We start from the raw sequence: 144,179 nt of genomic DNA on the forward strand, positions 1-144,179 counted from the left end.
GAGATTTCCCCCCGGGAAGAGGCAGCTGATTCACTCTTTTATACTCACATATCCTTATGATCGATTGCTACAGGGATCATAGAAACAAGGGCCATCTGTTCAAAGATCTCTTGCTTCCTCAGCTTCCAGTAGCCCAACAACATCATCTTCAGAGGGAAGTGTTCCCCTGACCACTGCTTCCTTCCACAGACCACTTTGAGAGAAGGAGGGCTACAGTTCAAAAAGCAGAACCCAATCAAGTTGTTGCAGACTCTGTACAGTCACTGGGACACTAGTTTGCCTCTAGCCTCACACTGCTCTTTCCAACCTTTTGAATGACCTGAAACTCTCACAGAGGGGCTGGTGCAGGGTGAAAATAAAAGTGGGGTGCATGACAGAAGACCTGTTTGTTAAAAAACAATGTACTGATGCTATCCTTCCAAACCTCTATGGCCCAGATACTCAGGTTTTCCATGGGAGCAGGAACACTGAGATTTTATATTTAGATATATGGTAATATCGAGAGAGCGAGAGAGACTGTGTTTTTCCAAAAAAACTCTTGTAGTGCATAGGAATTGGGTAGTATCTCTTTAAATAGTCTGTGAACTCTCTACTGGTACTCTGTATGTTTCTGTGTTTAGAAACCTGTCAGACCAGCAGTGTGTATATGTATCTAATTGTTGTACATGTGTATAATTAGTAAATACAGTTATCTGAACCCTACTGTGCTTGTGCTGTTCCTTCATGTTATCTTTGTTGTGTAAACAACAAAATATACAATTATTTATTTTACCTTGTGAACAGATCCAACAATACAATATAATCATCCGTAGTTGTTTTGCCCCCCTCTATAATTTCCACGATGTGTATATATGTAAGTATTATAAAAACTGTGCTTGGTTGTATAAGAAATGTTCAATTCATAGCCATATTTGCATTTTAGTCCACTTACAGTCTGGATTTTATACATTCACGGAGTGAATGTTGTGGCTTGGGAAGTTTTGGTTCACTGTCTTTGGAGAGTTTTGTGCATATGGTTTAGTCTAATGAAAATCTGAACTGCAATGTGCAGGGAAGTCTGTCAATTTGATTTTTATCTTGTGCTCTGGCTCATTCCTGTTTTAAATATAAAAAATGAGAATTAGGGTCTTTTATCTCGAAAAAATTCCAAAGAATTAATAGGCTATTGGAGTCATTTAAGAAAATAGATTACTTGGAACACTTTCTTCCCCAGTACTTCCTAATATTTTCAAAGTCTAATTTGTCAGCAGTAGAATTCAATATGCCTGGGTGAATGGATTTAGTAATCCTTCTCACAATAGCAATATGGATATCTGTGTTATATACATTGGTATCTCTTACAAAGTATCTATTTATCCTTTATAGACATGAAAAGAGTTTTAGTTTTCCTTATCTTAGCTGATAGATGTATTCTGAATCATAACAAAGGGCTTTAAATTGTTCTCAGTTATGATCTACAGCAATCCTACAAATCCTCCTTGTATTGATTAGTCTCTCAGAGCTGGTTTTAGCTCCAATAGAAAGGCAAGCTATAAAAGCAGTTAGTAGCAAACCTCAAGGTAATGCTGCAATTACTATGTATGTAATCAGATTTTTGATGCTTTTCCACTGAAAGATAAAGAAATATGTGGGGGTGAGGGGAATGTATGGACAAAGGAGGTTATTTTCTATCTTATCCTACAGACTATGGATATCTGTGGTCATACATACAATGCTGAATACCTATCATGTGTTAGCTAATTATATGGGAATGGACAGTCACATGCACTACATATGAAATGAACAGATTGATTTGTGCAGGTTGCCTAAACCTATGGCTATTGATTTTTTCAGGTTATTTCTATGCAATATAAAATTTTACCCATACAGCATCTCACTTAGAGTTTACAAAATCCATACTTGAAGAACAATAAGCTTTGCACTCTCATATCAGAATATTGATATCAAGTACTTTTTTTCTGCTAGGTTTCCCCCCCCATCAGTCTTATTTGTATTGATATCTATAATTAAACAGCACGTGCCTATTTAACTACTTGAGCTAGGAATGAGCTAGCATGTAGAATTAATCGCACTCAGATTCTGGGATTAACCTGATCATGCAGTGGATTAAATTCTCCCTCTTCCTCTAGGTGACAGCCTGGATCTTGCATCTGTGTCCTGTGCTGAGTTCAGGGGCTGCATTCTGGTTGCTCCCCCTCTGGAGAGCAAGTGGGTGAAGAGGTGCAGGAAGTAGGGGGAGCCATGGTTTACTCCCACTACCGACCATCTAATAGAGCTGGCCGAGCAAATTTGGAGGAGGTTAGTTACACTTTAATGGGCTGCAGTAAATTACTCTCACCAGAACGAAAGGAGAGAAACAAAGGAATTGTGACAGTCACAGTCTCCGTTGGAGCTACTCTAGGGGTGGTCCCCTTACACAATATGCCTCACACCAGATTGTGCCTAAAAGCTTAGTCTACTGCTGTACAATGCACACTTACTCCCTTCTCGTGTATGATAGCATTATCAGCTGTGACACCAAAATTCAGGTTATATCAACACCTCAAAATGTCAGCATTAGATATGGCAGAACACAAGGACATTTTGTTTACACAACTGGGTGGAACATGGGCACTCAAATGCCCTATTAATTGGTGGGGTACAAGAACCTGAAGAGAACAGAATAGAATAGAATAGACTTAAAAACAGAAGAAAAACAAAAGTACTCTTGGGGAATCCCATTAATCTCTCTTTCATTTCAATGGGACACTCATGGTAGCTGCCAAACTCTTGGAAACTCACCCACAGGCTCTTGCTACTTTTTAGCAGAGGCACTGTGGGACAGATCCTCAACTGACCTAAATCAACATAATTCCATTAACTCAGCCAATTTATACCAGTTGAACATCTGGCCCAATATGCATTTTTTAAAGCATTACAGAAACCTTGTAAGTTCATAAGTTATTTTTTTCATTAATAAACTATTATATATATTTGAAATGAGTATAACCAGAGCAACCATTTCATCTAGCCTTCTAACAAGCCATGTTGTTCTTTTTACTGAAAACAGACATCATTTCATGCACTAGCAATAAGAAAACTAATGTAAAGAGCATGAAAACTGTTTTTCATCCTGAGCAGAACACTTTTCCAGACTTCAAGCCAAATTAATGCTTCAGTGGTGGCATGCATATACTTGCATATGCCCAGGGGCTCCAAAGCATTAATCTACATTTAGTAACCATAACAAGAACTGAACAGTGAAAACATTAAATTTGTATTGACTGCTAGTGGAAATGCATATTTGTAACCCACTAGTCCTACATGTGGACTTAATACTTTTTGATGATTTTTGCAAGGTATAGATGTATACTTAATAAAAGTGCTTATGTTTCATTTATTTTCATTATGCAAATTTTGTCACCTGAAAAGAACTAAGTGTTGCCTCAGCAATCTCACCATATTGTTGATGGAAAGAGAGAAATTCTGTCAAAGAAATTTATAACAATATTAATGTGTGTGGCAATTATGTCTTTCATTTCATATTGACAAAGCTACAAATTCTTTAAATGGCATGACGGTAACAGGAATTGTATATCTTTAAAGTAAGTTTCAGTCAAAACAAATGAACCTGTCAGTCTTCAGAGGCACTATTATGATGAGGATAATAAAAAGCAAATGAATATTAGTACCAGTCGTAGAATTTAACGTCAGAAGGGACCATCAAATCATGCCACCCACCACCCTCACAATAAACCTGGCAACAATATTAGACCAAAGTATTACAGCCCCCTGGAGACTAGACTGTTATGTGCCACAGGCAGAGAATAGGAAGGACCAAAGGGTACTAATGCCCCCCAAATGGCAGGACCATGATTAAGTGATATATACCCAGATAAAGCTGTATCCCCACACCGCAGAAGAAGGGTGAAGGGGAGGGGGAGGAAAGATCACTGCTAATCTTCGAAAATTCCTTCCCAACCCCACATATGACAATTAATTAGACCCCGAGCATATGAGCAAGAACCAGTCAGCCAAGCACTTGAGAGAATGCTTCATGGCACCTGAGAGCTCCAACCCATCCCATCTCTAGTTGTGGCCATCTGTGATCCTTCAGAGGAAGGAAACAAACAAAACAAAATACACACCCCAGGATACATTTCAACGGGGGGTGGGGGGGAGGATCTGTTCCTGACCCGTGCAGGTGACTGGCTAAAGCCCAGAAGCACAGACTTTTAGAAACATCAGACATAAACCAGAATGGACCCTCAGGGCTGCCGATCTGGACCCCGTATCATCACAAGCAACCCATCATACAATCCCACGCATAAATTTGTCCAGCAGCCTCTTAAAATGATGTTATTTGCCCTCATACTTCCTATTGGTAGGCTGGGCCAGAATCTCATCCCCACTGAGGGTTAGAAACCTCCTTTAAATTTCTGAACTCAAAGAAAGTATATGCAAATTATTTTATTTAGAAAGCAAATGAAACACAAACTGCATTGAAATGTTGCTCCCAGTCCTATCCTAAAATAAAATAAGTAAACTGAATACTAAGGTCTTGGTCTTGGTTTTCTGAACTCACCACACTTTGCTTTGAAGGCATTTTTATTTTATTGTTTGGGCACTACCATAGCACAAATAGAGGCTCCAACTGGGATTTAGGATTTGGGAACCTGTTAGCCTAAGCATTCCACAAACACTTATGGCTTGTCTCCACTGCAATAATTAGCTTGAGTTTCTCAATTTGAGCTAGCCTAGCTCAAATGAGAGTGGCCACTCCTATGTCTGGACCCAGCAGAGAAGGAAATATATACAGACATAGCGGGAGCATGTAGAAACAGCAGTGTTCAAACATTGAAAGGAACATGACATCAGAGCCACACTGAGAAGTAAGACTTCAGCTACACAGAGTTGTGCTAATGCAAGGTGTAGTCTGTAGCTGCATCACCAACTTGAGCGACAGCAGCACTGGAATTTAAATCCATGTTCCCTGATAAATGAGCTAGCTTGAGTTTAAAGGAGCCCCCAACTTGAGCTAATATTTGTTTGGGGTGGGGGTGGGGGTGGGGTAGGGGTGGGGGGCTGGGAACTGGGTTGGGCCAACACTTGACTTATTATGTTAGCTCTAGCTAACACTGCAGTACCAAACCCAGGACTATTTCACTGGACTAAGCCACAGAGAAATTTGCATGTGATTTGTTCAATATCACGCAGAAGAAAAGAACACAGATCTCCTGAAACACAGTCCAATATCTTAACCACAAGACCAAATATTTTAAATCATCATTCAATCAAACTCTTTAAAATTCCATGTGATCTGCAAGATGAATTTCAATGAACAACACTGAGATCATTCCAAAAAGAGACTCTCCCTCTCTGCGGAGCAGAAGGGATGTTAAGGGAACAGAACTGTTCTAATGATCTGATGTGTGAACAGGCATGATACTCTTGATCAGTACATTTGTTAGGAAATTGTTACTATGTTTCAGAAGTTAACCCTCTTTAGCTAGATTATAGCTCTCCTCAAAACTTTAATGCTGAACTGTGGCAAAATAGAACTCACTGGAAAAATGTTTATTTCAAACTCATGGCCTACCAATAGAAAGACTGACTGTCTATTTGTACATCATGGTATTAACATTCACCTCTAAAGAATGGCTCAAGATTTCTCACTCCATTTGGCCTGCCCTGGAGAGAGAAGAGAAAAGGTCAGTGTTCTTTTGGGTTAATGGAGGGTTATGCCTCTTGGTGATGTTTCATCCTAAGGAGAATCACCCAACCAATAGCCTATTGGGTCTGCTGGCTTTATTCTTCTGGTGTCTGCTATTTTCAATGATATTGTTATAACCAGAGCTGAAATTTATTCTACTGATCCTTATTTTTCTTGAACAAGGATAGTGATTTGTGATGTCAGAAAATATTTTCTCACTAATCAAACATTTAAGAAGAATGTCATTTTTGTCAAAAATATTAGGTAGGCAGCCCTTCTCTCTCTACAGAAAGCTATGGTGTGAATAGACTGTGTCTGGTCAAGCTGCCTCTTCACCATTATTCCTCAAATCTGACAGCATGTGCAGGGAAGGGTTGAATCGGTTCTAGAGTATAGTGGGTATTCAGTTTCAAGACTGGGTAGTAGTGTTGTGTAGTGGTTAGAGAAGGTGCATGGTGGTCAGGAAACCTTGCTGCTTTGGTTTCTGGTTCTGCCAAAGATTTCCTGTGTGACTGTGGGCAACTCCCTTAACTTGGGAGGAAGGATGGTCCATTTGATTAGGGCACTAGCCTGTTACTTAAATGAACCAGACTTTCTTCACCACAGTATCACTTGTGTGTTCTTGGGTAAATAATTTAGTCTCTCTGTGCCTCAATTCCTCATCTCTAAAATCAGAATAATGGTAATTCCCTACCTCTGCAGTTTTCTGAGTATAAATATGTTTTAAAAATGGATGTTGCCTAGATTCTATATTAATATGGGCCATATAAATACCTAGACAGACTGCAAAAATGTTACCCAGTAAGGCTAAATGTTTTAGTAGTCAAACGGCACTTGAGCCAAAGCCCATTGAAGCAAACAGGAGTAATGTTTCTTTTCTGTAATGTTTTCTTCTGTGCCAAAAGAGAAGGGGGGCACGACATCATTTAGGGGAAAGTTTCATAACACAGCAGAATGCAAACAGGAATATGAACCGCTGCTCCACACTGTTGCGGGAGGAGCCCAAAGCCCTTAGTTGTGGTCTGAGAAGCAGCAGCTGGACTGGCAACTCCTCCCTTCCCCCTCCCCACCCCACCCCACCCCCCGCTGGCTCACGTTTTCCCTGGCTCTGTCAGCTGCTCCATGCTCAGAAGTGGGAAAGCTGAGCTGTCCCCTCTGTCAGCCCCCATGGCTAGCAGCCCCAGGACCAGAAAGACACTCAAAGCACTTCATGTAGGTAAATAGCTCCTTGTTACCCAGCTGATAGGAGAGAGCTGCTTCTGGATAGCCTTGGCAGAGAGACCTGTTGAGTGCTGATCTCCTAAGTTTCTTCCAGAAAACTGATCAGTTTTATTTCCAGTGCAACCATAAGTTCTTCCCTTTGTACATTTCAGTTGCTCCTGATGGAAACCAGAGTAAGTTATTATACATACCTCTACTTCTCAATCAGAAAATAAAATATTTTCTTTCTTGAATTAATCTATGTCCCCTTGGGTCATTTTTTTAACCATATAATTCCTGGAGGGCTTTTATCCTGCCAGGTTGTTACAGCCTTGGGACAGGTCTCTTTACTAACTTCCTTAATATGTGAGTATGCCCTTGAAAAGACATTGTTTCCAGGACAAATGTTCTTAATACCATTTAAGACATATACTGTCATATTCTATTTTCGTTAAGGCATGGTTAAGAATCATACAGTTGGGTTACTGTAGACACGTACTGAGGATTTCTATATTACATTATAGAACTGAACAGTTTCCAGAAGCTAAAACAGGCTTTTAGATCAGTCATTTGTAAATGCAAGTTAAACATTTTAATTTCCTTTTATGTTTTGAATCTTTACACCTTTCGTACCTTGAACTGAAGTGTGTTTTCATTTGTGCTGGAGAAATATCAAATGCATTGTAGAAACAGATTACAATGTTTACAATACCCACCATTCTAATTACAGAGTAACTTAATAGGAAAAAAGCCACATTGCTATTGGAAAAAAGGTAACATATTTTCCCACTTGAAATACACCTTCAGGTGTCTTAGAGCTGATAGGAAACCCATGATGGCCAATCTATTGTAATATTTTCTTTCCAATTAGCACTTTAAAAGCTTTTTGTCTTTCATTTTTTTTAAGCTGGTGCCAAAATGAATTTGTTCTCTAATTTGTTTGTTATTCCATGGTTTAGAAGAACTACTTTAGACTTCATAACTTTTTAATGAAAAATGAGATATACCAGTAGTTCTCAACCCATGGCCCAATCAGCACACAGCTGCAGCCCATGTGACATGATCAGGGCCATACAGGTAGTATTTATATTGTGTGGATGCGGCCCACATAACAAATAGAGAGCTGAATATGTGGCCCACAGTGGTAAATAGGATGAGAACCATTGATATATTCAAATTAAAAGTGCATGTGTTTGCTTGCTTATAATTTTCCAGTAGGTAACATAAATGAAAATAAAAAAGTATGTGGATGTTTGGGAGTGATTGGTGTGAGTTCTAAGAATGATGATATTGAGCAAATATTCTGCACAAATTTTATTTACTGATTAGTTATTAGTTGTTATATTAAGGCTCCAAAACGGATATAGGAAAGTAAATGCAAATAATGCACATTGGAAAACATAACCCCAATTATACATACAAAATGATGGGGTCTAAATTAGCTGTTACCACTCCAGAAAGAAATTCGGGAGTCATGGATAATTTTCTGAAAACATCCACTCAAAGGGCTGTGATAAATGAAACGGTGGCGGGGGGGAAGCTCTCTTTTATGGACACCCAGCCAGCCAGTTAGCTATAAATCCCTCTTGGTAGTTGTACTTGCTTTACCTGTAAAGGGTTAAAAAGTCTCTCTGCATAGGTAAACGGAAGGGAGTGGGTACCTGACCAAAAGGGCCAATGGGAAGGCTAGAACTTTTTTAAATTGGGGAAAAAGCTTCCCTTTTGTCTCTCTGTGTTGTTCTCCCAGAGGAGAGACAGGGCTGGAACTATGCTGTAAAAAGCTTTGGGCCAGGTATGAAAAATCACCAGATCATACCGAGAAACTACTCATCTGAAACACCAGATATGTAAGTAGATCAGGAAATGTCTAGGAAGATGCAATTAGGATTATCTCTTTTATTTCTTTATGGCTTGTGAACTCCTCTGTGCTACCCCAGGTGCTTTTGTTTTGCTTGTAACCTTTAAGCTGGACCTCAAGAGACCTATCTTGATGCTTAATGCTTGTAATTGTTTTTTTTTAAATCTAGCAAAAAGCATAAGTTCCAAATGTATTTCCTTTCTTTTTGTTTTTAATAAAATTTACCTTTTTTTAAATAACAGGATTGGATATTTGTGTCCTAAGAGGTTTGTGCACATGTTGTTTAATTAGCTGGTGGCAACAGCTGATTTCCTTTCTTTTTTTTCTTAGGTCTCCCCCGGGGGCGGGGGTGTGAAAGGGCTTGAGGGTACCCCACATGAAGGGTACCCCAAGTGTGCCTTCCTGGGTTCTCAAAGGAGTTTTTGCACTTGGGTGGTGGCAGCATCTACCCATCCAAGTTCAGAAAAAAGCTGTAACCTTGGGAGTTTAATACATGCCTGGAGTGGCCAGTATTACATTTTAGAATCCTCGCGGGTCCCCACATTCTGCACTCAAAGTGCCAGAGTGGGGAATCAGCCTTGACAGGGGCAGTCAAAAAAGATAACAGAATGTTAGGAACCATTACTAAAGGGATAAATAACAAGATGGAAAATATCATAATTCCTCTATATAAACCCATGGTACAGCCACATCTTTAACACTGTGTGTAGATCTGGTCACCCCATCTCAAAAAGATATATTGGCATTTGAAAAGGTACAGAGAAGTGCAACAAAAATTATTAGGGGTATGAAACAGCTTCTGTATGAGGAGAAATTGAAAAGACTGGGACTTTTCAGGTTGGAAAAGAGATGACTATGATATGATATGATTGATAGAGGTCTATAACGACATGAACGGTGTAGAGAAAGTGAATAAAGAAGTTTTATTTACTCCTTCTCATAACACAAGAACTATGGGTTACCAAATTAAATTAATAGGCAGCAAGTTTAAAACAAGCAAAAGTAAGTAGTTCTTCACACAACACATAGTCAACCTGTGGAACTCTTTGCCAGGGGACATTGTAATGGCCAAAACTATAGCAGGGTTAAAAAACAAACTAGATAAGTTCATGGAGGATAGGTACATCAATGGCTATTAGCCAGAGTGGGCAGGGATACTCCACCATTCTCTGTGTGTCTCTAGCCTCTGTTTGCCAGAAGCTGGGAGTGGACAACAGGGGATGGATCACTTGATGACTGCGTGTTCTTTTAATTCCCTCTGGAGCACCTGGCATTGGCTACTGGCAGAAGACAGGATACTGGGCTATATGGACCATTTCTCTACCCAGTACAGCCGTTCTTATGATACCTCCAGTCTTGTGACTGGGAATATATTGCTGTATTATCTCCTGATTGTTGTAAACTTTTATATAAACTTAAATTAGGGTTTAATTGGTGTTTGTATATATTTTTTTCTTTCTTTATATAGGAATTAGATATAGTGCCCTTGTTAGCTAATTTGTAAGTAGTTATCTGGAAAAAAACTTGAGTTTTCATGAGCCTGATTAGCCCCCAGAATCATGGTTAAAGTTGCCCCCCCCACTCTTAAATGGAACCCCTTAAAGTGGGAGGAGCTTACAAAAACATGCTTCTGGAAAGGAGAAACAAAAATGTAGGAAATAAAATCTTACACATTAAATACGGAACATGAACACCAAATGAACTAACTGAAGAGAAGAGAAAGAAAAATAAATATCCTTTACCATCAGGGCTTCAGAGCTTCTTCAGGAAATTAGAAAAGAACAAGAGAAACTATTTTTTGTAACCTCTCTTCTGACACCACACCCACCACAATCCTCAACAACTCCATTTCTGACATGTCTAGGAAGTCTCCATCCTACACTGATATGTAAAAGGTCAGAAAGAATTTCATAGCACTGCTATTGCTGTGGCACTTCTAATTTACTTATCATTCAGACATGTTTTGCCACTATTTCCGTCAAAGACACAGTTATGTGGAAGTTGAGGGGGTGGGGGAATGGTTTTGGTATTAGGCATTTGCTTACTAATCACACTGCATTACTCAGTGAAGCAATTACATTTTAGTTGTTCACTTAGATAAAGCTGCATAGAACAAAAACAAGAAAATAAAAAAAATGTTCTGATTTTAGGTTTATACTTACCAAAAATGGGTGGATATGAAGTACCTTTTGGTTCTGAGCCAGATCCTCAGCTGGTATTGAAGCCAACAGAGCTGTGTCAATTTATTTGAACTAAATGTCCAGCCCTCAGTATTTATTTTATAATTTTGGTTCTTGATTTTGTAAACTGATGCCATTAGGTGTAACATGGTGTCTATATTAGGGATTGTTTAACCCATTTAGATGAATAAGAAATAATACATTCTTCGGCTTGTGAATGGAAGAGGAACAATGCCACAAGAGCCTTTTCCAGCATGGAATTTGACTATGAACTCCTCTGCTACTCTCATTCTCAAGTTTGACCCAGTTCTGCCAATTGCTTCTGACTGTCCTTGTCAGGATCCTGACATTCTCAATGATTTTGCTACAGGAAAAGGGCCTGCTAGTCTCTCTTTTATTGGCACTGTGATAGTATCAAGTTAACAGATTTTCAGTTCTAACCTAACTACTTCTACCTATGTCTCATGCTCATAAGATTGTTTTAACATGTTTATAACTTTTTTTTGTACTCTCCACCATTTCTGTCTCAAAAGTTTAGAGCAGAAGTTATGCCATTCTAATTAAGGTGTGATATTTAAGCCAATTTAGCTATACCTATATTATGCTGCATCCATGACACATTTATGAAGTTTCTTTTCCTTCTTTTTAAGTTTTGTCTGTCCTTGGTAAAGAAGCACAAAGAAAAGAGATTTAGTAGAGAGATGATGGGGGAGTTCTTTTGCAATAGGCAATACATATCCCCCCTTCCTCACCCATTTATGATGGTGAAGGACTGAGGATATCTGTGCTCTAAGAGATTCAATTTCTTTGTAACAATGTTGTTACCTCCACCCCAGGGCAAATTTCAGCTTTAATTAAAAACTGTAATGTTTTCAGATTTTTGAAGGAAAGATTAAATTTTCCAAGGAAAGTAGACGCTTTCCATGATTTTTTTTTTCATTTAGTCAAAACCGCAATTTTGTATTGAAAAAGAGCGTTAGCTAAAAATGTTCAGCCAGACTACCAGATGGAAAAATGCTGCCAAGATACATGAAGTGATAGGTGGGAGGTAACTTCTCATTCAATAGTAGACATATAGTCTTTTTAAAAAAAACATTTTGTTTAGTACCTTTATCTTGCTCTTTCCTGGCCTAATGACAACACTAAAGCACAAGTCATTCTAGTTATGTCTACACAGCCAGTGGAAGCAAGCTTCCATGGACTGTGTAGACATACCCTCTTGCAAGGTTCATTCCCCACTCTGAACTCTAGGGTACAGATGTGGGGACCTGCATGAAAACCCCCTAAGCTTATTTTTTACCAGCTTTGGTTAAAACATCCCCAAGGTACAAACTATTTTATCTTTTGCCCTTGGACTTTATTGCTGGCACCACCAAGCATCTACAAATAAAAGGGAAAGAGCCCGGTTGGAAACATCCTTCTCCCCAAAATCCTCCCCAAAACCTACACCCCCTTTCCTGGGGAAGGCTTGATAAAAATCCTCACCAATTTGCATAGGTAAACACAGACCCAAACCCTTGGATCTTAAGAACAATGAAAAAGCAATCAGGTTCTTAAAAGAAGAATTTTAATTGAAGAAAAAAGTAAAAGAATCACCTCTGTAAAATCAGGATGGTAAATACCTTACAGAATAATCAGATTCAAAACATAGAGAATCCCTCTAGGCAAAATGTTAAGTTACAAAAAGACACAAAACCAGGAATATACATTCCATTCAGCACAGCTCATTTTATCAGCCATTTAAACAAAACAGAATCTAACGCATATCTAGCTAGATTACTTACTAAGTTCTAAGACTCCATTCCTTTTCTGTTCCCAGCAAAAGCATCACACAGACAGAGAGAGAACCTTTGTTTTTCCCCGCCCTCCAGCTTTGAAAGTATCTTGTCTCCTCATTGGTTATTTTGGTCAGGTGCCAGCGAGGTTATTCTAGCTTCTTAACCCTTTACACAAATCACCATCTAGTGGTCGCTCACAATTCATTGATGCTCCAACAAGCAGGTAAGCCCTCTGTGATGATGAAGAAGTTTGACATTGATGCACTTCATGTGTCAGATTTACACAGCAGGTTTTGTATTGACATCAGCAACAGATTCTCGGCTCTAGCTAATCTGTCAGACAACATGGAGGCTGCCTGGTCTCTGTTCAATTCTAACCTCAACCAATCTGCTGAGCAGATGATTGGCTATAGGCATCCATCACACTGACAATGGCTATCGGAAGAGGCCTTCCAGATAATTAAATTGAAGGCTGCAGCCCACAAGCATGGTGATAAGCGCACTCATAATCAGCTGAAGCGAAAATTTAACACTCTGGCACTCCGTGATCATTAGCCATATTATAACCAAATGGCCAATGATGTTGAATTTGGCTTAGCCAGGGTCGACTTGAAACTAGCATTCCATGCCATTTGCAACCTCAGCGGTCAAGAGGTATTCACTACAAACGGCATCCTGAATGACAGCCAAGGCCATCCATGGAAATTGGATGATGATATTCTCTCACACTGGGTGAAACATTATCACAGTGTCCTGAACCATTCTCCAGTTGCCGCTTGTTCAGAACTGGACGATCTGGCAGTCACTGTGGTTCCAGATCCAGATATTTGTACTGATGCACCAACATTGGATGAAGTGAAGTGTGCCATCTCTAATCTGAAAAACAGACATGCAGCCAGTGCTCATGGCATCCCCTCAGAGCTGCTAAAATATGCTATTGATCCTGTAGCAGAATCACTTCTGGCCATCTTTTGTCTGGTGTGGAGAACTGGAACCCTGCCAACCACCTGGAGGGATCATGATTTCACTCTACAAGGGCAAGGGACTGAGCAGTGAATGTAAGAGCTACAGGCCGATCTCCTTGCTCTCTGTTCCAGGGAAGGTGTTTGCGCATATTTTGCTGGCGTGTCTGGAGCCTTTACTACATCAGAAGGGCCATTTTGGCCCTTCGCTTGTTGTCGGAGATACATCATGAGTTCAGGAAGCCTCTGCATGGAGCATATGTTTATCTTAAGGCTGAATTTGATTCAGTAGACCGTGTAATGTTATGGAAGGCCTTAAAGGGCATAGGTGTTGTCAGGGTTCCTTCCCCACTCTGAACTCTAGGGTACAGATGTGGAGACCCACATGAAACACCCCCTAGGCTTATTCTTACCAGCTTAGGTTAAAAAATTCCCCAAGGTACAAACTTTGCCTTGTCCTTGAACAGCATGCTGCCACCACCAAGTGTTTCAAACAAAGAACGGGGAACAGCCCACTTGGAGACGTCTTCTCCCAAAATATCCCCCCAAGCCCTACACTCCCTTTCCTGGGGAGGCTTGAGAATAATATCCTAACCAATTTGTTACAAAATCATCAAAGACCCAAACTCCTGGATCTTGGAACAATGGAAAAATCAGTCAGGTTCTTAAAAGAAGGATTTTATTAAAAAAAAAGAAAGGTAAAATCATCTCTGTAAAATCAGGATGGAAATACTTTACGGGTATTCAGATTCAAAACACAGAGGATCCCCTTCTAGGCAAAACCTTAAAGTTACAGAAAACAGGAATAAACCTCCCTCTTAACACAGGGAAAATTCACATAAAACAAAAGATAAACTAATCTGCCTTGCCTGACTTACCTATACTGGTTGCAATATTGGAGACTTGGATTAGGATGGGTTGGAGAAGATGGATTTCTGTCTGGCCTCTCTCAGTCCCAAGAGAGAACAACCACATAAACAAAGAGCACAAAACAAAAGCCTTCCCCCCACCCCAAGATTTGAAAGTATCTTGTCCCCTTATTGGTCCTTTGAGTCAGGTGCCAGCCAGGTTAGCTGAGCTTCTTAACCCTTTACAGGTAACAGAATGTTGCCCCTGGCCAGGAGGGATTTTATAGCACTGTATGGAGAAAGGTGGTTACCTTTCCCTTTATATTTATGGCAGGTGTCCCTACCACTCTGCTGGACTTGATTAGAGCCGCATAATGGAACCACTGCCCATGTTCGTCTGGGGAACCGGATGTCAGCACTTTTTAAATCAGTATCTGGTGTTAGGCAGGGTTGCATTTTGGCCCCTGCACTCTTTTGTTGGGCAATGGATTTCATAATACAGCATTACATCAGGTCCATAGGCATTGAGATCGGTGATCTCTCGCTCACAGACCTTGACTACGCTGATGACATTGTCCTTTCAGTACAGAGCCCTGACAGGTTTGGTGAGGCACTCCAGCATATGGAGGAGGAGTCAGCTAAGATTGGTCTTCATGGTCAAAGACAAAACTGCAACATCTAGGACCACGTTCATCTGCAACTCCAATCTCTTTGAACAATGAAACCGTTGAATCAGTTTCCAGCTTTTGCTATCTGGGTTCTATACTTACCATCTTCTCCAATTCTCACATGGAGGTTCTCCATCAGATTAGCATCACAGCATATGCCGTGGGCCATTTACAACAGATATGGAATCAACATCATCTTAGTGTGACACCCACATTCAGGATTTATTCAAGCTGTATCCTTCCCATACTGTTGTACGCTGCAAAACATGGACACTATGCCGCGCAGACTGGACAAAGCTGGAGGCTTTCTACACAAAATGTTAACGTCGTATATTGGGCATAAAGTGGAATGACTTCATCTGTAATGCAGATGTTTATGATCATTTGGATCTACAGACTACTGGGGCCATTGTCCACAGACGGCGCCTTATGCTTTTCGGACATGTCACAAGGATGCCACAAGATGTTCCAGCGAACGCCATTCTCTGGGTGGCTTTTAACATCCAGGATAAAATTCCACCAACTCAGGGGTGGAGGAGGCCCAGAAGCAGACTCCTTATTACATGGGTTCATGAAGTCTGTTCTAATGTTGGACTCTCAGGCCGTCAAGCTTTCACAGTTGCACAGGAATGGACCAAATGGTGAACAATCGCTACAGGCAACTGGCTGACTAAGCATTGAAGAGAGAGAGAGAGGTGCATATGTGAACTGTCATATCTCCCCAAACTACCAAAGTTAATTCTATTGTGTATGCCCAACAAGAATTCCATAGGTGGATTGACTAAATGGGTCACGTCTATGGTTAATGTATATCTAAATACTTGGAACGAATAATGCCATATGCAAACATTACATTAACTATAAATTAAAACATGTAACTAAAATATTCAGATAATCATAGTAGAGAAATATTCCTGGCTATGAATAGGGGTTGCAATAGATGCCAGTTGTGGACACTATCAGAGTCCATTTTCATTGACTGCATCATTTCTGATACCATTCAAGACTGCTTTCTACAGATAAGCAGATGTCCTAGACACTTTTTTTTAAAGGAGGTTTTCCACAAGTGTGTTTTATACAGCTTTTTGATGTCACTGAGGGACAACCTAATGTCTGGTGCCTCAGCTCAAGATTAGGAGAAAAGACTGAAACAGTAAACTTGAAATTTAACAAGAGAAAGGGAGAAAAATGTGTGAATGAACTGAAATTATAATAATAATTGATAAAAAACCCTTGACTATATAATAAGTCAAGATCTTGTTAGATTAATTAATTGAAGATTCAATCCATAGTGGAATATGAGACATTTCTAGGAGTGGTCACCATGTAAACCTAGTATGACAGGGTCAGCTATAGGAGAGTAATTTTTTTGAAGCAGAAAAGAATTTTATTTGTGTAACACTTACAAAGAATCACCAAAAAGGATAAAGCAAAACTATGCAACAAAACAAAAGCAAACACAAGGTATAACACAGCAGCCTTCAGGAGGTAGAAGTGTTCAGGCTAGCCTGGGCCCAGAGTGGGGGGGCTTCCTCGACACTCGTGGTCTTCCACCCTCCTGAGTTACCTGGTGGCCTAGAGTGGGGGGGGCTTCTTCGACACTCATGCTCTTCCACCCCCTTGAGTTACCTAGTACCACGCCCAGTGTCACCGATTATTCCTCTCCAGACAGTGCCCGACAAGATGGGCACGGATGCGGGATGGACGGTTTGGGGGTGGAGGGAATGTACACCACGTGCGACAGGATCCCTCCTAGGTGACAGTGATGATGGTATCCACAGTGGCAACGGCTGGGGCTGGGGTCTCTCGCTCTTCCCCTCAATCAAAGGGTCAGATGGAGGGAACTGGATGGGGTCACCAGGCAGAGAACCTCGGACAGCACCCACCACTCCTCGAAGGCATCAAGGGAGTCGGTTGATGCCGCCCAGAGGAACTCCGCCTGGATACGTGAATATACTGAGGATTGGAAAACGGCCCTACAATCGCAGGATGCTTCATTGGCCAACCTCCCCTCTCTGGTTTTATAAATGGCCGTTTTAGCTAGGGCTAGGAGGAGGTTAACCAGGAGATCTCGCGATTTTGTGGGGCCACGGATGGGGAGTGTGTGGATAAAAAGGTGAGGGGAAAAGTGTAGCCAAACGTGTAATAAAATATTTATGAGGACCTGGAAAAGGGGCTGCAGCCTGGCACATTCTAAATATACGTGTACTAGGGTTTCCCTCACATTGCAAAAAGGGCAAGTATCTGGGATGGGGGTGAACCGTGTCAAAAACACACCCGTGCTCACAGCTCCATGAAGAAGCCACCAACTAATGTCCCTGACGGGCCTCGGGACCAAGGTGGAATACAGGCTGGCCCACCGGGGTTGCTCACCCTCCAAAGGTGGCAGGAGGTTCCTCCACTTTGTATCGGGGCGGGACACCAGGGTGTGAGCATGGAGGGTGTGAAGTGTGAGGGTGTATAGATATTTCCGTGGCGCAATTTGGAAGCTGACCAGCTGCAGTTCAAGGGTGAGGGGTTTGTTGGAATCTACGGGGTAGGGGCCCAATTGAAAGGTCCAGCAGGCCTGGGGTAGAGGGTGGGCGGGGTGCGCCCTCGCGCAGGGCTCGGTTGAGATAAGCCTGAGCAGCGGGAGTCAAGGCGGCCTCCACCTCCTGAAGCTCCCGCAGCACCAACCCTGTCAACCTCCTGCGGAGGAGACAGAGGAAGGGCTCGATCTGAAAGGCTGGGGTTATTAAATTCATTTCACGCCTTGGGGTGGAGGGGGATGGCAGGGGAAAAATTGCCACTCCTAATGGGTCGCGGCTAGAAAGTGCAAAGACTGCTCCCTGGGGGGAATCTGCGAAAGGCGGAAAGGAAATAACCCCAGGGGTGGCATTAACATTGCAGGAGGAGGGGACTTTGGCAGGGGCAGGGGTGGGGGCAGGGGCAGGGGTAAGGCTCTGGGGTTCAGGAGGCAAGCAGCTAAAGGAAAGTGCCTCCTGAGCAGAGTCAAGGGTTAAGGGGTAAGGGAGGGGGCTCCCAATAATGCTAGGTGCTGGCTCCATGGTGGTCTTAGCGGCCATGGCATCAGGTGGTGGACCACCTTCTGCAGGGTGCTTACCCGGGAAGGCAATTAGGGGGAGGGGGCATGGGGAAAGGGAGGCTGGGGTAAGGTTGCCCAGCTCAAGGCCAGCTGGCAGCAGATCATCCCCTCCCTGGGTGACCAGGGTCAAATCTAGGGCCTCAATCTCCGCGTACACGGGGGAGAGGCCAGCTCCTGCCACCCCAGGGGCCTCTCCTCTAGGGCCCGCCTCAACGGTCGCCTCGGGGTCCGCGGGGGGTTCGGGTGGTATCCAGGCAGAAGGGGCGTCCTCAGAAGTCTCGGAGGGGAGGGTCTCCTGTGGAGGGGGGATTCTGCCCTCCTATGCCAGTCCGTCTTCCCCTCCCGAAACCAGCGGATGGCTCTCGCTCGTGGCTGTGGCGGGAGGCTCGATAGCAGTGCCCCCTTTCCTGGTCTTCCGGGGGGCTTCCGCGTCGGATGGATGCAGCGGAGCTTGAGCCTTCCGCTTGCCTCGCTTCCCCTGGACTAGGGTCCAGCCCTCCATAGCATCATCTGGGGGCTGGTTAGCAGGGGTCATGTCGGTGGGGCGGAGGCGATGGTTCAGGGGTTCGGGGGGGTAGCGTGAGGCAGCATGAGGGGCAGGGGTTTCTCCTTGGGGCGGGCCCTTTCCTATACCCGGTAATATCCTTGCCACACCCTCCTCCATGGGCTCTGTTGGATTGGTACTAGCAAGGGTGGAACTCCCTTGCTTGCCCGGGCGTTGTAGGGAAGGTATTTCTTGGGCCCGGACGGAAGCAGTGATGGGTCGAGTAGGAGGAGGGTTGGTTTCAGGTGCCGGGCAGCCAGGGGCGTCGGCAGCGACGGGGCCGATGTCCTGCCGGGTCTCGGGGGTTTCGGGTGCCCCTCCCCCCCGGGCCAAAGGGCAGTCTCTGTGGACATGCACCGCTGAACGGCAGAGGTAGCATCGGGCCTCTCCGGTAGAGTAAAAGACCCGATAGCGGGCTGCCTTGTAAGGGACTAGAAAAGACCCCTCGAGCGCCTCTTCATCACGCGCCCCTGCCGGCGGTAGAAGCTGCACTTGCCGGCGGAACGAAAAAATGTGACGGAGGGTGGGGTCTTTGCAGCCCAACGGGAGAGGGCTGATGACAGAAACAAGTTTCCCCAGGGTGGAAAGAGCAGGTAACAGGGCAGCATTGGGTAAGAAGGGAGGAACGGAGGTAAGGACGAGGCGAACGCCCAGGTCTTCTAATGGTTCTAGGGGGACAAACACCCCCCCCCCCCACCGTCAGACCCCTCTCCACCGCCTCCTGGGCGGCATCCTCCGAGGCTAAGAAAAAAAACGACCTTCCCATACATCTTGGAGGCCTCCACAATAGCCGTGGGTCCTACCACCTTCGCCAACGCCTGCACATATGTCTCCACGTGGGGCGAGGCGGGCACCAGGAGGCAACGGACGCCGTGCTTCCTAGTCAAGGTGGGGAAAGGGCCCCGGCCGCTGGTGATGGTGGCGGAGGCAGGGGGGGGCGAGATGACGAGGTGGCAGGCAGGGGGGAGCCCGCTGCCGCCCGAGCATACTTCCTGGGGGCCAGGGGAGGGGCAATCGCAGAGCTGGTGGAGGGAAATGCAGGGAGGGGCGCCACGATTGATGACGAGGCCACAGCGGTGGGGGCAGCCCCTGCCATGGAGGGCTTAGTGGTTTTAGCGGGGCCCTTTCCTTTCCACCCGCCCTGGCCCTTCCGGCCAACCGGGGGGGTTTCCTAGAATCTGGGGGGGCGGTGGGTGCAGCAGCAGCAGCAATCACCCTGGTGCCTCCTGCTACCGGTGCCCCAGCAGGGGGGGTGGCAAGTATCTTGACAATAGTGGTGGGGGGGGACCTTGGGGGTCGGGCAGGGATGGTGGTGGGGGAGGGACAACTAATTTTGTTGAAGCAGTCTCGCCCCTCTCGTTCCCCGCCATTGTGAGCAGGGAGAGACAGGGAGACACCGGAAGGAGAACGGGGGAGGGGGACAGGAAAAAAACACTCCTCCCTGCTAGGCTGCAGGCGGGGAGGGGGGAATGCCGAGGGGGTTGGACTGGGAGGGGGGGAAGAAACAAAATCGGGGTCCGGTAATAGGGGCAAGCTGTGGGATAAGCATTCTGGGGGGGTGGTGGTGCACACCCACACACGTTTGTCCAAAGAGTCTCGGTTGGTCGGCTGTTATGTCCGGTCCGGAAGGCAAAGTTCAAAGCGAACAGCTGGATCCGAAGGGAGATGGCAGGTTGCCAGCAGGGACAGATGGCGGGGGGGCCGTGACAGTTGTAATAATGATGGGGGGTTAGGGGCACCGATGGATCGGGGGTGGCGGTCTCCATGCCACACCCCCTGTGCCACCACAAATGCAAGTAACCACAGTCAAACTCCCCCCCACAAGAGTATAATTCAGAAAATTACTCAGTCTTACGGCCCCCTTCACAAATATTTATAGCTGTCCTGGATTATTTCTCCTGTCTTCTGAAATCTTCTTCTCCGGCTGTGTTGGCTGTGTTCCAAGGCTTCTGGCATGCTGAGAATGTTGTAAAGTCCGAGCTGCTAGCAAAACGGCTGGGTCTGGGGGTTTCCACTCCCCCCTCCGGACAGCAAAATCGGCAATCTTCCCCGCCCCTCCTCCGGGGGCTCAGCTGAGGCAAATAGCTGCGCCCGAAAGCAGGTGTGGGGGTGGGTGGGTGCTGGCGAGCTAAGGGCCGAAGCACGTAGACGGGAAAAAAAAAAACAAAGAATCAAAAGAAACCAAAAAAAAGCGTCTGGCCCGGTCGGGGGGGGACTAAGGCAGGTGCAAAAAGTAAGAAAAATCCGGGCCAGGGGCTTTAGGAAAGAATAGAAAGCAGATAGCTGAGGAGCAAGCAAAAGACGTTCCGTTTCCCAACAGGGAAGGCTTTTTTTTTTTTTTTTAATTTGAAATAGAAAGAAAATTTATTGGTAACGCTTACAGAATTACCAAAGGAAACAAAACAACTATGCAACAAAACAACGCAATCAGAAGGTATAACACAGCAGCTTTCAGGAGGGAGAAGTGTTCAGGCTAGCCTGGGCCCAGAGCCGGGGGGCTTCCTCGACACTCATGGTCTTCCACCCTCCTGAGTTACCTGGTGGCCTAGAGCGGGGGGGCTTCCTCGACACTCGTGGTCTTCCACCCCCTCGAGTTACCCAGTGCCGCGCCCAGTGTCACCGATCCTCCCCCTCCTGAGAGTGCCCGGTAAGATGGGCACGGCTGCGGGGTGGGCAGGTTAGGGAGGGGGGGGTTAGACACCCATGTATTGTAGGACCCCTCCTAGATGACAGGAATGATGGTATCCACAGCAGCAACGGCTGGGGCTGGCGTCTCTCGCTCTTCCCCTCAATCAAAGGGTCAGACGGAGGGAACCGGACGGGGTCACCGAGCAGAGAACCCCAGACAGCGCCCACCGCTCCTCGAAGGCTTCAAGGGAGTCGGTGGACGCCGCCCAGAGGAACTCCGCCCGGATACGTGAGTGTACTGAGGATCGAAAAACGGCCCCACAATCGCAGGACGCTTCATGGGCCAACCTCCTCTCTCTGGTTTTATAAATGGCTGTTTTAGCCAAAGCTAGGAGGAGGTTGACCAGAAGATCCCGCGACTTTGTGGGGCCACGAATGGGAAGTGTATAGATAAAAAGGTGGGGGGAAAAATGAAGCCAGAAGCGTAATAAAATATTTGTGAGGAGCCGGAAAAGGGGCTGCAATCTGGCACACTCTAAATACACGTGCGCCAGGGTTTCCCTCACATTACAAAAAGGACAAGTGTCCGGAATGGGGGTAAACCGTGTCAAAAACACGCCCGTGCTCACAGCTCCGTGAAGGAGCCGCCAACTGATGTCCCCGAAGGGCCTTGGGACCAGGGTGGAATACAGGCTGGCCCACCGAGGTTGCTCACCCTCCAAAGGTGGCAGGAGATCCCGCCACTTTGTATCGGGGCGGGACACCAGGGTGTGGGCGTGAAGGGTGTGAAGCGTAAGTGTATATAAGTATTTCCGTGGAGCAATTTGAAAGCTAACCGGCTGCAGTTCGTGCAGCCGGCTTGCAGTGAAAGGGTGAGGGGTTTGTTGGGATCTACGGGGTGGGGGCCCGATGGAAAGGTCCGGCGGGCCCGGGGTAAGGGATGGGCAGGGTGCGCCCTCGCACAAGGCTCGGCTAACATAAGCCCGAGCAGCGGGGGTCAAGGCGGCCTTCACCTCCTGAAGTACGCGCCGGGGGGTACGAAGGCTGGAGAGCCCCATGCGCCGAGTGAGCATCAGGGGATCCAGCCAGTCTCTCCGGTCGTAGTCCAGGAGGTCTCCGACCCTCGTGACTTCCGCCAGGACCAACCTCTGGCGCACCGAGCGGGACTCCGCCACCTGCACACGGAGCTGGGGGTTGTGTAGCAGGGGCTCCGTGAGGAGATCTGCCCCCACGGTGGCCGCCACGGACCTGGTTGTTAGAAACAATTTCCAGGTCCGGAGGAGGTCCTGGTAGAAGACCGGCAGCCCGGAGAGGTCTCGCGGAAAACCCCTCGGAGAAAGATAAAAGAGCTGCCGGTCATATCGAAACCCTTGGAAACGGCGCAGGAAGGCGTGCGCCAGTATGCTCCACGCCGAACTACTTGCACTATAAAAGAGCCTCTGCAGGGCCTGGAGGCGGAAGACGCGGACCTGAGTGTACAGACACTTCAGACCCTGCCCTCCTTCCTTCAGGGGTAGATGAAGAACTCCAACAGGGGCCCAGTGCATTCCTGACCAAAAGAACTCTAGAATCAATCTCCGGAGATGGGTCAGGAAACCCGGGGCCGGGGCCAGGGTGTTGAGCCGGTACCAGAGCGTGGACAGGACTAGTTGGTTAAGCACCAGTGCTCTCCCTCGGAGGGAGAGACATCGAAGAAGCCTCGTCCATCTCCGGATCCGCTCTATCACCCCGCCCTCTAAATTTTGCCAGTTCTCCGGCGGGGAAGGATGCGTGGCGGAAAGGTAAACGCCGAGATAGAGCAGTGGACCCGCACTCCACCGGATGGTCTGAAGTGCGGGTGGGAGGGAGCTCACCTGTCGCCAGTCCCCCACCGCCAAGCCAGAGCTCTTGACCCAGTTGACTCGGGCGGAGGAGGCTGCCGAATAAATGGCTTGGCATGCCTCCACTCGCGTCAAGTCACCCGGGTCCTGGACCACGAGGAGTACGTCATCGGCGTACGCCGACAGGACCAGCCGCAGCTCCGGCTCCCGCAGCACCAACGCTGTCATCCTCCTGCGGAGGAGACAGAGGAAAGGCTCGATCGCCAGAGCATACAACTGGCCCGAGAGGGGGCACCCCTGCCGCACTCCTCGCCCGAAGCTGACCGGTTCAGTCAGGGTCCAGTTGAGCCTAACCAAACACTCCGCGGAGGCATACAGCACCCGGAGAAAACGCACAAACTGAGGTCCAAATCCAAACGCCTGCAGAGTGCTCAGGAGGTACCCATGGTCTACTCTATCAAACGCCTTCTCCTGATCAAGAGACAGGAGGGCGAACGATAGACCATCTCTCCGCCCGAGTTCCAAAAGGTCTCGGACGAGAAAGAGGTTGTCAAAAATGCTGCGACCCGGGACAGTATAGGTCTGGTCTGGGTGGACCACGTCCGCCATCACGGACCCTAGCCGCAGCGAGATTGCTTTCGCTACGATTTTGTAATCCGTGCTAAGGAGTGAGACGGGACGCCAGTTTCGTAAATCGCGGAGGTCCCCCTTCTTCGGCAGCAAAGCGAGCACCGCTCGTCTGCATGACAGAGGGAGGACCCCGCTCTGCAAGGACTCAGCCCAGACGGTGACTAGGTCTGGGCCGAGAATGTCCCAGAACGCGCGGTAAAACTCCACGGTCAGCCCGTCCATGCCCGGAGATTCATTGGTGGGCATGCGACGGAGGGCTTCCGAGAACTCGGCCAGGGTGAGAGGCAGCTCTAGTCGGTCTCGGTCGCCCACGCTGACCGTGGGGAGTTCCTCCCAGAGCACCTCGCAAGCGTCAGGATCGGTCGGGTCCGGGGAGAAAAGGCTTGTGTAGAAGTCACGGGCCCTCCCACACATCTCCTCCGGACCCGTGAGGGGGGTGCCGTCTTCCGCAAGAAGGCAGGTGACGTGTTTCTTGGCCCCCCTTGTTTTCTCCAGGGCATAGAAGAAGTGGGAGCCGCGGTCCATCTCCCGAAGGAGGCGGATGCGGGATCGAACGAAGGCACCTCGGGCCCGGTGGTCCTCAAGGGCCCGGAGCTCCTCCCGCTTCTCCTGGCACGCTCCGCAGAGGGACGGGTCCTCGGGATCGGCGGCCAGGCGCCTCTCCATCTCTAAGACCTCCCGTTCCAGCTGCTCTATCACCGCATTTCGCCGTCGGCTGGTGCCCCGAGTGTAGTCACGGCAGAAGAGCTTGGCGCGCACCTTCCCGAGATCCCACCATCGCCGCACCGAGGGAAAGGCACGCCACTGCTCTCGCCAGGCCAACCAAAACTCCCGGAAGGACATCACAAAGCTCTCGTCCTCCAACAGGCTGTTATTAAAGTGCCAATAGGCCGGCCCCGGTCTCTCTGCACGGAGGGAAACCGTTACAGCGACTAAATGATGATCGGAGAATGGGGCCGGCCGAATGGCGGAGGAGTGGGCCTGTGAAAGATGGAAACGGGATAAATAAATACGGTCCAACCGAGAGTGGTGTGACCGATGGGCCTCCACCCGGACAAAGGTGAACGTGGAGGTGTCATCTGGGTGATGGTCGTGCCAGACGTCCACTAGGGAGTGATGGTCAACTATCCCTTGGAGAATATTCACGGTGGCCGGACTCGGTTCGGCCCCTGAGCGGTCCCGTTCCTCGAGGGTGGTGTTAAAGTCCCCTCCCAGGACCAGGCACTCATGCGAATCCAGGGTGCCGAGAAAGTCGGACACCTGCTGATAAAATTGTGGCCGCCTGGAGCTCATTTGCGGGGCATAGATATTAACAAAATTAACCACGAGCCCCTCCATACGGACTCGAAGGTGCAGCACGTGGCCCGGCACGGCCTCGTTGACCCCTAGCACCTCAGGCCGTAGGTTGGGGGAGAACAGGGTTGCCACTCCAGCCTGCCAGGTCGCAAAGTGGCTAAAGTATACCCCGTCCCCCCACTCCAGCCGCCACCTGTCTTCGGCGGCCGGGTCCGTATGGGTCTCCTGTAGGAAAACTACAGAGTACCTCCCCTCCCGAAGGTAAGAGAGCACCTGGGACCTGCGGAGAGCCATCCTACAGCCCCTGGTATTCAGGGTCGCAATAATAAGAGGCGTCAGACGGAGGGCTGGGGGGGTGGGGGTCTCGTATTGGCGGGGGGGTTCAGGGCCCCTGGCGGGTTGCACAGCAACCCATGACCCATCCCGTGGGTGAGTAGATCGCTTCGGAAGCTGCGGGCTCGCTCGTAGGCCGCAGCACCGCGCTTTCCTTGCCCCCTGCCCTCCTTTATAAGGGCCTTTGTGGCCTGGAGGAGTTCATCAAAGTCCCCCCATAGCCGAAGAGCCAGCTGTGCCCTATCGCGGGCGCCACGGGAGTGCTCTAGGAACTTCCATAGCGCATGCCGCAGCTCATGGGGGGGTGGGGTTACAATTCCTGAGGTATTCCCTGATGGGCCTCTTAATACAGCCTCGTGGTCTGCTAAGGCAGGTAGACAGGGTGCGGACCACCGACGAGGCGTCTGACAGGCTGGGGTTATTAAATTCATTTCACGCCTTGGGGTGGAGGGGGATGGCAGGGGAAAAATTGCCACTCCTAACGGGTCGCGACTAGAAAGTGCAAAGACTGCTCCCTGGGGGGAGTCTGCAAAAGGCGGAAAGGAAATAACCCCAGGGGCGGCATTAACATTGCAGGAGGAGGGACCTTGGGCAGGGGCAGGGGTGGGGGCAGGGGCAGGGGTAAGGCTCTGGGGTGCAGGAGGAGAGCAGCTAAAGGAAAGTGCCTCCTGAGCAGAATCAAGGGTTAAGGGGGAAGGGGAGGGGCTCCCAATAATGCTAGGTGCTGGCTCCTTGGTGGTTTTAGCGGTCACGGCATCAGGTGGTGGACCGCCTTCTGCAGGGTGCTCACCCGGGAAGGCAAAAAGGGGGAGGGAGCATGGGGAAAGGGAGGCTGGGGTAAGGCTGCCCAGCTCGAGGCCAGCCGGCAGCAAATCATCCCCTCCCTGGGTGACCGGGGTCAAATCCAGGGCCTCAATCTCCGCATACACGGAGGAGAGGCCAACTCCTGCCACCCCGGGGGCTTCTCCTCCAGGGCCCGCCTCAACGGCCGCCTCGGGGTCCGCGGGGGGTTCGGGTAGCATCCAGGCAGAAGGGGTGTCCTCAGGAGTCTCGGAGGGGAGGGTTTCCCGTGGAGGGGGGATTCTGCCCTCCAATGCCAGTCCGTCTTCCCCTCCCGACACCGGCGGATGGATCTCGCTCGCGGCCGTGGCGGGAGGCTCGATAGCAGTGCCTCCTTTCCTGGTCTTCCGGGGGGCTTCCGCGTCGGGTGGATGCAGCGGAGCTCGAGCCTTCCGCTTGCCTCGCTTCCCCTGGACTAGGGTCCAGCCCTCCATAGCATCATCTGGGGGTTGGTTAGCAGGGGTCGTGTCGGGGGGCAGAGGCGATGGTTTAGGGGTTCGGGGAGGTAGCGGTGGGGCAACATGAGGGGCGGGGGCCTCTCCTTGGGGAGGGCCCTCTCCTATACCCGATAATATCCTTGCCACACCCTCCTCCATGGGCTCTATTGGGATGGTACTAGCAAGGGTGGAAACCCCTTGCTCGCCCGGGCATTGTAGGGAAGGTATCTCTTGGGCCCGGACGGGAGCAGCGATGGGTCGAGTAGGAGGAGGGTTGGTTTCTGGTACTGGGCAGCCAGGGGCGTCGCCTGCGACGGGGCCGATGTCCTGCCGGGTCTCGGGGGTTTCGGGTGCCCCTCCCCCCCCAGCCAAAGGGCAGTCTCTGCGGACGTGCCCCACTGAGCGGCAGAGGTAGCACCGGGCCTCTCCGGTAGAATAAAAGACCCGATAGCGGGCTCCCTCGTAGGGGACTAGAAAGGACCCCTCAAGCGCCTCTCCGTCACGCGCCCCTGCCGGTGGCAGAAGCTGCACTTGCCGGCGGAACGAAAAAATGTGACGGAGGGTGGGGTCCTTGCAGCCCAACGGGAGAGGGCTGATGACAGAAACAAGTTTCCCCAGGGTGGAAAGAGCGGGTAACAGGGCAGCATTGGGTAAGAAGGGAGGAACGGAGGTAAGGACGAGGCGAACGCCCAGGTCTTCCAACGGTTCTAGGGGGACAAACACCCCCCCCTACCGTCAGGCCCCTCTCAACCGCCTCTTGGGCGGCAGCCTCCGAGTCTAAGAAGAAAACGACCTTCCCATACATCTTGGAGGCCGCCACAATAGCCGTGGGTTCTACCACCTTCGCCAACGCCTGCACGTATGTCTCCACGTGGGGCGAGGCGGGCACCAGGAGGCAACGAACGCCGTGCTTCCTGGTCAAGGCGGGGAAAGGGCCTCGGCCGCTGGTGATGGTGGCGGAGGCAGGGGGGGGGCGAGATGACGAGGCGGCAGGCAGCGGGAAGCCCGCTGCCGCCCGGGCATACGTCCTGGGGGCCGGGGGAGGGACAATCGCAGAGCTGGTGGAGGGAAACGCTGGGAGGGGCGCCACGGTTGATGACGAGGCCGCAGCGGTGGGGGCAGCCCCTGCCATGGAGGGCTCAGTGGTTTTAGCGGGGCCCTTTCCTTTCCACCCACCCCGGCCCTTCTGGCGAACCGGGGGGGGGTTCCTAGAATCTGGGGGGGGGGTGGGTGCAGCAGCAGCAGCAATCACCCTGGTGCCTCCTGCTACCAGTGCCCCAGCAGGGGGGGTGGTAAGTACCTTAACAATAGTAGTAGAGGGGGACCCTTGGGGGTTGGGCAGGGGTGGTGGTGGGGAAGGGACAACTAATTTTATTAAAGCAGTCTCGCCTCTCTCGTTCCCCGCCATTGTGAGCAGGGAGAGACAGGGAGACACCGGAAGAAGGGGGGGGGAGGGAAAAAGGCGGAATAGCCCCTCCTTCTGCTGGCTGCGGACGGGAAGGGAAAAAATGCCGAGGGAGGGGGGCTGGGAGGATGGGGGGGAACAAAATCGGGGTCCAATAAAAGGGGCAAGTTGTGGGATAAGCAATCCAGGGGGGGGGGTGCAGACCCACACACGTTTGTCCAAAGAGTCTCGGTTGGTCGGTTGTTAGGTCCGGTCCGGAAGGCAAAGTTCAAAGCAAACAGCTGGATCCGAAGGGAGATGGCAGATTGCCAGCAGGGACAGACAGCGGGGGGGCCGTGACAGTTGTAATAACGATGGGGGGGTAGGGGCACCAATGGATCGGGGGTGGGGGTCTCCACGCCACACCCCCTGTGCCGCCACAAACGCAAGTAATCACAGTCAAACTCCCCCCCACGAGAGTATAATTCAGAAAGTTACTCAGTCTTACGGCCTCCGTCACGATGATTTATATTATTTCTTCTGTCCGATGGAATCTCCGTCTCCGGCTGTGTTGGCTGTGTTCCAAGTCCTCCGGTATGTTAAGAATGCTATAAGGTCCGAGCTACTGGCGAAACGGCTGGGTCTGGGGGTTTCCACTCCCCCCTCCGGACAGCAAAATCGGCAATCTTCCCCCCCCTCCTCCGGGGGCTCAGCTGAGGCAAATAGCTGCGCCCGAAAGCAGGCGTGGGGGGGGATGGCCGGCGAAGGACGTAGACGGAAAAAAAACACAAAAAAATAAAAAAAAAACAAAAAAAGCGTCTGGCCCGGTCCGGGGGGGACTAAGGCAGGTGCAAAAAGTAAGAAAAATCCGGGCCAGGGGGCTTTAGGAAAGAACAGAAAGCAGATAGCTGAGGAGCAAGCAAAAGACGTTCCGTTTCCCAACCGGGAAGGCTCCAGATCAATGAGGAACCTTCTGGAGACAATTAAGACAGGCTGATTAGAACACCTGCAGCTGATCAAGAAGCTGCTAGAATCAATTAAGGCAGGCTAATCAGGGCACCTGGGTTTTAAAAAAGGAGCTCACTTCAGTTTGTGGTTTGTGTGTGAGGAGCTGGGAGCAAGAGGCACTAGGAGTTGAGAGTGAGAACGTGGACTGTTGGAGGACTAAGGTGTACAAGCATTATCAGACACCAGGAGGAAGGTGCTATGGTGAGGATAAAGAAGGTGTTGGGAGGAGGCCATGGGGAAGTAGCCCAGGGAGTTGTAGCTGTCGCACAGCTGTTCCAGGAGGCTCTCTAGACAGCTGCATTCCACAGGGCCCTGGGCTGGAACCCAGAGTAGAAAGCGGGCCTGGGTTCCCCCCAAATCCTTCCAGCTCCTGGTCAGACACAGGAGGAGTTGACCTGGACTGTAGGCTCAGAAAAACGGCCAAGCTGAGGGCTGCCGTGAAGCTCCAAGGTGAGCAAATCCGCCAATAAGCGCAAGACCCACCAAGGTAGAGCAGAAACTTTGTCACACTACATACTCCATATTTATCAATGTGTCAGGATCTCTAAGCCAAGTGCTTAAAAAGGATATAGAATGGCAATGGAGTGAATCACAATATAAATCAGTGTTGATGTCAGAAGGTAAAATGGGCCTCATCCGTAAATCTGTGATTCAGATGGAAATTTTCCTATGATTTTATGATAAATTAGCTAATCATATCATTGATGGGAGTCTCGCAAATAGTACTTGGAGTTGCCTTTCACAAAAGGGAGTTGTTAAAGTTTGTTATTATAGACCAACCATAGCAAAAATAAGTAAACGAGGCTGAAAATATTGAGCATCACAAAAATTCAGCTGGAAAACAAGATGCCACAATATTGGCACTTTATAGTTTTAGAGGAGTATCTTTGAATTACAGATGAAGCTTTGCATTATTTATTGGGCATTATCAATGTTACTGTGCTGTGAAAAAAATGGTCATTTTACTGGTATATCTTCCCTCAGGGAGCACATAGAAAATGTTTTGTTTCCTCAAATAAACTATTTTTGTGCTCTGTTACATGGAAAAAATGAGCAACCAAATTCAAGTCTAAATTGCCAAAATAATGTAATGCTTCCAGAAAGCATATTTATTGGAAGATTTTTGACAGAGTTTGTAAGAAGATGCAGAAATGGACTGTTACAGAATGTCTGAGGGTAGCCCTGACTGGAACAGTGCTGATTGGAGCACCGTGTCTGTCTCAGTTTCCCTCCAGATTCCCCAGAAATAGTCCAGAGAGTCTTTGGGGGTGTCATTTATTATAAGTCACAAACACATAATAGAAGTCCCACAACCGTAGTCAAAATTTCCCTCAGCATAGTACAAGCAGCATACAGCCTCGGCATCCCTGACCATACCCTGGCTCTCCTGTGTAGCATCCCTTACTACGCATTGGCTGTCCAGCAAAGTCCTCTCCTGTCCTTCTACCAGGACAGACACACTAGCACTTCCACGCCCTCTCTGCTGGGAGTATCATTTACTCCTCCAGGGCTTCTCACGGTTCCTCTGGGTCCTGCAGATGTCAGTAGGCAAGCTCCACTGCTGCGCCCCCTGTATTCAGCTGTCTCTGGCATTTGGCACCGGCTCTCCAGCTTAGAGGCATCAGGCAAACCCTCTGTTGCTCTCATCCTTCTGCCTTCTCCAGCATTCTCTGGCTTTGACATCTGGCTACCACCTCCACTGGCTTCCTAGCTAAGATCCCTTTTCAGCCTCTCAGCAACGGCTTTGACTCTGGTAGGTCAGCAGGCTCGCCCCTCCACTGCCTTCCTGATAACTCCTCCCTCTCTCCAGGAGGGCCTGCAGGGAACTTTCTCTCTCTGCAGCTTTCCCCAGAGACCTCATTTAGTCTTCTGACTTTTACTGTCTGATTGTCACCAAGGCACATGATTGCCCTCTCTCTGGGGATTGTAAGAGTTTCTGAGAGAGAGGCTGTGTTTTTTATGTTCTGGAAGTACTAGCTGTCTGTCTCTTAGTTTGTGTTTGTTTTGCTTCATTCCTTGCTGTTTCTTTGTTTTTAGGGGTTTTGTCCCTCTTTTTCTTGGGAGGAGTGAGGTGGGGACCACTTCAGATGGTTTTGGAACTCTGACCCACAAGCATGAGTATGTGTTCCTGCTGTATCTTGTTCTGAATGATTGTAGTGCATAATATTTCATATTTTATAACATTTTTTAGAAATGGTTTTGTGGGAATAGAAGTGTTTTTCATGCCATGTCTGTCTTTCTCTCTCTTCCTGATCCTTTGTAGCCATCAGATGCAGGCCTGCCTCTTACTTGGATAAATGGGAGCACCTGTTTTAGCACCAGAGAGGTGGACCTACTTTATTCACAGATGCCACCCACACTGTGATGTTTGTGATGAGATAAGTGAATTGATTTAAAAACACATACCCACACCCCCACCACACTGAGGTTCAGAAGTAATGTCCTACCTGAATAAATTGTCTCAGATGAAGTACCTACCAGTAACAATGTGTAACTATCATAGTGTCCATGCTCTTAGCAAGCAATGTCTAGGATGTATGGTTTGGAAGATTACACACTACATTGATCTGAAATTTTTATCACTAACGTCCTAATAAGGAAAAAAAATAGGCTACTTGTACTATTGAACCGAGAGGTCATATTGCTTGCTTTTAAGAAACTGGTGATCCCGTATTTTGGAAAGCCTTCTCAGTAAAATAAATTTGAAGGTTTTACTGCTCAGTTTTAACTATTATTTCAAATTTGTTTTGAATTTGTCCTGCATTGTGTTTCTCAGATACTATAGCGATAAGCATGATAGAAGAATCTGAACAGAATGAACTTGCTGCTATTGCACTGAAGCATACCTGAGTCATACTGTATGACTGAGATTCATCAAAAAATGAGATGACTCTGAAGACTATTTCAGTGAGCAAAAATGAAAGTACACAAAGAAGATTCTGTCATAAACTATTATCAATTTAGATTTGCCATGTTGGGCAATGTTTGCCTCTTAATAACCTTTTCAAGAACTTCCTTTCATTTCAATGAAACACAAGTTTTGAATGTACCTTGTTACTCTCCCACACAGGAAAAGTGCATTTCTTTGGTATGTTCAGTATGGTAGCATGTTCTAGGAAAGGGGCCACTCCACTGCAGTTGGAAGTAACAATTACGTTCAGTTACATCCACATGTTAAAAGAATGTTAAGATTACAAAGTCAAACACTCAAAAATTAGCAAACACCAGAATTAAGCAAAAAGAACGAGGAGTACTTGTGGCACCTTAGAGACTAACACATTTATTTGGGCATAAGCTTTCACGGGCTAAAACCCACTTCATCGGATGCATTCAGTGGAAAATACAGTAAGAAGATATATATACACAGATAACATGAAAAAATGGGTGTTGCCATAACAACTCTAACAAGACTAATCAATTAAGGTGGGCTATTATCAGAAGGAGAAAAAAAAAACTTTTGTAATGATAATCAGGATGGCCCATTTCCAACAGTTGACAAGAAGGTGTGAGTAACAGTAGGGGAAAAATTAGCATAGGGAAATAGTTTTTACTTTGTGCAATGACCCATCCACTCCCAGTCTTTATTCAAGCCTAATTTAATGGTGTCCAGTTTGCAAATTAATTCCATTTCTGCAGTTTCTCGTTGGAGTCTGGTTTTGAAGTTTTTTTGTTGAATAATTGCGACTTTTAGGTCTGTAATTGAGTGACCACAAAGGGTGAAGTGTTCTTCGACTGGTTTTTGAATGTTATAATTTTTGACATCTGATTTGTGTCCATTTATTCTTTTGTGTACAGACAGTCCCCCGGGTTTCCAGACTCCCAACCTGCACATTTTAAATCTTCCTACTTCCTCACCCCTCTGCATTCAAATAAGACTGTTCCTTCTCCATACTTTCTGTGAGCCAGCAGGGTGAGCACTGAGAGGATAGGAGAGACAGTCACTCTGATCTAAGGTTTCAGAGTGGTAGCCGGGTTAGTATGTATCAGCAAATACGACGAGGAGTCCTTGTGGTACCTTAGAGACTAACAAATTTATTACTCATTGAAGATGGCATATGTGGCCAGCATGTACAGTTCTGAGGGAGCATGGTCAGTGCAGAAGGAATTTTCTGAGAATTTACCAGCTAAACTCCAACAAGCCTCTACTGCGAATGTACAAACTGATTTTTTTCAGAGGCTCATTACTTGATTATATTTGGGCAGTTATTCATAGGAAATGCAAAAGGCCTATCCTTGACATCAGCACAATGCTCACTTGCAAATTTCAAGTCTCTGCTGTGAAGTGTGGGAGCACAAAAGTTTCTCAACTAAATAACTGTAAGATTTCTTTTAACATGGGCAATTTTTTTCTTTAACTTTGTTTTTAGAAATAACTGAATATTTTTTGCTGAAGCTTTAAAAAAAATCAGGCTTAGGCAGATGTCTGACATGAAAATTTCAGCTTAAATGGCTTATGTTTTGCAAAGTTATAATCTACTGTAAATCCTTATAATGGAAACTGTAGGGCCTCTACACATAGGCATTATTACCTGTGCCACCCATAATGCTCCATTTTTTGGGGGAAAAATATGCTAATGACACAAACACTGTTTTGGGACAGTGAAGGAGTAAAAATGAAAGTTGTAAATTAAGCAAATAAACTTGTTTTTTTACATTATCAGGATGTTTCCTGTTTTCATCATGTGTGTGGGGAGAACACTTGGGCATGGAGACTACCTTGTATATCATCTAAGTGCAAGGAGTCCAGTAAGGAGGCTCAGCCAACTTTATTATACTGTCCTTTTGTCCCAGGACTCGGCAAAGCCCTCTCTGCACCAAGTGTCTCTGTAGGAAGAGGGAGAGACAACTGAGTAGACCAGAGGTAGACCGGGTGGAACGCATGCCATTCGCTATCCATGCCCATGGAGAACATTTGGAAAAAGTAGCACAGTCCTTAGAACTGTATTACATTTTCTTCAGTTTCACCAAAGAGCTCCTGAGGGCTACCATAGCCAAGATGGGCCTCCTGCAAGGCTGCTCCAATGGAGCAGTGCTGCCAAGGAACTGGAAGGGTGCCAGGGGCAAGAGCTAGTGAGGAAACATAGAGCCTCTTTTCAGATTCCCCTGAACTTCCATAGATCCTCTGGGAGCCATGTTGACACCTGGAAGTCCACAATACTGGGGTGTGGGGCTTTCAGCCTTTTCCACACCAAGGACAAAATCCACCCACCCCAAAGGCCTGGTGTAAGAGGATCTCCATGAAAGGATTCATGTAAAAGTAATTGTGTTTAATTTTCAAATATACAAGCAAATATACTAATAAAGACTCTCTAATCAGTTTTTTTAATGAAACTGGTTCATATTTGGGTTTGTTTAGTCTGGATTAAGGATGATGAGGGGGGGACCTGATAACAGTCTTCAAGTATGTATAAGGTTATTATAAAGAAGAGGGTGACAAATTGCTCTCCCTAACCACTGAGGACAGGACAAGAAGTAATGGGCTTAAATTGCAACACAGAAGAATTAGGTTAGAAAGTAGGAAAAAAACCTTCCTAACTGTAAGGGTAGTTAAGCACTGGAACAAATTATCTAGGGAGGTTGTGGAATCTCTGTCATTGAAGGTTTTTTTAAAAAAACAGGTCAGACAAATACCTAGATAAGACTTAGTCCTGACTGAGTGCAGGGGATTGGACTAGATGACATCTCAAAGTCCCTTCTAGTCCTACTTTCTATAATATTCATGAATTCTGATAGCTCAAATGTGCTAAGTACAGTATTGAATTCTCTATCATTTCCTAATTATAATAGCCCCCAAAATTGGAGATCAAATTTCTAAGTAAAAGGAAAAATATTTACTAATCAACTTTCCCCCTCTTTTGTAGTCAATTAATTTTATGCATTTTTTTTAAATTTCCCAGGATTCAGCTTTAAAACACAAAGTCACTGTGACAGCTTCCCCAGGGTGCAACTTGGAACTGGGGTACAGCTGAGCTTTCTGGCTTTTCAACCTGAGCTCCCTCTCACACGCTGATGCTGTGACAAGCTGCAAACCTCTCCAGGTATGGCACTTGCACAGACATCCACAGGCAGGGACACATCTAGCCCTAGCTGAGTTACATGAATGCTTTTCCTAGCCATTCATGAACTAACAATAGAGAGGCTTCAGACAATTTCCCTAGCTCCCCCTGCCCAGGACCCAGGCTTTACCATCCTACCCTTGTCAAAGCCTAATCAGTGTAAGCTTATAACCCAGTCTGTCCCTCCCTCAATGTGGAGAAGACATGTACCAGCTCTTTGTTCCTGAGCGGATTTCCCAAGCACTTCAACAAAACACACACTGTTTAAGATAAAATACAATAAAAAAACCCCAACAGATTTATTAACTACAGAAAGGTAGCTTTTAAGTGATTATAAGTACTAAGTGTACAGAACAAGGTTTGTTACTTAAGAAATAAAAGTAAAATTGCAATCTGAGTTCTATAAACTAGACAGGATTTGAATCAAGCAGTGTCTCACCCTGATGGTATACATTGTTAATACACAAGCTTGGATTCTCCTTTCCAGCCTGGGACCACCTCCCTTGTTCCAAATCTTTGTCCTCCAGACATGCTTCTAGGTATTGAGTTGTTGGGGGGAGTGAGGCCAAGTGATGAGGTCACTTTTTCTCTTTTATAGTTTCTTCCAGGTTGTTGGAAAGATCTATGCTTGTAACATAGGTCAAGCAGTCTCCATTATCTACGTGCTCTCTCTGAGAAGTCTCCTTTTTATAGGTTCCTGGGACAGCCCTTGTGAGTGTGTATTCCCTTTAACTGGCAATTAGCACATCTGGCTCCTCCACTGTTGCACCTGAAAGGCTGGTTGTGGGTGTTCATATTCACAACATATTTCAGTAACACATACATAGCAAAATGTCATAACTCCACATACAATGACAGCACATATAGTCTAACAAGATATTAATGTTAAACAGATCAAGCCTTTTAAAATGATGCCTCACAAGGCATACAAAACATCATAATTATATTACCATGGTAAATATCAGGGTGCCAGGGGACTGCTTTAGAGAACAGAATGCCAAAGTCACCTAATAGTCAGCTCTTTAAGGCTTTTAAGACAGCCAAGTTTTTGTGCAGTTGTAATCAGTTTACAAATGGAAAACACACTATCAATTTTAGCATTCACTCTGAAATCTCTAAATCCATCAGTTTAAAATTCCCTTTGGATTAAATATGGTTAGTTATACGAATAAGTGAGACTTTTCAGACCTACTGTCATCATTAACCAGTCCTATATGAGCGAGGATGTTCTGTGGCCATTTGAAGCAGTCAGGCAATTCCCAGCTGTACCAGTGATTTTCTGTGTAATTTTAGGCAAGTCAGAGAGGGCTTGATTATGTCAGTGGGGCAAGGGGTAGCACTATAACATAGATGGGATCCTCTGCAACAAAGAGCATAGTGCAGATCCACAGCTGTCCTGAAGCAGAGACTTATGGAGAAATTACCTCCACATTGAGGAGGATGTCTGCATGCACCCAGCTCTATAGGATAGTGCACAGGGGAGAAAGTGCATAGCAATGGGCAAAGTCAGGACCACACACCCCCTGTGGAAGTTCAGTCCAGGAAGCAGTGGGTGTGCGCAAAGGATGCCCCACCATCCCCACCAAATTCCTTAAAAATCAAATATTATCCATTCACAAACTATGCAAAAACTTAATGGACAAAACCCTTTATTTGACATACTGGGACCAACGGGCACAGATACAAAAATGTCCATGTGCCCATAATGTCCTAAAAAGCACAATCTGAATATGCAAAAGGGAAGATTACAAGCAAAAATCACATATTTATATGCTTAGTTAGCTGATTGGTACACTCACTGGAGGTCACTGGGGGCACAATTAGTCCCTATGAAAACTTGGCCTTTTGGGTTTCTAGCCATGATGATCCCGTTCCATAAGTTCCACTTTCTTGAATTAATATTTCCATAAGCCTACTATGATAGGCAATTGATAAGTCAACAAAAATGGAAGATCAGAATTTTTAAATTACCACAAAGCAAGTGGAAGCGGGAGACACAGCTTCTTTTCTCTCTTTGTGGTATGTTGTGTCTTTTATCTTGATATAAAACAGGAATGAGGTTCATAGTATTGGCGAACTTGCAATAAACTGCTTTTGTTATGAAATATCTTAGGTGTGCTTCAGCATAAAAGCAACCTCAACACCAATTTGTTCTGCTGCTATATACATAATCCCTTAATATAAAGCTACCTGGGGACCATTTCAACTTGTGCATTTAACTTTTCTAAATACTATTGTCTGCAAATGTTGCATTCAGGTACCATAATTACATGCTCATTTCAGTTATGTTATCTCATTCTTCTTCGTTGATTTACCTTTTTTGGTTTCTAGATCCCCTTTTGATAAATACTACTTTCATGTAATTTGCTTCTGGAGTATTTATTAGTTGAAAGAAATAAGGGTAATTAAAATCTTTCTTCTACAGTTAGAAAAACTGCTTGGGTTTGGGACATATCATTGGCGTGAAATAAAAGGCATAACCTGCAAAAGATTCCTAGTAAATAGGAATTGTAGGGTTAAATTTTGATTGCTGATAAGAACATGCCTGTAACCAAATAATGGAAAATCTTATGTGTGAGGAGCTAACAGCAGCTTTAGCATCAGTATGCTAATACACTGCAATTGTACTATCTTTCAAAGATTTTTATAGGCAGAAGGGAGCGTTGTGATCACCCAGTCCGATCTCCTGCATATTACACCCAAAGAACCTCATCAAATAATTTCTGCATCAAGCACATAACTTCTGTTTGAGCTATTCCATATCTCTTCGAAAAATATCTGGTCCTGATTTAAAGAAGGTAAATAGAAAATCCCACATGTTCCCAAATACATTGTTCCAATGGTTAATTACACTCACTGTTAAGTTTTCCATATTTCTCCTCTGCGTATTTCTAGCTTCAATTTTCAACCATTAGATGTTATTATGCCATTTTCTGCTAACTTAAAGACTACTCCCCTCTCTCTCTTACGCCAACCAGACACTTTGTACAGTAGACAGTTTGGGCCAATATTTTCCACAGATTAGCTTGAACTAACCAGGGACATAACCCTAATCAGATGTTCAGTCATGGGGGAGATGTCTGCCTATATGTAATTTTTTACATTTTTTCAGATAACCCAATTTCAGATGTTAAATCTTGCACATAGGAGTATCAGATAGAGGTATGTTTTTTCCCAGAAATTTTGCTCCACAAATCAATTAATTACACTAATCCATGCACAGTACACAACAGGTTTTTTTTTTCAATAATCTCTGATAGATATGTTGTGCACAGTATGCTTTTCATTACAACTTAAAATTAAATGAGATCTTCATTTTCTATGCATGTTTACATACACAACTTACTTAAAATTGGTTAAATCAAATAGGGAGAGGAGGCTTCGGTTTTTTGTGACATCTCTTGAGGAAGAAAAAGGTAAATAATTCACTGAGGAAATCCAGAGTGTGGGAGAGATGTAACAGCCATAAAGCCAGCTTGTGATGTCTGAGAAATATGTATACAAACTTAACTGCAAAATGTGGCTGTACATATTGGTCAGGTACAGTACACAGTATTTGGAGTGATGTGAAATTTGTGATTGCAATAGGATATTAAAATGGGAATAATAGATTGCTGCTCTTGCACATGTTGTATATGGTTTTTTTTTTTTACTCTGAAATTCCTGTCAATCATCATCTATTTCTTATGTAATTCAAATCTCACTTAATATTGTATCTACCTGGTTAAGGAAAGAAGTGACCTGGACATCCATAATAAGACACGCTAGATTTATAAACAGTAGAAACCAGATCCATTTATGGACATACATGTTAGATAAACACAATTGTTTCGATCTAGCGTCCACTGAAATCAATGGCAAAACTCCTATTGACTTCTATGGGAACAGGATCAAGGCCAGACTATGTTTGTCAGAAGCATAGGTGTGGAAACCATGATCAAACCATGCAGATTTGCCAAAACTAAGAGAAGTATCTGGTATGAGCTGTGAGCAGAGATGCTTCACACATACTCTGACTGATTATTCTCTTTTTTCACACAGAGCACAGATCAAAGTGCTTCGTGAATTGAAAAGATGTATGTAGATATCTGGGTCTGATCCTGATCCCATGGAATTCAGTGAGGGTACATCTTCACTGCAGTAAAGGACTTGTGGCATGGCCGGGGCTGGCTTAGGTCAGCTGACCTGGTCTGCTGGGCTAAAAATTGCCATGTAGACATCTGAGCTCATCCTGGATTCCAGGCTCCGGGCCACCTGAGGTTAGAGGGGCAGTTTCAGAGCCCGGGTTTCACCCTGAGCCCAAACATCTACATTGCAATTTGTAGACCCATAGCCTGAGCCCCGCAAGCCTGAGTCAATGGACCCAGGTTCTGAGATTTGGTGCTGTCCTTTTTTTTTATTGCAGTGTAGGTGTACCCTGAGAGCTCTGCCATTGACTTCTGTGGGAATAAGAACAGGTCCCCTGTCTTTAAATATTTCTGTTTCCTAGTGCTGCAAAACTATCAATTAATACATGAAAAACATTCAGTCAGTTAGTGCATTCATGTAAATGCCAAGTTCATGTTAACGGGCAAATGTGTTCCCAGAAAAGTGACCACTTTATTTAGCTTCAGAAAATTTAATTAATTACCATGACTTGCAAATGTTTCAGAATGGAATGCAAAGTGCACCAAACTATTAAAACAAGCATAAAAACAACCATGTTTTGCTTAATGAGTTTAAAAGGCATTCAGTGAGGACTCAAGCAGTTATTCATAATACCAAACCTAGACAACATTGACTTAATGGCTGGGAAAAAATGCAAAGAAATAATGCCCTTTGGATCTGGCACAGCTTTATTTGAAGAAGAAAAAAAAGCTGTACAAAGATGCTGCTGCTTGTTGATTCAGTGATAAGGAAGGTTTCTCCATTTTATGACTCCAGTACTCCTGAGAGAGAGAGAGAACTTTTAAAATTTTATATCTGAATGTGTGTCATCATCTTGCTGAGGCCTCAGAGCAAATGCAGCTCCCACATCTTAATAGAAAGTGAACAAAATAAGCATTTGAACCCCTGCTGATGTATGCAGCAAAAGTTAGATATCTGAAATTTTTAGTAGCTATGAAAAGTGATCGCAAGTGAGAAACCTGCTGTTTTCTCTTAAAACAGTGCAATAATGTGTAAATTAAATGGTATAAGGAAAGGATAACTCTACAGAGCAGCTTGGGTTCTGTTTTAACAGAGATGGATTGCTGGAGAATATGTGATAATTATATAATTGTTGACCAAAAAAGTGACAACATTTTAATCTACTAAAGAATTGATTGGCCAGAATGTCCCACAGACTGGAGATGGATAGCTCACAATTAATAGAGTTAGTAACATCTGTACCTGTATGTAGGCTCAGGGTCAATGGATCTGCCACAACATGGATCCACTGTGCATCCCTCCCCTCAGAGAGCAGGTGCACAGATAGCTGCATTAGTAGGCACCCAAGTTTTCAATTTGGGCAGTTTGCTTCCTGAACCAGGGATGCAGGATTTTCACAGCTAAAGCAAAATCAAGTTACACAAAAAGAACAGAGAAGCATGACGTGTGAGAAGATTTCAATTAATTATATTATGTTAATAGGAAGTTTAAATAAATGGCTGTCATTGTGGTATTTTAGTCACAATGAAGAATCAGATTTCATGATGTACATGACAGAGCCACAGGCTTCATTTTCAAAGCTGTAATAAGAACAGCTATCCTGGGTCAGACCAATGGTCCATCTAGCCCAGTGTCCTGTCTTCACATAGTGGCCAGTGTCAGATGCTTCATAGGGAATGAACAGAACAGAGCAACTTCACCCAGGGGCTGATCCAAGACCTCACATTGATTTCAGTCTGATGCCCAAGTTTACAAATGGTGTCAGTGATAGAGAAAGGATTAGAAACCACAAGTCTTGGCTTCAAGTTCTATCATGTAACTACTAGATCACTCTTCCTCCTTCTAGGGACACCATTGGGACATACAATTTGTCACGTGCACAATAATTTCTGAGGGGAGGCCTCCCCTGAAAAAGATCTGAAGCAGCACCCACATGAGGGTGGAAGCAAAGGTGTTCTGGCAAAGGAACAATCTCTGGGTCTCTTGTGGCATAGTTGACTAGCAATAAAAAATTGTAGCCCCAGCCACTTTTCTCTAGAGGCTACGATATCAATCTCCACCATCTCAAATGGGTTTCTTGAAGTGGAAGGGGAATTAAGGGACTACAGCCTCATCCCTTAGGGGATACCTCTTGGCAGTCTGCCACAAAAATCTGCTACTTCCTGAAATATACTTGAAAGACTGCTGTCCTGATTCTGTTCATCAAGCATCTATTTGTTATGCAGATATCCGTCAATCAAGATGGAATGTGCTAGTCTCAAAAGTTCTCAATGAGCAGATTTGGGAACCAGGAACTGGACTCTGGGCTCTTCTTTGTGAGGTTGTTTCTTCACCAGCTACAGAATTTTATTTAACTCAAAATGGGGAAACTGTTGGGTGGAGAGTTCCAAAGGGGCTTCCCCAAGGAGTGTAGCTACCTCCTTGAAATTCTTGAAGGGTCTAATCTTCGTGCTGATCAGTGATGATGTCAAAAGTGTCATCAAGTCTAGTACAGGTAGGATCTTTGTCTTACTTGTGGATGGAGGTCTTCTGTCCAAGACAGGCTGTCTCCTGTTGGTACACCTCCAGCACAGGCCCATGACTGACTTGAGCCTTGAGAGTTGTCTGAGTTAAAAGACATAGAATTTCTGTTCAGGATCATGGGGCAGTGCCTCCAGTCACAACCAAAGATAACAGACCAGGAAAGGTTCTTTGCAACACCCTCCAGAGGCACCCCAGCTGGCTGGCTACTTGTAAGATAATAGAACCAGTCAGATAAGTGCATCTTTCCCCATGTATGGAGGAGATTTGGAATGTTCAGTTGGATTTGAGTGCTTTGGGTGGGAGCACTCAGTTTTTGGCCACAGCCAGAGTCCATTAACCAGGTGCAGGCTATCTTCATGGGAACAAGGAAGGGTCATAGAATCATAGAATCATAGAATATCAGGGTTGGAAGGGACCCCAGAAGGTCATCTAGTCCAACCCCCTGCTCAAAGCAGGACCAATTCCCAGTTAAATCATCAGGTCTGATGGTCTTTGGAGGGTTTGAGGTCTTACCTGATGACCAATGCCAGATAATCACATTACATCACAGGGCACTCTCACTGCATATGTCCTGACTGCCCACAACAATAACTTATGACTGGCCCTTCTTGAACAATTAATGGCCCCTGAGGAGTATCAGAGTGCCACACACATGAGATCCCCTGGAAGGTAGGGGCTCTGTCTCTCAAGATGTGCCAGTACTAAAGCTGCCTTTGTGTCCCGGGGGCACGGAAACACGGCACAGCTCCAACAACCCCCAAGTTACCAGGTTTGCATTGCTACAGGGAGAATTGCTAAATACTGTTCCAAAACAATGGTATCCATGAGGTCACGCACTGTCTTGGTTTCTGGGGACAATCAGCTAGTAGACAAATTGTGGAGCCACTGAAGGACAGCCCGTTTTTGGAAGTGGTGCATCATGAAATTTCCTAGCATAAACCACTGAGGAGTGTCCAAACCAATCCAATAAAGCAGCCTTCAGGGTGGACTAGGACTGGGCTTCATCTGCACTTAGAGTTCTATAAACAGCCTGAGCCTCCCTGGTTAGATTGGCATGAAATGGGTGGCCCAGGACCACCTCTCCCAACTAGTGGTGGTTGTCACCCACTAAAAAGTTGTCAGGAAGGCTTCCGGGCATCAGAGTTACTCAGTTTGGTTAGGGTGGGCCCTAGGAGGGCCTCGGCAGAGAACACCCTCATGGGAACGCTCAGTGAACCTTGCCCAAGCAGCATGGCCATCTTGGCTGGAAATAGCATTTCCATTCCTGTTCAGCCAACTGGGATTTCTATATGCATTGCTGGGCAGCTAGCAAGGCCTCCTAGAACTGATGAATTTGCTCCTTTTCAGCCTGTTGTTGCCATATCATTAATAACAAGATTTTGTCCATGGTCCCCTTTAGAGGAGAGGCAGTCAAATCTGTGTTCAGCCACCAAAATGTAGGGGGATGAGAAGGGAGTGACCTGTCTCCTCCCCAGCCAATCCCATCACCTCCACTCTTGGAAGGATCTTGGGAGATTTCCTTCAATAAGAGTCCAGGAAGCTTTCATGAAAGCTTGTCTCATCATCCCACAGCCTGTTTGGGTCCCCAGTCTTACTTAATAAGAAGTAATAAATAAATAAATTAAATAAAAGAAGAAATGCCTCAATCACACCGATTCCCAAAAATCTGTCCCAGGCCATGGCTCTTGCCACAGAGCCTGGACAAGTAAAAGGTGTTCTTTCATAGAGTCCCTGTGTGCTACCCTTTCAGGAAGACTTTGGGTCATCAGAGTTAGTCAATTTGGTTAGGGTGACTCCTTTCAGCTTCTCAGTCTCTGTCCCATCCCCATACTCCTTCAGCTCTCTTATAAACAATCAGCTACTTAAGGTTCCTTCCCTGTGCCAGGTGTCTCTGGTTAGCTCATTTAGCAAGCCTGCTCCAGGATTCAAGTCTCCTGTAGGGCAGCTCACTCACTTCTTCTCAATTCTTTGTTCCCTCACAACTGTGTAAAACACATTTTTTTTATTGGATGTACATCCTGTGTTCATAGCTATTAGACTTAACCAGTTAAAACACAATGCAGTTAATTAACTAGGTTAAAAAATAAAAACATTTTATAAGCTCCATATTTGAGAGGCTTATTCATTAAATCTATTTATTCAAAATCCCTTGAACTTAGTAATCATCTGGATGTTCGTAACTGTAGAATTTTATTCGTATTTTTATTTTATCTGAATTGAAGTCTAAAGCGGACCCTGTGAGAATTATCGTGCAAATAACTGCTGCATTTTTATTGTTTTTGGTGCATTTCCCCTTTCCACTTGCCCTCCTCCCCCCCATATATCAACAACAAAATTAATAAGGATGGTAGTGCAATATCTCACTGTTTTTGTTTATCCATCCTGATTGTGTGAAAATATAACTTTTTCATGAATAAATTTTCACATTTCATTGAACAATTAGTGATACTCATGACAGCAAGTACAACTTGATCACTGTCTCCCATAAAACTGAAAACAAAATGTTGTCAGGACTACATGTTCTTTTTTAAGGGCTTTCCTTCATTGATAATCAGCCTCATATCCTTTTTTTAAAAATGGAATACTATTGTTGAAAATATCTGTGAGGTAAACAGACTAATAGTAGATGATCAGTTGTTGTAGGTAGGAGAAAATAAACATGTAAAAAAATAGATTGGCCACAGGGATGATGGGTAAAAAGGAAAATATTTTAAATATAGTTCATAGAAATATTCTTTCTTACTTTTAAAGTAATTTGCCGGTTCTTATGCATGTTTAGTATGGACAAAAATTTCTAAGTAAAATGGAAAGGGGACACCCTCATGAAATACATATAAAGTTGAAGTTGGATAGGGACCTTCATGCATGTGTTTTCACTAAAATATCTTGTAAAGTTTTACTCTCAGACTGCTACCAGGATAAATTAAGCAGATTGCTTAAGGAGTATGCTTACTGCTTGGCTGTTCTTCTGCCGCCCAGGGCAGTTGATATGATAAGGAAATAATTGTTTGATTTATTTACTTATCTACACAGCTTATGGGTGGTGTTGTGTATTTGGCCATGACATTTTTCTTAATTAATTCCTATATCAGAATGGAATATTACTTCACTAAATACTCACCAACTCTGACCATGGATAACTATGATCATTAGATAGCATTTGTCATTTTCCGCAGTGTAAAGTGATACAGCAGTTGAGTACAGCTAGAGGATAAATAATTAACAAAGGAAACACTTGTGGATTATGTTCCCAGTTAGAGTCTTTAGGAGGTAGGGTTTACTCCTCTAAAAATGGCAAAGTGAGATCCTGTCCATCTCATCTGAGGAAGTCCAGCTTTAAGGAATCTATGCTGACACTTCCTATATGTGACCAGCTGCAATTACTTTAAAATGATTATTCTTTTGCAGACATGGGACCAGATTCAAGCCTACTAAACGTCAAAATGGTTTTTTTCCACTAATTTTGCATCAGACCATGATCTCTGATGATGCTACTGCTGATATTTGCTTATTTCAAAGTATTTAGAATCACCTTAATATATCAATGGAACAGAGAAGAACTCAGATATCTAACTCAGGATTCTGTTCTCTGGCTATAAAATCATACAGTAAATGTTAGCCTAAATGGAGAAGCAAACAGTAAATAGATTAAAATCCAATCAGCTCTCTGATTGTGACATCAAGAGCAAATTAAAAATGGTAGTAGTCCAAATATATGTCCCAAGACATATGAATGTGCTTTTATAAATAAGGCCTCATTTATAGCAGAGAAACACTAAGCCTGTATTAATTGCATCGGCACAACAGAATAAAATATGTGAGGACAATTGACCTGAACACGTATGGTAGATTGTAATGCGCTGAAGAATTTGAAAATGCAAAATAACATCAAATAATGATAAACAGAATCCTATAAGGACTACCAAAAGTACAAGAGGTTATTGAAAATAATAGAATATTTCAATGTAGATCTTATACTTGTAAAAAAAGGGTATTGCAATAGCAGAGAAAGCTAAGTTACTTACTACTAATTATTATTTCTATATAATATTTATGGCCTTATCCCCATACAATATTCTCCCCATACAATGCACAAGAAGCCTATGTGCTTAACTCATGTCTGTGGATTCCACTGTGCAGCAGCGTGGAGTTAAGTTCCCTTTGTGATTCTTGTCCTAAGGCCCTGATCCTCAAAAGTATTTAGGTGCCAAACTCCCACTGAAATTTATTGGAGTTAGGCACCTACATACCTTTGAGGAATTGGGCCTATATCACTTTTGAAAATGGGACTTAGGCTCATAAGTTAGTTGAGTACTTTTAAACATTTTGCCTATTGGCTTTGTTTGCAGAACCCTACAGTCAACAACACGACGTCATGAGAGACAGCGTCAAATGTAGGGGGAAATAGCGAATCAGGATGAATTACAGCACTGTGGTCATATGGGTGTTTTGATTAGAGTGAATGTGTCTTGAGGATTATTATCACAGAATGAGCTGGCCCTTTAAGGGCGAAGGGCTCTGAGGGCTCAGCCTCAGCTGTGCCATGTTTAGCCTATCTCCCCATTTGGAGTATATGTGTAGAAAGCCACAGGATGTGACTAGAAACCTGGCCTTCTGGGGAATATAAATGGCAACCTGAGGTTTGTTGGTGAGAGTTCAGGTAGCCTGCTGAAAAGGAACAGGTTGCTGATAATGCTGCAAATACCTAGGCAGACTGATTGGAACAGAGCCCTACAAAGAGCCTGTGCTTGCTGGGAGAAAAACCTCCAGCTAGGAAGACTAAAATACTTGTCCTCCCTTCAGGGTAAGAGTATGGAAGGGGAAGCCCTTGTAAAAGTCTGGAAAATCCTTTGAACCTTGAGGAAGGGCTACATGGATGCTACAGCCTGTTACAGACTGAGAGGACTGACTGAGCCCAAGGAAGGAGGCTGGAAGTTTTGGGTGGTGACAAATTACACCCAAAAGGAAGTTGTGAAAAGGCCAGGGGGATGTTTTATGTGACATAGAAGGTAAAGTGAAGTAATGTCAAGACCTAATGCTAGCGTAGGTGTATCTCTCCTACAATTATTATTATTGTTTTCTTTAAAATAATGCTGTCACTTTGGGTGAGTGGTGCTTACACATGTCATTGGGATATTGTTTCTCCTCTCATGCTTCATTCTTTCATTGAGATACATGTACCTTAAACTAATCTCTGCTATCTTCCAAAGATAAAAATAAATTAATATAACTTTTGTTATTGACAAATCAAAAAAGTCCTTACTTCCATAGCTTGCACAACAAACTTCATCCAAATCTTTCTTAGACCCTCATTCTGAACACTCAATTGTTTTCTCTCTCTAGTGTGTAAGAGCAGACACCTATTCTTGCAATAAGTAGGAGGCAACACATGAAGCTAATTTTCTGTAAACCAAAGAGTACAATTAAGAAACCTGAGTGACAATTAATAACAATTAGTACTAAACAAAAGGAATCTTCCATTTGTATTACTAATTAAACATCATGAACTGAATATAAAGTAAATGTTCTTAATTTAAAATATTTCATCAAGTTGTTAGAAGATGTATATAAAGGGCCAATTCTGCTGACACCAACAAAATTCAGTGGATTGGAACTGTTAGTCCAATTGTATAGTAAATCAGTGTAAAGGAGAGAAGAATTTGACTTTGATATTTTTGAATTAGGCAAAATGCTACATACTCAATATCTCATAAGGGGGAGGGGAAACATACACTGTAACCTCAGAGTTATAAACACCAGAGTTATGAACTGATTAGTCAACCACACAACTCATTTGGAACCAGAAGTATAAAATCAGGCATCAGCAGAGACCAAAAAACAGCAAGGTGTTGTTAAACATAAACCTTTAACGAAGATCCCTTAATGAAAGGAAAAGAGCATTTTTCGTCTTCATAATAAAGTTTCAAAGCTGTATTACGTCACTGTTCAGTTGTACACATTTGAAAGAACAGCCATAATGTTTTGTTCAGAGTTACGAACAACCTCCATTCCTGATGTGCTTATAACTTTGAGGTTCTTCTGTACTAACACAAAAAATTGCAGTTCTATTTAGATATAACTGTCACAGGACCATATGCCCAATACAGGCTTGATTTACAAATCCACTGAATGCCCCCAGCTCATATTAGCTTCAACAGAAGCTAGGGGTGCTCAGCACTCCTGAAAATTAGTCTCTAACCAAAAGTAGTGATAACATAAATACTCATAGCAGTTACATAAATTATAAAGTTCATGAGGTATAATGGGTTAGATTCAGAAAGGGGACTTAAGAGTTGCAATATCTAACTCCTAGTATCCTGACTCCTAGTGGAATTCACAGCTCTGAGTTAAGCACCAAAGTTCCCGTACAAAGCATTGGGAGAGTGAGGCACTTAAGAAAGGGATTCACAAAATGAGCAAGCTGAGCTGGAAGCTGTCTATGCTAGCCAGTAGGAAATCCTGAGGAGAGACATGTGACCTAATCTCTGCCTCTTATATGAATTTAAGGACCTAACTCCTCCTCAGAGAGAAGCACCTCCCTACACTCAAGTTTGACAGCTGTGAACCCTCATCAGAACTTACGCAACTTTGCACATGCCCACTGTGGAAATGTAGACTCTGTGGAGTCTTTAGGAATGGAAACTTGGGCTCCTAGAGAATTTAGCTGCCTACAGGGTTAGGTGACAGCTGAGTGAGGGTTTTGTGAAATGTCACTGCTGCCTAAAGTGGCAGTTAAGCACTAAGTCTCCCTTGTGACTCTTGCTCAATGTTGGCGGGTGGGTTTGGCCTGTGTTGCTTTGAGTTCAATACTATTGTTTTCTCCACTCTTGATTATTAGCTTTGAATGTGTCCTTGCATATCAATGTTGCCTACCCACTTACAAATGTAACCAACAGTTAGTGTTGCTAGCTCCAATCTGGGGTGGGAGGCATTAAAAGAGGGAACCAAGTCATGATCACAGGCTAAGGTAGGGAAGAGAAAGTTGGAAAAAGATAGATATAGACAAGTAGTTCTTGGTTCCTTTTTAAATTAAAGGAATTGCCCCAAGCTTATTCAGTAGGTTATTGTAATTATTCAACAGGTCTCTGACTTCCTGGTGGGGTAACTTCCACAATCTCTCTCTAAAGTGAATTTGTATCACAGTGAAGCTGCACATTTCTTTGCAGAACCATGTTGCCGATAGATGCCTCAGTAAATCTTATAAGGCTCTTCTTTTGTGCCCCATAATTGCTTCCTCTAATCTGATCCTAATGAAAGGGACTGCATCTCTGTGACCTAGAGTGCTGTTGGACATGAAATAAACACTTTACATTTTTCACAGGCTGGCATACTACAAGAGTCTAGTTACACTATAAGTAATGCTGTGCTTCCTTCCCAATAAATATACTTCTCCTAACTGACTTTACAGACATGCCCCTAGGAAGTGCTAACAACTTTATAAGAGTGTCAAGTGTCTGCAAAATAATAGGAGTAGCATTTGTTGTCAAAAATGAGAACAGGAGAGAAACATGATTAATGGAGGCACGCAAATGTATGCTGTAAAAATGGGTCCTTAAAGACCATAGCTGGCACTGTATGGCTGTCCAACTTAACCTATGGCTGTCCTTAACTTAACCTAAAGCTTATGCTCTAATAAATTGTTTAGTCTCTAAGGTGCCACAAGTACTCCTTTTCTTTTTGCAACTTAACCTTCTCTTTCATTAAGATACATCCTTAAAGTTAGTGGGTTTTTTTCTAACACAAATACATAAATAAGATATGTGGGTTTTTTAAGCAGCATGTGTCCCTCACTTCCATTATCCTCTTATTTGTTTGCTTCTCATTTCCATAATGTATGTGTTTTTACAATATCTTGAAGAATGGAGCCCTGATCCCAATTGGTGTCTTAGCGCATTACCACCATAGAAATCAATTATAATCTGCCACAATCATATCCAAAGCCCTTATTCAGAGCCATTTTGATGTCAGTGCAAGAAGACTAAATGATTTATGTCGACTTATATATAAATTAGTCATGCCTAATTTTAAAAATCAGTTAACATGCTGTATGTATTAATTTTCCCCAGATGAATATTAACCATTGGAAAAACATGATATAAATATAAGGTAAACTGTCTTTTTAAGTTCTGCTTTTACTAAATGAAATTGTCCAACTTTTATCAATCCATTTACAAGCAGATTTTACTGAAGTTGTCAATACCACTGCCTCCATAAATCACGGTGATGGAACCCCACATAGTTTTATCAGGTGACAAGTCTCTGATTTAGCCAGCAGTTTGCAGCACAAGCTCTGTTCATTCTTTTTCCATATATAAACTTTCTCAAACATGCAAGCTATGACTGGCAATAAATTATTAAACATTTACTTGATAAAACTATTTAGCAACACATTCTTATGAAAATTTTGTGTGTGTGCCTAACTGCAACTTTTAGGCTCCACCTGTGGATTTATTCTAGCCTTTGATAATACTAAAATATCACTGAGGAAATAGTCCAAATTAATTTTTTTCTAGATTAGTACACTAGGAAAAATATTCTTAAAGCTGAAAAGAGATTCCACATCAAAATAGAAAACTATTTCTCACTCCATTAGAGACCTGATTTTTATTGTCAGTAGGGCTGGTCAAAAATTATCCTTCAAAACTTTCTGCCAGAAAATTGGGTTTTCCTCAGATTCTTGCCACAAAACCCTCAACTCCAAATGCAACCTTTTTGTCAAAAGAAAGCTTTTGGTCTTCTGTTGAAAAATCAAAACTTTTCATGGAATAGTTAGTTAGATGAAAACAGGAGAAAAAATGTTTTGGGAATTTTTTTTCCCCACAACTGTCTTGCCATCTTCTGACCAGGTCTATTCTCATACAAAAATCCCTACATTTCCTTTAAACTTCAAAAGGTGTTTATCTTCCTTGATACACCAATTCACCTTTTAAAATTTAGATTGCTTTTAAATTTGCTTCCCTCTTCTTCCCTCCTCCCCCTTCCCTACCTTCCCGAGCTTAGGACTTTAATTGCTGAATTCAAACTTCTGTATCCTTGTGCGTGTCATTTTGTGTTTATGCTTGACAGACCTATATTTTCTATGATTCAGATAGAGCTGGTCAGAGTATTCATAGTAAATAATGGGCTTGTTAGATTGGGACCATTGCCTGTTTGACTTGTTTGTAAACTACATATGATGACTACATTTATGTATTACTTGTAATTGATACACAATGTATAAAAAACATTTGGGCATATTGGTTTTCACAAAGTGTTCACCCTTTTGAGTCAGTAATCTCTATGATGAGATTACTGGTTCTGTGGATGAAGGGAAAGCAGTGGATGTATTGTATCTTGACTTTAGCAAAGCTTTTGACATGGTCTCCCACAGTATTCTTGTCAGCAAGTTAAAGAAGTATGGGCTGGATGAATGCACTATAAGGTGGGTAGAAAGTTGGCTAGATTGTCGGGCTCAACGGGTAGTGATCAGTGGCTCCATGTTTAGTTGGCAGCCGGTGTCAAGTGGAGTGCCCCAGGGGTCAGTCCTGGGGCCGTTTTTGTTCAATATCTTCATAAATGATCTGGAGGATGGTGTGGATTGCACTCTCAGCAAATTTGCGGATGATACTAAACTGGGAGGAGTGGTAGACACGCTGGAGGGGAGGGATAGGATACAGAGGGACCTAGACAAATTGGAGGATTGGGCCAAAAGAAATCTGATGAGGTTCAATAAGGATAAGTGCAGGGTCCTGCACTTAGGACGGAAGAACCCAATGCACAGCTACAGACTAGGGACCGAATGGCTAGGCAGCAGTTCTGCGGAAAAGTACCTAGGGGTGACAGTGGACGAGAAGCTGGATATGAGTCAGCACTGTGCCCTTGTTGCCAAGAAGGCCAATGGCATTTTGGGATGTATAAGTAGGGGCATAGCGAGCAGATCAAGGGACGTGATCGTCCCCCTCTCTTCGACATTGGTGAGGCCTCATCTGGAGTACTGTGTCCAGTTTTGGGCCCCACACTACAAGAAGGATGAGGATAAATTGGAAAGAGTCCAGCGAAGGGCAACAAAAATGATTAGGGGTCTGGAAGACATGAGTTATGAGGAGAGGCTGAGGGAACTGGGATTGTTGAGTCTGCGGAAGAGAAGAATGAGGGGGGATTTGATAGCTGCTTTCAACTACCTGAGAGGTGGTTCCAGAGAGGATGGTTCTAGACTATTCTCAGTGGTGGAAGATGACAGGACAAGGAGTAATGGTCTCAAGTTGCAGTGGGGGAGGTTTAGGTTGCATATTAGGAAAAACTTTTTCACTAGGAGGGTGGTGAAACACTGGAATGCGTTGCCTAGGGAGGTGATGGAATCTCCTTCCTTAGAAGTTTTTAAGGTCAGGCTTGATGATTTAATTGGGGATGGGTCCTGCTTTTGAGCAGGGGGTTGGACTAGATGACCTCCTGAGGTCCCTTCCAACCCTGATATTCTATGGTTCTATGATTCTATGAGTCTATGAAGTTTACATTGACTGTTTAGTCATATGGTATACTTACAGGTTTCAGAGTAGCAGCTGTGTTAGTCTGTATCCACAAAAATAAAAGGAGTACTTGTGGTACCTTAGAGACTAATACATTTATTAGACCATAAGCTTTTGTGGGCTACAGCCCACTTTATCAGATGCATAGAATGGAACATATAGTAAGAAGATGTATATACACATACAGAGAAGGTGGAAGTTGCCATACAAACTGTAAGAGGCTAATTAATGATGATGAGCTATTATCAGCAGGAGAAAAAAAAATTGTAGTGATACTCAAGATAGCCCATTTAGACAGTTGACAAGAAGGTGTGACATCGGAAAATAGAGTCAATATGTGTAATGACCCAGCCACTCCCAGTCTCTATTCAAATCCAAGTTAAAGGTATCTAGTTTGCATATTAATTCAAGCTCAGCAGTTTCTCGTTGGAATCTGTTTTTGAAGCTTTTCTGTTGCAAAATTGCCACCCTTAAATCTTTTACTGAGTGGCCAGAGAGGTTGAAGTGTTCTACAGGTTTTTGAATGTTATGATTCCTGATGTCAGATTTGTGTCCATTTATTCTTTTGCGTAGAGACTGTCCTGTTTGGCCAATGTACATGGCAGAGGGGCATTGCTGGCACATGATGGCATACATCCCATTGGTAGATGTGCAGGTGAACGAGCCCCTGATGGCATGGCTAATGTGATTAGGTCCTATGATGGTGTCACTTGAATAAATATGTGGACAGAGTTGGCATCGGGCTTTGTTGCAAGGATAGGTTCCTGGGTTAGTGTTTTTGTTGTGTGGTGCAGTGACTGCAGAACCCACTGAGGGTTTGCTTTTCTCAAGAAGAAGGCTCGGGGGAGCATGTTAAACAGAATGTGTGAGCTCACAATAAGGATGCCTAGGGAATATGACCACATTTTTAAACTTTTGCTTGCCCTATTTGCCCAAGATATAGTATTATATTTGTCTACATATGTGCACTCCAGATTTTAAAACATCTGGATTCTTTCCTGATAAAAGAAGTGGAAAACGTTAGATTCACCTGATGAGGATTTCCCTAGTGAGGGGTTGTCTGAGTAAACATGTAGCCAGCTCCCATGTCTCTTTCTCCAGAGCAGAGGGCATGTTGAGTAAGAAGGTGGGATGTGGTAATGGCACAGATATTGTAGCCAGCTGATGCAATTTAGAGCGACTCCTGTGTTGTTCTTTTCTGCTCTAGTGCTGACTTAGAGAATCAGGAAGCTATCAGCTTCCATCCCTGTATGCTAGACATCTTGGCTGTCTAGCAAGCAGGCTTTATAGTCAATTTTTCTCTTAGCCATCACATTTCAAGTTGTGTGTCACTTTTTCCCCCCAATTCCTACCAGACTTGCTCTGCTGCTTGCTTAAGTTGTCCTGTATTTCTCCTTGATGATGGCATTGGGGTTGATGGTTCCTTTTCTTTTAATCAGAACTTTTATGTTAGGCTGTTGAACACCCATGTGGCCATATACCTTGTGCTGTGCTTAGAGGTGTTTCCAAGGAGCAAGGGCAGAAAATTCTTGGATGTGTGTTGTGGGGGTTCATGGGGTGGTGTCATGGCAGTGAGGAGTGGCTGGCATCTTTGTCAGGTTCCTTATTCTGTCTGTGCTTCAGTTCCCCATTTATAAATTGGGGGTCAATAATAATACTTCCCTGCTTCATTGGGGTATCATGAGAGTTGAAAGTTAGTGTGAGTTGCTCAGAATGGTAATAGGGCCTATGTAACTAGATATGCAAGTGTGTTCTACATTCTTAATGTATATACACTGCACTAGACATACATAGATCCAATTTATAATAACTCATGGAGTCTTGCTTGGGAGCAGGCTGGCTGGGCTGATAGACCATGACAGGTTATGGAGGGGAAATCATAAAAATCACAGGTTTTGTCAGAGAAGTCATGGCCATGGTAAACTATAGCCCTAATCATGTCAATGATCACAACCACATATGTTGTTTGTAAAATATTTCTAATATTTTTATTATTGTATCCCCATTAGTGATTTAAGTCACTTTGATAAAGGCTTCTTGACTCCTGACAGCCAGTTTTTCCTTCCTTCAGTAGCTAGCCATTTATTTTGGAGACACTGCTATTATGAAGAAGACACTTCTATTACTTAGAATGTGATCAGCAAGTGAATCATGGGGGTGTGTGGGAGGGAGAGGGAATTGATGGAGCACTATCCAACAAGATTAGCTGAAGATACAAAAGTCTGTCAAATAGGCAAATATGTACATTTCCCCCCATCAACTTCCAGGTTTGTGAATAATGTTAACAAAGCATGATGGAGGTGGTAAAGATAAATATCTAATAGATGATAAATATTTAACAAAGGTGAAGTTTATTTTGTCAGAAACACTTTAAATATTTATAACATTTTAATGCTCTGTGAATGTCACTGACTTGCCAGCTTCTCTGAAATATTACTTTTCTTTATCAGATACATCAGAGCATCTTTATCAGATACATCTTCCTGCCAAAATTCTGACCTAATTTAGAAGTAGTTAATGTTTGTCTCTATTGATATATATTTATAAAGTCTGTTAGACACAAGATACCAGAAGTACTTTTCCAGCTATGTGATGTTATACAAAACCTTTTTGCAGTAAAACCCACAGGAGGGCTGCCTCCTTGAGTCTCTTTGCTTAGAGGGCAGGGATTTTGTGAGGCAGGACTGGAGACAGTAGGAGTAATACTTAAATTTCATATTTCCTTGGCATCTATGGAGAATGGGAACTCCAGCCCCAGGGAATGGCTGTCCTCTGGCTTCTCCTCATTATGGGACAACATGGTTCTCTTAGGATCTGAGATGCAAATAACTCCTTAGATATACATTTTGCAGCAACAAGCTCTCTAAGTGGTATAGAGGAAAGGTGTGAAATGTAATGTTGCAAGGAGCAGCATAAGCTTCTTCATGGGTACTCACTTTGATGTTCACCAAAGCCTTAGGGGAGAGGCTGCACATACACACACCAGAGCTTTGAATTTAGGGAATTATGGACTGTCAGCAAAGAGCTTTTGCTAGGGTCCTGGGTAGGCAGGAGTGTGTAGTAGCTTCCAGCTTCACTGTTTTTGCACCAAACTCCTCAGAAGTTACATTGGAATGGACCATGGAGAATCAGGCCCAGTGTTTTTTTTGTTTATTTGTTTGTGGGGGGAAGGGCAAAAGACATTTAAATTCCCACAAGTGGAAGGGCTGGAGTCTAAGTCAGTGGCCTTCTCTGTAAGGACCTATTGCAGTTTGAATCTCAAGAAACTAGACCATCTTCATTATTTGTAATCCCCTCAGTATAGCAGAACTACATTTTTTGTTTGATTCAGGAAACCTTTATTTGGCTTTCCACTTACTAAGCAGATTACTGAGGCAATCTGTCCTTCAGATGCTGCTGAAACTAAGAGACAATTGCATTCTCAGATGTGAAGATTACCCAGTTATTATTTTAACCTGCCTGATGAAGGAACCTCTGGTTTTCTTTCTCTTTTCTTTGAAAACTACATATGGCAATTAATTTCAACATATAAGACTGGAAGTCTGCATTTCTAGTGGAAGGGAAAAATGAATTGGTGCACAAAGGATGGTGAATAAAAACCAAAGTGAAGTTTTAAGCTGCATATAATGGAAAATCAATTATGCAGTCAGTTGATAATTGAGAGATGACATTCTTTTATGTGCAGGGATTTTTTATGTTAATGGCAGCTTTGTTTCATTTAGCTGTTTTAATGAATTTACTAATGTGGCTGTCATTAAAAATGAGGGTATGACTAGGATCATTCAATAATGTTTTGAAAAGACTCTTGTTGGATAGTATAAATTTTTTCCACCCAACATTTGGCTAAAAATGCACCCTATGCTGAATTCCTGGTGGTGGTTTATTTACAACATTTTTATCTTTTTTTGCTAAAAGTTATATGTTGACACAAAGCCACAGAAGCTTAAATTCAAACACCAGAGACAATATCTTTTTTTATTGTGTATTATGCAATTACACTTTGTTCCAGAGAGAGTTGTGAAAGAAATATCCAATATATCTAAACTGCCTACATTTTTAGGGTGTCATAACACTGATGTTAGTTTGATATGTCCCTTAAAAAATCTGAATGCACTATCCTTCTCTTTATTATTTATACATGCTTTTAACATTTGTAGTTTCTACAGCTACAGAGGGAGCAAGATTAAGTCCTTAATAGGTGTCATTCTGTCATAATTACTTCTGGTGGAAGGAGATACTACCCTTACCACATTATATTCATTCCACTTGCACTCAAACTCCAAAGAGTTCAGTAACAATGGTGTATGTATGTATGCCTACTGACGCCACCTACTTCTTCACCTGTGTGACTCCTCTGCTGATAGCTAGAGTAAAAACTGTTGTGTTAGATGTGACTCAGGCATTTTACCAGTGTGTTGCTGTATCCTAGAGTTAGGCAACATGGTGATTTTTTTTAAAGCCTAAATGGCATAATCAAGCCCACATAGAAACAAATGTGCAATCTGGAATTTATTTATAATAGTGAGTACTTTCTTACACAAGTAGACCCATTAACTTCAGTGAGGACTCGTGCATAAATGCTCATCACCAAGAGGAAAGATCACACAATATAGTCTTGTGGGACTATACTATTTGGCTTGTAGAGGATTATCTGAGTCTGTAAGTAACTTGTTTCTGTATAATGATTACAACACTAAAAACCAGATTATGATACCCTTACTCAGATTGAGTAGTTTCTTACTCCACAAGTAGCAACATTAGAGAGATTATTCCTTGAGAAAGGTACTACTTGATGTTAATAAGAGAGGCAGAATCTTGTAAAGTGAGCTTTGGAGAAAAAACATAGCTAGAGTGTATAATGAGAATAACACTGGCAAATGAGCTGTATAGAAATATCTCAACTCCAGTGCTCAATTGTGGGGCAAAATGTGGACGAAATGAAGAACACAATGTATGATAGTTGCAATGTGGGGATAGTTGTTATACTGTAAATAACATTGCCTATATTGTAAATTCAGTTTCATGTTTCAATAGTTTGATCATTACAACTCTCAATGAGAAAGGAGAAAATAACACCTGGGTTTGTGCACAATGTTAAATTTGGGTCTAAAGTGAGGGCAATCCATGTAATTATTACAACAATGAACAGGCAAGAGAAACCTACGTAAATATATTGGGAAATAAATTTGACTTGTGTTTTCAAGTAATGAGAATTTCTTGTACATGTAATCCCAGAGTAAAAAGCGTCCTGTAAAAACGTAATAAAAAGCCCTAAAGGAAAATCAACTTTCCTCTGTTTTATCAAAGTCTCTAACTGCAAAGGCCACTACTAAAGTGACTGCTATACACTTTGTTTGACAGATTGAATCAGGATGGTTGTCAGATGCTATGCACTTTGGTTTCTTCGTTCTCTCCTGAGAGAGATGCTAGAAGGTTTATTTCAGATAGACCTGATACTAATATAGAAGTATGCTATCAGTCATCATGTTTGTGACTATATTGTGGAATATTTTACATCCCTCTTTTGGTCCAGCCTTCAGACTTATTTCTTTCTTAGAAACAAAGATACAAGAAGACGGATGAGGAAATACCCTTATTTTTTCTAGCAGCTTGTTTAGAATGTTGGTGTCATCTAAACAATATCTAGAGACAGTAGAGGTCTAGCAAAATATCATAGAGGTCAGAGGAATCAAAACTAGTAAGACAATTTCTGAAACCTATTATACTATTTTTATTACCATTTGTCAAGGTTCCTCCCCAACTCTGAACTCTAGGGTACAGATGTGGGGACCTGCATGAAAACCTCCTAAGCTTACTTTTACCAGCTTAGGTTAAAACTTCCCCAAGGTACAAATTAATTTTATCCTTTGTCCTTGGAATATCCACTGCCACCACCAAACTCTAACTGGGTTTACTGGGAAACATAGTTTGGACACGTCTTTCCCCCCAAAATCCTCCCAACCCTTGCACCCCACTTCCTGGGAAAGGTTTGGTAAAAATCCTCACCAATTTGCATAGGTGACCACAGACCCAAACCCTTGGATCTGAGAACAATGAAAAAGTATTCAGTTTTCTTACAAGAAGACTTTTAATAGAAATAGAAGTAAATAGAAGTAAAGGAATCACCTCTGTAAAATCAGGATGGTAGATACCTTACAGGGTAATTAGATTCAAAAACATAGAGAATCCCTCTAGGCAAAATCTTAAGTTACAAAAAAAGACACACAGACGGAAATAGTCATTCTATTCAGCACAGTTCTTTTCTCAGCCATTTAAAGAAATCATAATCTAACACATATCTAGCTAGATTACTTACTAAAAGTTCTAAGACTCCATTCCTGTTCTATCCCCGGCAAAAGCAGCATATAGACAGACACAGACCCTTTGTTTCTCTCCCTCCTCTCAGCTTTTGAAAGTATCTTGTCTCCTCATTGGTCATTTTGGTCAGGTGCCAGCGAGGTTACCTTTAGCTTCTTAACCCTTTGCAGGTGAGAGGATTTTTCCTCTGGCCAGGAGGGATTTTAAAGGGGTTTACTCTTCCCTTTATATTTATGACACCATTTGAATATTATTTCCTAGGAAATATTTTTCTTAGGCAGGATTCTGCGAGGTGATGAGTACCCTCAGCTCTCGCTGAAATAACTGGAGGGATTTGACGGACACAATACCTCTCAGCTCAGTTCTGCCGGTGATCATTTCCAGTTAGTTCTGTTAACGGGCACACACAAATTGTTTGTAAAGTGCTTTGAAATCCTTTGAGCCATTATGGAAGTTCACACATTATTATAACAATAATATTGTTCAAAATATGTAAAATTCACCTATAGTTGTCCCACCTAGAGGTATACTTCCAAATCTTTTCAGGCATCATATTGCAGTACATGAAATTGGAAAACAAAATCATGGGATTTATTAAACATTTTACCTCCTTAATGGATTGATTTTTGGTAGAGATCAATATTATTATTAAGCTACATTTTGTTTGGACTGTTAAGAAAGGACCCAAGAAATAATTGTAATTGAAATGAAATATTTCTCTAATATCTTGAATTACAAGGAATAAGACTTGTTTAGGATCATGTGAGGGGTATGTATAATCTGAGATGGAAAAGATTTCTTGAAGTGTTTGTGGTCTATTATAGTCCCCTTGGTTACCTAATCGAACAGACAAATCTCAGCTTTGAATCTGACCATTGAAGAAAATAGGGTTATCAGGATTCCTAGACTATAAATCCAGAAGGGACCACCAGAATCATCAAGTCTGATCCCTTGCAGGCCACAGAAACTCCCCCTCCCAAGCCCACCTCCTAAAATAGACCCATAACCTCTGGCTGAGTGACTGGAGTCCACAAATCATGTTTTAAAGACTTCAAGTTATCGTTTAAAGTTTAAACCAGCAAGTGACCCATCCCGCAGAGGAAGGTGAATCTGACCTGGAGGAAAATTCCTTCCTAATCTGAAATATGGTGATCAGCTGAACTCTGAGCATGTCAGCAAGACTCACCATCCAGACACCTTGGAAATAATTCTGTACAGTAACTCAGAGCCCTCCCCATCTAGTGCCCTGTCTCTGGCCATCGGGGACTTTGCTATTAGCAATTGCAGATGGGCCACAGGTCACTGAAGGCAATTGCATGATACCATCCCCTCCATAAATTTATCAAGCTCAGTCTTGAAGCCAGTTAGATTTTTTTTGCCTCCACTGCTCCCCTTGGGAGGCTGTTCCAGTACTTCACTCTTCTGATGGTTAGACCTTTGTCTAACTTCAAGCCTAAACTTGTTGATGGCCAGTGTATATCTACTTTTTCTCATGTCAACATTGGAGCTTAATTTAAATAACTTCTCTCCCTCCCTGGTATTTATTCCTCTGTATTTATAGAGAGCGGTCATATCTCCAGGCTTCATTTGGTTAAGCTAAACAAGTCAAGCTCCTTGACTCTCCTCTCATAACATAGGTTTTCCATTCCTCTGATTACCCTAGTAGTCTGTCTTTGCACCTGTTCCAATTTCAATTTATCTTAACCATGGGAGACCAGAATTGCACACAGTATTCCAGATGAGGTTTCACCAGTGACTTGTATAATGGCAATAACTCTTCCCTATGTCTACTGGAAATACCTCACCTGATGCATCCTAGGACTGCATTAACCTTTTTTGCAGTTGCATCACACTGGCAGCTCGCAGTCATCCTGTGATCAACCAATACATCAGGTCTTGTCCTCCTTTGTCACTTCTTCTAACTGATTCATCCCGAGCTTAAAGCAAAAATTCCTGTTAGTCCCTAAGTGCATGGCTTTGCACTACTGAATTTCATCCCATTTCTATTCCTCCAGTTTTCAAGGTCCTTCAGATCTTCTTGTATGATATTCCCCGTCCTCTACTGTATGGGCAATATCTCCCAACTTTGTATTACCTGCAAATGTTATTAGCACACTCCCATTTTTTGTGCCAAGCTCATGAATGAAAACATTAAATAAGAGTGATCCTTGAGAAACTCTTCTCACTGCCAGTTCATCTTTCAGTATGATCCAATGTAGTCTCACCTTTAAACAATTCTCTATCCACCTTTCAATTCTCTCATTAGTCCCCATAGTCTCCAATTTAACTAATTTTCCAGGTAGAAGGGTATCAAATGCCTCTTGGAAATCCAAGTAGGTTAGATGTATTGCATTTCCTCTGTCTAAACATCAATTATCTTCTCAAAGGTGTCACAATCACCTTTTGTAAAACTATGTTGTATTTTATCCCAATCCTTAATTTTTCTTCAAAATCTATTCCAGTACCTTGCATACAATTAAGGTTAGATTAACAGGCCTGTAGCTTTCCACTTCACTTTTCCCTTTTCTTAAAAATAGGAACTATATTAGCAATTCTCCAGTCACAGGGTATTCCCCCAGAGTTCACAGATTCGTTGAATACCCTTGCTATTGCACTTGCAATTTCATGTGCCAGTTCCTTTAAGATTCTTGGATGGAGATTATCCAGTTCCCCCGATTTAATCCCATTAAACTGTTTGAGTTTGACTTCCACCTCAGATCTCGTAATTTCTACCTTCATGTCCTTGTTCCCATCTGGGAACCCACCTGGGGAAGTGAGGAAACAGACTGACAGAGCGAGACGGGTAAGCAGAAATCACCTACTACAGGACAGTCCCAACAAGGAAAACAACAGAACATCACTGGCCATCACCTTCAGCCCCCAACTAAAACCTCTCTAGCACATTATCAACAATTTACTACCTATCCTGGAAAACAATCCCTCACTCTCACAGGCCTTGGGAGGCAGGCTAGTCCTTGCTTACATACAGCCCCCCAGCCTGAAGCAAATACTCACCAGCAACTACACACCACACCACAGAAACACTAACTGAGGAACCAACCCCTATAGCAAACCTCACTGCCTGCTCTGTCCCCATATCTACTCTAGCGATACCATCAGAGGACCCAACCACATCAGTCACACCATCAGAGGCTCATTCACCTGCACATCTACTAATGTGATATATGCCATCATGTGCCAGCCATGCCCCTCTGCCATGTACATTGGCCAAACCAGACAGTCCCTATGTAAAAGAATAAATGGACATAAATTGGACATTAGGAATAGTAACATACAAAAGCCAGTAGGGGAACACTTCAATATTCCTGGACATTCTATAACAGATTTAAAAGTAGCCATACTTGAACAAAAAAACTTCAGAAAGACTTCAAAGACAAACAGCAGAACTAAAATTCATTTGCAAATTTAACACCATTAATTTGGGCTTGAATAGGGACTGGGAGTGGCTCGCTCATTACAAAAGCAGCTTTGTATCTCCTGGAATCTACACCTCCTCATCAATTATTGGGAGTGGACTGCATCCACCCTGATTGAATTGGCCCTGTCACTAGTTCTCCATTTGTGAGGTAACTCCCTTCTCTTCATGTGTCAGTATATAATGCCCACATCTGTAATTTTCACTCCATGCATCTGAAGCCGTGGTTTTTTACCCACGAAAGTGTATGCCCAAATAAACCTGTTAGTCTTTAATGTGCCACTGGATCCTTGTCGTTATTGTTCCCATCAGACAACCTGCCACTACCTATAAGCTCCATATTACCCTTACCTGTAGTGTCCAGCTTCAAAGTAACTAACAAAGATATAAATGGGGTTTCATTCCCTTCTGTGTGTAAATAAGTTTTGTTTTTCAAAAAAAATCAGGTCTTTCCTGCCACTTTTTTCCCCCTGGAAGACTTTATAGACAACTGTCTATCATATCACAGCTACTGAGCAAACCAACCTGATGAACTGAGATAGCAAATTATTTTTATTCATATTGCTTTAAATTCTTTTCTTTTTATTAATACCCATTTAACACTAATCCTGGTCTTTTAATGAAGATAGGAGAAGTCTCCTACTCCATTTCTCTAGGTCCTTCAGCAAAACCAAGCTGTGGGTAGGCATAAAAATCAAGCAGGAAAAAATGTTTTAAAAAACGAAGGACTTCTTTATAGTATTTTCACTCCTATTGACCCAAATGGCTAGCCACAAACTCCGGGGCTTGTGGGTTGTTCCAATGACAGGCATTGCTTTAATGCAATTTTGTTTTATAAAGAATGTACAAAATCCTATTTCCCGAACAAAGTAGGAAACAAACAGGTGACAGCTCTTTTGTTCACTGTTCCAAACCTGCCTTCCTATAAATCACCGTGTCCAAACATCTCTTTCTTAGCTTTCATTCAGGGCAACACAATAGCTTTTTCTTACTGACTGCTTAGTTTTCTCTCACTGATTCAGTTTTGGGAGGAGGGGAGTGGTGTCACTCATGCAGAGCGAAACAGTTCCACCAATCAGATCCCTAGACCCTGAATTTGAAACACCTTGGGCCACTTGATTCAGCTTCTGTATGTCTCTTCCATATTTGTTTTTTTTTTTTTTGGGGGGGGGGTGCTACTGCTATTACTATTTTATCCTGAATGCAAGGCAATGGCCATGGTTGGCTTGTAACAACAAGGTTTTAATTCCACCCATAACCATATCCTGTAGAATCACTTATCAATCTCACAAATTAGTAATGTTTGTACAGTGAACTGAAGATATACAGCACTGTAAAAATGCCAAGTGAGTACAATGTCAAACATACTACAGTAATGCCTCACTTAAAGTTGTCCCAGTTAACATTGTTTTGTTATTAGGTTGCTGATCTATTCGAGAACATACTCGTTTAAAGTCGCACAATGTTCCGTTATAAGGTTGTTTGGCTCCCCCTGCTCCGCCCGCCCAATGCTCCTGCCAGAAGCTCCTTGCCCCAGTGCTTCAGCCCCCATGCCCCAACCCTGTTCCCTAGCAGGAGGGCGAGGTGGAGCGGAGCAAGCCCCTATGCCGCAATCCCGCTACGCCCCTGCCTCAACCAAGCTTCACAATCATAATTGGTGAGTACAGTATTAATTTTTTTACAATTACTTGAAACGTATAGTGTATATTTAGGTAATTTATTCTGTCTGGCGAAAAAAATGTCCCTGGACTCCAACCCCCACATTTACATTAATTCTTATGGGGAAATTGGATTCACTTAACATCATTTTGCTTAAAGTAGCATTTTTCAGGAACATATCTACAACATTAAGTGAAGAGTTACTTTACTTCATAAGCAATAAATCATGTTCTTACAAAGGTAACATTGAATTAAGTCACACTGCTTCAAGTCAATTGCTTCAAGTGAGGGAAATGTAGTGGATCTTTTCTAGAGGTTAACAAGAACTAAAAAGGCATGATGAAAATCTGCTCTTTAAGGAAGTCTTTTTCTAAACAATAATGCAAATGTATATCTGTTATTTTAAGTTTTCCTGGATTTACACTGTGGAAGGAGTAATATGTAAATCCATGCAGAATTACTTTCTTTCATGTGGATTACAACTAGTGTTAGGTTTATATATGTTACAGAATGATATATAACAAATGAGAGTAATATCATATTAGTCCATGAAATGAAATATTTATATCCCATAGGTCAGTAGTCCCCTAGAAAAGCTCAAATAACCTACTTCTTCTTAAAAGTTCATTTCAGATAATTTAACTAATTTCATTAACCCAGGACTAAGAACCCTAATTATGTACCGATGGCTCAGTGAAAGGAAAATTAGGACTTGCCCGGGATAATGAGGAAGAAAAAAAAGATAAGCAAAATGATTGACTTGTCTTTAATCTTATATGCTTCGTATGGGTCACCAGGATACTTTTTGCTTTCATATTTAAAAAAGGTCAGATACATAATGGGAGAATCTGTAGTGGATATAAACACCTAGATTTTTTAAAATAATTGCAAGGCTGTGCTATGCTCAAAAGCTAATAAGATACTATTTGCAGAATAAGGAAAATCATTTTTGGCCTCAGAATGCAATATGCCATGGTACAGACATACGCGGAGAACTAAATTATCTAAACTATTACCAGGCTTGGAGAATAACCAAGAGGACTCAGAAACAAGACCATTTTGATTCTTGGCAAGTGTGAGGGGGGTTAACACATTACATGCATTTTTTAAAAAAAAGTAGTAATCCTAGTTTCAAGCTATAGGGTTTCAGATCATAACAGTAATGTATAAATTCTAGCTGACAGACCTAATTTTGTTGACTTTAATTGCAAAATAAAAAAAAAACCAACCAGCCTGAAAAACAATTTTAGTCAACTGAAAAAAAAGCTGGCCTTTAGTTTTACTGAAATGTGGCGTGGCCTGTTGAATTTTTGGCTTTGAGGTTTTCTGACAAGAAACTTGAAAATTGTCAGACTGACACATCTGTTTTGGACAACAATTTTTTTTCACTTTTTTTAGTATAAAAGTTATTCCAAGCCACTCTCATCCCTATACTGTTCTTATTTTTGATAACTATATACCCTTGTTACAGGGGTGTGTTTTATATAACAATAATCTATACATTCTAGGAACTTTTGAGGCTACCAATACAAATAACTGGCTCAATGTCATATCTCATGGACTCACAATCACAGATGCCTTGGTATTGAAATGTATGTGATTTCTAAAGTCATGACTCAAGAACTTAATCCAAAACCCATTGATGTCAATTGAAAGAGTCCATTGACATCAGTGGATTTTGGTTTATCAGTCAAATACAATAAGTTCTTTGTGTATTAATATAGTCATACGTTCTACCTGTGGCTCATGAGGGTAGGGGTAGGTATCTTTGAAAGCATATACTTTAACATATATTAACATGTTTGATAATGAGTGAGAATTGTCCAGACATAATTTTGTTTACTATTAGTAGTAGTATCTACAAACTATACCAAAAATTAAATGTTTTTTTTTAAATGGGACTTGTGTGGACTTCATAACCAAAAGCTGAAGCAAATCATTACTGAATATATTAGAAAAGACAATTTTTAAATTCCTTGAAGAGTTGCCCTATTCACACAAATCTGGAAATATAGTGTTTGCCAGTAGAATTCCATGCAAAATGTGCATGGGAAGATATTGGTAATGTATCTATTTCATTCATTCTGTGCTTTTGTTCACCCAAAACTGTAGGTCCCTGTGTAACCCTCCCCATCCCAAACCTCTGCAAGAGAAAGATTTGCTAGGCTAAACTGGGTGATAGCTCCCTGTCAGACAAGTCTGTTAGAAAAACTTTCCTCAGGACTCTGCGAGTCCTTACTTTTTCTTGTTCCCAGCTTCCGGGGAAGAGCATTTTCCCTTGCACTATCCAGCCCTTGTCACTGGACACTTACAACCTGCCAAGTTTGCTATGTCCAAAGAGCCAGCGTACACATCAGCTGGTTTGATTCAACTAAGAATTCACACTCTGCTTAATATTACAGCACTGAGATCCTTTTATGACAAAACAAAACGCTTATTAACAAAGAATTCTAAGGGATACTGAATAGAGTTGTGGAAACAGAATGGGCTATAAATAAAAAAAATAAGTATAACATTCATCCAAGAAAACAGACATAACTTTAGCGAGCTACAATTCTTCAGCTAGAACAGTTTCCTCATGTGTATGTTACTGATTTTTTTTTCTTCCAGTCAAATCAGGATCCAGATTTTCATGACTCCCTCATGGCTTACCAGGGTTCTCCTCATACACGTAGAACAAAGTGTCTCCCTGCCCCCCTTCTTCTTGTACTTCAACTAGCCTTTGAAATGTATCCTTTCTATTTGTTCTCCAGAGTGGTAGCACCATTAGGCTTTCTTAGCCTTCTGTTAAGTTGTCTGTCCTGTTTACCTTAGATGCCAAATGTACTCTCCATTTTATTTGGCTTACTTTACATCAGAGATCAAGGCAGACAAGTAATTCAACATGTTTTTGTCTGGGGAAAGAATTATCAACCTTGCTGGTTACATGGTTTTACTACTATTTTTAGTACATACATACAACTTCTTGCCTGACACCCATACATACATCATGAAACATGTGTGGTATACGCTTTTGATACCATACAAAGACGTTCTTTATAACTAAATACTATGACAGCGGTGTGTTAAGTGTAGAAAATGTGTCAGACCTGACAGGAGTTGCTGTTACCTGACAGCTAACCCTCTGCCAGTTGGCATTGAGCGGCTCTTAGGGTCATACTAGCAAAATAACTTGCTTTGTCATCTTTGAATCTCTAGCCCTATGCAGCAAGAAGTCTTTCATTTTTTTAGTAATTGAATTCCAGCTTAATAGAATTCACAATGAGCTTATTGGCTTTTGTTTAGGTGAAGGTCTACATCTGTGTACCCAAGAGTTAAATGATTGTCCACAGTGAATTTGAAGCAATATTAACCAGAAGATACTATATGTATGTATGTTCAGTGCAACGTGAAATTGATTGGGCCGGACCCTCTCTAGTGTGAATCGCTGCAGCTCCAATAGCTGTCACTGGAGCTACACTTTTTTTAAGCTAGATCTGTCCCACTGTATTTAGTATTACATATTCTGAACCATAGGTGCCTACTCCGTGGGGACTCCAAGGCTCAAGTACCCATAGAAGTGGGGCGAAAAGGGGTGCTCAGCACCCACCAGCCACAGCTGTTTGGCAGAGCCTCAGGGGCAGAGCGAGGGCGGGTAACCCACCAGGAAAAATACAAGTCAGCTCCTGTGTTCTGAACGCTTTTACAATAAATATTTAATATCTTGAAATCTCACCACTATAACTGTGAATGTTCTGTTTTTTGTTGTAAACTGAAACTATGGTAACATTCCAAATGTGATCGGGGTGAGGAGGGGAAATGTTAGTGACCTCTGAAGCAGTCATGATATGTGTGTACATCCAATTTACCTGTAGCACAAATTGAGGAAAAACTTCTATTGACCTCTGAGCTGACTGAGATGCAGGTACTTGCGTATATAAAATCCAGAGATCAGCATTAACCTTTGAGGAAGTAAACAAAATTTATTATCACATGATTGTTTTTAAAGAGTTTCTTCTTGTAAGTAACAATAGATGCTGGTGGTTTCACAGCTCAGCTGTCACAGCAATAGTGGTGTGGTTTTGAATTTGATATGGCATACTTCTTTACAAAGATTAGCATCTAATCTGGAACAGAGGCAGAAGCAAACATTTTTAACATTTCAGATGACTAAAAATATCCTATGTATCCTTTTTAATTTTTTTTCCAGATCAGAGGAAGAAGGGGGGGGGGGGGGACAACAAAGAACAAGAAATCTTCACAAAGAGGAAATCTAGGAAAATAGTGCTCCTGGAATCAACTCCTGTTCCTGCCCAGGGCCCAGTGGAACTGAAATATAATTACTGTCCTAAAGATAGGAGAGAGAAAATGAGTAAAACTTTAGACTTTGAAGGATTTTCTTTCTGGTTGTATCTGTAATCTAAGGATGTCTTCTTCAAAGGTTCCAGGCCCACGGAAGTAAATGGGATCAAAGCATTTACTCAAAATTAATTGCTTTTTTGCCTAGGAATTGATTTAAGTATGTGTTTAAAATTAAGCACATGTTTAAATGCATTGCTGAATTAGGGCTTAAATGAGTGTATTTTCCAGCCATAAAAAGAAGAAATCCTTGAATTGTTTGGCTCATTGAGCTACATTTTGGAATGGAGGCTTATTTCTTTGATTTCTGAATATACTGACATCAGCATGAACTTTGTGCTCAAAAGTTAAAGGAAAAATATTGCAAAATGCTGCTAAGCCTATAGGATGAAATTCATTCTAGGCCAAGGACTATGTGCCACTTAAGTCCCACATAAGTTTTACCTGATGCATAGGTGTCTTGCTTAGTGTGTACAGGGCTACATTTCACTCACTGTGAGAAAGCTTTGGCTGTGACATATTATGTAAAATACTCTATCTGCCTCAATCTCTACCTGGAAAAGCCATGCTGGTGTAGGCACTGGTCCTGCAAAGCCTATACATTTGTGAGTATGGTTTAAGTGCTTTTGTTGGATCTACTCCTTAAAATTTTCCTGAGCATAGATAGGCACTAAACCCAAATGCACACAGTAGTTTTGTCATCTTTCAATTTAATTGATGTGTGACCTAATCTGATTTTCATTCTAGGTCTTCAGTCATGAAAGGTGATTGAAATAGCCTACTAGACTGCATTGCACCTCCTGCCCCTCACCCCCTAAATAATTTTGCAACTTGTTCAAAAACCACCTGACCTTTAGCTATTGGCTGCAGTATGTCATTACTCAAGACAAGTGTAGGGTAAACCCAGCATCAAATAGACTAATTCATCCACCTTATTAGTATGCCATTTAATGCAAGGTTGTATAGATGTCACAGGTTTACTTTGCTTCTCCTAGGACGATGTTAATAATGTCCCAGTGAAGTTCTATAGAGCAGAATCAAGAAAGTTTGGCTTGTTTGAAAATAAATGATGTTGAGCTCTAAGTAGCTGCAGGGACTATATTATCAGATGAAGGGATATGAGGCAGGGAGCTAGAAAACTAAGAGCAAATTTTGCTAAACTAATTATCATCTTAGTTTATGTACTCCTGATGTAGCTCTCATCACTGATCTTGATGATGATGGGCTAACCATGAAATTGAGCTGCTTTCCTAAAGCTTGTTTTAACCTAGTGAGGCCCTTAATCCTAAAATCTTAGATAGTCATTATCCAGTCTCTCTCCCCATGCCACAACTTTTTGTGGTGTCCAATTTTAGGAGCTGAGGGCCTTATATTTCAGAGTACTTAGTATTTTACAGCCCTTTATATGTTCAAAACACATCTCTCATTGACTTCAGTTGCAACTTAGGAACTCAGTACTTCTGCAGATCTAACCCAGGGTCTCAAGTGGGGCATCCAGAAACTGAGGGACATGAAGTGGCCACCTGTGAATATTTTCATTTACATGACTTAACCAATATCACATAAGAACTGTTTGACAGATGCAGAGGGAGAATCCAGTTTTCCCAGGCAGCATTCAATTGCCTTTATTATGAGACCATCCTTTTTATTCCGGTAATCCCCTGCTTCGTTTGCTGCATGCTTTTCAACCCCTGAATCAAATAAGGCAGAAGTCCTAAAACAACAGTCTCCTTCACTATGCAACCCTGATTCATTTCCAGTGTACAATCGGACCCGTGCACTGAATGAGCCAAGGTGTCCTGTGGGAAAAAATAGTAGGTGACCGGTTCATTAACGACTATAACATAATGCATTTACACAAGGGGGCTGAATTAAACTTGCATTTCCTAACTTCTGAGTGTTTGACTATGCAACCCAATAATATTACAATATAGTTTTTTTCCTATATGTAATTTCTTAAGGGGTGGGTGTAGTTTCATTTAAATGTAGAATAAATCACGACTGATTTCCTCCTTTCCCCATTGCCACTTGCATATGGTCCATCAGCAGAGATGCAATCTCTAGATTCACAGCTCCATTCTCTACAACTTGAGCTAACAGTCTAGGAGAAGTTGTTTTCTTCTATGTGGACCTGCTGCTAGAGGAGATAGAGACCCATACTTTGTCAACGGTCTTCAAAGCTATTTGCTAGACAGAAAAAAAATGTAAAGACTCAGCAAGCCTGGGTTCAATTCCAGCGTCTACAGGGGAATTTTCTCTAGTGGTTGCAGACCTTTCTGCACCTGTTCCCTGCAGCCTCTTCCAGTCCCCTTATGTTCCTGTCCCCCATCCCCATCCCTCTTATCTTGCCTATAACCACACACACACATTTTTAGCCTTCCCTCTGCCACACTTCCTGCACTTCCCCCTCCCCTTTGTCCTAGGGGGTGCCAACTTTGATTGCATTACCCTACCCATTCTCCGAGGCCCCACCCCTGCTCACTTCACCCCACTCCTCGCTTGCTCTCCCCCACCCTCATTCATTTTCACCAGGCTGGGGCAGGGGGTTGGAGTGTGGGAAGGGGTGAGGGCTCCAGCTGGGCTGTGGGCTCTGGGGTGGGCCCAGGCATGAGGAGGCTCTGGCTTCTGGGTGGGGCTGAGGGGTTCAGAGTGTGGGAAGGGTCTCAAGGCTGGAGAAGGGGCTTGGGGTGCAGGAGGGTGAGGGCTCTGGCTGGGGGGTGGAGATTTGGTGTGGGGCCAGGCATGAGGGATTTGGCGTGTGGATGGGGCTCAGGGCTGGGGCAGGAGGTTGGGCAGGGGGTTGCAGGGTGAGAGTTCCAGCTGGGAGTTGGGCCAGAGATTAGAGATTTGGGGTGCAGGAGGGGGCTCCAGGTTGATGGATGGGGCCAAGGGGTTCAGAGTGGGGGTGTGTGGGAGGGTGAGGGCTCTAGCTGGGAGGTTGTAGTGCAGCAGGGTGGGGGCTCTGGGAGGGAGTTTGGGAGCAGAAGGGGGTTCTGAGTTGGGGTGAGGGTTCTTGGGTGCAGCCAGGGATGAGGGATTTGGGGTGCAAGAGGTGGCTCCAGGCTGGAGCAGGGGCTTGAGTTGCGGGGTGCTGACTCCAGGTGGCACTTACCTCAGGCTGCCCCCGGAAGTGGCTGGCATGTCCCTGCATCCCCTACGGAGAGGTGTGGCCAGATGGCACTGAACGCTGCCCCCTTCTCCCCTCCCCAGTCTCATGCGCTGCCCTCATAGAATTATAGAATCATAGAATATCAGGGTTGGAAGGGACCTCTGGAGGCCATCTAGTCCAACCCCCTGCCCAGAGCAGGACCAATCCCAACTAAATCATCCCAGCCAAGGCTTTGTCAAGTCTGACCTTAAAAACTTCTAAGGAAGGGGATTCCACCACCTCCCTAGGTAACACATTCCAGTGTTTCACCACCCTGCTAGTGAAAAAAAAAATTTCTAATATCCAACCTAAATCTCCCCCACTGCAACTTGAGACCATTACTTCTTGTCCTGTCATCTGCTACCAATGAGAATAGTCTAGATCCATCCTCTTTGGATCCACCTTTCAGGTAGTTAAAAGCAGCTACCAAATCCCCCCTCATTCTTCTCTTCCATAGACTAAGCAATCCCATTTCCCTCAGCCTCTCCTCATAAGTTATGTGTTCCAGACCCCTAATCATTTTTGTTGCCCTTCGCTGGACTCTCTCCAATTTTTCCACATCCTTCTTGTAGTGTGGGGCCCAAAAATGGACACACTACTCCAGATGAGGCCTCACCAGTGTCGAATAGAGGGGAATGATCATGTCCCTCGATCTGCTGGCAATGCCCCTACTTATACACCCCAAAATGCCATTGGCCTTCTTGGCAACAAGGGCACACTGTTGACTCATATCCAGCTTCTCGTCCACTGTCACCCCTAGGTCCTTCTCTGCCTAGCCATTCGGTCCCTAGTCTGTAGAGGTGCATTGGATTCTTCCATCCTAAGTGCAGGACTCTGCACTTGTCCTTGTTGAACCTCATCAGATTTCTTTTGCCCAATCCTCCAATTTGTCTAGGTCCCTCTGTATCCTATCCTATCCCTACCCTCCAGCGTATCTACCACACCTCCCAATTTAGTGTCATCTGCAAACTTGCTGAGGGTGCAATCCACACCATCCTCCAGATCATTAATGAAGATACTGAACAAAACTGGCCCCAGGACCGACCCTTGGGGCACTCCGCTAGATACCAGCTGCCAACTAGCCTTGCAGCTCTCATTGGCTGCATTTCTCACCTAGGGGACACAGGGGCATTCCTGCCACGTCAGGGAGCTATGCAGAGCCAGGGCAGGTAGGGAGCCTGCCTTAGCCCTGCTGTGCTGCCGACCGAACTTCCAACAGCTCGGTCAGTGGTGCTGACTGAAGCTGCCATGGTCCCTTTTAGACCGGGTGTTCCGGTCAAAAAATGGATGCCTGACAACCCTATATGATCCCGAGCCCTGATCTCTGCTTTGGCTCCTGTTCCTTTCCCACACTCTGGTTCTGCTCCTGCCCTCATCCCTCTGCATTTGAGTCAAGTAGCTTCCTCCTCCTTCATGCTGCCTGGCCATTAGCAGAGGGGCACTGAGAGCACAGGACAGAGTCTTCCTGGTCTCACATCCTGTCGTGTGGATGGTGTCACAAAGGCCTCTGGCCACTGGAAGCAGCAATTTCAGGAAAAGCCCAGCTCAGTTTCTAGGCTTTCAAATGTATGTGGTTGCTCAGTGGGGACTGCACATGCTTAGCCTGATCGGGAAGTAGGAGCTGTGAGGGGATGGAGCATGCTTAGTGCAGACTGAATCTTCAGAGATTTTAGTGGGCAACTCTAACAAGTCTCTCCTGAATGTGTGCAAACAGTGATTCTTCAGGTCTCATAGCTCAGCCAGATAGGGGCAGATTGTCACAGATGGCAAAAAACGCCCCCCTGACCATCATGTGTAAGGCCCTGAGACAATCAGGTTGTTTTTGTTTTGTGTTTGGTTTGTTCATAGCAGTATCATAGGTACAGAATTTTGCAGAGTGGGCACCACCACCATACAAATCACACTGAGCAGAAGACCAGGGCATGGATGCCAACTTTAGTCTCCCCCTGTAGTACTGTCAACAGGAACTGAGACCTGGGAGATGTTCCCTATTGGTGCCCAACATGGAAAATATCAGTTTGAATGGCAAACATTTGGCAAAGTTATATGCAACTGGAAACAGGATCTTAGGGCTTGTCTATACAAGCACTTATTTTGTGTCAAGCTGGCATGTACATCTCACCTGACACACATTAAATGTCTATGTGTACCCTGCTACCATGCACTAAAATCTCTGTAGGGTGCTTTGATCTACCCCACTTTGTATGCCTCAGATATAGCTTGTGAAATCTGAGATCACTCCGCCAATGTGGTATGGATAAAGAGCATTGAGAAATGTGCATTGTACTCTGGGATGCTAGTAATTTGAAAATGGTAGAAGGGAAGATCTGAAGAGAGCTGTAGGAGCAGAGATCAATAGATGTATTAGTTCCCACTTGATAATTTCTAACTTCAGAATAAAGAGAGAGAGAGGTGTTTAATTTTAAGGAGAAGTTAAGTCTATACCTATTCAGCAAAACACTTACATGCTTTGTTGAATCAGGAACTTTGTGCTGGATGGGGATCTGCTATAGACCATTCCAAATCTCTCTCTCTCTCTCTCTCTCTCTCTCTCTCTCCCCACACCCTCCCCATCCCTCCCCAGGGGCAACAAAAAGAATTGGTAAAACTTTTGCATAAACTTTACCAGATTTTGTTTTTTAACAAAACCAGAGTGTAATCACTTTCATCTTAATTAAGGTTTCATTACAAAAGTGTTTGCACAGCTCTAATAAGAAATGACATCTAATAAGTAAAATGCATAGCAGTGTAAATGGCTATACATTCATTAATGTGCTGTGCAAACTTTAATTAATCCAACGCAGTATCAATTCCAGATGATTAAAGCTGTTAATGTTGCAAAATTTTGTTTTAAAGAAGGCTAAGGATCAGATTCTGCCAAATAGTGAGTAATATTTTACTCCCTAAATAGTTCCTTTTGAATTCAGTAAGACTACTCATAGAGTAAAGTATTATGTAATATGTGAGTAGGGTTGACAGAATCAGCCCTAAGTAACTTATATCATCCTCTCCCAGGCCTTGCAAAATGTTCGGTAAAACTGTCATCCAGTTTAGTTGATGGGAAAAAATAGCTGATTAAATTATCTTCCATTTATAAAATGTTATGCTCTGTAAATTATGTTGTATCATTAGGTTAGCATCTGCTTCAGGATTCATTGTATTTTGAAGAGGAATGATTAAAGAGGTTATTACTAAATCTACAAAGAACAGGACACACAGCATTTAAACACTACCCTATCATCTGTGCAACAAATGTTCAGCATCATTATGTTTCTACAATAGCAATTTGCTATTACTCTGTGGGGTAAGCAATCAATACAGGCAGGCAATACTTATTATATCAATAGAAAAGAGTACAGCTTAGTTTGTTACAGCCTTTGCAAAATCAATAAGCATGTCTCTTTAAAAGGCAGACTATTAGTCTCAGTTGCAGATGAGAGTGACAAGGTACAAGCTATAATTAACACAGGAAAACCTTTCAAGATGTTCATCCCTATGTTGTTAAATGTCATTCAACTTTTTACTGAACATTAACTATAAACATTGTTTATCACTGCCTAATGCACGAAGAACAGCATGAAATATGAATTCTCCCACAACAAACCAGTCTTTTAAAAATTAGGTTTGCACGATCTTTAATACAGTAAAGCAAGTGTGCTTAATACCATCCTGAATCTGTGTGTGGAGAACTTTTTATATGCATAGAATAAATATTGAGGAGTGGATTCTGATTCCTTGTAATAGTAAGAGGTTGTGTACAGCTTTGTCCCAGGAGTTGTCTATACCAGAAACAGATTACTTCCCCCTTGTGCAGGCTCACTTGTTCCACTGGCAAATGTACTGTGAGGCTGATGTCAGGGGTCTACTCATTCCCTGTTCCTGCCTGTCTATTTTCTGCCCACAGAATATTTCCTATATTCTTCTGCAGAAGGGGAAGTAGAGAGCTTCCTGGGGGCTATGCACCCCGCCATACATACCTGCAATGAACCCTCTTACTTCACTACATGGTCATGTAGAGCAAAACCCACTCTTGCAATGAATTCGTATTTAATTATTGCTGTTAACCACAGCTAAATTGTGAAGCCAACAATAAAACAGTAACACATGCTGCTACCTGGAAAAATGTCTTGTTTTTTCTCAGCAACACATTTTTGCAAAAGTACAATGTTTTGCAAGAGTCCAACATTTTCATTCATAGATGTGGAAAATCAGGCAGCTAAATCCATGTATCATCTAAGTACCCTCAAAGAGAAAATCAGGCCAGTTATTTAGGTGTCTAAATATGGATGAAGGAACTTCTGAAAGTCTTGGCCCTGAATTCTAGGCCTGTCTTTTCTATAAACTTTGTGTAACCTTCATCAATCACTTAACCTCTTTGCCTCATATTCCTCCCTGGCACAATACTGGCCTACATCTCAGGAGCTGTGAGGCCAAATCAATCCATATTTAAGTGCTTTGAAATCCTAGCATGGAAGCTGCTACAGAAATCCGTAGTATTTTTTATTAAATATACTGATTTATTAATAAGGCCTATGTCAGGGTTCCTTCCCCACTCTGAACTCTGAGGTACAGATGTGGGGACCCGCATAAAAGACCCCCTAAGCTTATTTTTACCAGTGTAGGTTAAAAACTTTCCCAAGGCACAAATTATGCCTTGTCCTTGAACAGTATGCTGCCACCACCAAGTGAATTAGACAAAGAACCAAAATATTCCCCCCCCATGCCCTTACACCCCCTTTCCTGGGGAGGCTTGAGAATAATATCCTAACCAATTGGTTACAAAGTGATCATGGACCCAAAGCTCTGGATCTTAGGACAATAGAGAAATCAGTCAGGTTCTTAAAAGTATTTTATTTTTTAAAAAAAAAGTAAAAATCACCTCTGTAAAATCAGGATGGAAAATAACTTTACAGGGTAACAAAAGATTCAAAAACACAGAGGATTTCCCTCTGGGCCAAACTTTAAAGTTACAAAAAGAAAACCAGAAATACACCTTCCTCTCAGCACAGAGAAAATCACAAGCCAAAACAAAAATAAGCTAATGCATTCCCTTGCTAGTACTTACTAATTCTAATGGAGTTGGATTGCTTGCTTCCTTGATTGTTGTGCGGCAAGCAAACAGAACAGATAGACCAAGACCTCCCCCCGCAACCCTGATTTGAAAGTATCTGTCCCCTGATTGATCCTTTTGGTCAGGGTTAGGGTTTGCCGGGTTACCTGAGCTTCTTAACCCTTTACAGGTAAAAGGATTTTGTGCCTCTGGCCAGGAGAGGATTTTATAGTACTGTATACTGGAAGGTTGTTATCCTTCCCTTTATATTTATGACAGCCTATAATCTACATCAGGAAAATATAGCCTGTTTTAACATGAGATGACTTATTGGAAATTGGCTGCAGAAATGGATTGTCCAGAGTCATATTTTGAATGGAATGTTTCAACTTTTATTCTTTATTATTAATGTTAATGTGCACAGAATCATGAGCAGGGTCTCATCACCACTAACAACATAATAATTTCAAAAATCATGTTGTTTAACAAGTACGGGGGGAGGTATGGCAGGGGAAGGGAAGACATACATTTTCTTTACTTCTTATTTTAATTGATATTGGGGTGGGGAGGGATCTTCAAGGGCAGACACAGCCTGTTATCACCTTCTCCTTATTCCTCTTTGATCTCCCTGCCTTTACAACTGGTCTTTCACTGAAGTGAGAGACCCTACACAAGCTCGTTTTTTACTAACAGTTATACTATACGGCCTGGCTGTTTCTGAGGCACTGCTGCGTCCCATAGGTGAGCTGGTAAGAGGAAGTCCCAAGGTTACAGCCACTGCTGTTGTCCTAATTGAAAAAGAAGCCACAGTGCTCATCATCAATGAGCCACAGTGCTCATCATCAATTGTAATGTATTGTTGTAATAGTTATTAATAAAACACAGGTGACATCTAATTTGTTATCTCTGTACTGACTAGGTATTATTATTTATTACTTAGTATTTGGTTCCAGGATTTGAATTTGAGATCTACATGATGTGTTTAATTTTAATACTTGAAAAATTCAAAGCTTGTTTGCGGTGAGTAGAGCTGTGGAGCTGTATACTTCTCTTCATTCTGGGCACTCAGGTCCAGATTCATAAAGGAAACCCCAGATTTAGGCACCATTGCTGTCACTTAACCCTGTAGGCAACTAAATTCACTCTGCACCTACATTTTCAGGGTAAAAGTTCCCTATGTGCCTCCTGCCAGAGCGTCTTCCTCTGGGCATATGCTGCCTCACTCGTGTCTGGACACCTACCTCATGCCTAATCCTAATGCAATCTACAAACCTAGGGAAGATAAGTGAAGGAGCTCCTATCTTGCCTGTGGGATCCAATCTGGTAGGTGCACTCAGAGCATAGCATAGATAGTGGTAGATACGCTGGAGGGCAGGGATAGGATTCAGAGGGACCTAGACAAATTGGAGGATTGGGCCAAAAGAAATCTGATGAGGTTCAATAAGGATAAGTGCAGGGTCCTGCACTTAGGACGGAAGAACCCAATGCACAGCTACAGACTAGGGACCGAATGGCTAGGCAGCAGTTCTGCGGAAAAAGGACCTAGGGGTGACAGTGGACGAGAAGCTGGATATGAGCCAGCAGTGTGCCCTTGTTGCCAAGAAGGCCAATGGCATTTTGGGATGTATAAGTAGGGGCATAGCGAGCAGATTGAGGGACGTGATCGTCCCCCTCTATTCGACATTGGTGAGGCCTCATCTGGAGTACTGTGTCCAGTTTTGGGCCCCACACTACAAGAAGGATGTGGAAAAATTGGAGAGAGTCCAGCGAAGGGCAACAAAAATGATTAGGGGTCTGGAAGACATGAGTTATGAGGAGAGGCTGAGGGAACTGGGATTGTTTAGTCTGCAGAAGAGAAGAATGAGGGGGGATTTGATAGCTGCTTTCAACTACCTCAGAGGTAGTTCCAGAGAGGATGGTTCTAGACTATTCTCAGTGGTGGAAGAGGACAGGACAAGGAGTAATGGTCTCAAGTTGCAGTGGGGGAGGTTTAGGTTGGATATTAGGAAAAACTTTTTCACTGGGAGGGTGGTGAAACACTGGAATGCATTGCCTAGGGAGGTAGTGGAATCTCCTTCCTTAGAAGTTTTTAAGGTCAGGCTTGACAAAGCCCTGGCTGGGATGATTTAATTGGGTATGGGTCCTGCTTTTGAGCAGGGGGTTGGACTAGATGACCTCCTGAGGTCCCTTACAACCCTGATATTCTATGATTCTATGATTCTATAGCATAGCATTGCAATGCTAGGTCCCTTTGTGGATGTGGACTCACTATATAGTTCCTTTGGCACAGTGATAAACTTCAGAGAAAACAAACCCAAAATATAAACACTAGAGGAGGTCATACTTGCAAAGGCACAAATAGGAGCTGGGCTCCCAATCTTCTTCACTGCCAAAAGGAGTTAATCTCACAATGACCCTTTATGCTTTTGAAAATCTCCCCCTACATAGTCAAGTGAAAATAAAGGCTAGTTATCCAAAGCACTGGTGTCATGTACAGATTTTATCTTGTCACAGCATTGTTCTGGTCTTGTAAACTGTTTATCTCAATTTAACTTTATCAAATGAGTAGCCAAATGATGAAACTTATGACGGCAATGTAACTTTCCTGAACCTTCTATATTTTTCTTCCAAACACTTACTGCTGTTTTTAAAAAACATGTATTCTCTTATCTACTTCATACATTTATTAAACTATAGGAGCTAGTTGTCTATTATTTACACTCCTTAAAGCTCTTCTTACTTGCTACCATTTCAGTTCTAACTTTCTTGTTTCTCATACCCCACTCTAATACCGTCCATTCTTCTCTTTACGATGGTTTCAGATGATCTATGATAACCATTTTCTATTTTTTTTCTATTTTCTTGCTTGTTTGATTTTACCTCAGTTCCAGGGTCTCATCTGTTCTCTAATGCCCATACTCATATTTAGAGAACAAAATTTTCTCACATTCAAGTAGCATATCTATCAGGCTTGCCAACAAAATAATACTTCTGATGGCCTATCTGGACCCAAATGAGACAAAATGGTACTTATTCCCACTCCATTGTATATACTACTCTGTACTCATTTTTCTTCTATAATCCCCCCCAGACTGTTGAATCCCCATTCACTTCTAGACCTCTCTGTTGAAGATACCAGCAAGTTTCCGGTTAGTGTCAGTTCTAATGAGGGAGTTTAAATGTAAAATCTTGTCCACAGAAACTGGACTGAGATCACCAAAGCATTAGACACAAATAGCCATCCAATTTTAACTAACATTTCCATCGTTACTGAGCGGAACTGAATGAGGGAGCTAGAATCAAAAGTCTCAGTGTCCATATTACTAATTCACTCAGTGCTTTAGTCCTAATTACATGTAAAATATTTTTTTACACAAAAATAAACTTAAAATATTTTGTTATTCTTAAGATCAACTCACATCTACATTTTCCAATGCAGTATTTTAGAATGAAAACATAATTAGGAGCATATCTTGACTCCAGAATGTATATTTAGTTCCTCAGATCCTGGGCTGTAGCTGAGGAACATTCAATGCTGACTTTAGGCCCCTTTGCAGTTCCCAGGCTGGGGGAGTCCCAGCCACTGGGCCCCAATTTACACCGCCTGTCAGCATATTCAAGGGGCTGTTCCAGCAGCCAGAGCTTAGCTAATCATGAAGGACCACATCCACTCTCTTTGTACTAATTGCAGGAAGAGAGTTAGTATAAGAGGCAGTCAATTAGCTCTCTGCCATTTGAGTAAAACCATAAGTTGGGAGAATCTTCCAGTATTCAGCTAAATCATCTCTAGGGACAGCTTTGTGCTGACAGAGAAGCACAAAGCTGTTCCAACCTATGTGAGAACCAGCTCTAATGTTTTTTGTTATATCGTTCATTACTACTTTATCATTTAATACAGCACCAACTGTGCATGTCATTTTAAAATGAAGTGAGCATGATCCAATTAAACTCACACTGCTGGATGAAAGAAAGCTAAACTGAAAGGTAGATGTTAATTGCTATCTCCAGAGTTCAGGCCTCTATTATTTGATGCTTATGGCCTAATTTTTGCATTGATGATGCTAATTTAAAGTGACTGACCAAGCATCCCAGTGTGATCAGAACAGTCACAGACAGTAATCGAATGTGCTGATACTTCAGTGATTTTTACTATTTATAAGACAAGTTAAGGCAGCTACCATACAACTTTCTAACCACATCAGCCTTGATTTGCAGGAAGATTCTCTGCAGGAGTTTTAATGCCATTGCATGAAGCAGTTTCTAATTTATACTGTGATAAGAAAGTGAAGAGAAAAATTAAATGACTCATAACACATTTTTGAGCCTGGGTGGATAACCTAGATTATATTCACCCTGATATCTGTTTAATGGTCAATGGAGCATATCTAGAAAAATATTCCGGGTTGCTATAAGATTATGACCTGTAGGGAGACATGGGACTTTTCTCGTTTGGTTTGTTTTTCCTATCTTAATTGTGTACAGCCTTCAACTGGGGTCTGACTCAGTTTGTGAATACAAGAAGTTGAATTTTGTGTAAATATTCTCATCCTTGAACCCAGAAGTTGTACATTAGTAATGGCTATGGCTCCAGTACAGCAACTTATTAAGTATGTGCCTAGTTATAAGAACATAATTAGTCCAGCTAGCTTCAATGGGACTACTCAAGTGTTTAAAGTTAAGCACATGATTAAGTGCCTGGCTGAACTGAGCCCTAGATGTTGAGCATAACCCTTTTTTCAACTCTAGTGTGTGATTGATGTGTCTGTATAGCCTCCCAGGTGCCACGAAAACTGTTAGAGATGAGAAAACCCATCTAGTAAGAGTTTATTTTTAATAAAAATGATAATCCTAATAATCCAAAATAAAACGTATTGGGCTTGCCAGACTTGTTGACATAAGTGAGCTCCACTGCTGTGTATATATGTTGGAAGGGATTAGAAAAGTATAGAAATGGCTGTGGGAGTCCAAACAAAATTAGGGAGCCTGGAATTGTCTGTCAAGACCAGAAAGGTAATTTCACACTGACAATAGAGAAGTACAATGGCCTAGATACACAAAGGTACTTAGGCACCTAGGTCTCAAATACTGATGCCTAAGTCCGAGTTTGGCTACACTGCAATCCACAATACTCCTGCTGAACCCATTAGGTGCCTTTGCTTTCAGGATAAAAGCTCCCGAGGAGACTACATTTCAGCTTTGTAGATCACAGTGTTGTTCGGTGTGTTTCTTTTGTCTTTTTTTTTAAAGGCACCTAAAAGTTAGGTGCTGTGATGTTCAACATTGGAATGCCTAAGTCCCTTTGTGAATCCTACCCAGTATGGCTGTGGAAGATTTTCTGGAACAGTCCAGGGCTAATGGGAAGAGAGGCAGAATAAGAAACATCCCGGGATGGAAGACGAACCAATGAATTCTTAAGAGCCATAGAGTGATGACACTGAAATTGTTTGGAGAGTGTGAGTTTGTGTGTCGGGGGTGGGGGTGGGTGGAGAGATATCAAATTGGCCCTGAAATTGTCTGGAGAGTCCCTCTAGGACTAATTGGAGAGACCAACATATTCCAAATAGTAGACCAGAAAGGGGGAAGTCTGGATTAGTTGATGGGGAAATAAGAGATTATACACAAGAGTTCTCCATTAAACTCTAAACTTGCCAGATGTCCTCATTTCCTTGTCCTGCATTGGTGGATATGATGATGATGATGATGTAACCTGGAACATGTTCTGTTTGGCTGATTTCCTCTGCACCCTGCTCATTGCTTTTCCATTCCATTTCCCCTTTAAATTTTTAAAGAAGCAGTTTGAGAAAGTTAAAATTCTGATTTCAGTCTCAGTAAGACACACAAATCAATCTACTCCCTTCTGGCCACTCAATCAATTACAACTTCCTTCTACACCTACTATCTCTAAGGTAACATTACCATAGAGGCAGGGGGGCTTTCATAAATGTTTCTACAATGTAAGCACCTTGCAAAGAGGAAAGACTAGTAAAAAGTGGGATAAAAGAGAATTTCAGAAAATAATACTTAATAAAGGAGAAGATGAACAAATACAAACAAAGAAAGGGAAAATATAAAGAAAAGAAACCCTTACAAAATCAATATAACTGTCTATAATAATACATGAGAATGTTTTAGACTGTAACACTATTTTATATTAAAATTTAAAAATGATCAGTAATCAAATCTGTGAATAGAAATTTGGGTACCAGAATGGACCCCACCTTTTGATCAGTCTCCAATCAGCTCCCAGCAACCAATGTATTTTCAGTGTTACTTTAATGTTTTTTGCAAGACCTTTTTAATCTCTCCTTCCTCTAGGCCTCTTTGAGTTCATTATTAACATCCTCCATACTTCAACCAGAGACACTTAGAACATACTTCTGTACCTCTGTAGAACCCTGCTGCTATCAATGAGATGGCACACAGGTGCAGAGGTCCACATTTATGGCACTATAGCAAGATTGGAGCCATAAGTACAGGTTTTCAAAGATGTTTAGGTACCTAATGTTTCAGGTGTGTGTCCAGACCTACAGTTTTAAAGGTATTTGGGTCCCTAAAGATGGAGTCAGATGCTTAGAGAGATTTTCAAAAGTGCTGAGATGCCTAACTCCTACTGAAATCAATGAGTCAGTTGCGTATGCACTTAAGAAAATCACACTAGGCACCCATCTGAATCTTTATGCACCAAAATATATTCGAATATCTGGCCCTTAATCTTTTCCCACTGTCTGTTTGAAGGCTTTGCTTGTAATATCGCCCAAATCTTCAAGAATTCCACTTTCATATTTTTGAGACTGGGAAAACAGGATTCTCTTAAAGGCTATACCCATTCCAGTGACTTTCATGTCTCTCACCTGCAGGGCTTTTCCAGCTTCATAGGTCAGCAGAGCTTATTAGGCCTTAGTTAAAATCAAAAGAGATTAACAAATTACTATTGTACAGCCACATCTCTTAAGTATATTTTATAATAGTTTCCAGATTGAATCTCAAACCACCTATTGTTTTAAATTGTTTTTAAAACTATCTGATGCCTGATGAAAAATATTCTGTATAAACTTTTCTGTCTCTCATGCAAGTAAGGAAATTTACCACTAAATACAAGACTGGTAGAATAAAACACATGATGGCCCTTTTAAAAACAAACAAAGAAACAACAACAGAAAAACAAACCTCAGCATCCAGACGTCGGGAAAGTTCAAGTCTGGATCCAGATTTATAGGCAAATATTTTGGCTCACGCTTCTCTATAGTGGGGTGAATCAAAATCATGGATCCAAGCACCATTGCACTTTTAAGTTTAGATCTATATCCCAGCTCAAGCCCACTTCTAATTAAAATGTTTATTTTTAAGTTTCAAACTTGTTATGCACTTAGTTCATGGAGAAAACTGCCTGCTATATACCATTTTCTTAATACTGAGGTTTATTTAACATGCTAAATGTGACAGCCCGCATTAACTTCAGTGGAGCCAGGATTTCACCCTATGTCTGAGTTTTTATGACTTGAGGACACTGCTTTCTAGAAATCAGGATCTGCATATTTTTGTTTTGGCTGATAGTACTTGTTTTTGTTGTCTGTTTCTGTCTTTCTCCTGTATCCTGCTACCATACAGTATTAGGCCATCCTGATTTTGCCTTACTGCTGTTGATATTCTTCCAGTAACTGTTCCTAATATTTGCAAAAAGAAAAGGAGTACTTGTGGCACCTTAGAGACTAACAAATTTATTTGAGCACAAGCTTTCGTGAGCTACAGCTCACTTCATCGGATGCATTGCTACTCTTCTGTCACTACTTCCTTTCCTATCCTATCTATAGTCATGTTACTGACTTATGCTATCCCAACCTGATCTTGCTAGACTGCTGTATTGACTTCAGTACATTTCCTTTTCTTTCTCTTCCACAGAAAGAAGGGATTCAGGTGTCATGATGCCATGATGGTGTAAAAACTTAGTTACAAAACAAAATCTTAAAAACCTTCTTTGTCTCTTTATACATCTTTCCTTGCCAAAATAAAACCCTCACTTCCCAATCCTTCCATTATGAGCTGAGTGAAACCTTGTTATGGGTTGAGTTAAAACCTCATTGAGACTTATAGGTGTGTACTCACCCTTCCACTAACATAACTGTAAGACTAAACACCCACCTAAAACAAAGAGTATGAACCTGCTCAGGAACATTATACTGGGGGGGGGGGGGAGGAGCTGGATGGAGATTGTGTGTGGGGAAGGCAGAATGGAAGAAAAACTGGGGAACATTGATGTCTAGTGTATATTTAAATTTTAGGTTGATGCAACTATGTTTTTCAGGGGTGTGAAAAACTCACATCCCTAAGTGCCAGCTATGCCACTGTAGTCCCCATAGTGTAAACATGGCCTGAGAGAGTGAGAGAGCCTGAAGGAGTATTTGAAAGTTGAAGGTGGTTGACCCTGGAAGAAACCTGGGATGAAATTTTTGGGTAAGGAGTACAGGCTGAAAAGGGTGCTCTTGGTGCTGTGAAAGTTGTTTCATAGTATTTGATTCTTTCTGAATTCAGAGACACAGGATTTTTTATGTTCTTTGTAAATAAACTGCATCAAAGAAATAACTGACTGTCACCACTGTCTCCTCCTTACTGGAACAACCTAGTGGACCCCAATTTTTGGCTAGTGATTCAGGACAAAATGGGCCACACTTTTTCTTTAACTCTGTCACTTCCTAGCCCTTTAGAGTAATAGCCCAAATTGCCTTTTTCTTAGCTCTCTGATGCCCACGCCTCCGTGTCTCTACTTATCTGTTGTCTGCATTCCTACTGTTCATCTGTAATGTTGCTCCCTCCTTTCTTCAACAGAGGGTTGTAGGTTAGATTGAAAACTCCCAAATTCTTTGTTCTCATAATACTGCAGCACAGGCTGTCAAGCAACAGAGATGTGATCTGATAAATCTTGTCTTCCAAATAACTCTGACCCTGAGTATAGTAGCTAATTCCTTTTTCATATACTCAGAATGTCAGAACAGAAAATCAATCATAAGTCATCATCATCACTGCATCATTAAAGAGTGAGACACGATGTCTCTGCATTCTGAGGAAGAAAGGGGCTGAGGTTAAAATCACAAACCGTAGCTATAATTTATGATTTAATTAAACTGTATATGGATACACACATCTGACACTATCTCTTTTGCTATTAGAGTGTTGTAGAGGGAATAAACCACCAGGGATATGATTAATTGAGCCTCAGCAGGTAATAACTAATCAGAGGGAAAACTGGAACAGATACCCTGGAGATTTCTTATGCTCTAGATTCCTTCTTTCTCTCTTCAGTACTTTGTATACTGCCATCCATTCCAAAGCAGGAAGGACTGGTAAGAAAAATTGTACAAATAGTCTAATTCGTACAACACTCCCCTTTTTAAAATGAATAAGAGACTAGTGAGTTCCCACAAGCTTCCCAAGACAATTATGGATGACCATGCATATTTCTCTTACAAAGGAAAATGAAAAGCTCTCTGTATAGCTATGTTTGGAAGAGGTGAATTCCCACACATGTATTATCCAATTGCTGAATGGATATTAATCTTTTTAAAAGAAAAAAATGTAAATATGCCAACAAATATACATGGACCACACATAGGTAGGTGTGCAGTTTCCAGGTGTAGTATTATATAGAGATTCTGATAATCTGCAACATAAAGGTTACATCCATTTCCATTATAAGCCTTATTTTTTATCTTTCTTACTCCCCCTTCACTTTGGTTAGCAAAATCAGCTTCACCTGAAAATTACTTGATTTACTCTGACAGCTATATTTTTTTTTCTTATAAATATGGGGGAGGGCGAAGGATTCAGCAGCTTTTGCATTTACAGGTTGTCTAAAACAATTGCCCTGATGTGAAACTATAGTATATCTAACATAGTTAGTCAGTTGACTTTCCGTATCATTAGATCTCCTTGATGTTTCATAAATAGGCTACATTTGTAGGAAGAAGAAGAAGGAAAAGGTTGTTATGAAGCAAAGATATTATTGATTGTTTTCTCTCAAAAATTCAGCTTTGGTGGCGCTTGCAGTATTTACAGTCTGTGTATATATGATTAGCTTGTCTTTTGGTCGTTAAGAGTAGAGAGAAAATTAAGTGTCTTTCTATACTTCATTGCTATAACACAGATTTTTTTTTCTCTTCGCTCAAATGTTAGAGGCTGCTTTTGGAGCAAAAGAACCAGAATTTTAGTCCCAGCTTTGCAGGTCTATGTGGTTTATTCAGTAATTGTGTTTGTTCTGTTTGTAACTATGGATTAGTTGCAGAACAGCACCCAACTTGAAAGTATAAAGAAAATTGGTCAATCTTTTCTATTTGTTACAGAAAAATGAAACAGAGCTATGTCTGTTACCGTCATTCCTTTTTTATTGTTCCTTTCCTAGACTGGTTTGATGAATAGAGTATTCTGAGATCTGTGGCCGATTTGGGGAGGGGCGAATGTAGATGGATGAAAGAGGCTGTGTAATCTATATCTGAATTAGCACAAATGAGTATAAAGTATGAGTGTTGCTTTGTTTGTTTGCTTCTCTTCATATCATATATTTTCTTTATTGACTTCAAAACATAACCTTACAAGGTTTTGTTAAAGCCCCAGTAATCAGAGGCTTCGTGTTTGTTTGACTGTCAACAGAACACTGACATGGGTCACTAACTACGAGGGGGTTCAGAGGCATTTATCAAAGCCAGCATGCAGTTGCTAGTTCATTTTGTTTCCAGTATTAGGGCATACAAGAATGTTGATACCCACCTGCTGAAGTGAAGAAACAGATTGACAGAGCCAGAAGAGTACCCAGAAATTACCTACTACAGGACAGGCCCAACAAAGAAAATAACAGAACGCCACTAGCCATCACCTTCAGCCCCCACCTAAAACCTTTCCAACACATCATAAAGGATCTACAACCTATCCTGAAGGATGACCCATCACTCTCACAGATCTTGGGAGACAGGCCAGTCCTTGTTTACAGACAGCCCCCCAACCTGAAGCAAATACTGACCGTCAACCACATAACAAAAACACTAACCCAGGAACCTATCCTTGTAACAAAGCCTGTTGCCAACTGTGTCCCCATAACTATTCAGGGGACACCATCATAGGGCCTAATCACATCAGCCACACTATCAGAGGCTCATTCACCTGCACATCTACCAATGTGATATATGCCATCATGTGCCCGCAATGACCCTCTGCCATGCACATTGGCCAAACTGGACAGTCTCTACTGTGACAAAGTTCCTCCTCTACCTTGGTGGGTCTTGCGCTCATTGGCAGATTTGCTCATCTTGGAGCTTCACGGCAGCCCTCAGTTTGGCCGTTTTCGTGAACCCAAAGTCCATGTCAACTTCTCCTGTGTCTGACCAGGAGTTGGGAGGTTTGGGGGGAACCTGGGCCCGCCCTCTACTCCGGGTTCCAGCCCAGGGCCCTGTGGAATGCAGCTGTCTAGAGTGCCTCTTGGAACAGCTGTGCGACAGCTACAACTCCCTGGGCTACTACCCCATGGCCTCCTCCTAACCCCTTCTTTATTCTCACCATAGGACCTTCCTCCTGGTGTCTGATAATGCTTGTACTCCTCACTCCTCCAACAGTCCGCGTTCTCACTCTCAGCTACTAGTGCCTCTTGCTCCCAACTCCTCACACGGGCACCACAAATTGAAGTGAGCTCCTTTTTAAGCCCAGGTGCCCTGATTAGCCTGCCTTAATTGATTCTAGCAGCTTCTTGATCAGCTGCAGGTGTTCTAATAAGCCTGTCCGTCTTTTATTTCATGGGAGAAGCCCGGTGCTACCTCTGCTGCTCAGTGGGGCATGTCTGAAGAGACTGCCCTTTGACCCAGCGGTGAGGGGCACCCGAGACCCCCGAGACCCGGCAGGACATCGGCTCCGTCGTTGCCGATGCACCTGGCTGCCCAGCACCTGAAACCACCTCTCCTCCTGCTTGATCCACCGCTGCTCCCATCTGGGTCCAAGAGACACCTCCCCTGCAATGCCCATACGAGCAAGGGAATCCCACCCTTGCTATTAACAATCCAGCAGAGCCTATGGAGGAGCGTGCAGCAAAGATATTACCGGGTATAGGAGGGGCCCGCCCCAAGGAGAACCCCTGCCTCTCATGCTGCCTCACCGTTACCCCCCCGAACCTCTGAACCATCGCCTCTGCCCCCCGACACAACCCCTGCTAACCAACCCCCAGATGACGCTATGGAGGGCTGGACCCTAGTCCAGGGGAAGCGAGGCAAGTGGAAGGCTCGAGCTCCGCTGCACCCATCCGATGCGGAGGCCCCCCGGAAGACCGGGAAGGGAGGCACTGATATTGAGCCTTCCACTATGCCCACGAGTCAGATCCATCTGCCGGTGTCGGGAGGGGAAGACAGAAGAGCATTGGAAGGTAGAATCTCCCCTCCACGGGAGACCCTCCCCTCCAAGACCCCTGAGGAAGCCCCTTCTACCCGGATACCACCTGAACACCCCGCGAACCCCGAAGCGACCGCTGAGGCAGGCCCCAGAGGAGAGGCCCCCGGGGTAGCAGAAGACGACCTCTCCTCCATGTATGAGGAGATTGAGGCCCTAGGTTTGACCCCGGTCACCCAGGGAGAAGATGATCTACTGCCGGCTGGCCTCGATCTGGGCAACCTCACCCCAGTCCCCCTTTCCCCATGCTCCCTCCCCCTAACTGCCTTCCCGGGCGGGCACCCTACAGAAGGTGGTCCACCACCTGATGCCATGGCCACCAAATCCACCACAGAGCCTGCGCCCAGCATCACTGGAAGCCCCCTCCCTGCCCCAATCCTCGAATATGCTCAGGAGGCACCACCTTTCAGCTGCTTGCCTCCCGAAGCCCAGAGCCTTGCCTCTGTCCCCGCCCCCACCCCTGTCCCTGCCCAATCCACCTCCTCCTGCAATGCTATTGACACCCCTGGGGTTATTTCTTTTCCGTTTTTTGCGGATTCCCCCCAGGGAGCAGCCTTTGCATTTTCCTGCCACGACCCATTAGGAGCTGCAATTTTCCCTCTGCCATCCCCTTCTACCCCAAGACGTGAGATGGACCTAATAACTTTAGCCTGTCAGACGCCCCGTCAGTGGTCCTCACCCTGCCTGCCCGCCTCAGCGGACCACGAGGCTGCATCAAGATCCCCACCGGAGAACAACCCGGAAATCGCAACCCCCCGCCCCCCGTGACCTGCGAAATGCATTGCGGAAGTTTTTAGAAAACATCCGTGGCACCCGCAACAGGGTACAGCTGGCTCTCCAGCTATGGGGGGACTTTGATCAAATCCTCCAGGCCACAAGGGCCCTTATAAAGGAGGGTAGAGGGCAAGGAAGGCGCGGTGCTGCGGCCTACGGGTGGGCCCACGGCTTCCGTAATGATTTACTCACTTACGGGATGGGTCACGAATTGTTGCACGACCCGCCGGGAGCCGCGAACCCCCCCGCCAATAAGGGATCCCCACCCCACCAGCCCTCCTCATGACGCCTCTCATTATCGCAACCTTGAACACCAGGGGCTGTAGGATGGCTCTCCGCAGGTCCCAGGTACTCTCTTAACTTCAGGAAGGGGGGTACTCTGTGGTTTTCCTGCAGGAGACCCATATGGACCCGACCGCCGAGGACAGGTGGCGGCTGGAGTGGGGGGACGGGGTCTACTTTAGCCACTTCATGATGTGGCAAGCTGGAGTGGTGACCCTGTTCTCCCCCAACCTATGGCCCGAGGTGCTAGGGGTCACTGAGGCCATGCCGGGCCACCTGCTGCATCTCCGAGTCTGTATGGAGGGGCTCGTGGTCAATTTTGTTAATATCTATGCCCCGAATACGAGCCCGAAATGGCCACAATTCTATCAGCGGGTGTCCGACTTCCTCGGCACCCTAGATTCTCACAAGTGCCTAGTCCGGGGAGGGGACTTTAACACCACCCTCGAGGAACAGGACTGCTCAGGGGCTGAGCTGAGCCCGGCCGCTGCGAACATTCTCCGAGAAATAGTCGAACATCACTCCCTAGTGGACGTCTGGCGTGACCACCACCCAGATGACACTTCCACATTCACCTTTGTTTGGGTGGAGGCCCATCGGTCACACCACGCTCGGTTGGACCGTATTTATTTATCCCGTTTCCATCTTTCACAAGCCCACTCCTCCAACATTCGGCCGGCCCCATTTTCCAACCATCATCTAGCCACCATAACAGCCTCCCTCCGTGCAAAGAGGCTGGGGCTGGCCTATTGGCATTTTAACAACAGCCTGTTGGAGGATGAGGGCTTCGTGACGTCCTTCCGGGAGTTTTGGGTGGCCTGGCGAGAGCAGCAGCGTGCCTTTCCCTTGGCGCAGTGATGGTGGGATCTAGGGAAGGTGCGCGCCAAGCTCTTCTGCCGTGACTACACCCGGGGCACCAGCCGATGGAGAAATACAGCGATAGAGCAGTTGGAACGGGAGGTCTTAGAGATGGAGAGGCATCTGGCCGCCAGCCCCAAGGACCCATTCCTCTGCGGAGCGTGCCGGGAGAAGCGGGAGGAACTCTGGGCCCTCGAGGACCATCGGGCCCGAGGTGCCTTTGTTCAATCTCGCATCCGCCTCCTTTGGGAGATGGATCGCGGCTCCCGTTTCTTCTATGCCCTGGAGAAAATGAGGGGGGCCAAGAAACACATCACCTGCCTTCTAGCAGAAAACGGCACCCCCCTCACTGATCCGGTGGAGATGTGTGGGAGGGCCCATGACTTCTACACAAGCCTTTTCTCCCCGGATCCGACCGATCCTGGTGCTTGCAGGGTGCTCTGGGAGGAACTCCCCATGGTCAGTGTGGGTGACCGAGACCGACTAGAGCTGCCTCTCACCCTGGCCAAGTTCTCGGAAGCCCTCCGTCGCATGCCTACCAATAAATCTCCGGGCACGGACGGGATGACTGTGGAGTTCTACCGCGCACTCTGGGACATCCTTGGCCCAGACCTAGCTACTGTCTGGGCTGAGTCTTTGCAGGGCGGAGTCCTCCCTCTTTCGTGCAGGCGAGCGGTGCTCGCCTTGTTGCCGAAGAAGGGGGACCTTCGCGATTTACGAAACTGGCGTTCTGTGTGCCTCCTTACCACGGACTACAAAATCGTAGCGAAAGCAATCTCGCTGAGGCTAGGGTCCGTGATGGCAGACGTGATCCACCCAGACCAGACCTACACTGTCCCAGGCCACAGCATTTTTGACAACCTATTTCTAGTCCGAGACCTTTTGGAACTTGGGCATAGAGATGGTCTGTCGTTCGATCTCCTATTTCTTGATCAGGAGAAGGCGTTCGATAGAGTGGACCATGGGTACCTCCTGGGCACTCTCAGGTATTTGGATTTGGACCTCAGTATGTGAGTTTTCTCTGGGTGCTGTATGCCTCCGCGGAGTGTCTGGTTAGACTCGACTGGACCCTGACTGAACTGGTCAGCTTCGGGCAAGGAGTACGGCAGGGGTACTCCCTCTTGGGCCAGCTGTATGTTCTGGAGATTGAGCCCTTCCTCTGTTTCCTCCGAAGGAGGTTGACAGGGTTGGTCTGCAGGAGCCGGAGCTGCAGCTGGTCCTGTTGGCGTATGCCGATGACGTGCTCCTCGTGGTCCAGGACCCGGGCGAATTGGCGCAGGTGGAGTCTTGCCAGGCCATCTATTTGGCAGCCTCTTCCACCCGAGTCAACTGGGTCAAGAGCTCTGGCTTAGTGGTGGGGGACTGGCGGCAGGTGAGCTCCCTCCCACCTGTGCTTCAGACCATCTGGTGGAGCGCGGGTCCACTGCTCTACCTAGGCATTTACCTTTCTGCCACGCACCCTTCTCCGCCGGAGAACTGGCAAAATTTAAAAGGCAGGGTGATAGAGCAGCTCCGGAAATGGATGAGGCTACTCCGATGTCTCTCCCTCCGAGGGAGAGCACTGGTGCTTAACCAACTAGTCCTGTCCATGCTCTGGAACCGGCTCAACACCCTGGTCCCGGCCCCAGGTTTCCTGACCAACTTCTGCACATCGATTCTAGAGTTCTTTTGGTTAGGAATGCACTGGGACCCTGTTGGGGTTCTTCATCTACCCCTGAAGGAAGGAGGGCAGGGCCTGAAGTGTCTGCACACTCAGGTCCGTGTCTTCCACCTCCAGGCCCTGTGGAGGCTCCTTTATAGTGCAAGTAGTTCAACATGGAGCATACTGGCGCACGCCTTCTTGTGCCGCTTCCAAGGGCTCCGATACGACTGGCAGCTCTTTTATCTCTGTCCGAGAGGTTTTCCGCGAGACCTCTCCAGGCTTCCGGTCTTCTACCAGGACCTCCTCTGGACCTGGAAACTGTTTTCAACGACCAGGTCCATGACGGTCACCGTGGGAGCAGATCTCCTCGCGGAGTCCCTACTATACAACCCCCAGCTTCGTCTGTAGGTGGCGGAGTCCCGCTCGGTGCGCCAGAGTTTGGTCCTGGTGGAAGTCACGAGAGTCGGAGACCTCCTGGACTGCGACCAGGGAGACTGGCTGGATCCCCTGATGCTGGCTCGGCACATGGGGCTCCCTAGACCTCGTACCCCCTGGCACATACTTGAGGAGGTGAAGGCCACCTTGACTCCCGCTGCTCAGGCTTATTTCAACTGAGCCCTGCATGAGGGCGCACCCCGCCCACCCTCTACCCCAGGCCCACCGGACCTTTCAATTGGGCCCCTACCCTGTAGATCCCAACAAACCCCTCACCCTTTCACTGCGGGCCGGCTGCATGAACTGCAGCCGGTCAGCTTCCAAATCGTGCCACGGAAACATCTATACACACTCAAGTTTCACACCCTTCACGCCCACACCCTGGTGTCCTGCCCCGATACAAAGTGGGGGGACCTCCTGCCACCTTTGGAGGGTGAGCAGCCCTGGTGGGCCAGCCTGTATTCCACCTTGGTCCCGAGGCCCATCGGGGACATTAGTTGGCGGCTCCTTCATGGAGCTGTGAGCACGGGCGTGTTTTTGACGTGGTTCACCCCCATCCCGAATACTTGCCCTTTTTGCAACATGAGGGAAACCCTGACACATGTATATTTAGAGTGTGCCAGGCTGCAGCCCCTCTTTTGGCTCCTCATGAATATTTTATTACGCTTTTGGCTCCACTTTTCCCCTCACCTTTTTATTTACACTCTCCCCATCCTTGGCCCCAGAAAGTCACGGGATCTCCTGGTTAACCTCCTCCTAGCCCTAGCTAAAACAACCATCTCTAAAACCAGAGAGAGGAGGTTGGCCGATGAAGCATCCTGTGACTGTAGGGCCATTTTCTGATCCTCAGTACATTCACGTATCCGGGCGGAGTTCCTCTGGGCGGCATCCACCGACTCCCTTGACGCCTTCGAGGAGCGGTGGGCGCTGTCCGAGGTTCTCTGCTCGGTGACCCAGTCTGGTTCCCTCCGTCTGACCCTTTGATTGGGGGGAAGAGCGAGAGACACCAGCCCCAACTGTTGCCGCTGTGGATACCATCATTACTGTCACCTAGGAGGGGTCCTATCACATGTGGGTGTACATCCCCCCACCCCCAAACCGCCCACCCTGCAGCCTTGCCCATCCTGTTGGGTACTCTCAGGAGAGGAATAGTTGGTGACACTGGGCTTGGCACTAGGTAACTCGAGGGGGTTGAAGACTATGAGTGTCGAGGAAGCCCCCCTGCTCTGGGCCCAGGCAAGCCTGAACACTTCTCTCCCTTGAAGGCTGCTGTGTTATACATTGCATTTGCTTTTGTTTTGTTGCATTGTTTTGTTTTACCTATTTTGGTGATTTTTTGTAAGTTTGTTATGTAAATAAAATTTTCTCCTGCTTCAAAAAAAAAAAATACTCTCCTGTAGCCATCTGGCCCGACCCTGTCATACTACTTAAAAGAATAAATGGACACAAATCAGATGTCAAGAACTATAATATTCAAAACCCGTCGGAGAACACTTCAACCTCCATGGTCACTCAATTACAGACCTAAAAGTCGCAATTCTTCAACAAAAATCTTCAAAACCAGACTCCAACAAGAAACTGCAGAACTGGAATTAATTTGCAAACTGGATACAATTAATTTAGGCTTGAATAAAGACTGGGAGTGGATGTGTCTTTACACAAAGTAAAACTATTTCCCCATGTTTATTCCCCCCTCACACACACACTGTTCCTCACATGTTCTTGTCAACTGCTGGAAATGGCCAACCTTGATTGTCACTACAAAAGGTCCCCTCTCACCCCCGCTGGAAATAGCTCACCTTACCTGATCACTCCTGTTACAGTGTGTATGGTAACACCCATTGTTTCATGTTCTCTGTGTATATAAATCTCCCCACTGTATTTTCCACAGCATGCACCCGATGAAGTGAGCTGTAGCTCACGAAAGCTCATGCTCAAATAAATTTGTTAGTCTCTAAGGTGCCACAAGTCCTCCTTTTCTTTTTGTGGATACAGACTAACACGGCTGCTACTCTAAGAGCTAAGGAAGGCTCCTGGCTTGGAGAGATTGGACCAGGTTCCTTGGCAGAGGCAGTTTAGTGCCCAAACATAAACAGAAGCCTGAGGAAAATAAAGCAACAAAACATGTAAGACTACATTTTTAATCCCAATAGGGACACTCTTTTCTCTAAACAATGTATTTTAAACCCATGTTCTTTAAAGCTTTTTTTTTTTTTTTACAATAAAAGTCACTGAGAAAGTATTCTCATTTTGAGTTTGTATAAAGTGCAGGCTACCATGTTATAATGATCATTTACATTAGAGATCACATCATGGGATGTGTAGCTTTCAGGAAATTGATTGGGTTTTTCATTGGCACAGGGGTCTATGCTTATGATTCCTCTTGCATAATTGGGGCATGCTTCTTCTAAGTATTGCATTGTTTTCTTTTGAGGTTATTTTCTTAACTCTTTTCATTCCAACAGATTTAATCCAGTGAATTCCAATTTTTGTTTGCTTATTTGTTTTGGTGACAATTCAGGTCTGATCATACAAAACTCAGATATCAATGGGAGATTTTTCCCTGGGGATTGAGTGATTAGTCATGAATTTCTTAAATCAGATGCCAGTTTCTGTGATATATACCTCTAAAAATGCAGTTTTGGTAGCTTTTGCAGTATTTTTGTTCAATCAATTATGAATGAAGCAAAGTTAATTGTTTGCAGCAAAACTGTACATTGACTTTTACATAATGCTCTTTTGTTCTTGGCATGGGTAGTGGGTAAAGCTTCCCGTTGGGGAGGCTAACTCCCTGCCCACCTCTTCTGGCCAAGGGCCAGCCCCTACTCACTGGTCTCAGTCCCCCAGTAGCCCCAAAATAACACCTAAAGCATTCATTTAACACAATGGACCCTAGATACACTTAAGCAGGTGAACACACATTTTCCAAGGATATTGCAAGAAATTGCCATGTGTGTGACATATGTTATCTGATCCTAGTATTGTTTGGATAGCTTTGAGTGTGTGGGAATGTGTTATACTGCTATTCAAATCAGGAATTGGAAAGCACCAAGCCTACATGGGCAAAGTGTTTTCTTCAGAGATGAAGGGCTAGTTTTCCAAGAGGGATTTAGATGCCTAAAGATGCAGATTGGCACCTAATGAGATTTACAAAAAACACCTCAGTGTGTTGGGCACAAAACTCCCACTGCCTTTTCTTCCTGTGCTTACAAGAAAACTTATAAGGCTTGTTTCACCTTGTAGTCAAACTAGAAAAATAAAGCTTCCATGGGAGAGGCCTCTCATGTCAACACCTTCCTAGCTGATGATTCTTTACCCCTGAGAAGCTTGGTGCCTGGGCCATTGAGACTTGTAAAAATTATTTATTTATTTTTGCAACTGAGTATGATTATTGAAAGTGCAGAAACTGTAACTATTATACTTTCTTGCAATCAGGAAGATTCTCCCGTCCCTCTCCTCCAACTGAAAAGGATAAGCTGCTGTGCCAGAAACATCTTTTCAGATTTTCTATTGTTTTACAAGTAGTGTTTATGCCTAAATTCCCTAAGGTAGTTTTCTATTTTTTTTTCTTTTTCTTTCTTTTTTTTGACTGTTTTAATACCTGTACTATAAATCTACTCCAGACCTTTTCCTACTACATTAAAGATTGAAAATTAAAATAACTTAATGACTCAATGCCTATAACATTATTTTCATTATATTACAAATTGCAGCAAAGCCCCAAAGTGAATATAACCTTCCTATTTTGTGTTCTGAATTTAGGATTTCAAGTAAATTAAAGTCTTGCATTTAGTCAGCGACTGTATTAATCTATGTGAAGATTCATTTTGAGAACATAATGCATTGATGATCACTTAGAAAAATCTGGTCCATGGCTGACTCATATCACACTTGATAAGAGGAAGATTTAAAAAGATAGTATCTAGATTTATGTTAGTTAACTAATATAAAAGTTTCAGAGTAGCAGCCATGTTATTCTGTATTCGCAAAAAGAAAAGGAGTACTTGTGGCACCTTAGAGACTAACAAATTTATTTGAGCATAAGCTTTCGTGAGCTACAGCTCACTTCATCGGATGCTCACGAAAGCTTATGCTCAAATAAATTGGTTAGTCTCTAATGTGCCACAAGTACTCCTTTTTTAATATAAAAGTGTATTTTGCAATTGTTTTTTCCCTCATTCGCACATTAGAGTTTCTCTGTTACAGCACTATAAGTCTCCTGGAATCAAATTCATTAACATAACCAGGTCTGGAGTTATTTGCACTTAGAGATAGTCCAGAATCACTTTTCTGAATCCCCACAAATTTTGACTGTATCTGATTAAAGGAGGCTTGGATGTGAATCATCTCGGATTTGTTTTTCTAAAACAAATCCCATCTCTGAGTGGTGAAGAGAATAAAATCCAAAAATCATCCACTGTTCCTCCTCCCATTTTCATTTAAAAGAGGGCTGGGCCAAACTGAGATCTATTTATTTACTCTTTCTCATTCACATCCACCATCCTAAACTTTAGACTCATTCTCTACAAGGTGCTGAGTGTATCCTATGAAGAGTTGGGTGTCATTGATTTGCAATGGAAAGTGTGTACTCAGCACCTCAAAGGACTGAGTCCTTTTGAGATCAGATGAATGGGAATTATGTCTTGAACCAGTTTTGGTAATAGGTTTTACAAAATTATCCTTGCTTTTGCCGATATTTCTTTGGCCAGATTACTTTACGGGCTTGCTTATCTCACTATACAGGGCAAAAAGTCCATTCCAGATGTCTTTAGCTTTGCAAAGTACTACTTAGAATGGCTGTTTTAATTTTGAGACAGATTATTTTCTCTCTTACTCAGATCTCATTTCCTGATTCATTCTTTATGAAACCAATCTACTCATTGCATAAATTGAACATTCTGCATAATGAGACAATAATTGTGTTCAACTATAGACATTTAGACTAAAATTGTTTAATATTAAAGCACTGATTTGTATCTGACTTTCAAATGGGATTTTTTTTGTTTCAATGTACTGTATCTAAAATAGCCTTAGTAACTATTTCCCCCTTATTTCTTCAGTGAGATGAGGCCAGCAGTACTCTTCAATCTAATGATGCTGATCTTTATCTGTTTCATTAATAAAAAAGTGCTGTTGGTGCAAGGATTATTCTCCATTTAGATTCAGCAAACAGAAAAGAAGTCTTTTTTCTGGGCTCATATCCCCTCAGCTAATTAAACTGGAGAAAATGGAAATCACACACATAAAAATATAACCAGGTAAAGCTAAAGGTCTCTCTTAAACCCACATAGAGCTAGAAAAAACATAGGACACAAACTCTGCCCCAACTATGGTCTCATATGGCTCCATGTCTAGTTGGCAGCCGGTATCAAGTGGAGTGCCCCAAGGGTCGGTCCTGGGGCCGGTTTTGTTCAATATCTTCATAAATGATCTGGAGGATGGTGTGGATTGCACTCTCAGCAAATTTGCGGATGATACTAAACTGGGAGGAGTGGTAGATACGCTGGAGGGGAGGGATAGGATACAGAAGGACCTAGACAAATTGGAGGATTGGGCCAAAAGAAATCTGATGAGGTTCAATAAGGATAAGTGCAGGGTCCTGCACTTAGGACGGAAGAACCCAATGCACAGCTACAGACTAGGGACCGAATGGCTAGGTAGCAGTTCTGCGGAAAAGGACCTAGGGGTGACAGTGGACGAGAAGCTGAATATGAGTCAGCAGTGTGCCCTTGTTGCCAAGAAGGCCAATGGCATTTTGGGATATATAAGTAGGGGCATAGCGAGCAGATCGAGGGATGTGATCGTTCCCCTCTATTCGACATTGGTGAGGCCTCATCTGGAGTACTGTGTCCAGTTTTGGGCCCCACACTTCAAGAAGGATGTGGATAAATTGGAGAGAGTCCAGCGAAGGGCAACGAAAATGATTAGGGGTCTGGAACTCATGAGTTATGAGGAGAGGCTGAGGGAGCTGGGATTGTTTAGCCTGCAGAAGAGAAGAATGAGGGGGGATTTGATAGCTGCTTTCAACTACCTGAAAGGGGGTTCCAAAGAGGATTGCTCTAGACTGTTCTCAATGGTAGCAGATGACAGAACGAGGAGTAATGGTCTCAAGTTGCAGTGGGGGAGGTTTAGATTGGATATTAGGAAAAGCTTTTTCACTAAGAGGGTGGTGAAACACTGGAATGTGTTACCTAGGGAGGTGGTAGAATCTCCTTCCTTAGAGGTTTTTAAGGTCAGGCTTGACAAAGCCCTGACTGGGATGATTTAACTGGGAAGTGGTCCTGCTTCGAGCAGGAGGTTGGACTAGATGACCTTCTGGGGTCCCTTCCAACCCTGATATTCTATGGTTCTATGATTCATTGTACTTATGGTTTTAGGGCCAGATCCTCAGCTGCTATAAGTGTAAACAGCTCCACTGAACTGCTATTATCCTCAGTTATGGATGCAACTGTTATTCATTATTTTTATTTCTGTAGCACCCAGTAAACCCAGTGAGGATCCGATCTGCATTGTGTTATTAACTGGACATACTTGGAGTAAGAAACTCTCCCTGCCCTGAAGGGTTTACAGTCTAAAAGACATGCACTATTTAGAGATCTCTTGTTATGGAAGGTCTTTTCTCCTCTATGAGCTTGGTACTACTGGCATAGAAGTTAATGGACAATTTTACCATTGACTTCAATATGAAGAGGATTGAGATTTATACGTACATGAGCATACTTAAAATGATAAGAGTCACTTATGTTAAGCACGAGGAAATAATCCTAAGTAGGCAAAATGAAGGGATCCTTGCTGTTGTTGTTACACATCAGTAATATAAAAGACACCAATAAAATGGCAAATTAAGGACAAAATTCTCAGACTGTTTTCTTAAGAAGAGGTGTTAGGTGTTCTTGCATGGAAAATTGCTTTTCACTTCATTTAGAAAAATATCAAGTTTGTGCATCACTGGCAGTGGGAAGAGACATGTCAGTTCTATTTGCTGAGACTATTTTGTGCTATTTTGCAGGCTAAATGATTCAACTGTGATGAGTAGTGTTCACACCTGCAAATGATGCATCTGGGTAAGGGGAGGGAGAAAGTGGGGGGCAGACAGAGAGAATAATGGCATTCTTAAAAAATATTTGAGATAGAAATATTGCAAAGAAATAGGCATTGCATATTTTGCATCATTTTCTTGTTCTTCCTTGTGGTTTTCACACAACTTCTTTTTAAGCTGTTTGCTTGGTTGAGTGGATGAAGCATTTAACTATTTTTGTTCTTATGAATAGAGACACTGATCCTTTAAGTCAAATATAGAAAGAATTTCTCATTCAGTTAAGTTTTAGACATGGACAAAACCAAGCTAATGAAAACAGAGGCATCCAGTAAGGTTGTATTTAAACCTTGATACCTAAGCTGCTTAAAGAGCGATCCAATCAACCTCTAGAAACAAACACGCAGATGGTGGGGAAAATGATCTGGATCTAAGTTCATCAGGTCTCTTCTGATACCTTCACTCAGACTGAGTAGTACTTGTCAAGGTTCCTTCCGCACTCTGAACTCTAGTGTACGGATGTGGGGACCTGCATGAAAGACCCCATAAGCGTATTCTTAGCAGGTTAAAACTTCCCCAAGACACAGATTTCTTTCTTGCCTTGGGAACCAGCTTAGGTTAAAAACCTGGTACATTGCCACACCAAGTGATTTAAACAAAGAACAGGGAAAGAGACCACTTGGAGACGTCTTCCCCCAAAATATCCCCCCAAGCCCTACACCCCCTTTCCTAGGGAAGGCTTGATAATAATATTCTCACCAATTGGTACAAGTGAACACAGACCCAAACCCTTGGATCTTAAGAACAATGAAAAATCAATCAGGTTCTTAAAAGAAGAATTTTATTTAAAGAAAATATAGAAGAATCACCTCTGTAAAATCAGGATGGTAAATACTTTACAGGGTAATCAGATTCAAAACATAGAGAATCCCTCTAGGCAAAACCTTAAGTTACAAAAAGACACAAAATCAGGAATACACATTCCCTCCAGCACAGAGAATTTCACAAGTCAAAAAAAACCAAAAGAAAATCTAATGCGTTTTCTAGCTAGATTACTGACTAACTTTGCAGGAATTGGAAGGCTTGCATCCTTGATCTGTTCCCGGCAAAGGTATCACACAGACTAAACTCTTTGTACCCCCTCCAGATTTGAAAATATCCTGTCCCCTCATAGGTCATTTTGGATCAGGTGCCAGTGAGGTTACCTTAGCTTCTTAACCCTTTACAGGTGAAAGGATTTTGCCTCTGTCCAGGAGGGATTTTATAGCACTGTATACAGAAAGGTGGTTACCCTTCCCTTTATATTTATGACAGTACCTTATTCCACAATCAATCTTTCAATGGTCAAAAGGATGATCTGGGAAGTAACTTGCTATTCAGTATGAATAACAGCATCTGAATCTGGGCTTATCTACCTAAATAGCTGAGCCAATACCTGGAATCCAAGTGTGCTGTTGACTGGACCCTGCCCCACCCTCCCTATGTAATGATTCCAGTAGGGGTGTATAAAGCCTCATGGGGCTAGTTTCACAAAAGGGACTTAGGCTCTGAGTTCCAATGCCTAACTTTTAGGTGCCCTATCACCTCTTAGAATCCACAGCCCCAAGGTAAGCACTCAAGTTCCCTATACAATGCATGGGAAGAGCTAGGCACCTAAGAATGGGATCCACAAAAGTTAGCACACTGAAAGTGAGTCCGCCTAATCTAACCAATAGGAAATGCCAAGGGCAGGGGCGAGACTTAGGCTGCACCCCTCAAATGGTTTCAGGTGCATAAGTAGTTACTCACTCCCCCCCATTCCCCTACCCTGGCCTGTTAGTTGTGCTGGGGTTTCAAAAACAGCCTTTCTAGCCACTTTCAGCAATGAGCATAACAACTGGTATTCCAGCTGCAGGTAATGGTCTAGGCATGTTATTGAGTTAACAATATTTCCTCCTTACAGGTGCATAAGGTGACAGTTAGGCACCTAAATCCCTGTGTGGGTCTAGCCCCTGCTATGTTTAAGACATAGTTATGACCAACTGTGAAAATATTGTTAATACAAGCTTGCTCCTGAGGATCATTGCAGCAACCCAAAATAGGTTCTAGCCATTCTAGTTCTGTGGGCAGGATTGAATGCTTAGCTATTTACTTGCCAGTCAGCAAAGACTGACTGAGTAGAGTGTATTTTAGGAAATGCTTCCTCTGTGATCATACCATACAGAACTATAGAGTAGTTACTGGTAAATATGTGATGTTCAGAGGCTGTAGCTATTTTATTGGCATGAAGAGTGTAGAAGTTGGATTCAGTTAGTCTGTTAAAGCCTCAGAAGTTCTTTACATATCAGTTCCTACTTTGGAATGTAAGGAACAGGAACTTTCTATGCCTCACACCTGGGAGAGAATGTTGTGATGCATTGTCACTTACAAAATCTAGAGAACCAGTCCAATTACTCTTTGCCAGATGATAATTTGATGGTCTTGTATATTGTTAAACTCTCTAACAGGCCAACTTTTCACTCTTCAGCTGTCTTAAACAGGTGTAGCTCCATTTACATCAATAGAGCTACACCGATTTACACCAGATGAGGATCTGGCCCTTTTGTCCCAAATGCTCTCTTAGAGTGCCTTGCCTGCGTACTGTTCTGTGCCCCGGCTGGTTCGAAGTAAGTCTGGGAGAAGTAGTCTTCCAACACAGGCCACAGATTCATTCTGCACGCTGGTCATTACTGCACTTACAATGTGTCTCCTCCTCAGATGAAAAAGGACAGGAACATACATGTAACAGAGGGTCCTCCAGCTAACCTACCCTCTGTATTCTGTACTGAGGGAGCTGCTAGTCTTCAAATCTCTTCAGACTCCCTCTAAATGATGGAACTGCTCTGTTTTTTCTTTCTTTCTCCCAGACAACTCTACATCCATAAAGAAGGAAGCAGGATGTGCTTCTATTTGTAGAGACAAGGTGGGTGAGGTAATATCTTTTATTGGACCTACTTCTGTTGGTGAAAGAGACAAGCATTTGAGCTGCACAGAGCTCTTCTTCAGTCTGGGAAACGTACTCCCAGCATCATAGCAAAATGCAAGGTGGAACAGATTGTTTAGCATAAGTAGTTAATACATATTGTAAGGGACCATTCAAGGTAGAGTTTTCCACATTGCTTTTTGCTGTGTTGCTGGGATTGCCTTTCCTACACATGAGGAAGAGCTCGTTCTAGCTCAAAAGCTTATCTCTCACTAAAAGAAGTTGGTCCAATAAAATATATTAACTCACCCACCTCGTGTCTCCAATATTCTGGAATCAACATGGCTACAACTACACTGCATACTTCTATTTGTAGGAATTCTTGGCCATTCAAAAGGATAGTTAGCCCCCAATAATCATATCTTTATTCTTCCTATTCCTCATTGATTTTCTTCATTTCACTTGGTTGAATAAAATCATGACTTCTGTTTCTAATGACCAGAGGACGCAACAGTTAAAAAACCTATTAATGTTTGTTTGCCTGGTGGATTTGAAACTAGGTGTACAAAGTAGTGCATCACCAATATGATATTTTGATCTGCAAATGTAAGGTCTTGGGGTTTCTTTAAATATATTATAGAAATTACTTTTCAATGTAGACTGCTTTCTTTCTTTAGTTGTTGAAGCCAAAAACTTTAGAAGATGAGTTTAAACATCTTTTGTGAAGCAATACCACGTGACCAATTAAGTAAAACTTAAATTAATTCAGGTTAATTGAAAATATTGATGTCTAGCAAACATCAAATGATGCACATACACACACACACATGCACATTGCTCTTTGATTGCACATTGATCTTGCTCTCAAATTCAACAAATGAGTTGGTGTATAATTTTGGATTTTGAATCAATAATAATGTATTATATTGTTTTTATATTTTAGTGACTGAAAAAACTTCATTCATTGCTGTTGGTCACTGAATATTTATGTAGGTTATCATAATAGAAACAGTAACGCTCTGTTGGTTTAATGAGGAGTCCTCTTAAATGTTTTGTTTGTGGAATTGTTTTTCTAGGAGTGCAAGAACAATTAGGGGGCATTGCCTAGTGCAATGTCCAAGTTGAAGTGTAACATTTTTGGATTTATTGGAGCTCGGGGGAAGAAAGAAAGGAGAAATTTAGATCCTAACATTCCCTAACTTTGGAAAAGCTGGGATCAAATTATGAGCTTTAAAATTCCTAGAGAACTTCATAGAAAATTATACATTTTCTGTGTTTTTTTCAATTTATGATACAAAATGATAATTTGGATTGGCATGATATTCATTCTATTATTCTCAAAGTCTGTAGGAAAACCATCATTTGATGTTAAGTCTATGTTTTAAAAATAATTTCTATAAGATCTCAGTTGTTTCATCTCTTAATTTCTATGTAACTGCTCTAGAAGGAATGGTTCCATATTTACCTTCAGTCTGAAACTGGCTCTGTTACGTGTAATAATGTCATTCAAATGAGTAAGCCTAAACAATATTTTTAAAAGTGATGTAACTTTACCAAAGTAGCTAATGCTATCATTAGATGTAGGGAAAAACAGATTTGTTGAAAGCAAAACTTTGTGTGGGAACATGTTGATTTAGATCAGTGGTTCTCAACTGTGGTCCACCACTTGTTCAGGGAAAACCCCTGGCGCATTGGGCCGGTTTGTTTACCTGCCATGTCCGCAGGTTTGGCCGATCGCAGCTCCCACTGTGCCCGGCCAATGGAGGCTGTGGGAAGCAGCATGGGCCGAGGGATGTGCTGGCCGCCCTTCCGTCAGCCCTCATTGGCCTGGATAGGGGGGAAAAATGTGGCCAGTGGGAGCCACGATCAGCCAAACCTGTGGATGCGTCAGGTAAACAAACCGGCCCGGCCTGCCAGGGGCTTTCCCTGAACAAGTGGTGGACCACAGTTGAGAACCACTGATTTAGACAAATCTTTTGAAGGAAACTGGGGAGCCAGGGTTTCCTGGACAACCAGACTGATCACTTGGTGGGCTGCTGTGAATCTGGGGCTCCACATGAGCTTCTGGACTTCCTGGGAGACCAGGGAACATATTTTGTTTCCTCAAAGAACCTTTTGGTATTTCCAAAATAAAACATTGTAAAATTTTATCTGCATGAAAATTGTCAAGGTTTTGGGTTTTCATCTCAATTCAGCACAAAAAAGATTCCCCAACCCTCAACATTTTTCATGGCCAGCTCCACCTATAATGCCATTTGAAAATGTGCTATGTTTCACTAATGAAGCACAGAGTACCAGTTCTGTGTTCCCATGCAGTATAATATCCGTGGGTACATTCAACACTACAATCAGTTTATGTTCCTTAATCACTATTACATTATGCTGAATTGTGTGATGGCTGCCATCTTGGTTGACACACAGAGGTTTGAACTGGGGACCTCCAGAACTAAAAGCATGAGGTGCTGTAGCTTGAACAAAGCAGCTATGTGGTTCAGGCACAGAAGGGGTCCTGTAGCACACACGCACAAGTCTGTTACATATACATTTCCATGTTTTTAGGAACTAGTATCTTTACTTTGTAAGTTTTACTAAAAAAAACAATCTAAAAGAGATTCATTTTGTCATCTCTTTCCAAGTTAGATAAATGTTGTTGTTTTTTAATTACAAGTACGCTTTTCAGTTAGAACAGGGAAACTTTTCTCTTAATATCGATGTTATTGAGTGTCTCATGTCACTCAATTGTTTCTGTTTTTTATTTTTCTTCACCTACTGCTGATGAAATTAGGATGGCCACTTAGCAATTGTGTCTCACCACCTGTTCCCTTGATCCCTACCCTATGCAGCTGTTACAGCTCTACATGGATACTTTAAGTCTTGTCACTACTGATACTGTCAATTTGTATTATTTAATGCTAGTTTCCATCAAGTTTGAAGGTAGCTGCTGTTTCTCCTAATCTTCATTTTATTTGTTTACCAATGCTACTTGTTAAAGTATAAAACATATCTTATCTTGCAAATACTAAGGTGAAAGAGTAACTTTAGTCATGTGAGTAGTGCCCTGTGCAAATGCTAGCAGGATCTGAGCAATTTAACTTGTCAGAATCCAAACAAAAACATACAAAGCCAAATTGGAGTTGGCCTCTACTGCTCCCTGTAGGTCAGATTTTATATCCCTTCCATAGACATAGGGAAAACTGTTGTGCTGGGATCCTCTGAGTGGTTTTTATCTAAGGAAATAACTTAGCGAAAAATAATTATACCTATAACTTTGGCTGCACAAATCTTTCTGAGGAAGTGTGTGATCTTGTAATATTTTGTACCATTATAATAAATAGGGGGCAACCTTACAACATGATACTTACCCAAGCAAGTAACTCTCTTTATAGGCAAGTAAAAGTCCATGATTTTTTTCCCTATCACTTTCATCAAGGTGAAGTGTGGGCGAGCAGATTTTGTGCTCATAACATTACATTTTCATGACCGACTCGAAAGATTGAGGTAGTGGTGGGTGAACCCTTAGCATTTGAGATTGCATAAGCCCCTTGAACTATTTTTCAAAAGTATTTGGATTTCACATTGAGAGACTCAAAATGCTTGAAAAATAGAAAAAAATACTTCCCATTTTCTGCCCTCTGTGTTTAATATTTCTTAAACATACCATTAACATGACTGAGCAGTGAGTTATTCATTGCCTCAATTGTTTGTTATAATTGTTACTTTGCCTTCTGTAATTGGATTTCTGTCTGTATTTATAGTCCTCCAGATTCTAGTCACTTTGAAAACTGTGCTTCCTTTCGAAGGTCAAATTTATACTTTTTAACAAGTGGTGCTCAGAAATCTCCAGAAGTTGCATCTTCCAGAGATTCCTTCTAATCATTTCATAAGTGTGGCAGGGAATTTGATCCCCCGCCCCCCCACAAACACACAAGGGTCTCTTGAGATCTGTGCAGCTCTTGGGACATTGACAGAACCCAGAGCTGTCAGCTCAGACATACAGTGCCTGGACACAGTCCTACAGGCTATATGCTCCTCCCACCTGTGGAAACATCTGTAGATTGTGCTGCCATTTTGTTTTCTATCATTTTAGGATTTTATTTAGAGCCTGTTATCATAATATTTAAGCAATTCCCTGATATATTTAATCTACATGTAGGCTCTTCCGTGGACAACAGAGAATCTTCTTTTTTTTATTACAAAATGTCTGCTTGCATTGGTGATTCTGTATGTGTGTGTTTAAGTAATTCTGATTATCATTCCATAGCATCTTTAATTAAAAGTCACCATGATAAAAGAGGTAAACTATCTTTTAGTGAATGAGCAGATTAGTTTTAAGGTGTTTTTTGTAATCATAGGTTTCATTGCCCAGTACTTTCTTCCAGAATAGGGTGCAACTCCATGTAGCCATAGAGAAATTAGGGAAGGGCTCTCTTTCTCTCCCCCTCCTACAGCCCTCATTGATCTTACATTGTTCAGCTACAGGGGCTCTATGCTGTGGGCAAAATTTCAACCTTAGCATGGGTATTTTATGGCATGTATGGCCTATTGGTTGGGTCTCTTGGGCTATTGTCTTAAGTAGATAGCACAAATTCTCATGCTCATACTGAAATAAGATTTATTTCCTTTGCTCAGGCTATCCTGTTACAATTCAGATGATGTACATATTCCACACACACCTTATGTTCCTTGGGCCTATGGATAACAACAGAATTATACATGTGTAATTGTGAGTTAAACAGGGAGCATGTTTCCTGTTTAAAGGGTTCCAAAGAAAGAACTGAACATGACGTTATAACAGTAACTACTTATGTACTACATGAATAAATGCTTTTGATAACTTGGGAGTGGTATTATATAGATGAAATCCTTTTTCGATTCATTTAGCTTCATGTGGTATTTAACACTGAAAAACTAATTTACGTTTGAATCACACACACAACAATTTCTAGATGAAGAGCTGAAATACTTGAGAGTATTGGTAGAGAAGCTGTTGCAGGGGATGGATAGTTAGCTGCGTGTTGTAGATATTAACCACACTGCTGGATTCTCAGTGACATGAAGAATAGAGGAAGTAATTGAAAGCATTGAAATATATTACACCACTACATTCTTTCTCTAACTGTTTTTATTTTAATTTTATTTTTACAAATGTTGTATGCCTTTGTTGCCTTATGCATTGATGTATTGCCTGATTTCCACTTGAGAGGATCACAGGACATGCCCTGTTCTTACCTTCTTATATTTTAAAATTATTGCGAACACCTGGGAAGCAGAGTCTTTCATATGTCATTTTGGAAGCACTGATCTGATTTTTCTGAGAATTTTACTCATCACCATTTTCATATCTCAGAAGTGGCATGATCAATATGCTAGTTTTCAGTCCCATATTTATTCCATTTATGCCTCATATAGCTATATTTGTTTGTGCATAACTAAAAGGTTTTTTGATGGTGATAGAATAAGACACACGCATCTCTTCACATCACATCACATCAGGCTGTCTGATATGACAGGTTAAAACTGACATAATCTACTACAAAGAGATTACTCTTACTGGGTTTTCAGTTAAATATGTTTTTGCTTTTCTTTTTCTCAGTGGCAGCAAAATAACTAGCTTGACTTTTAAAAAGTTCTCTCCACAGAAGTGATGAAAAAAGAAAATATCATATTATATTAATATTGTATCAGTTGTAAATTACCACAAAACCTTATCCCACCTACCCCAGCTCTGACTGGCTCAGCTATTCTGGCCATTGGGTAAGGGGAAGAAGCCAGGACTCTATCAATTCCCCACGCAACTGTTCTGGTGAGGCAGGAAGTGAGTAGGTATCTTTGCTTATTTCTATACAACTGAATACAATGTCCAGGTAGCTGTCTTAGGGGACTAATGGTGGCTGACACCAATAATTGCATGGGAGGACAGTCTGTCAATCTATCCTATAGACATTAATGAAGTATTTAAGTGTTTCTAGTTTAACATTTCCATGTGTCTAGGCAGCATCTATATGCTATGGTGATGAGTGCTATATAAATACCTCAGATAGATGCAGGTCAGTGGAAATACCAGACTACAGACATCCTTAGGGCCCAAGTCACCTTCTGACATCAATCTTTCTATATAACTGGCATTGTGTTTCTGGAAAAAATGAGCTAGATGAGTGACATGGCACTTCATAATGAGATACTGCATGCTGCATTAGCTACCTTAAATCTAATGACTTGGTAACAGAGAAAGTACGCAGGTGGAGTGTAATTACACTAGCCATTGCTTTATTTAGCTGTTGTGAAACAGGATCATGTGTGTCATGCTTGAATCTTCCTTGAAATACTTATTATATGGCCTGCAGTTTAATTAAAGGAGAGACCATCAGGCTGGCTGAAGAAAAAGGGCTATTTCAGATTAAGTGTTGTGTGGTGAGCTGAAAAATTCACAATAAATTTCCAAGATGTATCTGTTTCTCTTTTTTCAACCGGGGAAAATATGTTCCTCATGATTCTTTGTCTTTTTCATTTTGTATGCTAGGCTTGACCCATTAAAATGGAGGTTTTGTCTCTGGGTGTCTCGGGCCTTTGGGAGTGGAGATTTAGCATGTGAACCTGGTGGTATTGCCTAGTGGCAAGAGTCTGTGGCTGGGTCCTCCAGTGGTGAGTGGGGCCAGCAGTAGGGGAACCTGAGACCTTCCTACTCCACCAGGCTCTGACCCAGGGCCCTGTGACTGGCAGGTCAGATATACGGCCTGGGAGCGGATGCTACCAAACCTGCTCCCTTGGTCACTTCTTACTGTGGCCTTTGTACCTCCAAAGACACAACAAGGTGTGCTTACAGACTTTCCAGGGGAGGGGTTCTCCCTGACCATGATCTGGAGGCTCTTCTCCCTCAGTCCCTGTCTCCACAGGTGCCTTTGGCAGCTCGTCAGTGGGGTCTGGTCCAGGCAGTGTGGAGCTCCTGCAGCCTCCCTTCAGAAGCTTACAGGCTCCTTTCCTCTGTCTACCCTGACTGAACTGGGTTACTCCCTTTTGAGCTCTGCTTCCATTGTGATCAGCCCCAGCCGGTGTGGCTGAGGGGGGCCTTCTAGGCCCACAGTTGATCATTTCTCCCACAGTACCCTGGTGTGAGATTTATACATTCCATCACTCACTCTCTCCCACTCAGGTTAGGACCTGGAGGCAGGTCTTCCTCCTGCCACCCTCCTCAATCCCAGGAAAAGAAATCAGCATTTTTGTATGTCTTTCCTGTGTGATGGACTACCTGTAACTTTTAGGGCTGTAGGGAAAGTTACCACCTCATGATCCAAGCATTGGTGTCTTTCATGGAGTTTAGCCAATGGAGGGCAAACAGGAAGGGATTTCATAGGAGATGACAATGAAGTGCCCCTATGGCCCACTTCAGGGCCAGAGCCTCATTTCTAAATTGTTGAGTACTTCACCTCCCCAGCAATCAGCTTTCTACTTATGTATAGGATCACCTGTTCTTTGACCATGACCTCTTGGGACAGCACAGTCCTGAGGCCCACTTTCACATCTGTTTGCAGAATGAGTTGTTTCATGAAGTCGGAGTGGAAGAAAACTGGCCTCTGGATTAGCTGGTTCTTTGAGTTTCTGAAGGCCCTGTCACTGACCTCCATCCTTTTCACCTTCTTGGTGCTGGTGCCTTTCAGCAGGTTGGTAAGGGAGGTGGCTATTGTGGCAAAATCTGATACAAAGCCCCTGTAACAGTTGGCCAAGCCCAGGAAGTGTTGTACCTGCTTTTTGGTTGATGGTATTAGGCAATCTCCCAGCGCTTGGACCTTGTCCACCAAGAGGTGCAGCTGGCCCCGCTCCACAGTGTGCCTGAGGTATGTCACCTCCCACTATCCATGGTGACACTGGGCAGGGTTTGTTGTGGCCTTCCTGAGCGCCCAAACAACCACGATGACACAATGTAGGTTGTCTTCCATATTATGGCTATAGATGATTGTCACTGATATAGGTGGATGCATGCTGGTCATGGGCCACAGCACCCAGTCAATCTGCTGCTGCTCCATAGAGGCCAAATGGCATAGTCACAAACTGGTATAGGCCAAAGTTGATTGGGAAGACTATCTTTTCCCAGGACTCTGCTGTCAGTGGGATCTGCCAGTACCCTTTGGTCAAGTGTAGAGATGTACTCACTGTTACCCATTCTCTCCAATAGCTCATCCACCAATTAGGACATTCAGTACATGTCAACCTTGATATTGTGTTGACTTTCTGAAAGTCTATGTAGAACTGAGACATTGGCTTTTTTTGGTAGCAGCATGTGACTCCTCAATTCACTGTGAAACTTTTTGATAACTCCCAAAGTTAGCATAGCTTGTAGTTCTCTGTGGACCACTACTCACATCTTCGTTAACATGGGTCAATGGATCTCACATATTTTCTGCCCTGGAGTCATCACAATGTGGTGGTGGGTTGGGAGTGCCCTTCCTGGAAGGGCCAAGAACACTTTGGGGAATATCTGAATCAGTTGCAGCATTTGCACTCACTGCACTGGGGGAGGTCTGGTATCATTGGCATGGGGCTGGGTTGCGATGTCACAGCTTGAGACTCCAGCTCTGGATTCAGTGGGTACAGTGTTACCACTTAGGCCCTCCTGAGCTTTCTGGGCCTTTAGGAGGTTGATGTGATATATTTGCATCTCATTTCATCTTCTGATGTCATATCGACTGACCCTACTCTCCTTATCACATCAAAGGACCCTTGTCACCAGGGCAGTAGTTTTTACTCAGACTCAGGGAGTAATGAGAGCATCTTATCACCAGATTCAAATATGCACAACCATGCCCTTTGTTTGTAGGGGCATACCTAGACTTGCTGTGCTTTCACAAGTTTCTCTTTCACGGAGCTTCCTAGTGCTTTCAGCCATTCCCTTGGTGGAGCATGAATGGTACTGAGCCCAAGACCATAGATTCTTGTTCCTCCCAGGCTTCCCGGGGGTGGGGGAGAAATCCTCCTGGGCTGTCTCTGGTACAACAGTTCAAAGAGTGAGAACCACATAGAGGCTTGAAGGACCTCCCGTATGACAAATAGCAGAGACGGAAGCAGTTGGTCCCAGTACTGAGGATCTGTATCCACACATTTCCTTAACATAGCCTTCAGGATCATGTTAAACCACTCCATTGGTCAATCTTTCTGTGGATGGTAAACAGATGTCTTCAGAGCCTTTATCTTCAGGAGTTCACACAATTCCCACATCAGTTGGATGAAAAGTTGGATCCCTGGTCCGCCAGTATTTCCCTAGATAATTATGACCCTCAAAATCACCTTCATAAGCTCATTCATAATGACTGATGCATTCTTTGTGCTGAGCAGGATGGTTTCAGAGTACTGCATTGCATTAACAGGTGATGGTATCATGATACACTTTTCTTGAGGGTCCCCACTAAATCCATGACTATCAATTCAAAAGGTATTCCCACTACTGGGAGTGGAACCCCGGGGACTTCAGCATCCCTTTGGGCCCTGGCATTCAGGGAATGAGGAACAAAAATAGTGTTCTATTTTGTGTACCTCCATCCTCTTCAGCATCTTCTCTCTTTCCCCAAATCCTGCACACAGCACTGTGTGTGCTAGGTAGAGAACCCTCTGTCAGAAACTTTTGGGGACCAGGAACTGTCTCCTTAGATCTTGAGTTTGGAAGTCTTGTATTACCCTCTGAAGTCACTCATTCTATCGCTCGAAGTGGGGCCACTGTTACATTTGTCAAAATTCACCCTCCTCCCCATTGCAAAATGCTATCTGCCCCCAAGCCTGGGTCATAGTCTGGTCCTCCTGTCTCCCCAGAAAACCTGAGACTTGGTAGCCATTCAATTCTTGGATGATAGGAGGGACTTTCTCCAGGATCTTCCATATTGCCAAGGCCCATAAAGGTATGTCTTCACTACTCGCTGGATTGGCGGGCAGTGATGGATCCAGCAGAGATTGATTATTCGCGTCTAGTCTAGATGTGATAAATTGACCCCGAGCGGTCTCCCATCAACTCCTGTACTCCAGCACTGCGAGAGGCGCAGGCAGACTCTACGGGGGAGCAGCAGCAGTCAACTCACCGCGATGAAGACACCACAGTAAGTCTATCTAAGTACATCGTCTTCAGCTACATTATTCATGTAGCTGAAGTTGGGTAACATAGATCAATCCCCCACCCAGTGTAGACAAGGGCATAGCCCCCTCCTTTTTGGGATGGTTTCCACTGGGGTCTTTGCTCTACCATTTCAGGACCTCCCCAAGACATTTCCAGTCCTTCCCTAATATCATGGGGTAGGCCAGGATGGTTGATAGCCCTACCTGGCAAGACTTGGTGTGCCCCCCCACCCCCTCTGCTGTACTTTTGTCATGCGGTAGGGTTGTACATCCCTGTGTATGCATTGGGGGTAGGTAGGAATGCCCAACATAGAATCATAGGGTTAGAAGGGCCCTCAAGGATTATTTGGTCTAACCCCCTCCCAAGATGCAGGATTTGTTGTGTCTAAACCATCCAAAACAGATGGCTACCCAGTCTCCTTTTGAAGACCTCCAATGAAAAAGCTTCCACAACATCCCGAGGCAGTCTGTTCCATTGTCTTATTGTTCTTATAGTTAGGAAGCTTTTCCTGAGATTTAATCTAAATCTGCTGTGTTGTAATTTAAACTCCTTGCCTCTTATCCTGTTCTCTTTTGACACAGAGGACAACTTTTCTCCACAGTCTTTCAAGTATCTAAAGACAGCTATAATATCCCCCTTAATTAGCTCTTTTCCAAAAGAAGCATACCCATTTCCTTCAGACTTTGCTCTCGTGGTTTGCATTACATCCCTTTGATCATCTTTGTTGCTCGCCTCTGGATCCTTTCCAGTTTCTCTACATCCTTTCTATACAATGGTGAGCAAAATTGGGCACCGTACTTCAGCTGAAGCTTAGCCAGTGCCGAGTAGAATGGTAGTAGCACCTCCCATGACCTGTATACTATGCCTCTGTTAATGAAATCTAAAATTGCATTTACTTTTTTTGTAATAGCGTTGCATTGCTGATTCATGTTGAAGTTGTGATGCACAACAACTCCCAGATCCTTCTCAGCAGTGCTACTGCCAAGCTAATTTTTCCCCATGCTATATTTGTTCATTTTCTTTTTCTTCTCTAAGTGTAGCACCTTACATTTGCCTTTTGATGCATTTCATTTTGTTGCTTATAGCCCAGTTTTCCAATTTATCAAGAAGATCCCTCTGAATTTTTTCTCTATCCTCCAAAGTATTGCCAACCACCATTCACTTTCTCTTGTCTGCAAAGTTGATCAGTATGCTCTCTCTACCTGTATCCAGGTTATTAATAAAGATGTTAAACAACACTGGACCCAGAACAGAGCTCTGTGGAACACTACTTGAAACCTCCATCCAATCCGACATCATTCCATTAATAGTTACACTTTCTTTGAGATTATTTAACCAGTTATATATTCACTTAATGGTTATTCTGTTGAGCCCCCATTTCTCGAGCCCACTTATCAGAATGTCATATGGGACTGTGCCAAAATCCTTGCTGAAGTCCTGGTATATTATGTCCACTGGATTCCCCCCTATTCCACCAAAGAAGGAAATCAAGCTGGTTTGATATGATTTGTTCTTGGTAAATCCATGCTAGCTGCTAGTGATCACCCCTTCATCATTGAGGTATTCACAAATTGAACATTTTATACCAGGGATTGGCAACCTTTGGCATTCGGCCCTCTAGGGTAAGCCCCCTGGTGGGCCAGGCCACTTTGTTTATCTGCTGCCACCGCAGGTTCGGCTGATTGCAGCTCCCACTGGCTGCAGTTCGCCATTCCAGGTCATTGGGGGCTGCGAGCGGTGAACCGTGGCCAGTGGGAGCTGTGATTGAATGAACCTGAGGACACGGAAGGTAAACAAATTGGCCTGGCCCACCAGGGGGCTTACCCTGGTGGGTTGCGTGCCAAAGGTTGCTGATCCCTGTTTTAGACATTGCTCTACCTTCCCAGTTATCAATGTCAGGATGATTGCTCTATAGTTCCCTGGCTCCTCCTTTCCCACTTTCAAGATGGGGACTATGTTAGCTCTTCTCTAGTCTTCCATGATCTCTCTTGTCATCCATAAGTTTGTAAATATTATTGACAGTGGCAAAACTTGGGGGATTCTACTAAGTTTTCTCATGTTTTTTCCCCCTGCCTCCAGAGTCTACTAGGCCAGTTGCCTGAGACCCATTGATTCATACTGGGATTATCATCTTGGTTGGGCCCCATCTGGGAGCCCTGGTGCATTATGTCTATGTCTGCCCATAGTTGCAGTCCATAAAGTTGCATTCCTACTAAAATGTCCTTTCTGTCCACAATAAAAACAGTTCCTCTTTGGAGTTGTGGTTGACTGTCCCTTCTCTGGGGTTGTATGGGTTCCCTGTGGGGTGTACCACCCTTCCCAGCGACTTTGGTCCCCTCTCAGCTCCACCTTGGTGGCTGGGCTGTAGACCCCAGGTGGCAGTGACCTGAAGAGGAGCAGCCACTTCACCAGTCCTTGGCTTCCCCCACTAGCCCCACCTTTTCTAGGAGTCAGTGTTCTGAGTTTGGATATCCCAGTCCTCGGTGTAAGAGAGGACAGATCCTGTGTGACCACATAGCTATCCATCAGGGCTGTGGCCTCCTCCAGTGTTGCTGGCCTATGGTGCTTCACCCATTCTTTCCCACCAGATGGGAGAATCTGGATGAGCTGTTCCAGCATGATGAACTCCACTACTTGTACTCTGGTCTGGTTGTCGGACTATAGCCAGCACCAACACCTTTCTTTCAGGCATTTTACCACTACCTGTGATCGGGCTCCCTCTGGGTATTCCCCCCCCCCCCGGATCATTGGTGGAATGTTTCAGGGTTGATATCCATGTAGTCTAAAATGGTTGCTTTTACTTTGACATAATCCAGCACTTTTACAGGGTCTGGGTGGGAGGCGGAAACACCTCACATAAGGGTCTTGGTGCTGCAATTTAGGAGTCCTCTGAGGGTCCAGGAGTGCCGCTATCTGTTCAATAAGGCGTTGGTGTTGCTCCTGATAGTGTGCCGCCTTCCTTCAGAGTATCTGCTGCATTGCTGTTGGGTTGCTACTGTTGCTGCTGGGCAGCTATTTGTGCGGTAGCTGACCATGTTATTGCTGTTGTTGAGCTGCCTGCTGTTGTTTGCTCACTATCATCCATCTCAGCAGCTTTTCTGAATCCATGGTCTATGTTGGGCTAGTTTGTCAATATGTCTGCTGCCCTTCTGTCAGGACTGGGTCGTTGCCTGTGTTCTCCACCAGTTGTCAGGGAAGGAGGTGGAGGGAGTGGGGGTGTTCCAGCGTCTGAGCCCAGTGGTATTGCACAGTGGCGAGAGTCTGAGACTGGATTGCCGGTGTTGAGGCACATGCAGTAGGGGAACCCGAGCACTCCCTACTCCACTAGGTTACAGCTCAGGGCCCTGCGACTGGAAGATTGGATTCTCAGCCTGAAGGCAGATGCAACCAAGCCTGCTCCCTTCCTCTGTCTGCCCTGAGTGAACTGGGTGGCTCCCTTTTGAGTTCTGCTTCCATTGTGAGCATTCCCAGCAGGTGTAAATGGGTGGAGTCTTCTAGGACCAGAGTTGCTTGTTAACCCTTGGTTCCCCAGTTTTGGGCTTATACACCCTATCACAGGGTGCCATATTAAAATTACAGCACAACCACCACCACCACCCTTCCGGTCTGGTTCTGCTCACTGAGAAGTCTACAAGTGTTCAAGCTGGACAACAAAACAGTATTTGAAGACGCCCATTTATGCATAGCAAGCTGGACCTAAATTCTGCACTGAGACTTGTGGGTTCTTACAGTAGCAAGAATTTCTGCAAAGTCAATTGAGAAGCAGACATTTGTAAACAGCACAGTGTACTTGATGAGGTGTTTTTCCAATTCATTTTATATTGCTCTCAACATGTCAGCATGCCACAGAATTTAGTATTGGCTTGTGTAACTACACTGTAGTAGCTGTCAAGGGGAAAGATCAGAGGCTTTGGCAGCTGAATTAGGGCAGTTGAGCATTTTGGCACCCAGGGATCAGGTGTTGGCTAGAGCTTTTGGCACCTGTTCTCATCTGGATCTGGGTGCGTATTGCAGAAAGTTATTCACAAACATTCATTCTAATTTTTAACATATTTACTTTGGCTGTGTTTGTGCCCCTTCTGTGTTCGCTAAAATATTTATGGAAAGCAAACAAGTCAGCTCGCAGGAGTGGTCATTGAGAAAATAAAATTTAAGTATTTATTGCAGAATATTCACACAACAAACTTTGAATTGTTATAAGTATATGCCCTAGAACCCTTGTTCTAAGAGGTAAACATTCAATCAGGATTCAGAAACAGCCTGTATGACTTATGTTTCCAGTCAACACACATTCTTAATGTTCACAGAAATGTTTGGATAAAATAGTAAATAATTGTGAACATCAAATCTCTGATCTGTTCATGGCTAATGTGTGAACAGAGAGGGGGTATATTTGATTAATAAATTGTTTCCTATGAATGGTTCAACCAGTATTATTCATTCAGTCTTCACATGGCAGTTCATTCCTTTGGATTATATTTTCACCATAAGGCCTGACCAATAATGATCTAGCGCAGGGATCGGCAACCTTTGGCATGCAGCCCACTAGGGTAAGCCTCCTGGTGGGCTGGGCCGGTTTGTTTACCTGCCGCATCCGCAGGTTTGGCTGATTGCAGCCCCCACTAGCTGTGGTTCGCCGTTCCAGACCAATGGGGGTGTGGGAAGCGTCACAGGCCGAGGGATGTGCTGGTGGGGGCTGCAGGAAGTTCAAAGGTAAGGGAAGAAATCAACAGACAAAACCAAATAAGGAAAGTAATTTTGTGGAACTATAAAAAAACTATGTATGCTTCAAAACAGTCCAATTGTTGTACTGTTAGGGCACATCACAATCTTTGTTTTAGTACCAGGGTAGACAATGCCATTCAAGATTACATGAAGACAGCTTTAACAGGTACAGTATTTAGTTCTCTAAAATGTTAGCCCCAATACTTTAATAACTATTAGGAAATCATAACTGTTATCCAAATCATTCAATATAAATTTCATACAGCTGACATATTTTCTGTCATTACCTGCCAGGCCTAACAATTTTGAGCAGTCTAAGAATCTGTGGCTTTATAACTTCCTACTCTATTTTGATTTCTCCCTTAGCATTCTCCAGAGATTCTGGCATACTACGAAGCCCCAGAATGGACAAAGCAAAAGTAAGTCACCTTCTTTTAGTGAATTTAGTGACTGCTGAGTCAGTGATCTGGGGAAAATATATAATACTAGAAATAAGAGAAGTATATTTGTTTTTACTAATGTCACATACTTATCATGGAATAGATATGGCATAATAATTCAAAATCTCAAACATATTAAAGTATGGCTCTGATTCACAAGCTTTAACCAGGAAGACAGACTTTCAAGAGAGTTTTGCAAAGCATATAATCTGTTGGGGCTTGATCCTGTTCCCATTCAGGTCAATTGATAAAATCCCATGTAATAGGGCAGGATCAATCCCTTAGGCAGTTCAGACTATCGGTTTGCTTTTGGAATGTGCTACATTTTTTCCCTCAACCCTAAAATTCCAGCTAGTGTGACAGATTTTAATCCTCTTTTAAGAGCTCCTTTATCTTTATCTCCCTAAGTAAGTCTGCTCCATATCAGTAGTTATTAAGGACTAGAGTCTCAGCTGATATAAATCTGCAGAGGAGCTAGCGAACAGGAGCGGCTAACAGGGGAGTTTGGCGAGGGAGTTTACAGGGTGAGTGTGAGCAGGGGCTAGATACACCTAACATTCTTTGCACTTAACGGTCAAAACACCACTTGATAAAAACAAAGCACCAACAAGGGAACAAGCTTCGGGAGTAAAAAGAGAATGTAGGCAGAAATCCAGCAACAAAGTGAGAGCTACCCAGTTTATTGCACCCAATGCAGCATGTATGACTACCTGCCCTATGGGCTGGTGGGGTATGTATACATAAGGTGCAAGGAGCTCCTGGCCCTCAGAGACTGTGTACGGACTTTGGAGACCAGAATGGAGCTGGAGGAGTTAAGGGAGGCAGAGAGGTACATAGAGGAGACTTTCCGGGACACAGTAGAATGGTCCCAACACTGGTCTGACAGCCTCTGTGCTGTTGAGGAGGATGAAGGCCTCAGGGAAGGAGAACATCCAACTGGAGCAGAGGGAAACGATCCCATAGTTGGGACCCTCCTCCCAGATGATGATGTGTTATCCTCTCACGTTGAAGATACTTCTCTGCGGGAGGGAACTCCAGTTATTAGGAAGAGATAGATATTAGTAATGGCTGATTTTATCATTAGAAACATAGCTAGTTTGTGATGACCGGGAGAACTGCATGGTGACTTGCCTGCCTGGTGCGAAGGTTGTGGATCTCCTGAGAGATGGTCGTGGTACGTGTAGGTACCAACGACATGGGGAAAGATAGGAGAGAGTTCCTGGAGGCCAAATTTAGGCTGCTAGGTAAGAGATTGAAGTCCAGGACCTCCATGGTAGCGTTCTCTGAAATGCTTCCAGTTCCAAGCACAGGGCCAGTTAGACAGGCAGAAATGCAGGGTCTCAATGCATGGATGAGATGATGATGTAAGGAGGAGGGGTTTAGATTTATTAGGAACTGGGGAAGCTTTGGGGAGAGGGGGAGCCTAAACAGGAAGAATGGGCTCCACCTAAACCAAAACAGAACCAGATTGCTGGCATTTAAAATTAAAAAGTTTTTAAACTAAGGGCTAGGGGAAAGCCAGCAGGCGCAGAAGAGCATGTGGTTTGGACATCCCTTAAGGGAGGATCTATAAATGGAGATTCCCTATGTCCTAATAAGGAGGAGAGGATGAAAAATGATAAAATACAGCGAGGATCTGATGAGAAACAGTCAAATTTTAAAAAGTCCCATTCAATTATGTCATGCAATAGGAGACAGCCAAAAAATGACAAGTTTTTAAAATGCTTATTACCAATGCTAGAAGTCTAAATAATAAGATGGGTGAACTAGAGTGCCTAGTATTAGATAAAGATATTGACATAATAGGCATCACAGAAACCTGGTGGAATGAGTATAAAAAGATCTTCTATAGTTTCCACAGTATGCATCCAATGAAGTGAGCTGTAGCTCACGAAAGCTTATGCTCAAATAAATTGGTTAGTCTCTAAGGTGCCACAAGTCCTCCTGTTCTTTATTTTTGTAAACAATAATAAGTCTCCAGGACCTGATGGTATTCACCCAAGGGTTCTGAAGGAACTCAAATGTGAAATTGCACGACTACTAACTGTCATCTGTAACCTATCATTTAAATCAGCTTCTGTACCAAATGACTGGAAGATAGCTAATGTGATGCCAATTTTTAAAAAGGACTCCAGAGGTGACCCTGGCACCTACAGGCCAGTAAGCCTCACTTCAATACCGGGCAAATTGGTTGAAACTATAAAGAACAAAATTGTCAGACACATACATGAACATAATTTGTTGGGAAATAGTCAACATGTTTTTTGTAAAGGTAAATCATGCCTCACCAATCTACTAGAATTCTTCGAGGGGGTCAACAAGCATGCGGACAAAGGAGATCCAGTGGATAGGGTGTATTTAGATTTTCAGAAAGCCTATGACAAGATCCCGCACCAAAGGCTCTTAAGCAAAATAAGCAGTCATGGGATTAGAGGGAAGGTTCTCTCGTGGATTGGTAACTGGTTAAAAGATAGGAAACAAAGGGTAGGAATAAATGATCAGTTTTCAGAATGGAGAGAGGTAAATAGTGGCATTCCCCAGGGATCTGTTCTGGGCCCAGTCCTATTTAACATATTCATAAATGATCTGGGAAAAGGGGTAAACAGTGAGGTGGCAAAATTTGCAGATGATACAAAACTACTCAAAATAGTTAAGTCCCAGACAGACTGCGAAGATCTACAAAAGGATCTCACAGGACTGGGTGACTGGGCAACAAAATGGCAGATGAAATTTAATGTTGATAAATACAAAGTAATGCACATTGGAAAAATCCTAACTATACATATACAATGATGGGGTCTAAATTAGCTGTTACCACTCAAGAAACAGATCTTGGAGTCATTGTGGATAGTTCTCTAAAATCATCCACTCAATGTGCAGTGGCAGTCAAAAAAGTGAACAGAATGTTGGGAATCATTAAGAAAGGGATACATAATAAGACAGAAAATATCATATTGCCTTTCTATAAATCCACGGTATGCCCATACCATGAATACTGTGTGCAGATATGGTCGCCGCCCATCTCAAAAAAGATGTATTGGAATTGGAAAAGGTTCAGAAAAGGGCAACAAAAAATGATTAGAGGTATAGAACAGCTTCCATATGAGGAGAGATTAATAAGACTGGGACATTTCAGCTTGGAAAAGAGGTGACTAAGGGGGGACATGATAGAAGTCTATAAAATCATGAGTGGTATAGAGAAAGTAAATAAGGAAGTGTTATTTACTCCTTCTCATAATACAAGAACAAGGGGCCACCAAATGAAATTAATAAGTAGCCGGTTTAAAACAAACACAAGAAAGTATTTTTTCATGCAACACACTTTCAACCTCTGGAACTCCTTGCCAGAGGGTGTTGTGAAAGCCAATAATATAACGGGATTCAAAAGGGAGATAGATAGATTCATGGAAAAGAGGTCCATCAATGGCTATTAGCCAGGGTGGGCAGGAATGGTGTCCCTAGCCTCTGTTTGCCAGAAGCTGGGATTGGGTGACAGGGCATGTATCACTTGATGATAACCTGTCTGTTCATTCCCTTTGGGGCACCTGCCATTGGCCACTGTCAGAGGACAGGACACTGGGATTGATGGACCTTTGGTCTGACCAGTATGGCCATTCTTATGTTCTTATGCATGGCTCCATTCACTTCAGTGATTTACACCATCTGAAGATCTGACCATACAAGACATTGTTATCTGTTAAGCATTCAGTTCCCTGCATGAAGTCTGATGCTAGTCTTTGCCCAGTTTCAAGTAGGCAGGTATGCACATGAAACCTTTACATATAAAGGAAGTTTAAAACAAAATCACTCAATCCTAAAGGAGAATAAACAACTCTTTCACTTCTTGATCACTAGATATTAGGGCAGTGTGAGGAATCTTGCCCTGAATTCACTTTACTGAAGAAAAAGTATGGAAAAATAGCTTAGTTATTTAAAATAATTGAGATCTGGCATATGATGCTAAGCCCACTGCATTATTTATATATTTGTGTGTGTGTCATAATATAGATATATTGTGTATATAGACAGAGAAAGGTTTTAGTATCACATGACTAATCTTAATTATTTACAAAGATTAATTGGATTTAAGCATTATTCAAACACCATTGAAATCTATGGGAGTCTGTCCCTTTAAATATTAATAACATAACAGCAAATGAGGAAAATGATAGGGCAATATCCCATGACAGTAGCTACAAACTATAACACCTTTATATAATATACTAGTCCACAATCATGAAACCCAGCTCAAAGTTTACAGCTTCCATTTTAGATTCAGCCCCAGTTGTTTATTCTGTCCAACTAAAAGCTGCTTTGCACAATGATCGCGTATGTCTCCCCTCTGGATAGCTCCCAGCCCTACAGGGACTGGAAAGACATGTTTGTAGAATGGAAAATTAATGTATTTTTATGTTCCTGAATAAATGAGGGAAAATAAATTCCCTAGGGCCAGATCATCAGCGTCATTTCCAGCCACTTTGCACTGCTCAGGCTGCTCAGTGGCCCAGATATGGCCTCAAACCCTTGCCTGCAGCTTGCCATTTCTAGCTTCCGTGGCTACATTAAGAATGTTTTAAGTTGTAGTGGTCAAACAAGTGATTACAACAGATTTTGCAATGTCACTGTCTTTGAGACTGATTTTCCCCTGCCTTCCCCCTGTGCAATGACGCTGTAAAACACTTTCAGATCAGAATAGTTGCATTTTATATTTACTTTGCACTCACTTAGCACAGGTCAAGGTCAACAGCAATATTTTAAAGAATCTGAATCTTTTTTTGCAAATGTATTTTAGTTTTTTTGTCTAATATTTAGATTATTTCTACTTTAAATAAATTAGCACCAGCATAACAACCATTGCTGGTCAGGACTTTCCCAATGGAAAGGGTTTTGCTAGAAAATGCAGATTCGTCAAACCAGGAATGCTTTGCAGAAACATATGAGGTTTGACAAACTTCCAGCCAGCTGGTTCCCTGCCAGATTACTTGGCCGACTGCGGGGAAGCCCAGATGTCCAGGGTCCAGGCTGTGTGGCAGCTCCACCATGTGGAACATTACATAAGAATGGCCATACTGGGTGAGATCAATGGTCCACCTAGCCCAGTATCCTGTCTTCTGATAGTGGTCAATGCCCAGTACCCCAGAGGGAGTGAACAGAAAGGTTCCATTCATCAAGTGATCCATCCATGGGAACCTCAGATGTAGCAGGGACTCTCAGGGCTTCTAGGCTTTCAGTTGTGAGGTGTGGGCCTCCTCTGACTCCAGAGATAGCTCAGGGAGTCCCTGGGAATCTGGCAATTTGCTTCTCCTTTTTGGTAAAAGTTGAACCAAAGCCATTTGATTTTTCCAAAACAGAATTTTTTAAAATTTACTACTAGTACTAATAATAATGTTAATTTTAAAGCTGATGTTCCCAGTCTTGAATGGAACAAAGTCTATAAAGTAGAGCTGTGAGGAAATCTTTCAGACAAATCTTTTTTTGTCAAAAAATGCAGATCCATGAAAAGTTTCACAAATTCATGTTAGCTTTGCCTAATCGTTCCCCCTCCAAAATTCTGAAGACATTTAAACCACTTTTTACCTTTTTGAAACAAAACATTCTGATTTTTTTTCATTTCAAAATTTCCTTCAGTTTTATTTTCTTAAAATGTTAAATTTTCTAATTTTGAAACAAAATGTTTTATTTCACGTGAAACAACCTTTCTCCCAATTTTTCTATTCTTTTTGAATTGCCAGCAAATTGAAGTAAGTTATTTACATAGCTTTAGTATACATACATCTCTATTGTTAAACTGGTGCCAGTGTCTATAATATAGAGAGGGTCTTAGCCAGAACTTATATTTTCAACATCTGTAAATTATTCTTAAGGCTTTTGTGATCATTCATTACCTCCATATCTAGGGTGGTTTTGCACCTCCACTGTCAACTCCAGGCAAGAGAGTTTTCCCAGTCTGAGCAGTAATTTCCTGCAGAGTGTCCAATCTCTTATTGATCAATCCATTGCCTAATATAATTAAAACTGAAAGTCAAGGCAGACTCTACCCTATACCTTGATGATGTGTATCTCAATGTTTATCTAGTGTTTGAGACTGCTATGTTAGGTTCTACGTAAAGGATAGTATTTTTACTATGTGCCCTATGTTTGCCTGTTATTTTTTTTTTTTGTCACAAGTATTTGCTATTGAGGATACATTTTTAGTGAGATGCCTGCCTATTGATGTTTGTGTTTTATTCACTAGTTTGGTCATCCCTCAGGATGGTTTGATAAGGCACATTGTTTGTCAAATCTAGAAATGCCATTTAATCAATTTTGGTCTTGGTTTTGGTTAACGCTTAAAATGTATGATTAAAATATTGCTCTTACTTCCATGTAAACACGATGGCCATCCCATCGTCACATAAAAATATTTCACATCATAGAGAGTTTGACTAGTCCCAGCAGCATCTCTAGTCAAAATTTCTGATTTTGACAACATTTCAGATTTCAGCATTTTGAATTAAGGAAAAAAGTGGGATAATTTTGGGGGTTGGGAGTGGGGAATGTGATTAACACTCTCCCACACACTCACTTTTTTTCTCGACTCCTGTCACCCCCTCATGCTTATGAACATGAAGGAAAAGCAAAACACTCAGACATTCTTTTACAGGGCACTATCGTCTAATCATTCCATTCTTCCCCCAGCCTTTCTGATACAAATATTTACTTCATAAATGCACTGTAAATCATGTTCCCATACTAAGGTGTGGTGATTGAACTTAGAATACTACCTCATGATTTTCACATCTCATTTGCTCTCACCCCCTGGAGCAGTGTGACATTTTCTAGAGATCGGGTAGCTTACAGAGGTTCAATTTGTATCTATCTTGGAGCTCCTTATCTTAATCCTGACAGGGAATAGCAATGAGTTTATGAACTGATGATCAGAGTACAGAGTTTGTTCTGGCTGACAGAAAATTACAGCTTTAATTTATTTTGATTCATTCTTGGTAGGGACATCTAGTTATAACTACTATGTATAAGCAATTTTTTCCGGGCAAAAAAAATGACATCATTGCCATAATGTTTAACATATCTGGGTGTTTGCTGAAATCCTACATATAGTCAATACATATATGTTCTTGAATATACTGTCTTAGGCTGTGCAGCTTAGACAGTGTTCAACAGGGAGTTTGGCAGAAATCCTGACCCCACCGTAGTCAATGGGAGTTTTCTTATTGATTTTACTAGGATCAGAATTTTGTCCTTAAGTCTTCTTAAGAAAGGAATACTTGTTTTGTTTAGATTTTTTAATCAAGGCCTAACTGTGTATAATCACCAAATCAGTGAATTAAATAAAAAGAAAGCTGAAGCCCAAACTTATACCATCCATCTTTTGTCACTTTCATTCAGGAAAACTTAAATTTTCCACCCTGCTTTATTGCTTTTAAGTGTCTTTTGTCAGGGTTTATCTGTCTTGCCTGTCTTCATTTTTTCGTGGGTCTTGTTCTTAGCCTCATTTTTCTTCTTTATCATAGTTTCACTTGGTTACGCACCATTGCTTCACATTCCATGCAGTTTTTTCATAGGTAAAGAGGCTATTTTAAGATTCAGAAAAATTGCAAAGGTGAGACACAGCCTAGATATTCCTACAACAAGCTGTAATGGCAAGAGGCTTTTACTCATAGTATTTGTCACTGCCTATATGTGGATTTTTCCAAATGAGTAACAATGTAGAGACAAAGTGTAACATTGCTTGATGCTTCTTCCTGCGTAACTTCAAGCAGAGTATTATGCACCTATCCTTTAATTTTCTTTGATGTGATTCCCAGTCTCATTCATATGTATACACATCACCAGTGATAGTATTTTCATTGGTATGATTAGTGATACATTAATGAATATGTCTTTTCCAATGGTTGTTCTCCAGTACCTTATGTCATTAGAATTTGCTTTTGTGAGTGCATCACAGAACTATGACCTACAGTTTTATGAACTGCCACAAATATTATGTTAAATATGATGTCATCCTTATAAATAGTCTATGAAGGGTCTTCATTCTTAAAGATAAGAAATTGGCCCAAAGACCTCACCTGCTGTTTTAGGCCACAATATAGCAAAGCGCTTAAATGTCTAAGACCTGGGAGCTGGGAGATAGAGGTTCAATACTCTGCTCTGTCATTGCCTTCCAGTGTGACCTTGATAAAGTTCCCATCTGTAAAATGGGACTAATAATACTTCCCTATCTCACAGGGGTGTTATGAGGAGAAATACATTAAAAATTGCGAGATGCTCAGATACTCTGGTAATGATGTCTTAAATACCTACAATATATGGATATAGAAGTCAGTGGTTCAGGTGCTTTGCTGTATCAGGGCTTCAGTGATGCCGTGGCCTCAGCTTTACGCCAGTGATCTGATTAATCAAACTGAAAATGTAAAGAAAGAATACTGTGATGAGTAAAGGAAAAGCAATGGTTGAATCTAATTGCACATAATATATCTGCTCATGCAATCTGTAATATCAGCAAGTACCTTCATATTTCACTTTGTTCAAATTCTTCAAGTAGTCTCCTTTGATTCCCCTCCAATATGCACAATGACTCAGGGAAACAGTTCCCCTCCCAAAAAGGAGAATTTGCTAAAGTTAAAACACATTGTGAGGCTGGTAAGCCTAGTACCAGGGCTGGCCAAGGCCTAAGCATCGCTGAGAACTGACAAACCCACAGATGGAAGCCAGACCAGATGACTTGTACATTAGTATAGTTCAAAGAAGATGATAAATGTATAAGACTGTGTATAGTGTTCATAAAAAAACTGGTGAGTCACTGCATGCATTGTTTTCATTTATCTGTATCCTGTTATAATGTACCAGCAACCATTTGCCTTGTAAACCTTGGTGACTACGTACGTCATCGAACAGCGAAAAACCTTGTGTAATACAAATGTTCGTCTCTAACAAGAAGATGTTAAATCCTGTTCATTAAATACAAATGATCCATTGTACATGCCCAAGGATCAAAGACTTTATGTGCATTCCTCACCCTACCTCTTCATGAAGAAGGGACCTGTGTGGGATCTGTTGCTGTCAGCTTGGTGTCTGTGAGAAGAAGCTATAAATATGGGCATAAGGAAAGATTCTTCATCTCTTGGCTGTTTGGAATCTAACAGGGCAGAAAACCAAACAAGGAGGTAGCAATTCCCCCAGAGTTATTTTGGGTAGCCCTAAAAGACTTTTGGGAAACTGGCAGATTGCTACATCTTTGCTACCTTTGCAAATGATAGACTGGGATCACCTGTACCTATATTTTACCCTGCTTTAACCTCACAATAACTCTCATTTCTTTTTCTTAGCTAATAAACCTGTAGTTGGTTTACTATAGAATTAGGATGATTTAGTTGGGGATTGGTCCTGCTCTGAGGGATGATTTAGTTGGGGATTGGCCCTACTTTGAGCAGGGGGCTGGACTAGATGACCTCCTGAGGTCCCTTCCAACCCTGATATTTTATGTCTAGCATTGTCTTTGGTGTGACATCTGGGATGCAATCAATCTGGGTGAGTGACTGGTCATTTGGGACCAGTTGCAACCTCAATATTTTGTGATTTTTTTATGTAAGTGACCATTTATCACATAGTCCAGCTAGCTTCAGATGATCTTTAGATATTTTGAGTCCTGCCCATTGCACACTTGGAGTCTCTGACGAGTGTGGTAAATTAAAAGGGAAAGAATAGGGCTAAAGGAAACTTAAAAAAAAAAAACATGTAGCTCTAGGAATAAGTAAAGGAGATGATAGGGACTGGCATTAAACCCCCTTACACAGAACCAATGCCCGTTCGATTGCATTCAGTATTCCCCTGCTCCTCAAGGCTCTTGCACAGCCTTTTTGGGAATATGGCACCTGCCAGCATGTGGCGGCAGCCACCATAACTCCTAGGAACTCTGGCTCTGAACTTGAGAATAGGGAAATAGGATTTTGAGACACTTTAAATGCATTTGGTGGGTTGTGATGACGGTGGATCTCCAGTGAAAAACTGTCTGTGTATTGGTGGGGCAATTACTCTGCCTCATGGATGGCTGAAGCTGCCCTGTCATGCTGCACATACAGGAGAGCTTCCCTTCCATTTGAGTCGTGTAATAAAGCCCCAGGATGGCTTGTCATCTGCAGGGGCTAAATTCTGGATCTAAAAGCATGAGCTTCTATTGCCCACGCTAAAGGACTAGGACCACTAGCTTGGAACCAGTAGTGTTGTTGTCCTTCCGCTCTCCTTGGTTTTTTTCTCCCCTCATTAAGATTGTTCTTGATGAGCTTAGTATAAATGAGAGATCAACCCACCAAGGTTGTATCCATACTTTATTATATGGAAAGGAATCAGTGACATTCTACAGCAGATTAAGTATTCCAATACATCTCCCAGGAAAAAAAATGCAATTCCAAGGTCCTTGATGGACAACCTTAGAAACAAGTCTTTTCTTTATTCATGGGACAAGTATAGTACAAACAGCTTTGGTGTGTGTGTCTTAGTCCTGACCTGCAAAGGACCACCTATCAGAGTCAGAAGATATTCTTCTTCCTTTGGTCACTTAGTCCTTTCCTTTGCTGAAATTGCCAATGAATAGTCACAGGATATCAATAATTATTACTGTTCCCTTGCTGCAGCCCAGCCTATGTCTTAGCTTAAACACATACAAGTGATCTTTTCTCTTCAGAAATTACGACAGTCAAACCATGGGGAGATTAAAACTGAAGAGCTTGCTTTGCTTTAGCGCAAGATTTCAGTCACCTTCAAAGACAGAATACCATATAATTCATAAGTAAAAAAGTAGTATATTTAATACATAAATATGTACCTATATCCAAGGATTTTCACCACCACTTTAACAACTTAATACTTTTGTTTAAAAGTTATTTAATAGAATTTTAACTGCTAGTGTATAATTTCTATATCAACTTTTACAGACACTCTTCTTGCACACTGTAGACATACTCAGGGCTAGATTCCTTTCCCTGGTTCCAGCACCTTCATTAGATTATAAATGATTCTGCTTTGTAACAGACCTGTTAAAATAACAATATGACTTTTGATGTATACAAATATGTTCCATACAGCTGAAGTGAACACTCTATGGCAAATAGTACTGTGTTTGTTTTTGTTTTAATTGAATCATAGTAGTCTGCCAAAAGAGTGCTTCTGGTTGGTTTTGTGCGTCATGGCTGGCTCTGCAAAATTACTATCCAACATGTGGTTCCAGTCCTCAGTGCTATCTACTGATTACCAAATGTGACTCAGTCTATTTTGTAGGGAGGGAGCTTGACAACTTAATAGGCCTTTTTCAATCAAGTATTCCCAACTTTAGAAGAAATCTTTTCCATTTTTTACATCATTGCCAAGTTATGCAGTGTTTTAGATCTGCACTTAAAATCAAAGGTTAAACATCGAAGTCACAATCAAAATGTAAACTTAGTCTTTCCACGTTCTAAAAAGAAGTGTCAGACAGTCAATCTGTGCCTTTTAAGAAAACTGCATATGTGTACAGTCACAGCAATAGGGCAATATTTTTCTTTGAGTTTGATTTTTTACATGAATTTGCTTTGACTGCATTTGTACCTTTTTGTTTGCTTTCTGAAAATATTTACCAAATAAGTTTGATGGCAGGAATGTGCATGCAAACAGTAAATATTTTGCAGTATGTGCCTAATATTTATAGAGTTAACTTCCCCCATTCATGGATGCAAATATTAGCAGTGGAAGTGTAATTAAGACTTGTATAACATCCAGTCATAGAATAGAAATGTACTACATCCAGTTAGAACAGATATAATTATGAAATACACAATGCTTACAATGAGCTAATCATGAACAAGTTACAGACCAAGGATTATTTGTGCAAATAGCTGCTTAGGCACCATGGGGATGAGCATTTAGATATAAAATGTGGACAAATTAAGCACCAAATAATTTTGAATAATACATTCGCCAAAAAAGTATGATCTGTTCACAGAAAGAGATTTTTTTTTCATATATCATTACTAATTATATGCCTACATATGAGTTACATGTTGGGTCACAGACTTTTAGTAGATAGCAGCTGTTCATTATTTATATGGAATCTGTGGTAGGTCTAAAGTGCACCCTCTAATACTGTGCCATGCATTCTTAACAAAAAGACATAAATCAGAGCAAGGAGTGAAGTACAATAAACAAATAAGCAATTTTACCAATTCCTGCAATTTTATCACAAGCTTTGTGATATTTTATATTTTTTTTAAAGTCCCAGCTCCACGAGTCAGGGGATTCCATGAAAATCTGAGCTTTATTTTTTAAAAAGTTTCTAGCCATCATGGTTACAGAGAAAAGCTTAAACAGGTTAACAGTCCCAATCTGGATAACGATGGAAGTAACAGAAAGATATTACTATTTGATGAATATTTGGTAGCTGACATGAAATAAATTTGTTGGCTCACTTGCCTTCCAAACAAAAACTACTGTCACAATTGACAAAATGCCCGTATTAGTAGGTGTTATCCACTTCATTTAATACAAGAGCGTTAAGTAGGTATAGAGAAAGAGGAAAGCAGCCATGGGGCGTAGAACAGGATTTGTAAATGTTTCTGCACAGAAAGCAGAACTGTAAGTACCCAGAATATTCAATACAGGGAATGCTGACATGAGGATGACTGTTGGGCATAATCAGTAGTAGCTCCACACCAGTGACCAGCCAACAACATTAAGGGGTGGGGGATTCATTCAGTCTAAATACTTTATTTATATGGCACACCTTCTGATTGCCTTTAAAACCAGGCATAACAATACCAATATTTCTTCTGTATGAACAATAACTTGATTTACATGTCAGATATGCTAAACATTCACATGCCCATTCATGCTTCGGCCACTATTCCAGAAGATGCTAATGATGCTCGTTAAAGAAAAAATATGTTAAGTAAATTTGTGACTGAACTCCTTGGGGGGAGAATTGTATGTCTCCTGTTCTGTTCTACCCACATTCTGCCATATACTTCATGCTGTAGCAGTCTCAGATGATGACCCAGCACATGTTGTTCATTTTAAGAACACTTTCACTGCAGATTTGACAAAACACAAAGAAGGTAACACAATGTGAGATTTCTAAAGATAGCTACAGCACTTGACCCAAGGTTTAAGAATCTGAAGTGCCTTCCAAAATCTGAGTGGGATGAGGTGTGAAGCATGCTTTCAGAAGTCTTAAAAGAGCAACACTCTGACACGGAAACTACAGGACCTGAAGTACCAAAAAAGAAAATCAACCTTCTGTTGGTGGCATCTGACTCAGATAATGAAAATGTACGTGCGTCGGTCTGCACCACTTTGGATCGTTATTGAGCAGAACCCGTCATTGGCATGGATGCATGTCCCCTGGAATGGTGGGTGAAGCATGAATGGACATATGAATCTTTAGTGCATCTGGCACATAAATATCTTGTGACACCACCTACAACAGTGCCATGAGAATGCCTGTTCTCACTTTCAGGTGACATTGTAAACAAGAAGCAGGCAGCATTATCTTTCGCAAATGTAAACAAACGTGTCTGAGTGATTGGATGAACAAGTAAGACAGAGAGGACTTGTAGGCTCTAAAGTTTTAATTTGTTTTATTTTTAAGTGCAGTGTTTTTTTTGTACATAATTCTACATTTGTAAGTTCAACTTTCATGATAAAGAGATTGCACTAAAATACTTGTATTTGTAATATACAAATATATATTATTTGTAATAAAAATAATATTAAGTGAGCACTGTACACTTTGTATTCTGTGTTGTGATTGAAATCAATATATTTGGAAATGTAGAACATATTAAAAAATATTTAAATAAATGGTATTCTATTATTGTTTGAGTGTGATTAATCATGCAATTAATCGTGATTATTTTTTAATCGCTTGGCAGCCCTACTGTGGAAATTTCATTTAATGGTTAATTTTGACTTTTTGTTCTGATTTTAAAATGAAAACAAATTTTGAAACTTTGTATTTCCTGAGGAACAGTGTAATCACTTTTACTACAAACACTCTTTGCTTTTTCCGTGCTTTGATTCTACTGCAGACAAAGATTGAGGACAGCTCAGATGTGAAGCACATGATAGGAAAACTGGTTGAAATTATTGATACAAAAAGTTTTCCTGATTAAAAATATGGTTTCATTGAGACCGGAATGCTTTTGCAGAAAATATATATGTATATATTTGTAAAATATTTGTTTTCCCATATAAAATATATTTTTTGTTTCAACTTAAAATATCACTATTTTTTGGTTTTTGATTTAAAAAAAACAAGCCCTGAAACAAAAGACAATTAATTGAAAATATCAGTTCCACATAGAAATGTTGAGGAGTTTTTCTGGTTTAATGTCATCTTTTTAAACTGAAAAACAAAACCAAAATATTTTATTTTCAAACAAAATAAGGGTTTATTTTATTTTGAAATGTTGATTTTTAAACAATTCTGTTTTGCACTAGTCAAAACTTTCTGGAGGAAAACTGAAAATTTCAAATCATGTTTTTCTTTTGGTTGACGTTTCAGTGGTAAAAATATTTGGTTCCCAATCAGTTCTAGATAACAGTAATTAAATGTTGTCAGTCCTCTAAACCCCTCATGTTTAAAGTGGTTTCATTTTAACATATCTCTGTTTCTAGCATAAACATGGCAAAGCAATGGTAGAAGGTTACATCATGATTAATTTCGGCCATCTTTAAGACCCACTGGCTAACATTAAATGGCTCTCCAGCTGCGGGTAACCAAACACAGGCTCTCTTACTTGTGCTGAGTCCTTTTATTTTAAATTAATTCTATGTGCAGTCACATTACAGTTTGGTTATGATGGCCTTCTTCAGGGCATTTACAAAGGAAGCACAGCACAAGTCACAAATTTAAATAGAGCAAACCATGGGGAAAGAAGCAGCTAATGATATTACAATTATCTCACAGATGAATACATCTATGATGTTAACTTAACGGGGAATAGCTAGGCCAGCTGCTTTGAAAGTGGTTTCATCATACCCCCTGGGAATCTCTTCCTGTCTAAGCTTTCTATTTGCACTGCATAAAAATAAATCATTGATCTCAAGAAACCATTTGTTAAATGTCCTTGTTCATGAGAACAAGGGGAAAACAGAAAAGGTTAAGTAACAATGACATACCGTTATGTAAATCATTAGCCACCACTAAACTAAATTGCTTATGCAGCAAGCTGAGCTTCCTGAATGCAAATTTGGGAGACTAGAGCAGCTGGTGCAGAAGCCAAAGCAAGTCCATTTTCTGTCTAAGGTCATCAGAGTGGGAGAACTAGAAAGAAGGGAGATGCTTCTATGACTGTCAAATTCAGGAAGACTGCTTTCTGAACTAGTATGAGCCATAAACTATGTGGCTTACTTTGATGCAATTGGGTCTTAGTGAACTAACTTTGTTCCAAACCAAAATTTCTTGGACTTCAGGAATGTCATGTGCAGCCTACGATCAACAAATAATAGAGACAGGTTTCAGAATAGCAGCCGTGTTAGTCTGTATTCGCAAAAAGAAAAGGAGTACTTGTGGCACCTTAGAGACTAACTAATTTATTTGAGCATAAGCTTTCGTGAGCTACAGCTCACTTCATCGCTAAGGTGCCACGAGTTCTCCTTTTCTTTTGAATAATAGAGAGTTATTTAAATTAGATCAGGGTTTTCAAACTTTTTTAATAGTGTAGAACATCTCTTAATGGAGAATGTCTCATGGGCCACTTCCCTCCATAATCAAATGGACCATATTTCCTTCCAAATTCCCATGGTCCCACCAACAATTGCACAGCATATTTCTGATAGTTTGCTCCACTACATTTTCCAAGTTCTGCTTCTCTTCCCTAGTTCTGAAGCTGTGTAGGGCTGTATCCTCAGATACCTGTGCAGCTCTGGAACTCAGCAGCACTGTAAATCCAGCCCTGCAGAATTCAGGAGGCTTCTGGAGTCCAGTTTCATGATTCTCTGCACTCACTGCTTAGAAATCTCTCTCTTAAAATCTCCTTCAGTACCTACTCCCTGAGCATCCCCCTTCCAGCCCTCCTACTCTTCCTTCATCACCTCAGCCTCTGACTGTACACTCTCTTCCAGCACTCATCCACTTGGTGCCCCAGAAACTCCCCATATACTCCTTCCTCTCTCTGTGGTTTGTAGTGATAGTGGCAGGGGCATCCCACATAAAAGCCTTCTCTTGGACTGGTGAGGGCCCACAAACAACACCACTTCTTTTTGGGCAGGCTAGGGTCTTCTTTTCTCCCCACTTGGACCACAGCTCCCTTCCTTCCACCATATTACACGCTGTCCTGGAGGAAAGAAGACTCAGCCCCACAGCCACTTGAGCAGAGGATGTATATGGATGTAGTTGCTGATACCACCCATTGCTATGATGAGTTGTGGCAGTGTGCCCCTGCACCCCCCAACCCTTCCCACCACACGCAGTCTTCTGCCAGATGATGCTGGTTAGGGTCTAAAGGAATGTAGATACTCCAAGTAAAGGATAATTTACCATATTTGTAATACATTGATGTTATTAGGATTTAGCAAGAGCCTTTGTAGCAGCTTGTGCTTGAGCGTTGATAGAGCAAAATAACCTTTCACACAGTTCCTTAATTTCCCAGAATGACGTTTTTGTAATTTTGTACTGTGCTCATGAGGTCTCATAGACCTTGAGAAAGTGTAAGCATCAAATGTGTTGATAGGTACAGAAGAACTCTTCTAAGTCAAAGGTCAATGGGTCATACATTATGACCAGGAAAGTGGCCAGAGTTTAATGCTCAAGAAGCCATTTACTGTTTATTGACTGTTACGGGGAGTTGAGATAATTTTGGTGACAGCATCATCTCCTGTTATTCTTGTTTGGGGAAACCCACATGGACTTTTGAAGGTGAAAAGGAACCAATATCCTAGGAAGGAAGGAGGGCCCAAAGACTGGACCAAAGGTCAAACTGAACTCATTTGACCAGGATTGGACAATGCAGCTGGGGTGTAAAGCCTGTGATCTCCTGATTCAATCAGATCACCACCAGGGAGGTCATAGAATCATAGAATATCAGGGTTGGACGAGACCTCAGGAGGTCATCTAGTCCAACCCCATGCTCAAAGCAGGACCAATCCCCAACTAAATCATCCCAGCCAGGGCTTTGTCAAGCCTGACCTTAAAAACCTCTAAGGAAGGAAATTCCACCACCTCCCTAGGTAACGCATTCCAGTGCGTCACCACCCTCCTAGTGAAAAAGTTTTTCCTAATATCCAACCTAAACCTCCCCCGCTGCAACTTGAGACCATTACAATAGGTCCCATGACATGATAACAGCTTGAGTTTCACCTTTAAAAGATTAGGTAAATGAGGAAGAAGATGTCCTCCAGGGGTCACCCTGATGACAACCAGACAGTTTACACTCCTCCTTCCCTCCCAAGAAAAGTAGACAAAAAGACACTGAGGACCAGCAAGTTACGTGGAGGACAATGCCTGCTAGCATGATGGTATCTGAGCCAGAAGATATTGCCTGGTTCTGCAAACAGCAATTTTTAGCTGTGCAGACCAGCTGCAGCTATACCACGGGTCTTTTATCTTTGTGTATACATACCTTACAGGTCACGTGGGTATGTAAAAATTCCAAGCTTAATTCATTGTTTCCACAAAGTATAAGCTGCTAAGTAATATGCACAGAGATAAAAGGACTGAGTCATTCAATCATTGGTGGTGTTAACTTTGTAAGTTGATGACTGATTGTTCTCATATATATGATTTGACCAATTGTTGTCTCAAATTGTTTATTTGTATTATTGTTCACTCCTAGAGTAGACTAAATTGATTTATATTGTAACCTTAATCTAATTTTCATATTGTTTAGTACTTTAGGGAAATGTTACAAAAAGTTAACTGCATAGATATTTATGCTCTTGAAGAAAAGTCATAAAACATCAAATTGATTTCCTCTTCTCAAATGGCAATGAAGTAAAAAACAAACTTAATTAAAGGGGCTTTAATTAAACCTGCATAAAACATTTGACTCAGGTCCTGAAAACTCTACTATGACTACATTAGTCTGCTCTCACAGTTAACCCATTCCGTGGTGGGGCCAGTGGGTGGGCAAGCTAACAAGCTTTCCAAGTTAACAATCCTTTAAGCTAAATGTTTCAGTTCACATTTTTAGAACTATTGTTTCAAACTATCTGCAAACTCAGGGCTTGTCTGTGCATTGCTCAAAATAGCCATTCTGCACTAATTCCCGGGATGGACACTCTGAATCTGCACTTTAGCTACGGGCTTGTCTAGCAAAGGGGTTTAGTCTACAGCACCACTAAGGTCAAGTTAGTCTTGTCTGACAATGCCTGCATGCACACAATAAAATTCCTTAGTGCGAACTATCTCCACATTTATCACGAATTCCAGAGTCCTCTTTTAAAGTGTACGAAGTTCAGTGCGGAATAAATTAATATGCTCTATTGCTTGTGTGCACTACTTTGGCAGTCCTCCAACTGCTAGTCCATACTGCTTTGCGGGCATCTATGACCAACCAGTGTAGCTATGTGTACCCCCACCCCCCGCAACTGCTCTGGGTCAAATTGACCAGATGTCCCCTCCTTGTTTAAAAGCTGGCATGGTTCCAGGTACTTCTAGATTCTAATATATTGGCATTGCTGTGATATTATGCCAGAAATCTTCACAATATGTCTCAGGCAGCTGCTTGGAAGTGTGCTGAGACCTTAGATATAATTGCCATCTGGAGAAGCATTGGTGCAACTAGCTTTTGAGACCAGCCACCATAATAAAAATGTGTTTGCTAGTCAGATGTCCACAAGGGGTCACAGTTTATTCTGGTTTATTCTGCCCTCCACTGCACTGTGTCACTTAAAAGTTATGTTTCTTTGTTGTTTTAATTAAACATTTATTTCTTGTTATTATATAATACACTGTTGCTTAATAATAAAAAAAATTCCAATCATTCATAAAGAGTCCTCAGTGCCTGTACACAGGAAAACCCTACAGTTTGCATAAGTCATCATTCTTCTGCAAGTACAAAGATGCAGGCATAAGATTAAAATAAGGATTACCACAGCATGCCACTTCTACTACCCAGAAAAGAGCAGTCACAATCCCTGCTCCTCAAGGTAATGAATGGATGTATAGCTAGGGTTGCCAGGTGTCTGGTTTTTGACCAGAACACCCAGTGGAAAAGGGGCCCTGGCGGCGCTGGTCAGCACTGCTGACCAGACTGTTAGAAGTCTAGTTGTTGGTGCAATGGGACTTGCAGGCTCCCTGCCTGGCTCCGCACAGCTCCCAGGAAGCAGCCAGCCCGGGGCTCCTAGGCAAAGGGGTGGCCATGGGGGTTCTGTGGGCTGCCCCCACCCACAGGTACCACCTCCCTGCACGGGCTCCACAGCTCCCATTAGCCAGGAACAATGGCCAGTGCGAGGTGCAGAGGTGGCGCTTGTGGGTGGGGGCAGGGTACAGAGCCCCCTTGCCATCCTTCTGCCTAGGAGCCAGAGGGACATGTTGCCACTTCCTGGGAGCCATCTGAGGTCAACGCCCCCCAACCCCCAGAGCCAACACCCCAAACCCCTCCCATGCCTCAAGCTCCTTCCCCAGTGCTGAACCACCTCTGGCATCCAAACTCCCTTCCAGAGCCTGCACTCCATACCCCAAACCTCTGCCCCAGCTCAGAACCCTCTCCTACACTGCAAATCCCTTGGTCCCAATCTGGAATCCCCTCCTGCACCCCAAACCTCTCATCCCTGGCCGCACCCCTGCCCCAGCCCCACCCTGGAGCCCACCTCTTACACTCTGAACCCTTTGGCCCCAGCCCAGAGCCTCCTCCCGCATCCCAACCTCCTGCCCCAGCCCAGTGACAGTGAACAAGGATGGGGGAGAGTGAGCGCAGGAGGGATGGGGGATGGAGTTAGTGGGGGCAGGGCAACGATGTTCCATTTTCTGTCATTAGAAAATTGGCAATCCTAGTACAGCTGCACATTTACAGCCTGAGACTGAAAGTAAGAGCAACAGGCATCCTTGCCCTGGCTCTTTCCATTTTTGAGTGGATGCTTTGCTGGGTGCTCAAATCACTGAGCAAGTCGCAACCTCCCACCCACCATTAAGTCGTTCTCTATTATGCTCACAACTATTTTGCAAAATACACCATGCAGCTAAAGTCTTAGGCAATTTTTTCCCCTTCAGCTTCCAACCTAGTCCATAAACAGTACACTTTCCTTTCAGATGACAAAATGCATGCTCCTCTGCCATTCTGCAATTCCTGAGGTGATGGAAGAAACTAATTAACTTTCTGTCCAGGGGTGTGTCTACAATGCATTTTAAAATGCACATCTATGGACTCAGGCTCATGGGGCTTGTGCTATAGAGCTAAAAATAGCAGTGTAGACATTGTGGCTCAGGTTGGGGCTCAGGCTCTGAAGCCTCCCCCTGCCCCAGCACCTTGGACTTCATAGCTTAGGCTCCAGCATGACCCCAAGTCTGTAGATTTGGGCTCTGAAACTTGCTGTCATAGGTCTTAAAACACAATGTGAAGGTTCCCCTACTGGCCTGTGAATGGTTTCCTTAGCCAATGAAAGAGAGGATAAGCCAGGTCTCCTAGGATAACCAGAGCAATGTCCAGAGAAATCCTTGGGACAAAGTCTCCTTTATTCATTAAGGTAAACAGAAAATTGAATTAATAAAGATCCTAGCATTGTGGACTCTTCCAGACCCTGCTGCATTTATGTCTGTGAACCTTCCACAGTAAGCAACCAGGTCTTGAAGAAACATGGAGTAATACCACTTTCTGTTCATAAACTCCAAGCTCTGATGTGGGGGACAAATGATTGGGTCCCATCAATTACTCCAATAAAATCTGAAAACCCCAGGCATGCAATGCCATCAATAAACTCCTGAGTATCACAAAGCTTTATACCCCCTGTAGCAGTACCTTATGTTTTCAATTATACACTTGCATGACACTGAGCCCAACAATCTAGCACCCCCCACGCTGAATTGGTTGGTTATGGACCAGTAGCATTCAAGGGTGGCCAGGTTCCAGGTGGCAACTCACATGTTTGTATGATGTGACTGCAGTTTCAGAGGTCAGTTCTCAAACAATACAATTCCTTAGTGCGAACTATCTCCACATTTATCACAAATTCCAGAGTCCTCTTTTAAAGTGTATGAAGTGTATCAACAGATCTCAAAAAAAGGTACCTTCACAAGTCTCAAATTCTGTCATCCCAAATCTTCAGAACAGTCATTTCCCACCAACTGATGCTGTTTCTTCAGCCCAGAAACAGCATGGCGCTGCACGAATCTGCTCCAGGAAGAAGTCATGTAGTAGCAGTTGCTCAGAATCATCCTCATCTTCCTTGTTTTCCTGCCTTTACCACTACAGCTGCTACTAGCGGAGCAATGCTGCGGCCACAGCATCTTCTCAGTCATGCAGCAGGTGATGTCCAAAGCCACCCTGCTCTGGGAGCTCAAATTAAGATCAAATAACCTCTGCATGTTTGCAGTTGCTAGCACAGTAGTGTGGACTAGAGCTGGGTCTCTGCTGGCTGACAGCAATTCCAAAAATGGTGTTAGCATACCCAGAAGGAGAAGCATGGGATGGCAGGAGTAGAATCAGGGGAGTTTTTTTTTTAATTTGACCCCCAAGTCCCAGAATTCCATGGGATTCCACCCAGCTTTTGCTATGTGTCCTACAGTGCACACTGAGAAAAATCCCAGAATTCACACATCTTAGCAGTGAAGCAAAGGACCATGGGATACCCTTCTGGAATGCCACATGCTTAGTGTGCACCAAGCCCCTTCCCTGTTCATAGGATGCAAATTGAAAGAGGACACAGATATTCTCACACTATTAGTACAGCATACAGGTGGCTCAGAAAGTAGAGTTCGTCAGCTAAGTCCCCTCCATGGACAAGCCCTCAAGCCACTTCCAGAGTGGGATTTTAAATACACATCCTAGCTTATTTTGCAATAGTTTCCCTGGGTAGAAAAACTCTCAGGCAGCCAACTGAGTCAGTTTCAATCCACGGTTGCCAGGCTTTCTTCATATTAATAGGGCCAGAAAAAATAATATATTTAAGTGAAATCTTCAGTTATGACAAGACATAGCATTGTAAACTGGCACCTTAAGCATATTGTTCCTACATTTCAGTCCTTGAACCACAGTATGAAAACCACTCACCTTATCAAAAGGTGTGCACGTCACTGTGTCAATGACTCACAAAGCAGAAAAGAAAACACGACCATAATCTTTGACAGGCAAATCTCTGTCTTGTGCAGGGACAGTCTGATGCATCATTCATAAATATTGTAAATTCTAATCACCCACTTGGTCCTCTCCATACCCTTTAAAACTAGACACTTGTTTCTGCTGCTGTATTCTCCAACAGAAGTGATTTCTGTGTTATGCTTTCCCCTTTTTTCATCACCAGGTTCGTGCTACTTACAGAGTTGTAGCAAAGGCTTGTGATGGAAATAGGAAGAATAAAGAATTGCCTACCAGTAACCGTTCAATAGTCAAATTCCTCCTAGTCAGGTTAATTTCTCAATACCCATATCTCAATATCCATGTCTCAGCCATTTATCCTTTTTCACTCCCATTAATTTTCACCAGATGGCACAATGTTTAGTGTGGAACTCAAGAAAAAGAGGTATTCAAATAGGTTTGTACTTGGAGATGTCTTGATTTTTTAGGAGATGTAGAGATGTCCTCCAAATGTTGCTTTCAATAGTGTATTGATGATTGATGTAGAAATAGCTTGTGTTGATGAAGATAGGATTGATGATTATTAATATTTAGAGACTTTTTCCCATATGTTGTTGACTTGTTTAGTTTTACTACTGTTATGAACTAAGTTCATATAGCACTGCAGAAGTACAATCTATAAGTTAATTAGATGATGCCATATCAACACGGGAAGAATCAAATTTCCAGATACATTACTTATATAATCATTTGTGAGGATAAAGGTTCTCACATCACTCTCTCTGTCCTGATGTACCTCATTAGTAGTGTGGTCTACATGTTTGATGTGCTGGTAAAATAAGTGTTTTTTATAGAAAATCAATGCCTTAACATCATTAAGATACTTTCCTCCAGATTTAACTCAATTCCTTGTATGGGCTACCAATAAACTTTAAACCTAGAGGTATTTGAAGAAGTCCCTATGTAGAATGCAGTGCCTGGAAGGAAGAGATTGTGTTCAAAGTGCAGAGATGTGACAATCTCCATACGCCAGCATTCCTCTGATATCAAATAGCTAGATATTTGTACCTTGCTGGAAGTAAACAGTTGTCTCCAAAAGGCACAACGCGTGGAATGGAGACAGGTGCCAACCAGAGAGAAGCAACTTGAGTTAGAATGACTAAAAAAGACCTTGTTTGTTCTGCTTTACAGGTTAAACAGGGAAAAATTAGATCAGATGGCTCAGAGCATGGAGGTCTTCATAGCAGTAAAGCACACTGACACTGGTGTCAACTCTGGCTGAAGAGCAAAGGGACAATGAAAACCCTAAGAAATTATTTGGTTCTGCATCCTGAGATGAACTTTATAAAACTGTGACTCTTCAGTAGAGGAGAAAATGGATTCAGTGTCAGGGAAGCTATAAGCCATATGTTCCAGAATTTCCAACAACAGAGAATAAGCTACGTGAAATCTGAGTTTAAAGAAGGACAGGAAACTGCAGCAGAGATGTGACAAACAGTCAGGCAGTGACACAGGAGCTGGCAAGAGAGCTGTAAACAGGGCAGTTTGAGTGGGAGTTTGTAAGGGGAGTTTGGGGGAAGGATGGGTGTAGTGTTTTGGTGTTTGGGTTTTTTTGGTTTTGTTTCATTTCTTTTTCCTTGACAGGACGTTAGGAAGCAGAGCTATAACACATACAGAAGCAGCAGTGGTAGTGACCCAAGGAACAGACGAGACAATGAAATAACTGGATGTGGACGCATGAGCCTGGAGTGAGTACCCAAAAAGAGCTTTGTTTGTATGAAGTGCCACCTGATAGAGCTGATGGAAGAGGAGATCGGAGGTTAGCAGATGCAGGTGAAAACTATGGTTGTGTTTCAAAGGGGATTCAAGCAGATGATGGAGGGAAGACAAGTGGAGGCTGAAAAGAAAAGTCAAGACTCGCAGATGTAAGTTGGACTGAAGAACTGTGAGGGGAGACTACTAGGTGAGGAAAGTTGCCAGTGGAAGCATGTAACTATGAGAACCAGCTAGTGAAGGAGATGAAAAGACCAGCTATTGAAGGAGAAATAGAACTCAGGAACAGAGGTTTGCTGAGTTGGAAAATGAAGAGGGGGCACAGTAGACAGTAACTGAAGGTGGAAGGGCAAGGAAGATGACAGGAATGACCAGTCCTATAAAGAGAGGACAAGAGTTAATGGAGATACCCAGAGTTCAGAGCCCCAGCAGGACACAGGAAGACTTGCAGATGATTGTAAAGGAGAATAAAAGACAAGAGGACTTGTAGCCATAAAGGACAGGAGGAAGGTCGGATAATCACACCATCACCAGGAAAAGGCAAATCTATATGATTAGTGACTCCCTAGTAAGAAGAACAGACAGGACTGTCACCAAAGCTGATCTGGAGAACAGAAGGGTGTTATGTCTGCTGGGAGCTAAGTTATGGGATGTGGACTTTAGGCTGAAGAGGATTCTAATGGGAGCAGGAAAGAATCTGAGTGTCTTTCTTGTCTGAACAAATGGTACAGTTAGATTCTCGCTGGAACATATCAAGGGAGACTATGCTAGGCTGGGGAAGATACTTAAGGAAATGGAGACTCAGGTGATCTTCAATGGGATTCTATCTGTCCCTAGAGAAGGAGAACAAAGACAAAAAAAGATTATGATGATCAACAGGCAGCTTTCTCAGTGATGCTGTATGTAGGGCTTTGGGATATTTGACCACAAGGAAGCATTCACAGAGAACTGTTCTCATGGATGGACTCCACCAGAGTAAGGAGGCAAATAAACTTCTGGGATGGAGGTTGTCACAACTAATAAAAAGAGTTTTAAACTAGGAACTCTGGGGAGACTGTTGGGATATGCTCATGTAATCTCCAGACCCAACTGTAATACTGAGTGGGAGGAAAATCAAGAAAGAAAGGATACAGCCATAGAGAAAGGAACAGCAGTTGATAGGAAAACAGGAAAGATAGGAAAGAGGAAAGATAAGGCCTATACCAATTAAGCTGACAGTCAGGTAGGTGATATTGGCAGTAGCATGACTGTACCCAGTTGGGTGAGGAATGGAGGCAAAGCCAAGCAGAAAAAACTAAGATGTTTGTACACCAGTTCAAGTAGCCTGGGTAACAAAAGGGAGGAACTAGAACTACTGAAACCATATATTAAAGGGATAACAGAAATATGGTGGAATAGTAGTCATAACTGGAGCTACATGTAGTGAAGGGTATGGGCTGTTCAGGAAAGCTGGAAATAAAGGTCAAGGTGGTGGAGTAGCATTGTATAGAATCATAGAATATCAGGGTTGGAAGGGGCCACAGGAGGTCATCTAGTCCAACCCCCTGCTCAAAGCAGGACCAATCCTCAATTTTTGCCCTGATCCCTAAATGGCCCCCTCAAGGATTGAACTCACAACCCTGGGTTTAGCAGGCCAATGTTCAAACCACTGAGCTATCCCTCCCCCTGATATATTAATGATGAGATAGACTGTAAGGAAATTATAAGTGATACTTTCTGTTTGGAATAATGCTTGGGGTATACTACAGATCATCAGGATCTGGTATGGACAGAGACCTCTTTAATGTTTTTAATTAAATAAATACTACTGGGAATTGTGTGATTATGGGAGATTTTAGCTTCCCAGATATCGACTGAAGGACAAGTACTACTAATAAAAACAGGGCCCAGATTTTCCTGGATTTGATAGCTGATAGATTTCTTTATGAAATAGTCACTGAAACAACAAGAGGTGATGCTATTTTAGATTTGGTATTGGTGAGTAGTGAGGACCTCACAGAAAGAGAAAAAATGTGATTCAGGAAACTCCAGGCTTGTTAGTTTGACCTCAATTGTATGCAAGGACATAGAGGTAAATGGGAACTGGGAAAAATACAACATTTTTTTTTTAGGTTTTACAGAAGGTAGATCATGCCAGTCCAACCTGATCTCCTTCTTTGAGAAGACAACTGATTTTTTAGACAAAGTAAATGCAGTAGATCTAATCTAC

The sequence above is a fragment of the Lepidochelys kempii genome, chromosome 1 (assembly GCF_965140285.1).
Source record: "Lepidochelys kempii isolate rLepKem1 chromosome 1, rLepKem1.hap1, whole genome shotgun sequence".
NCBI classification, from domain to species: Eukaryota; Metazoa; Chordata; order Testudines; family Cheloniidae; genus Lepidochelys; species Lepidochelys kempii.